The sequence below is a fragment of the Pleurodeles waltl genome, chromosome 7 (genome assembly GCF_031143425.1).
Source record: "Pleurodeles waltl isolate 20211129_DDA chromosome 7, aPleWal1.hap1.20221129, whole genome shotgun sequence".
NCBI lineage: Eukaryota > Metazoa > Chordata > Amphibia > Caudata > Salamandridae > Pleurodeles > Pleurodeles waltl.
Window position 1 is genome coordinate 56,547,232 of NC_090446.1, and position 144,179 is coordinate 56,691,410.

A 144,179-nucleotide genomic window follows, 5' to 3' on the forward strand; every position below is an offset into this window, starting at 1 on the left:
ACACACTCGTTTGCAATTCAAATTTCAAACAGCACAGCTTTGATGAACATAATTGTCCGTAAAAAATATGAATCAAAATTTGCAATGGCTTTTTGTGCACCTGAAGGCAGAGAATTGTAAATGGTGTTGGGGAAACTAATTTTCAAACCTCCACAGAGTGACACAAAGAAAAAACAATCACCAGGCAAGGCTCCAGAAGAGATGAAATGTTTGTTGAGGTACCAAGGTTTATTGGCAGGCGCACATCCCAGTGTTACGTCTTACAAGCTGGCATCTTCTGCCCTGAAGCATGTAAGTCAGGCAGTTATATATGCTACTACGTGCTGTCACAGCAATAGCACAAAAGGGGACAAAGTCCAAACATGGGCACACATATACAAAAGAAATGCTCTGCATATACAAATCTTCAGGTCTATAGAGTAAAAATATACATAATGCAGTGTGAGCATGAACAAGTGAACAGACAACAGGTGGACCCTAAAGAAAAGGGGCTGGGTTGCTGAATGGCTGAACTTAAAGTGTGAGACCAAGCTAAACTTAACGTGGTTTGGAGAGGTTTGTTTGCACAGCTGGCATAGGTGTCCGAGATGTCAGCAGGGAAGTCTTACTGGGATTCAGATAATGGAGGAGAGAAGTGCCACAGTGTCCTTTCCTCAGGATCTGCATGTTGCTGAACAAAAGGCCCACGTTCCAGCGTCACCAACTCAGAAAGCTATTACAGCACAGAGTTATGAGGAGGCCAGTCGAAGGGAATTAGGGTAGAGAACAGCAGGGAGAAATCTGAAAAGAAAAGGTTAGAACAAATATGCACTTACTTATTCATAGAACTATAACTCATCAATAGAATCTTGACTAAATGTGTCTCCGTGATATGAGATGGAGACCCCTTTTGAAATGAGGGCAAAGCCCCTTCTCTTTGAATCATGGAACAAGAATAAACTATGACCTCAGAACCAAGAGATGGCAAGAGCTTTGGATTACGATCATACTCAGAATATCAATCCTGTAACATTTATGAATTCATTTGCTTAAGGTCGTGAACGAATGTAGGCCACCAAAAATACCTTTTCATGAGTTCTATTGTTTTTTGAGGACCTGGATGACCTGCAAGAGGATGACTGTGTAATCAACGAAAAGCTGTCTCTCAACTCCTCAGTAAGCAGGAATACTCTAGATTCGCATAGAGGAAAGCCTTGTTGAATAGACCTCTTGGTGTCTTGTTGTAACCACTCTTGCCACTTAGTGATGTGAAAATGATTACGAATGAGATCAAAGAATTTCTCAGCAGCTACTAAACACAACACTTTTGAAGGCGTTATAATAGGCATGGGTTTTTGTTCAGTAGGTGTGATTGAAAAATCTTGTCTAGATAATGCATCAGCCTTACGATTATCTACTCCTGTCTAAAAGTCACTATGAAATTTAATTCTGCAAAGAATAGCATTCATCTTAGTTGTCTAGGAGTTAGTAGTCTGGCCGAACTAATAAATTGTAAATTTCTATGATCAGAATAAACAGTTATGGTGTGTTTCGCTTCCAATAGATAATGTCTCCAATCTTTAAAAGCATTACGAATTGCTAGTAATTCTTTTTCTGCTATGGTGTAATTCTGTTCCACTTCATTCAATCTTCTTGACGCATATGCTATCGGGTGTAATTGTCCAGTTTCTAGATGACGTTGACAAAGGATGGCCCCAACAGCGACATCAGACGCATCAGCTTCCACAATGAATGGTTCCTCCACATTAGGGTGAGCTAGAATAGGAGCAGTAGTAAAGGCCTTTTTTAAATCTTGAAATGCTTTCTCTGTCTCTTGGGACCAGTTGAAGATGGCCTTTTTCCTTAACAATTTGGTGATTGGTGCCACCTTTTGGGAGAAGTGGTGGATAAAGCGTTGATAAAAAAAATACACAAAACCCAAAAAACAACATTGAATATCACGTTCTGATTTTGGTGTGGGCTATTTGGATACAGCTTGAATTTTTCTTTCAGTCATTTGCATGCCGTCAGGTGTTAAAATGACTCCTAGAAATTCAACTTCTTTGGTATGGAATTCGCATTTACTTAGCTTACAAAACAAATTATGTTTTTGTAGAGTTTTTAAGTACTTTTTTTAACATCTTCTTCATGTATATCTTCAGAGTTTGAATAAATCAAGATATCATCAATATAAACGATGACAAAGATGTCTAGATATTCTCTCAGAACATCGTTTAGGAAATATTGAAAGGCTGCTGGGGCAATACATAGACCGAACGGCATCACTAGATACTCAAAGAGGCCATAACGAGTCTTATAAGCCGTTTTCTACTCATCTCCCTCTCGAATTCGAACTAGGTGGTAAGTTGAGTTTGGTATAAATAACGGCAGATTTTACCTGGTTTAACAAGACTAGTATGAGAGGTGGTGATCTTATTTATCACTCTAAAGTCAATACAAGGCCTTAAATCACCATTCGCTTTAGGTATGAAAAACAGTGGAGAAGCCATTGGAGATTGTGATAGCCGAATTAACTTGTTGGCTAAACATTGATCAAGGTATTCTCGTAGGTCTTAATTTTCTTTCTCTGATAGTACAGATATTCTACAATTTGGTATATTGGCGCCAGGTACAGGGTCGATCTGACAACCGTACGGCCTGTTAGGTGGTAATGAGCTTTCTTTCTTTTCTATGAAAACATCAGTATATTCTGAATACTGTGATGGCAGATCAGTTTCCTTCTCAACTGCAGTAGCAATAGAGTGTTGAAGATTTCCTTCTTTGTTTCGTCTTGATTGAAAAAATTTCTTTGCGCAAGAAGAAAAATGCAAAACCTGGTTGCGCCAGTCTATGCATGGATTATGTAACATTAACCACGGCACTCCTAAAACAAAACAATATTGAGGTGCTTAGATTATATCAAAGCGAATTATCTCACAGTGGTTCTGATTCTCATATTTGCAAATCATTTGTATTCGTGAGGTTTGTTTAGTAACGGGACCTCCTGCCAACTCACTACCATCAACTGCATACACAACTTCTGGAACCTTTTTCTTGACACTGGGTATATGCAAATCTAGTACAGTTTGTTGGTCCACAAAATTTCCCGTTGCCCCTGAATCAATTAGAACTTGTACATTATGTCTTTTGTACTAAAATTCGAAAATGTTTGACATAACGATTTGTGCAAGAGCACACTGAAGGGATTGTCAATTTGCCCAAGAGGTCCCCTTGGTTTTTTCTTGGGCACTTTAGTTTTCCTATGAATTTTCCAAAGCAACAGTTATCTTTTTCTTATTCACAAATGTTGGATCAATTTTACCTTTGGGTTTCTTTTGACATTCTTTTACGAAATTACCCTTTTTTCCACAATACAGAAACTGACCATTTTTTCGTCGTATGTCTTTCTCTTCTTTGATCAGTGGTGGGCGAACAGTTCTGATATCCATCAGTTCTATCATAGGATCTGAAGACAATTGAAGGTGTCTGGATCTTTCCATTCGCCAGTTGGGTTTTTCCCATTTTTTCCTTACTCCTTTTCTTTCAGAAAGTCTGATCTATCCGTAGGGTTAGATTAATTAAATCTGTGCAGGTTTCTGGTTGTGGTTCAACTTGGGCCAATACATCTTTTAGTTCGTCTTTTAGCCCTTGATAAAATACTGCTGACCTTTTTTCCTCAGGCCAAGCAGTTTCCACTACTAACTGGTTGAAGTGTGACAAATACGTTATCAGGTCTTTGTTTCCTTGACGTATTTCTAGTAGTGCTTTGTATGTAGACAGTTATTGCGCGTCTGTCAAAAACCTTTACAAATTCTTCTACAAAACTACGCCAGCTATATAACAGAGGACTGTCTAATCGGACTAATGGCACTGCCCAAGTAGCTGCATCACCATTCAGATATGATATAAGGAATGCAATTCTAGATTGTGCGTCCGGAAAAGCACTAGCCCGACACGTAAAATGTAGTTCTACCTATGTGAGAAAAATTTGAACCTTATTGGGGTCCTCAGATAACCCCTCTGGTACAGCTAAAGGAATCTGTGTCGGCACATTCACAGCTATGTTAGTAAGTGCGGAAGGTATTGGACGAGACTCAGATTCAGAACCATCCACCTTACTCTGTAACTGAGTTACTTTATTAACTAAATCAGCTGTAACATTTTTTGAGTCTGTCAAATCCCTTTGCATCTGAGTGACTACTGCATAAGGGTATCTAGGGTGGCCATTTTGTGCAGCTCACGTACAGACCAAGGGGAAAGTATAAACTTGTGGGCTCACTATTCTGTCACAGTGTCCTTTCCTCGGGATCTGCATGTTGCTGAACAAAAGGCCCACCTTCCGGCATCACCAACTCAGAAAGCTATTATAGCACAGAGTTATGATGAAGCCAGTCCAGGGTGGGGGGGGGGGGGGGGGAATTAGGTTAGAGAACAGCAGGGAGAGAGATCTGAAAAGAAAAGGTTAGAACAAATATGCACTTACTCATTCATAGAAATATAACTCATCAATAGACTCTTGACTAAATGAGTCTCCGTGCTATCAGATGGAGACCCCTTTTGAGATGAGGGCAAAGCCCTTTCTTTGAATCATGGAACAAGAATAAACTACGACCTCAGAACCAAGAGATGGCAAGAGCTTTGGATTACGATCATACTCAGAATATCAATCCTGTAACATTTCTGCATTCATAGATCATTACCTAAAAAATCTCAAAGAATTAAATATGCTTTTCACATATTATGCTTTCCAAAAAAAAACAATGAAAACTATGATTTGCTTATCTCCAGAAATACTTTCACATTCACAACTATAAAAGGTCAAAAAGTTTTTACTCATTGAATTTGAAGCACTTTACTTATAATACCAGGAAGCGCTTTTACTTGTGTTACCTGAGACGCTACGCTCGTTATGCTAAGAGGGCCCTTCACTCATGTGGCCTGAATCACTTTGATTCTGGTGCCAAGAGCCTTTCACTCCTGTGGATTGAAGCGCTTGAATTGCCGTACCAAGAGCGCTTTACACCTGTGAACTGAAGCGCTTGCATCGCCGTGCCAAGAGCGCTTTACACCTGTGAACGGAAGCATTTGAATTGCCGTGCCAAGAGCGCTTTACACCTGTGGACTGAAGAGCTTTGAAACGCCGTGCCAAGAGCACTTTACATGTGGACTGAAGCACTTTGAATTGCCGTGCCAAGATCGCTTTACACCTGTGGATTGAAGCGATTGAATTGCCGTGCAAGGAGCGCTTTACACCTGTAGACTGAAGAGCTTGAATTGTCGTGCCTAGAGCGTTTTACATCTGTGGACTGAAACTCTTGAATTGCCATACAAAGAGCGCTTTACACCTGTGCTCTGAAACACCTTTGATCGTCGGGCCAAGGCCGATGTACTCTGGAAAACTGAAAACGCTTTGCTCGTTGTGCTAAGGGGCGCTTTACTTCTGGAAGTAACTACTTCCTTCAAAATTGGATTCATCAAGGCCTTACCAGTAAGAGTACGACCTAAACGTTTTTGAATTCACCATGGAAACAAGGATACTTCGACTGGATGACACTCTGCCATCCAGGAACTCTGCTTTTCTTCAGAGAAACCCCCACGTGGTCTGACTGCATCGAAGTCTTCAAAATAGTGAGCAACGTGCTTGGGTGTGGCTGGGCTGTATAGGCCTGCCACACCCGAAGATGGTTGCTTCCTCTAAAAATATGGTAATTGTAGTCCCTTCGTGGAACAGCACTGATAAGTGCATCTTGTCCACCAATGTCCTGAACCTGCAGCTCTATGAGTTTTGCCACAGGGCAGATGACGTTGATGGCCACCTTTGGACAAGAGGGGATGACAAGTGGTGCGCATAAAGACTTGGCTGTACAAATGGCAAAAGACTTTGTCACTATCTAGCTTGGCGTGGATAGCACTGTGCTGATCCAATGCTTAAAAACCTTGCTAGATAAACAGACATTTGAGGTGAGCAAATCTAGAGTGTTGCCGGTGTTGCAGGGTGCTCCTTACTAGAGCTGCTCTCCACCTAAACTTGGGAACTACCCAGAGTTCTCTCTTCTTTTTGTGTGTGTGTGTGTGTGTGTGTATATATATATATATATATATATATATATATATATATATAAAACAAAAGAATGATTGCCACGCACTCCGCTCAGCCACAGAATGAATTTAAGTGGTTTATTCGGTGCAAAAGAAAGAGAACAACACGTTTCGACTATACAATCTTCTTCTTAAAAAACATTTTAATTATGTAAATACTCGCATTGATATTTACAAATTTATCCGTAAATTAAAATTGGTCAAGTATCACTCCATGAATTCGAAAAAAATTGAAGTAACACAAGAGGAAACATCAATTGACACTCCACATCAATCGAACTTGTGTATTAATCAAATTGGGGATTTGAAAACGCTATTTGATTTATACTTCGATTTACCGGATGAAACATACACTGAATCAGAAGTTGTACGAGAATTGGAAATAGACACCAATAAACATCAGTTTAGTCATTTTAAAGAAAAATCCAAATTCTGTCCGGTACTATCACCTGGAAATAAGATTGATATATTTTTGGAACTAGTATTGGAAGACTTGGAAAAGTTACAAAATATTAGACACCATGGTCATCGGGAAAATCTTTCAAAAAGTGAACGATTAGCCTTAAAATCACTAACGAACAATGCTAATATTATAATTAAACCCGCAGACAAGGGTGGAAATATTGTGGTTCTGGACATACAAAATTACATGGCAGAAGCATATAGGCAACTAAATGATCAATCTAATTACAGAAAATTTAATCATAATCCCATCAATCAAATGATTCATCAATTGCATTGAAAATTAGATGACTGGCATCAACAATCACTTTTGAATTTAGATGAGTTTAAATTTTTGAAAAAGGAGAATCCAACTATTCCAACAATATATTTTTTACCTAAAATACATAAATCACTGACATCACCACCTGGCAGACCAATAGTTTCAACATGTGAATCATTATATGAAAGAATTTCTGATTATGTTGACTTCTATCTGGCACCAATTGTAATGACCTTAAGTTCATACATTAAGGACTCAGGAGATCTATTACGTATCTTATCGGAATTAAACTGGTCTGATGATTACTTATTAGTGACAATAGATGTTGTATCTTTATACACGTCTATTAATCATGATATTGGATTAAGAGCATGTGAATATTTTCTAAGACAGAGAAGCATTGTGGAATTTGAACATTCAAAGATGTTACTTTCAATGATAGAATTATGCCTCAATAACAACATTTTTATTTTTAATCATGAGATTTACCAGCAAATGTGTGGTACAGCAATGGGCATTTACCTTTCTCCCAATTATGCCAACTTAACAATGGGTTGGTGGGAAAGGGAAATAGCTTGGCGTAAGGATAATGATGTGTTCATGGATAAAATTGCACTTTGGGTACGGTTTATCGATGATTTATTTATAATTTGGCAAGGAACACAGGATGATTTTCAACTATACTATGATAAATTGAATCAGAATAATGTGGGTTTGCAGTTTACTTGTGAAATGAGTAAGTCATCAATTAATTTTCTAGATATCAATATTTATGTAGAAAACAATAAATTAGAAACCAGTCTTTCGTAAAAAAAGTCAACGAACAGCATTTTACATGGTCAAAGTTTTCATCCTAAATCACTTTTAAAAAGCATTCCCTATGGAGAATTGATCAGAATGCGTAGAAATTGTTCTAATGAGAAAGAGGTAGAGTTGAAATATAAAGAGACTTTACATAGATTTAAACAGAGAGGCTATAATCATCGACTTTTACAAAGAAATTTAGAAAAAGTACAAACAATCTCTCGAGATGAGACACTAGTGCCTAAGAAAATAAAGGTTACAGAGGATGAAACAGAGGAAAACAATGTGAGAATGATAATGGAATATACTAAAGAAAGTGGCCTTATCAAAAATATTTTACGCAAACATTGGCATATCATACGGAAAGATCCAGATCTTGGTCCAACAATAGGCTCAGGTCCAATGATCACGTATCGAAAAGCTCCATCATTAACAGAATCAGCTAACTGAACAACAATGTGGCTTCATTAAATGTAACAGTTGTAAAGCTTGCAAAATTGGAAAATCAACTAAAACTGTAAAATTATGGGATAAAATGGTAATGAACATAAAATATCGAATAACTTGTAACACCAAATTTACAGTTTATGTAATTGAATGTCATTGTGGCTTGAGATACGTAGGCAGTACAATCTGCATGCTAAAGAAAAGAATTTTAGAGCATGTCAGAGCAGTTTTACATAAAGATCAAACATATGCCATAGCCAAACACTTCCAACAACATGAAATAAACACTTGGAGAATGTTACGCTATTATGGGATAGACCACATTCCTGAAAATGAAAGAGGTGGAGATAGAGTAAAAAATTTGAGACAACTGGAATCTAAGTATATTATCTCAATGAGGACCAAGACTCCGTTAGGGCTTAATTACGATGAGGAGCTTTATGTCCATCTCTGAATTAAAATGAACCAGAATTTATTTTATAAATAATTATCAGAGCCACGATTGAATATGAAATTAAAGAATTACACTAATTAATTCACTTTTTTTCACATAATTTACACACGAGAAATGAATTGTGAGTAAATAATTAGGGAGATGAATTTTGAGGTTTATTTAATCATGACTTCAAATGAAATGGCTGATTATTGTAGAATTATAATTTATAATTATTTGGTTCTTTCTCTAATTTATGATAATTAGTTTTTAAAGTTATAAATATATATATTTTTTGTATCATTAATATTATTTCATGGGATTAACAAATTTTGAATTGATGAAATTTAGTATAAACTTAGTGAAATTTTGTATTGTATAATTGAACTATCATAACCAGAATGCATTGGATTGGTGTGTGAGATAGATAATATAAATAGATCCGTTAGAGAAAGGACTATAGAACTAAGAAGAAGACTGTATAGTCGAAACGCGTTGTTCTCTTTCTTTTGCACCGAATAAACCACTTAAATTCATTCTGTAGCTGAGCGGAGTGCGTGGCAATCATTCTTTTGTTTTTTATATATTTTGAGAGTTCAGCCAACTCTCCTGCCTTGCACCAGCTGTTAGTGCGCGTCGGAATCCTTGGCTTGCTTTGGTTGGAATATATATATATATGGAAAATGTCACTTACCCAGTGTACATCTATTTGTGGCATGAGATGCTGCAGATTCACATGCTGTGCATTATCCTGCCATCTAGAGTTGGGCTTGGAGTGTTACAAGTTGTTTTTGTTTTCGAGTCACGAGACCGAGGGACTCCTCCCTTTCGGCTCTGTTGCGCATGGGCGTCAACTCCATCTTAGATTGTTTTCCCCACAGAGGGTGAGGTAGGAGTTGTGAGTATACTAGATGTGCCCATGCAATGGAGTAGGTATGTATGTACTCAATGTGTATCAAAAGAATAATTATTTACAAAATTTACAATTTTCATCCAACTAATAATGGCTACAGGCTACCGGGGAGGTGGGAGGGAGCATGTGAATCTGTAGCGTCTCATGCCACGAACAGATGTACACTGGGTAAGTGACATTTTCCGTTCAGTGGCAAGTGTAGCTTCAGATACTCATGCTGTGCATAGACTAACAAGCAGTAATCTCCCCAAAAGCGGTGGTTTATCCTGTAGGAGTTGAAGTTGTCTGAAATAATGTTCTTAATACAGCCTGTCCTACTGTGGCTTGTTGCGTTGCTAACACATCTACCCAGTAATGCTAAGTGAATGTACGAGGCATAGACCAGGTGGCTGCCTTACAAATTTCTGTCATAGGTATATTCCCTAGAAAAGCCATTGTGGCGCCTTTCTTCCTAGTGGAATGTGCTCTTGGTGTAATAGTTAAATCTCTTTTTGCTTTAATATAGCAAGCTTGAATACATTTAACTATCCATCTGGCGATGCCTTGTTTGGATATAGGATTACCTGCATGAGGTTTTTGGAAGGCTACAAACGATTGTTTTGTTTTACGAAATTGTTTTGTTCTGTCAATGTAATACATTAGTGCTCTTTTAATGTCTAATGTATGTAAGGCTCTTTCGGCTACCGAGTCTGGTTGCGGAAAGAAGACTGGGAGTTCCAGTTTGGTTTAGGTGGAATGGTGATATGGCCTTTGGTAATAATTTGTACGGAGAACCACTTTATGTTTATGTATTTGTATAAAGGGTTCCTGAATAGTAAATGCTTGTATCTCACTTTCTCTTCTAAGTGATGTGATAGCTATTAGAAACTCTACTTTCCAAGTCAGGTATTGCATTTCACAAGAATGCATGGGTTTGAATGGTGGGCCCATGAGTCGTGTTAATACAATATTAAGGTTCCACGAAGGTACTGGTGGTGTCCTTGGGGGTATGATTCTTTTTAGTCCCTCCATAAATGCTTTAATGACTGGTATTCTAAAAAGCGATCTTGTATGTGTAATCTGCAGATAGGCAGATATTGCAGTGAGATGTATTTTAATGGAAGAGAATGCTAGATTAGACTTTTGTAAGTGTAATAAGTAGCTTACAATGTCCTTTGTGGAGGCGTGTAGTGGTTGAATCTGATTAGTGTGGCAGTAGCAAACAAATCTTTTCCATTTGTTTGCGTAACAATGTCTTGTTGTAGGTTTTCTAGCTTGTTTAATGACCTCCATACACTCTTGTGTAAGGTTTAAATGTCCGAATTCTAACACTTCAGGAGCCAGATTGCTAGATTGAGCGATGCTGGATTCGGGTGTCTGATCTGTTGTTTGTGTTGTGTTAACAGATCTGGTATGTTTGGTAATTTGATGTGAGGTACTACTGACAGGTCCAACAGTGTTGTGTACCACGGTTGACGTGCCCAGGTTGGTGCTAGGAGTATTAGTTTGAGTTTGTTTTGACTTAGTTTGTTGACCAGATAAGGAATGAGTGGGAGAGGGGGAAAAGCGTAAGCAAATATCCCTGACCAACTGATCCATAGTGCATTGCCCTTGGACTGAGGGTGTGGGTACCTGGACGCAAAGTTTTGGCATTTTGCGTTTTCTTTTGTTGTGAATAGGTCTATGTTTGGTGTTCCCCAGTGGAGGACGTGATCCTGTAGGATCTGGGGATGAATTTCCCATTCATGAGTTTGCTAGTGATCTCGACTGAGATTGTTGGCTAACTGGTTCTGAAATACCTGGTATGTATTGCGTAATGAGGCGAATATAATTGTGAATTGCCCAATGCCAAATCTTTTGTGCTAAGAGACACAGTTGTGACAAGTGTGTCCCCCCTTGTTTGTTGAGATAATACATTGTTGTCATGTTGTCTGTTTTGACAAGAATGGGTTTGTGGGCTATCAGTGGTTGAAATGCTTTTAATGCTAGAAACACTGCTAGCAGTTCCAAATGATTTATGTGAAGTTGTTTTTGTTGATTGTCCCATTGACCCTGTATGCTGTGCTTGTTGAGGTGTGCTCCCCACCCCATCATGGAAGCATCTGTTGTGATAACAGCTTGAGGCACTGGGTCTTGGAATGGCCACCCTTTGTTTACATTTATAGGGTTCCACCCTTGAAGCGAGAAGTGTGTTTGGCGGTCTATCAACACTACATCTTGAAGTTGACCCTGTGCTTGTGTCCATTGTTTTGTTAGGCACTGTTGTAAGGGCCGCATGTGTAATCTTGCATTTGGGACAATGGCTATGTATGAAGACATCATGCCTAGAAGTTTCATTACAAACCTTACTGGGTAGTGTTGGTTTGACTGTATGCTTGATGTTATGTTTTGGAATGCTTGGACTCTTTGTGGGCATGGAGTGGCAATTGCCTTTTGTGTGTTGAGTGTTGTTCCCAAGTATTGTTGTATTTGGAATGGTTGCAGATGTGATTTCTGGTAATTTATAGAGAACCCTAGTTGCTGTAGAGTTTCTATGACGTATTGCGTGTGAAGAAGACACTGTTGTTGAGTGTTGGTTTTTATTAGCCAGTCGTCTAAATATGGGAATACGTGCATGTGCCGTCTCCTTATGTGAGCGGCTACTACTGCTAGGCATTTTGTGAATACCCTTGGGGCTGTTGTTATCCCAAATGGTAGCACTTTGAATTGATAGTGTACGCCGTGCATTACAACCCTTAAGTATTTTCTGTGAGAAGGATGGATGGGTATGTGGAAATACGCATCCTTGAGATCCAATGTTGACATGTAGTCCTCCTTTTTTAGTAAGAGAACCACGTCTTGAAGTGTTACCATGTGGAAGTGGTCTGATTTGATGAAGAGATTCAGTGTTCTGAGATCTAAGATAGGTCTTAACGTTTTGTCCTTTTTTGGAATTAGGAAATATAGTGAGTAGACGCCTGTTCCTTTCTGATGGTTGGGTACTAGCTCTATTGCTTGTTTTTGTAATAGGGCCTGCACTTCTATTTGTAATAGGTGTAAGTGTTGTTTGGACAGATTGTGTGCTCTTGGTGGCACATCTGGCGGGAAATTTCTGAATTCTATGCAATAACCATGTTGGATAATTTAAAGGACCCATGCGTCTGTGGTAATATGTGTCCAGTTTTGATAATATGCGGTTAGTCTCCCCCCACTGGTGATAAGTGTTGGGGTTTTGTGACACTGAAGTCACTGTTTGGTCTGGTTTGTTTTGGTTACCTGGAATTTTCCCCTTCCTCTCGGGAATTGTCCTCTGTAGGAACCACAAAACCCTCCTCTGATAGTGTGCCTGATAGGTGGGTCTGGTTTGAGAGGTGGAAGGCTCTGGTGTTTGCTGTCGAAAAACTCCTCTGAATTGTGGTTTCCTAAAGGTGCCTCTGACTTGTGGGGAGAAGAGTGCACCCATGTCTTTGGCCGTGTCCGTGTCTTTTTTTTAACTTTTCAATTGCTGTGTCCACTTCCGGCCCAAACAATTGTTCTCGGTTAAATGGCATGTTCAACACCGCTTGTTGGATTTCTGGCTTGAATCCAGAGCTTCTTAACCATGCATGCCTGCGAATGGTTACCGCTGTGTTGACCGTTCGTGCTGCCGTGTCTGCAGAGTCTAGTGCGGACCTTATTTGGTTGTTGGATATGGCCTGTCCTTCTTCCACAACCTGCTGAGCACGTTTCTGGTGTTCTTTGGGCAAGTGTTGTATAATGTGTTGCATCTCGTCCCAGTGTGCCCAGTCGTAGCAAGCAAGTAGGGCTTGCGAATTAGCGATCTGCAATTGATTGGCTGCTTGTGCTGCCACTCGTTTGCCCACTGCGTCAAACTTTCTGCTCTCTTTGTCAGGCGGTGGAGCGTCTCCTGACGATTGAGAGTTTGCTCTCTTTCTTGCTGCTCCTACAACCACTGAGTCTGGTGTAAGTTGTTGTGTTATGAACACAGGATCCGTTGGGGGAGGCTTGTACTTCTTCTCCACCCTAGGTGTGATAGCCCTTCCTTTAACTGGCTCCTTGAATACTTGTTTTGCGTGTTTGAGGTAGCATTGGCAGACTCCGATAGGAAGCATGGGTGGATGCCAAGGTGTTAAACAGGAAATCATCCTCTACTGGCTCTGAATGCATTGCTATGTTGTGGAACGTAGCTGCCCTGGATAGTACCTGCGTTTATGCAGTACTGTCCTCTGGAGGTGACGGCTTTGTTGGATAACAATCCGGACTGTTATCCGATACTGGTGCATCATATAAGTCCCATGCATCAGCTTCATCCTGTGTCATCCCTTTATGTGTGGGTGACTGCATTGGAGGTGTTCCCACTGGAGACAGTTGTGGCGAGTGTGGTGGGGACGGCTGTGGTGAAAACCTTGGTGGTGGGGATTTTTCTCTAGCCACCTTCGCCTTAGGCTGCATTTCTGTCTCCTGAAATGCCAGTTTTCTTTTAGACTTGATTGGAGGGAGAGTTTGTATTTTTCCAGTCTCTTTCTGGATATGCAACCTCCTTTGTGTACGGTCCGGTTCGTCCATAATTAATTACTGCTCAAACCTATGTCTTTCCTTCATTTGGCTGGAAAGTCCTTGTTCTTCTGTGTAAGAGCTTCTTTTCCGCTCCGAAGCCGCTTTTTTCGGTACAGAGGTTTCAGATATTGTCTTTTTCGGTTCCGATTATATTTTTCTCACTTTGGGTGAGTCGAACTCTTGGTGTCGAGAGCGTTCGTTACCGGAATCTCGACCGGAGTCGGAAGTCTTTGGCAAATCCCTGGTCTTTTTTGGTGCCGATGTTTGGTCACCTTCTTTTCGATGGGTTAAGCCATGGCCTGTTGGCGGTGGCGTCCCCTTGGCCTTAAAGATCTTTGTGTGAGTTTTTGACGGGGCAGGTTTACTCACTGTTCGCTGCACCGTCGAGTTTCGGTCACTTTCGGATTCGTCCGAGTCCGATCCCTGGATGGAAATCCTTTCCTCCTCTCAGACGTCGAGTTGCTCTCTCGGTGTCGACGCCATTTGCAGTCTTCTTGCTCGTCGATCTCGTAGGGTCTTTTTAGATCGAAATGCTCGACAAGCCCTGCAAATATCCTCCCTGTGTTCCGGTGATAACACAGATTACAGACCAGGTGCTGGTCTGTATAGGGATACTTCGAATGACACTTCGGACAGAAGCGGAAGGGGGTCCGGTCCATTTGTCTTCGACGATGGATGTGGTCGGGCCAACCAGGCCCCGGTGAAGAACGGAAGGCCCGAAGGGCCGCCAGAGCGCTCTTGCTGTCTTTGCCGATACAATAACACTAACCTGGTACGGAACGAGAACAATACCATTGAATTTTCGATAATTTAGCTAACTTTCCCGATTCGAAATATGGAGCGAAGAGGAACACGTCCGAACCCGATGGCGGAAAGAAAACAATCTAAGATGGAGTCGACACCCATGCACAATGGAGCCGAAAGGGAGGAGTCCCTCGGTCTAGTGACTCGAAAAGACTTCTTCGAAGAAATACAACTTGTAACACTCCGAGCCCAACACTAGATGGCAGGATAATGCACAGCATGTGTATCTGCATCTACACATGCCACCGAACATACATATATATATATATATATATATATATATATATATATATATAAAAAAACAGAATATATTCATGTGTTAGGCATACCTAAAGTATATCTATATATTTTTTAAAAACAGTTTACATATTTGGATATAGAAATATACATATCTAAATACATACATATCATCAAATTATAAGGGCTTACACACACAAGGATGTGCTGCACATCAGTGTTTGAGTATGATGGTTATGTAGGAAACTGCCAATTCTTGAGTATTCTTCTGAACATAAGTTAGTTATCCATGGGTCTGTGGGCCTGCTGCTTTCCTTGTAGAAGTAGTCTGGCAGCAGAGTTCTGAATTTAATGTAGTCATTTCATAGTTGATAGAGATGATCCGTGGTAGAGGCCATTGGTGTAATCCAGTTTAGGCAGTACAAGAGATGGCAGCCTGGAATTTGTGTAAAAATCCCAGGTGGGAGAAGATGTGTTGCAGAGTTTTCACAGAAATTAAGCTTGATCTTGCCAATTTGTTATTCCAAATTTTCAAACTTCATTAGATATTTTAGGAGGTGATCACAGATCATTGGGCCAGGCGCAGAATGGGTCATAATTTTACACAATCGCTACATGTGAGTATCTCAGTTTTGGAAGAATTCAATTTGAGATGGCTCCATGTCATCCACTGATTAATGGCTCGGAGGCAAATGAAGATGTTAGAGTTGTGCCTCAAAAACATTATCTGCAAGCAGTTTGCACAGCTGTAGCACACCGACAGTGTTTTATGTAAACACTGCTTAACCCTGCTTTCCTGCTGATTTCTTTCATTTGTCCTTCAATTGTATGTTTCCCAGGAGGCTTATTAAAATACCACACAGAGGAACTTGCAGCATCCGCCACAGTAAGTTTCCTTGGATATACGTGCAAGCGACTGCATTCTCTGAGCAACTTCGAAATATGCAATTTCAAAGATTTTACAGGAGACATTGCACTTTCTGGTTGTGCATAAATGCACCCTCTGTTTTGATATCCAAGATTCTCATTTACTGCCTTATGATTTTTTTGTTTGTTCATTAAAGGTCATCTGGGTTGTTTTCGTCTACTACGAATGTGAAAGTATTTTTAGGCAACATTGTTAGGGGTGCAAACACAGCATCATGCATGATATTAACAGCCCTGTAGAAGGAGGATAGTTAATTTGTCTATTTATTCCAGCCCTTATTTGATATAAGGCTTTGATTACTATAACATTCCCCTTCAGCATTTCTTACCTCTGCATAAAAATGTCTCAAAAGGCTGCAAAGTTCATCCGGTTGTTTCGTCTAAAAATCTGGTACATTCCCATTTTCTACCAACCGGTCTCTGAATATTTGGGCTGCCCATTTTGTTGATGTTCTAGTCTTAGTTTCAGCTCTCTGCTCTTCATGTATATCTAATTTATGTGCAGCAAAGGTTTGGTGGTGCTTTCCGGGCATCTCTGTGTGCTCCAGCTGATATATTTACCCATTCATCAATGGAAACGTGTCCAAATAAATTGAAAGAAATTTGTTGAGCTTTTCCACAAACTGAACATTCTTTGGAGGATTTGCCATAGCTACTGCTCAGCTCTCCACCTGTTCTGACTATCTGGTTGACTGCACTTTAAACAGTAGAATGGATTGCTAGTGTTCGCAGGTCGAGTTTAGAACACTCAGATGAGAGGGCCTTTACCTATGAATACATATCTCTGGAGCTGCATTGCCTTCAATGGTGCTCTCAACATTCCAATGCTCTAATAACAAAAATAACATCAAATTACTTAAAATCACAAAAAAAAAGAAAAAAACTAAGTAGAACCACAGATGTGAGTTTTTACATTTATGTAAAAAAAGCACTTGGAGGTCAGGATTCGCTCTCAACGAGGCCAGCAAAGGGGATCAGGTTACGTTCAAATGGGTCTGGTCAGCTGGGATGCACTCAAACTCATTGTAGGCCTCTAGTTCACACAGGAGGATAGGCAACTGACCCATAGGTGTCACATTTGGGGTCAAAAAGAAGAGGCAAGCTGATCCAGTCTTTCTTCTGGTTGCAGACTGGAGGGCCGTCCTTGAAAGTCTTCATAGATCCAAGAGTGATCCAATTCCAAGTTCTGGGTTCGCCACTTGTATGCCCAGTGCCTACCTGTGGGTGAGAGGAATCCCCTGCCTCACCTCAAAACTAGTTCTGGGCAGCCCCCGCTTCCAACCGCCAGCCCCCGCCTCCAACCCCCTTCCCCCCACAGTATTTGGATCTCGCCTAGCTAGTGGACAAAACAAAAAAAAAGAGGGCCATCACCAGATCAAGAGCAACTGGGTTATCACATCACAGAAAGACCCAAACTTGCGAGGGATACAATCCTTCTTAAAAGGTGTTTTTGGCAAGTGGTAGGCAAGGCGATAACAAGAAACTGCTGTAGAAAAGAGAACATTCTCTCAATGTCACCAACGAAAATTGTCCATGATTAGTGATTTTTTTTCACTCTTTTTCATACATGGAGATTTTTGAGCAGATCCACTGTCTTTTGCTGTAACATTCCGAACTTTTCACTATGCCATAATTAAGGTAAGCACATTCTGCAAAATCTTCTACCGTGAACCTGCAACAAGAAGAAAACAATCTCAGGTCTTTTCAGCAAGTTTCCGTGAAGTATTGAATAAATGTTACAGAAAACTTTTTCAATAAAGTTTTCAAATGCCATAAAATGGCCGAAACGCATACTATTTCAACAGTCTGTTATTGCGATCCTGGAAGGACAGACACTGGTTCAGTGGCAGAGTGAACTGGATGTACAGCTTGTAAATATAAGAAACAATTAGGCTTCCCGGAAACAGGTCTCAATCTAGTGAACCTCGGGTTTCATATAACATTGTGCAGAAGTGAGCAGGTGCCTTACTGGGAAACAGTGGTTTGCGATTGGCAAGCTTAGTGCCACAGACACTTATTCACACAAGAACACTGAGCACCAATACAGACGGAGGCGTGAAGTCTAAATTGTAAAACAGTTCTTGGTGGTTGACCTCTAATGATAAAAAAAAAAAAAAAAAGAAAGTGGAGTCCAACATAGGTCTAGGAGGACATTAATGGTGCTACGTTTTCAGGAGTACCTATAACTATGATCTATTTACTTTTCTCTCTAACACAGCCTATTCAATTTCCAAGATGTCAGGTTGAGCCTTCTCAGAGAGCTTAACTAGGGAGCCAGAAAGGCCAAAGTGGACAGTATTTTTGGTAGCAGGGCCCCTCCCTGCTGATCATTATGGCAACTATCAGAGGGAACCAAGCAGAGCGGTCCATGCTGACGCTATTAATACTACTAGTTGCTTTGTCTATTCTCAGTTTCACTAGAAATCTCAAAATCAGAGGGAAAGTGTAAAGGAACCCCTTCAACCAAGGGCATGATAGACCATACAGGGCCCCAGTACCCTATTCTCAAACAAAAACGAGGAAGGTTGGCATTCTGTGCCAAGACAAGAAGATCCAATATAACAGCCCCATCTTTCACATATCTAAAAAACAAGATCTGCTGACTCAGAGAAAAACTAGTTGGACTGGGAAATCTCCCTGCCAATTTTGTGTATTTTATTTGCTTTGTCTCGTGTAGAGACCTTGGTCTGAGCCCATAGACACATCTGGCCCATGATCTTTAGTACAGATGAAACTATGGGCAAGGCACGTGCAGCTAAATCTAAAACCAAGAAGAAACACTTGAAGTCATTCTAGAGCAAGGCCACTCTACTGATTAATCTGCCCAGGAGGTACCCCGTACTTGGCCTCAGGCAAATTCTTAGTCAAGAAAGATCTAAGTCAAATCTATTATGTTGAACCACCTCCAATCCAGCAGGAGGGTTCATTTCCTCAATATGATATCCATCCTTCCAAGTATGTTTTTTCCACTTCACAAGAACTTCAGAGAGTTGATATTCAAAGGAGGGAGACCAAATGGAGATACTATGGTTATTGTATAAAACATACACCATTCTTTAAGGAGACAATATTCTACCACAGAATAATAAAGTGTACTCAATCTTGGCCTTTTCTAGCTACTGGGTCAGTTCTGGAAATGCAACAACCTCGTCTCTTGGAAAAGGACGTCACTGGATTATCTTATACTGACTGTTGAGTTTCAGTATTAGAACCTGTGCCCCAAGACAGAACAACCATATTTCACATCCCTCAAGTTACCTAAAGCTAGCCCTCATATTCTGAAGGGGTTAATCTTGTTGTGAGGCAGCTTTATTGCCCTTGGTTTTCTGTTGCTTTTGTGGAAGGGAGAGAGGGCCTAACAAGTTTTTTTGTCTCACTTGCCAGGTTTGCCCACCTGGCAGACTGTCTTAGTAAGAAACGTAATCAGAAAACCTACAAGCATACATATTAAGTAGTCGGCACTGGGCAAACCCGCTTCAGCCACTGGACTTTTCGAATGCCATTCACATGTCGCTTCCACCTGCAAAAGCAACACTTCAGTCATTTGCTGAATTTCTTGTTAGTGAAACCATTTTATCATGTGACATCTTCCTGAAAAGGAGTGTAATTCAGAGCCAAAGTCCAGTTTTCTCTGTTATGTCTTGCCCAGATACCCAATACTTCCCTGATGAATAGCAGCAGATAATCGCTGTAAGAATGTCTTGTATTAATCTTGTGGGAAAAACTGATGCCAATGTCGGAGGCCTAAGCTGGCTGGTGACAAACCTGTGATGAAAGCCCCAGGCCGGACTGATTCATTGGGAAAAGGTATGTTAGATGTCATAGGTCTCATCTCTCTCATTTATTGAAAAAAAGCCTGTGATAAAGTAGAACTTGAAAGTGGGTTGTTATTGCAATGAGTTAATGCTGTAGGATGTTCTAGTACTTTAAATCCCTCAGACTTTTGCCACAGGCAAGAGTTTTGGTGGTTTTATCCTGGCATACCCTGAGGATAGGAAATGTGCAATTTGGTAATTATTGTTTCGCTCTCTTAAGCAGGGCTGTATATTGTTTTGGAATTGTAATTTGGTACCTATTTGTAATTTCATGTGTAGAATGTAGCTGTGTGTCTGATAGTGTCAAGCCTTAATGAAAAAGTAAAATAATAATGCACATTCTAATTCAAAGAAGGGCACTTTCTGATATGTTGAGTTTTTACTCATTTTTATTGCAAGCATATGCCATCCACATTTATGATGCAGCACTTTTAACTTTATCTTACATATAGTTATAATAAAATTACATTAATTATAAAATAAACCATCATACCACCAGCATGACCTGAAAAAGCCACAAATATTACCTTTTAAAATGCTGGTCTTTTTTTAAAAGTTTTTGATATTGCACCAAGCTATCTTTAATGCATAGTGGAGAGTTTTATACAGAACCCTTTTATTACAGGAGGGATATCTAAAAACATAGGTGGTGTAGATAGAACACAGGTGTGTGTGTATATTTATAGTCTGATAAAATCAAAATGTACATGAATGCCCTTAGTTGTAGCCAGGTGCTCATTGATCTAGGCCAACAAAGTTAACAGCTTTGTGCTGCGCAGCGGTTTGTGATTAGCTTTCAAGTGATTTTTTAGGGACTGAGAAACTGTGAATGTCTTGCAAACATACAAGCACTTACCAGTTGTCGAATTTGAAGCCGTCGACCCATATCCACAGCTGGCCAGGACCCATCCTCCTCAAGCCAATCCAGAGGTCGGGATCTCCCTTGTGACGCAGAAGAAAATCCTTTAAACAAGACAAAAAAAGATGTTGTGAAACTGTCTCATTGGTTTGGAGTAAAATGGTTCAATGAAATCAGGGCACAGTTTGTCAAAGAGCTTCAAAAATAAAATTAATAGCCTTAGGACAATGGTGACATAGCATAGGAAGAATTTTTACATTTCTTTGTTTAATGCATCCATTGAGCCAATTGGACTCAGCCATTTTTAGTAAGTTACCGTAAATAACACGAGTGGCCGTAGGCTACTCATATTTATCTTGCAGTCTGTAGGTTAGTACCCTCTTTCTTGGCATGGTTACCCCAATTTTTCTGCCTGATGTCAGTGTGCTTGTCAGTGTCTACTGGGATCTTGCTAATCAGGACCCCAGTAGTTATGCTCTCTCCTTTTAAAATTGGTTACTGTTAACACAGTATTTCACCCACAATTGGCATACTGGTGTCCCCCTATAAGTCCCTAGTATATGGTACCTAGGTACCCAGGGCCCTAGGGTTCCAGAGGATCCCTATAGGCTGCAGCATATAATGTGCCACCCACAGGGAGCCCATGCAAAGGCTTCTGCGGGACTGCCCTTACAGCCTACCTGAAAAGGTATAAGCAAATTAAAGCTGCAGACAGGAATGCATGGAGTTTTTCCACAGCAGCAGCTGCAGCAGGGAAACATGTTATTTAAAAATCAGATGAGAGGTAGAGGTCGCAGAGGTACTATGAACCGTGGTCAGAAATGAATACTGTAGTAGTTCAGAATGATATACAGGGAAATGAAGAAATTGTTGCCTTGTCACCTTTGCGGAGCCGTCGGACACTGGAAGCAGGAGTGTCCAATGATGGTGAAGGAAGGTGTTTGTTCAGCAAACTAAAAATAGCAACTCATTCCAAAACATGAGGACCGAGGGTGAGAGGTCCTAATCCGAATTTGCAGAATAATCTGAATCAAATGCAGAATTTTCAACCCATGCAGAAAAAGCAAATGCCACGTGTGCAAATGACACAGTTGCAGCCGATGCAACAGCAGCTCCCCATGGTACCTAGACAGCAAATCCAAATACATCAAGCCCCAATGGAACAGCAGCAGGTGATGCTTCCTCAACAGGTCAGAGGTCCAACCAAAGTAATGACAGTTCACCAATTCCCGTTACACAGTGAGAATGGAATAAACGATGATTGGATGAGTGAGAGTTCGGATGAGGAGGTATGTGTGCTTGCAGCTTCCTTAGAAGTAGATCAGAAAGGTCCCTATATGAAGGAAAGAGTCATGGATCACTGAGTTTCATTCTTGGTTGACACAGGAGCTACATGCTCTACAGCAAGATCTGTTGAAGTCCCAAATTTGCCCCTTTCAGAAAAGACGGTCCAGATTGTAGAAGTGGCGAATCAGTATTTGACCAACCTAATTACAGAACCAGGTTAAGATTGGCAATTTTCAGGATTTACATAAATTCGTAGTCTGTGATTCAAGCCCAGTATCCCTACTGGTAGGAGACTTGTGTAAAACCAAGTGCTCGATTACCTGCTCAAATGATGGAACCGAGATACAGACGAACAGTGATGATGAGGATGGCCCAGATCCAGAACCAAAGTGTGAGACGACAAATGAGGAATACCCTCCGATTGATTTCTTTCCAGTATTCACAGTAAAGGAGCTTCACCCTGATTTACAGGGAACAGTTTAAGAGAAGGAGTGGGATCTGACAGAGAAAGAGATAGGTCTGATAAAGGGAGTTGGGCCAGTTAAAGTTTCTGTAAAGCCAAATGCGCTTTTTTCCTCGGATTCCCAGTACCACATGCCACAGGATGTTCTTATGAAGGTTGCCCAAATAACTGCTGATTCAGTGGAACAAATGGTGTTGAATTAAGTGTTGAGCAGCCCATGTTATTTACCGACAATGGGTTTGAAAAAAGCGCTGTGGGAAAGTTTGAATTGTCCAGCATTTTAGAAAATTAAATTACATTGTGATCAAATGTTGTCCCCTGGTACCAAATCCAGCTGTGAGAATGTTTCAGATTCCATGTGATGATGAGTAGTTCACGGTCATTGATTTGTCACAAGCTTTCTTTTCTGTGCCTCTTCATGAGGACAGACAATTTCTCTTTTGTTTCAAATTCTTGGATCGAGTTTACTGTTGGTGAAGAATTCCTCAAGGGTTTTCAGAGTCACCTTCCATATTCAATCAGATCCTGAAAAATAAATTGGAGTAGTTGGAACTGCCTTTCCAATCGACATTGGTGCAGTACACATTGATGACTTGTTGATTGCGTCCAAAACAATGGACAAGTGCGAGTATGATACGATTGCCTTACTAAACCATTTGGGAAAGAATGGCCATAAACGGTCACTGCTTAAATTGCAGTACTGTCAGAAAGAAGTGAAGAATTTGGATCACCAGATTGAGAAAGGAAGAAAGAAAATATCCAGAGAAAGGGTCACAACCATACTGCAGATGAATCACCCGACCACACAGAGATGTCAGGATGCTCCGAGGGATGGTAGGCTATTGTTGCCAATCGATTCCTTATTTTTCGGTTAGTTTTAAACCTTTGCAGAAGCTGATCCACAAGGAGGTCTCCGATCCCATAGTGTTAGACCAGGTTGGGATGAAAGCGTTTACTGAACTGAGTCTATGCAAAGCTCCGGCTTTTGGTATGCCTGACTACACGAAACCTTTCACATTGTTTTCCCTGCCACGAGCGTGATGCATGTTTTTGTCTGTCTTGATGCAGGTCCATAGAGGTGTAAACCGCCCAGTAGTATATTTTTCAGCTACTTTGGACCCAGCTGCAGCAGCCTTACCAGGTTGTCAGCATGCAGTTGCAGTGGTTGGACAGAGCCTTACACAGGGTGAAGGCATTGTGATGTGAAATCCCTTAACTATGATGGCTCCTCACTTTACTGGAATCCTACTCACAAAGACGAGACCCAATATTTAACAGGTGCAAGATTGACTAGATATGAGACGAATATTCTAGGGTAACCAAATGTGTCATTGAAAAAATGTACACTACTGAACCCGGCAACCTTACACCCAAGTGAAAATGTTGAGATTGAAAAATTGGAAGACATTGAGCATGATTGCCATGAAGGAACTGATGTGTATGAAACCGAGACCCGATATTAGATACACCCGACTGGAGGAAAATGACCAAATTATCTTTGTTGATGGTTCTTATCTACGAGACAATACACGGACACTGAGAGCAGGATATGCTGTGTGCACAATTACTGGTATCCTGCAAGCGTCTTGGCTTCAAGGGGTGTATTCTGCATAGGTAGCGGAACTGGTAGCCCTTATTAGAGCGTGCCATGTTTTTGCTCAGCTGAAAGTTACAATCTATACAGATAGCCAGTATGAATTTGGAAAAGTCCATGATTTTGGCCAACTGTGGTCACAGAGTGGCTTCATGACCTCTTCTGGTTCACTAGTGAGAAATGGTGAGAGAATTAAAGAGCTGCTGCATGCTATTCTAACGCCTGAAAAGATTGCGGTGGTGAAATGCAGTGCAGATCTGAAGTCACAAGATTTTGTATCAATGGGAAATGGATATGCGGATCAAGTCGCACGGTTTTTCACATTAAACTGTATATTGTTCAAAGATAAGTGGGAATTGTTACCTGAAGAAGATGAAACTTGTCAGAGTTTGCATTGAAAGTAATCGATAATTTACAAGAATTTAAAATGTTGCAGTATAATGTTGACAGGGAGGAAAAACGTTCATGGAGCAAAATGAAATGTGTGCAGCAACAAGATGAATTGTGGGTTTCAGAAGAGGGACAATTGGTCTTGCCTAATAGTTTGTTGTCACAAATGGCTAAGTATTATCATGGTCAAGCACATGTTGGGATGGATGCCATGATTTGTTTGTTCAAGCACAATTGGTTCAATCCAAAGTTTAGACAGGTTGCTGAAGCAGTTTGCCATGGTTGAGTCCATTTGCCAGCAAAAAAAAAAAAAAAAAGGGACAGTGGTTAATTTGAGCCACGGATTTTATTGAGAGGCCTGTGTGTGGAGGTCTGAGATATGTGTTGGCGATTGTTTGCATTTTTAGTCACTGGATTGAAGCGTACCCTACACGAAGAAATTACAGCCTCACAATAGCAAAACTACTGCTTAGGGAAACCGATACCACGTTTTGGGTTTCCGATCTCTTTAGAATCAAAAAGGGGAAGTCACTTCAACAATGAAGTAATTAAATTACTGTGTGCAGCACTGAACATTGAGCAGAAGTTGAACTGCAGTTACCGCCCTGAAGCATCAGGACTAGTAGAACAGATGAATGGTACCTTGATGTCAAGCGCTGCAAAGATGTGTGCGTCCACGAATCTGAAATGGCCTGACGCACTGCCTTTAGTTCTGATGAGAATGAGAAACAGCTGACAGGAAAACAGGATTGTCGCCGCATGAGATCTTTGTGGGCCGAGCCATGAGGTTGCCAGCGGTGCCTGCAAATGCTATTGTCAACATTACAGATGATATGGTGTTGGACTACTCCAAAGGTCCAGCTGATGTGATTCGCTCTTTCTCTAAGAAGGTGGAAGCGACCGCACTGCCACCAGTCCATGATCCAGGCCACAACCTGAGAGCTGGTGACTGGGTTGTGGTCCGGAAACACGTCAGGAAAACATGTTTAGAGCCTCATTGGAAGGGTTCTTATCAGGTAGTTCTGACAACTATCACAGCTGTGAAGTGTGCTGGAATTCCGAACTGGATCCACGCCAGCCACGCAAAGAAAGTGGAATGTCCTTCGGATGAGGAAGAAAAGTTGTTGAGAATACCAACATTGATAGGACCAGTCTCGGGCCGGAAGGAGAACAAAGGGGAACTAAGACCGGATCTGAGCCAGTTGAGGATGGTTCAGTCACGCCTACGAGAGACTAAGGATAAGCCCCCCAGGAGGGTGATAGTGAGCCTATATCAACTGAGGCAGCAGGAGGGCCTAGTCAGAGGCGGCTTTCCCGGAAGCAAACTCATTCGAGACAAGCAGAGCAGTTGCCAGACCCCGAGGGGGAAGGAGATGAAGCGGATCAAAGTCATTGTGATCTGACTTCTCCTGAACCAGTTGCAGGTCTGTCAAGAGAAAACACCACAGAACGAGGGGAAGTTACAAGTTCCACATTGAAAATAACATTGACCAAGGATCCACTGAAAGGAGATAAGTGGCCGGAGTCAAAATCAAAGAGAAAGGAAGTAAATGTTGAGACAACAATCAAAGAAGAAGTAGGTACTACAAGGAGAGAAGATCTAAGTGAAGGAGAATTGAATGGAGATCGTGATAATATGAAAGAGAATAGCAAGTCGAAGAGTTGCAAGTCCTGAATGGGCATATGCAACAACAAGTGAATGGCAGAGAGAGCTTTTGTCTTTGTTTTGATTGAGAAATTGCAGGTCAATAGTTTGGCACTTGAAGGAAGCTGATGAACTGAACTGTTGGGAAAATAAATTGAAAAAATACAAGGAGAAAAAACTGTTGAAAGTAACCGGAAAAGACTGATAACCTGATTTGACTTTTTAAACCTGATTTTGACAAGCTGCTAAACCGATTTTGATAAAAGGATTCTGGAAGTGAAACAGAGCTGTGAATAACTGCTGAAAGAAGATTGAAGATTTTGTGTTTTTGTTTGCTGCTTTTTTCTAAATTTTCTCTTCTGATTTCTGATTCTTTACAGATCATGAGTAACATTATCTAGCAAGCTAGGAAGAATAGGCGCTTTAAATACATGAGCATTGGTTTGGGAATTGTATGTATGATATTGTTTGTGATATTGATTGTGGCTACGACTGTTCTTTACAAGGGTAAAGCTAACCATGCTCCAGCTTTGGAGACAACTACTGCATTAATAGCGATGGAGAAGTTTAGGTTAGACGCAAAGTATCTGCACGAGGGTACTAATGCACAAGGGGAACTTTCTTCTAACGTGTTCTATCACTTATTGAGTGAGTATGTTGAGACAATGGATGCAAAGAATTGTTTTGTGTGTATGCAAATTCCTTCATCAGACGAGGAATGAGGTACTTATCATAGTTTGCCTTTTGCTTACGGGATACGTTGTAGTCTGTTCTAACAAGATTCTATAACCAGGAGTACATCCAGTACTTCTACTTAAATCACAATGCAGTGTTTCAGTTTGTCCCTATATTTAGATATTTGAGTAGAATAGCTAAAGATAATGGCATAGTATTAGTTCGAGGTTTCTTCGAGCCTACGTTGACTTTTGGCACAGCTTACGCGCACCGAAACAATTTAACATGCTTACTTACAGCTTTAGAGAAAAGCTTCTTAGATCACACAGGTGACAGGAGAAAGGCATTGAAGGAGAAATTAGAAAAAGACTTAGAGAAAAGGACTTCCGCAAATGATTATGCTTATAGTGCAATAATGAAACAAGGGAAATTATCTTTAGATGTGCAACACGAAGGGAAGCTTTGCGTATATAGGTCTAAATCTTGCACTGACACTATCTAGTGAATGTAGATATGTGTTTTTGTTCCAGAGTAAATGGACATTTATGTTAAATGGACAAGATCTAGCGATTCCTCGGATATATTACATCTGTGGTCCTAATGCTTATTACTGTCTTCCAAAGGGATGGTATGGTACATGCTATTTGAGAATAGTTTTCCCAAAGATTTTTCAACTTGCCTTAAAGAAATTTCCGAAAGTGACTTAGTTACATCATATTAGAAGAGAGTCTCTACTTCTGGTATTGTGGGAGATATATTAGGGGACATAATTCCTTCAGTGGGTGTTCTGAATTTGATAAATATTTGAAAGTTGTCTACTATTGTGGATAACATACTGACAAATGTTCCTGGGGCTGTACTCCTGGTAGATACTGAATTAGCTGCTGAAAGAGCTATGACGCTTCAGAACTGCCTTGCATTAGACATTATTTTAGCAAAGGATGGCAGAGTTTGAAAAATTACTAATTCTAGGCACTGTTGTTCATTTATTCCTGACAATAGTAAAGCGATTAGAAGTTTACCTACTAATCTGACTAATGAGAGTGCTGATTTGAAAGAATTGAAGGAACCAGGTGTTTGGGAGAAGGTTAGCAAGGGATTTGTTTCAGTGGGAAATTAGCTCAGCAACATTGGGAAAGGGATTTTAATGACAATAATACAGGGAATATTAATTATTGTAGTTTGTCTAATTGGAATATGGGAAATATGTAAATTGAAGAAGACAAATAACCACAGGAGGGAAGAAAAGAAGAGAAAAATTGTTCAGGGAAAATTTGAAAAGGGGACAAGAAGCTGAGGGGACTCAAATGATCTAATTTTAGCTGATGCAAAAATTTGTGAAAAGGGTTTAGTCATCAGAGGAGGGATTGTTAGCGCAGGGGTATTAATACAAACATTGATGAATATTTGTGTGTTTCGACTGGCACAGAAAATGTAAATCTAGAGAAAAATAATGCACGCATTGGAAAGTGTGATCACGTGAATGGCCGCCAATGTTCACGACGTGTACTTATTAACATGAAATGTTGAGCTTATATTTGATTAATGTAGTAATACATCATATTAAGGGCTATGCATTATGTATTATCCTTATTAATTGTAGGCCTTAACTTAGCAGAGGTCTTGGCCTAGCTCCACAGCCTAATGTCAAGCTGTATTTCTTTAACGTTTAATAAAATGTCTGCTTAGAGAATTACATTGTGATTTTTCACTGTGCTGACCTAATGTGCATGTAGCTAAAAGTCTTTTTCATGAGAACTGCTTGCTAGAAGATGCTGTTCCTGCTAAATGTAACATTGTAGACGTAATGTGTGTAAGACTGATTTTTCTCAGGCGAGGACGATGAAGACACTGACTAGAGTATAAGCTGCAAAAATATTGTTACCTGACGAGCTGGATGATGAGGACATTACGAAAGGAGCCAATCATCGATATGTGAACCGTGAACTAGCAGAAAATGTAGATTTGAAGTTCTAGCTTTATTGGACAAAGTGTGAACATGCGATCCCTTGACCAATAGGGACTTGGGGAATAGTTTTAGGAAATCTAACTCAGCCAGTCTGCACTGAGAAGAAGTTGACACTTGCCATTGTGCATTTGCCCAACACATTTGCCCATTTTCTTTCTTGCCGAAAGGCCATTACTTTTATGAGCGTCTTGAGAAAAGACGTGCTTAACTTTATTGCTTAAAAAGACTTTGCCTCTTCTGAGCTTTAATGCTGAATCCTGATGCCTTGCTGACCAGACTGATGTCCTGATGACGAAGACTGTCACAGCTTGCAGATCCGAACTGGGATAGGTATATGGATGATGATATTGTTTGCTATGTCTACTTGATTTTCTTTCTAGGTACCAACTGGGCTATTTTGGTAGAGCCATATTTAGATGTTTTTCCAAATTTGTGTTGACTAAATTGTTTTGCATAAAGGCCAAACATGTTAATTCTGATCTGGTGTTAGTTAGGAGCCTCACTAATGGAAATCAATACCCGGAGTAACATTTGGTATCTTTCATTTGCTGAATCTAAATGTATGTAATATCGTTTGCGCAGTTGTTTCTGCTAATACTTTGCACTGTAACTTTAGAACGTTTAGCAGCTCAAGCTCTGATTAGATTACATTTATTTTGTCTCTTTGGCCAGCCAGTATTGTTTCGGTATGTTTAACATTTGATTTTGAGATTATTTTACGCAACATTAGCAGCTTTAATTCAGGAAGGATATTGATAGAAGTGCCACAAAGAATAATATCAGTCTTACTCATATTGATCTTATAGCCACCAATTTGCTCAAATTCATTAAATAGATTAAAGACCGCTTCCTGAGAAGAACGTTCTATAGCTAAGAACATGATGAAGTCGTCCGCGTAAAGTTTGATCTTTCCCATTGACTTTAACGGAGGTTGGATCTTAATATGTTGTCTAATTTTAATGGCTAGAGGCTCAATAAAAATGGGGAAATAAGATGGGGGATAAAGGACAACCCTGCCTAGTCCCTCATTGTATTTGAAGTTGGCTGACGCACTTTGAGTTTATAATATTATTGGCCTCTGAGTAGGAGTACAACCTTTGAATTAGTGCAGTGACCTGAGAAGGTACCTTGTAGCTAGACAGAACTGAAAAAAGCGTGTCCCAAACAACCAAGTCAAATGCTTTTTCTGCGTCTAGCAAAAGAATAATGGCAGGGACTTTATAGAAGCAAAATAATCAGGAGTCTCAGCTAAAAAATGTGTGTTTGAAGCCAGTTGTCGGCCAGCTATAAACCCGTTTTGATTGGGATGTACCAGTTTATTAACTACCCCATTAAGCCTATTGGCCAAAAGTTTTGTGATTATTTTATAATATGAGTTTAACAACGAAATTGGACGATATGCGTTTGGATCCTCCCTGTCCTTGTTTTTCTTAGGAAAGCTAACCACGTTTCCTGAATACCAGGTCTTAGGAATCTGCTCGCCCCTCAGTAGGCCATTAATTAAGGCCAAAAAATCATCGGCAAACGCTTTTATGAAAGTCTTATAGAACTCAACGGGAAGCCATCCGGTCCACAGGCTTTTCCTCGTGGGAAGGTTCTTAACAACGTCTAGAAGTTTTGGCTTCATAAATGGCTGTGATAGCAGCTCACAGTCTTCCTCTGAGAGGTTGGGAATATCCAGGTCCCTCAAAAATTTCTCAATAGTCCTGGGATCTATACCTGGGGCATAACTATAAATCTGTCTATAATGTGCCAGCATAATTTTATCGATGTCTCCGGGGTCAGTGCATCTAGCCCCGGTGACAGGACATCTTAGAGCGTGTATGATATTACCAGCAACACGATCTCGAGCTTGCCGTGCCAAAAATGTTCCTGTAAAGTTACTCTCTTCGTAGACCTTTTGTTTATAAGTCTGATATTCTATATCCACCTTCTTAAAAAAGTTATCTGCCAACACCTTCTTGGCAGCTTCAAAGGCCTGCCTATTAGTGTCCGAGGGGGCATATAGATAGGCATTTAAACACTTCTGAACTGCATCTTCCAATACGACAATTTGTTGTCTCAAGAACAGTTTATTAGCTGCCTCTTTGGCGATTACCCAGCCCCTAAAAAAAAGCCTTAAATGAATCCCAGACTACCGCTGGAGTTGAGGATCCCTGATTGCGCTTGAAAAAATCCCTTATTTTGGCCTGTGAAGTTTGTACCCACCCCTCATCCGAAAGGAGCTGAAGATTAAAAATCTACCTTCTGGTCTGAACTGTATAAGCTGTGGAATAGAGAGACACTTCCAGCAGCAGAGAGGCATGGTCTGAAAGACCAGAGTGCTGAACCGACTGAGATCCATAGCACAATGTTTGTGATATTAGAAAAAAATTGATACATGAGGAGCTTTTAAACAGAGTGGAAATACAAGTATATTCCCTCGCATCAGGAGTGTTCGTTCTCCAGGGATCACAAAGCATCAAAACCTTAACATAATCTTTGAAGATTTTTGCAGCTTTGGGTTTGTGCTGTCGCTTACCCCTTACTGTGGTATCTAAAACTGGATCCTGAAGGAAATTAAAATCCCCTTCAATAATAATTTTGCCTGTCAGTTGCAAAAGGGAGTGAAACAGGCCTATATAGGGGGTAGGGTCGTCTAACAGAGGTGCATAAAAACTAACAAAGACAAATCTTTCCTTGGCAATTAAACACTGAACCCAACACCAATGCCCATCAGGGTCAGAAAAAAAAATCCAGTGGTTGTGCGTTGAGGGCTCTGGCTAAAAAGACTGCCACACCTCTGTGAGCCGCTGAAGCTGCAACGACTACTTTGAAATTAGACATTTTTTTAAACATGTGAAAATCCGGGACTTTATTAACCGGAATAGGAGTCTCCTGATGAAGTACATCTGAGGGATTTAAAGCAGTTACACTTTCCTCGATTACAGATCTTTTCCTATGGTTATTTAATCCATTAACATTTCAGGAAAGTATTCTTAATGGAAGAAAAAATGTTGTCATTGATTTGTGCCTTGGCTTCGTCTGAATATCATCATCCCCACTCTAGAGTGAAATACACTATCAAAGACATAACAATCCACTAAAGTGACAAAGACGGATCCTGGTGTCCATACTTCTCCCCCCAACCCCCCACCCTTCCTTATCCCCCCATACCTCACCCTTAGTGGCCCACACCTGGAGCCCTTACACCTGGACAGCCCGAGGCCACACCCCTCCCCTACCCCCTTGCCCCCATCCTTCCAATGCGTGGTGCCTTGTCATAACACCCTAAGCCACAGACTAGAGAGACCAAAATAGAAATAGCCTGAAAATGTGTTGTGGGCGTTATTTAAAAAAAAAAAAAAAAAAAGCCGCATTCTCTTACAATATCATTATTCGCATGGTCTAATATGTCCAATATGTCACCCTAGTGGTCTCTTATTATGTTTTTTCCACCCCGGCCCCACCACCCCTTATTCGTCTTGACTGCTCAGAGTATTGAATTACATGTAGCAAAGATTTAGCAGCATCCACTGTGTGAATACAATTCGAGTGACCCTGAAAAAACACTAAGTTTGGATTGTTGCACAAGTCCAGCCTGAGCCCCTGCTTATTGAAATGCCGGAATCATCCCTTTCAATTTTTCTTCTCCGATGCGCAGCCACCAGTGCGAGGATATTTGGAGTTTGGTGGCTGGACTGCGGGGACCCGATGGGCCCGCATGATAGTGAGATCCGGATGCTTGTCTGTTGGTCCTAATAGAACATGACTTTTAATTCGACCAGATCTATGACTTTGTGGCCGTTTTCATGGCCTTCAGGTACTCCCGTGAATCGCAAATTAGATCTACGTGATCGATTTTCGGCATTGTTGAGTCGAATCTGTAGATCTAGCAGGTCAGCTCGACATTTTGCCAGAGATGTTTCTACAGTCACACGGACATCCTCAAGGTCGGAAACTCGCTGCTCGATATCCGTAATTTGTGAGTTAAGTTGCTGGATATTACTACAGATCAAGTTCATTTGTGATGCTGTTCTCTGATTTGCGTCGTCTTGGGAAACTTACAGCGTTTTTAATTCCCTTAGTATATGCAGAAGTAAGTTTCCCGGGGGAATGCCACTGCTTGCCGTATCTTTCAGCTCCTGAGAGAGAGCCCCATTTTGACCATTAAATTCGGAAGACAGAGCAGGAATAGCAACATGGGGGGGAAGGGGAGATCCAGCTGCTGTGTCTTCGCCGCCCCTGCTGATTGACTCGTGCATTGGTAGAGAGGCAGAGCTGTCTACCTGAGGGGCAGGGGAGCAGCTGTTAATTAGTGCAGGGGTACACTCCTTATGGCTTTTCCCTGCCCCAAACAAGGGATAGAGGGGTTTGGAAGCAGAGTCTATGTCCGTCGCCTGACCGCAAGAGGTCTCAGAGTTCCAGCTAGGGGTTGACTGAGTGAGCAGTGGAGAGCCTTTACCAAATGATCCCGGGCTAGGATCCAAATCGGCTGGCAGAGCCCTTGATTCGTCAGATGGACAGTCAGAGCTGAGGAGAGTGCTTGTCAAGTTAGTCACGGAGGGTGGTAGATTAAGAGGTAGTTCCTTCAGAGGCAAAATAAACAATCGTCTGCGTTCAGCCATATTCGGACCCTGCCACTCTTTTAGGGTCAAGGCAATCAGGCATGACAGCCACCAAAAGATAGCTCTCTAAAAAAGACACCACTGGCACAGTGACAGTCCAGCTCCCCCCAAAAAAAGAAAGTAATAGTATCGAACAGCAGTCTTTTCAGTTCAATCTCCCAGTTATTGTTTTTTTTTTTTTTCTTTTTCTCTCTCCTTTCCCCCCTCCTTAGTCTATTCCTGAAGACCCCTACCTTTGTGTATTGTGCTGGGGGGGCGCAGTGGCTCCGTAATTGGCTTTCGCGTCCTCGGCGCCCTAGAGACCGCTTGACATCCGTGTCCTCGGCGTCTTGGAAACCGCTTCACTGCCGCATTTGTCGGCGTCTTGGAAACCCATTACTGTAAATTTTGAATAGCCCTGCACAACAGCAACTGTAAAAATCAAATTAGGAAACTCCATTCCTAAACCATACTGGGTAAGCAATGTATCTAACATTACATGTATTCCATGGATGACAGGTGCACCTGCACGGATCCAAACAAATCATATGCATATTGGTCAAAATGGTTTTGATTATAAGACAACAAAAAAGGGAAGGTTATTGTTTGTCTTGATGAGACCCATGTATCTATCAAAGGGTCAAAACACTGTTGACTTCCCTAGGACAGACTTCTGTATTGCTAGTTTCCCCACAGGAAACTTCCTTGTGTTTTATTCATATGTTAAAAGAACTGTGGCTGTCCAGAAAACTACAACCCAATAGACCAACGATGTTTTAAAAATATATATTCAGTTCATTTTTGGTTTTGTTCATTTGGGGTGCACTGTTCACTTTGGTATTCACTCATCAAGACAAAGACTTTTCCATTTCTGTACATATTTGTGGTCTTCCTTTTTAGGAATTAAAATTATGTTTTGTTGATGGACAACATATACCGGTTTCTTTTGCATTTGCCCGTGAATCGATACCGGACAGGTTATATACTGCCCCTATTAAGAATATTTTCTCCACTGATTTATTTCATGCATAACTTTCTGTTTTACGTTTTCTGCCTCAGTATTTATTCCTGGATTCACATGAACATTTGGGTTGCTCGTGTTTTTAGCAAGACTGAAGAAGGGACTGTCATGAAACATGCATGTGTCAGTTGTTCCTGAAATACATATAATGTTGAAAGATATCTCTAAACTTGTTACTTTGTATAATAAACTGTGCGCGCAGGAACCAGAATATCATGCAGTTATACTTACAATGCTTCACTGTGGACGAAACATTTACATGCTTCGCACACAAACCTTCCATCTCAGAAGAACTTTTTCTATAACGTTAAAACCCTACCCATGGAACATTTTATAACAAAATGCTTCTTTTTAGGACTACATATAAATGAAAGGTGGTAATTTATGACAGCGCATTGGAGTACTCTTCGAAGAAATAAGATTGTTATTGTCTATGTGTGGGGTTATGAAGAAGCCAGGGAGGGACTGCAAATTTATGATGAACATACATCAGGTGCCCCAAACCAGTTGACACCAACGCAGTCGCTCACAGCCATGAGTTCATTTTTAAGTAAGCACAGGATCACATTTTTCTTTTTAAGTTAAGAGATGGCTGTGTTTATTTTATATTATCAACAGGCTGCAGATAGCAGGGTCTGATTATGAGCAGTCCTGGATTCAGATTTATGACCCTGGCAGGGACACAGAGGTGAAGAATTGAAACACAAAGATATTTAAATCTAAAAAGAAAAGTCCTTGTCAACTCAATATTGGTGGTGAGAACAAAATGATGTTTCTCAATGATTTAAATCGGAGAAATTTAAAATGAAGTTACATTAATTATTTAATTAGCATTTCATTTAAATTCTCTTTTTTTTTTTTTACCGAAAGTGCTGTATTTACAAACAGCAGGTCTCTTGTTCCCAGTGGCTAGTAGAACACTGTGCCATATTTATAATTGAAAAATAGTAATTGTTTTAAAATGTGAGAAATTTAAAGTAGAGAAAATTGTTCTATATTATGAACATGTGTGCACTTTAAATTTCTCCTGTTTAAAAAAAATAGGTTGTATGGTAGTGTTATACATGGAACGGCGCCACATATGGTGAATGGTATGTCCTGTGCCACAGGTACATATGATACAGGCTCTCAATCACCCATACACATATATCCCATTCTTATGCACACATGTTCATACACCCCCAAAGCTCACACTCTCCCTGGCACATGGCAGCCCTGTTATAGTGCCCCAAGTCAAGGTGTTGTGTTCAAACTAAAGTACCCAACTCTGTGGACATCGGCTGAACAGCAAGGAAGCGTCTGGTAACAATGCGCGATTTACTGAGCCTTCAGTAACTCAGGGTGATTTTCACTGACCAGAAGTAAGTCTCACTCCAGAAAAGGTTGGAAACCCTGCAGAAGATATTTTAAGACACACAGTGAACACCGCGTTTCTGATGGATACAACTACCTGTGGATTCCTCACCTGATGAATACTCCCATGGCGCCAGCATTTGACGGAAATCTTCTTACTAGTCTCTGCACGTCGACGAGGACGTCACTCTAGCCCACGCGACGCCGTCTGACGTCATACAGGCAATAAGAAGTCCTCGCCGACGTGCCGATGACAGTTCCCTTTTTTCCGTGCATTCGAAACGGTTATCTTCGAGGGAGTTACTGTTACCTTCGTGGTTACAGTGTATTGTCTGCTGCGTAGTCTTCTCTGCGGTAACAATGTCTCAGAGGAAGTCGGGTTTCAAGCCCTGTCGAGAGTGTGGGGGCAAGATGTCAGTTACAGATCCTCACTCCGACTGTCTATGGTGTTTGAGCTCCGACCACGACGTCTCGACTTGCGATTCATGTCAACACATGAATCCGAAGGCCCTCAAAGAGCGCGAGGCCAAGTTATTCATGGCAAAGTCAAAGAAGAAGGAGAAACATCATAAGAAGTCTTCTTCGCCAAGGTCTCACCGGCGTCATCGAGACTCCCGGCGCCGTAGAGACTCACGACGTCACTCCAGCAAGGAGTCTCATTCGAGGTCACCTTCGGCTCGGCGTCGGAGGACTTGAGAGGTCAGCCCCACGGTCACGCCGCATCCATCGACGCCGTTGCCCTCTCCGGCGTCACCGGCTTCACCTGGTCAGGCGTCAGTGATTGAGGTGGTGCAGCCTCTTGTGTTTTCTCCGGCGTCGCAGACGTCGAGGCCGGCGTCGGGGTCGCCCTCGATCCAGGCACCCCAGTATCCGGTTTTTCCCACTCCTGGAGCCGATAGTACCGCGTTTCTTAATGCGATGTATACCATCTTTCAGCAGATGGCTCCAGGAGCTGCTCCGGCTGGTCCTTCGGGGCCCTTGGCCTTTTCGTTGGGTGATCCTGCGCCTCTTCGGCCGGCACCCTTTATGCCCTTTCTCCCTTTTGGGAATGTGGGCTCGGCGCCGGTGCCGGCGTCGGTGGCCGCTCCGGTGGCTTCGGATGTTTCGGCCCCGGAGGTTGCCCCTCCGTCGAAGTCAGGATTTTGCCCTGTGACTCCGGTTGGTCCATCGGCTCCAAGACCTCGTCCTCCGGCTCCTGCCTCGGCGCCGAAGCTGCCTGTGGCGCCGGACGCGGCGTCAGATGCTTCTGGAGATCGGCGCCGTTCTTCGACGTCGGCGGAGGCCATGTCGACTCCGCGTATCGAGGAGAGACTTCATTCGAGGAGGCGTGCTCTCCGTCTTTTAGAAGAACAAGAGTACCAGCGAGTCCTAGAGGAGGGAGAGATTGAGGACTCTGGAGACGGACTGCATGGTCTGGATACAGCCAGTGGGCTGGACACTTCCCCTGAGTGGGACCTTTCATCTCCAGGGGAATATACGGAGGAGGCTGCTTCCTTTCATGCTGTGGTGAGGAAGGCAGCGAGCTTTTTGGACCTGCCTTTGCCGGTGGCAGAGGCAAAGCAGAATTTGCTGACAGAGGTATTGCATCCGGCCTCTGCTGCAGCTGAGCCTCTCTTGCCATTTAATGAGGCTTTGCTGGATCCGGTGTTGGAGGTGTGGAAGAAGCCGGTGTCTTCCTCGGCCGTTCATAGGGCTGTGGCCAGGAGGTATCGAGCTGCACCATCTGACCCTGGCTTTCTCTCTAGACACCCTACGCCGGAGAGCTTGGTGGTGCAAGCCTCCTGTTCCTCAAAGTCAGCGCCTGGTTCCTTCCCGACGGTGCCTGGAGACAGAGACTCCAAGAAACTGGATGCGCAGTCCAAGAAAATATTTTCGTCATGCAGTTTGGCGTTGAAGGCCACCAACGCCACGTGCATTCTGGGGAGGTACATCCATGCGCTGATGGATGATATTTCGTCTTCATTCACGGAGCTTCCCCAGGGTCTTTTGGATGTGGTCTCGGACGCCCAGGCTGCCGCGACCCAGATTATCCAGTCTGGGCTGGACACGACCGACTCGGTGGCCAGGGCGATGGGCACGGCTGTGGTGGCAAGAAGACAGGCCTGGCTCCGAAACTCAGGGTTCTCTGCGGATGTGCAGTCGACCCTGCTGGACCTCCCGTTTGATGGGGACAGACTGTTTGGAGCCAAGGCAGATTCAGCCTTGGAACGATTTAAGGAGATCAGAGCCACAGCCAAATCGTTAGGACTGCAAGCTCCTTCTTCCTCTGCCTCTTCTAGAATTTTCAGGAGGTTTCGGGGATTTGGGCGTGGCTCTTATTCCTCTTCCTTTCGGGGGAGGTTCCAGCAACCCGCCTCTTCCCTCCCCTATAGGTCATTTAGAGGGAGGGGGAGGGGTGGGGTCCGTATCAGAGGAGCCTCTCAACAGCACTCTGCCTCTTCCTCGTCCTCTGGAGGGGTGCAGCAGGGGAAGCAGCCTTAGGCTTCCACCGTTTCCCACTCACTCCTCTCCTGTAGGGGGAAGATTACAGCGTTTTCTCCACAAGTGGAAGTCTATCACAACGGACACTTGGGTTCTCGGCATTGTGGGAAAAGGCTACGCCCTTCCCTTTCGGGAGTTCCCGCCCCTCATCCCGCCCCGCCCATCTTATTGTTCAGAAGAACACCTCCTGTTGCTAGAACAGGAGGTTCAAGTCCTCCTTTCAAAGGGCGCGGTAGAGTTGGTCCCAGAGCAGGAAAAGGGTTGAGGTTGTTACTCAAGATACTTCCTGATTCCCAAAAAGGATGGTCAGTTGAGACCAATCCTGGATCTGAGGATCTTGAATTGGTTCCTCAAACAGGAAAAGTTCAAGATGCTGACCCTAGCACAGGTGCTTTTGGCGTTGAACAAGGAAGATTGGATGGTGTCTGTCGACTTGCAGGATGCTTACTTTCATATCCCGATACTCAAGTCGCACAGGAAGTATCTCCGGTTTGTGGTAGGGTCGCAGCACTATCAGTTTGCGGTCCTCCCGTTTGGTCTTACTTCAGCACCTCGAGTCTTCACAAAGGTGATGTCAGTGGTTGCGGCGGAGCTCAGAAGGAAGGGGATAGCAGTATTCCCTTACTTGGACGACTGGTTGATCAAAGCCAAGTCCCCGGAGCTTGTGTCGCATCATCTGCAGTCAACAACCCAGTTGTTGTTCGACCTGGGCTTTTCGGTGAACGTGCCCAAATCTCACCTGGAGCCCTCTCAGCGCCTCCTGTTCATAGGGGCAGTACTGGATACAACATTGAGTCGAGCCTTTCCTCCGCCTCAGCGGATTCAAGATATTCAGGAATTGGTTCCAATGTTTCGAAATGGAGCGGTAGTTCCAGTCCTCAAGGTCCTTCGTCTGCTCGGTCTGTTCGCCTCCTGCATTCTGTTGGTCACGCATGCTCGCTGGCACATGAGGGCTCTTCAGTGGTGCCTCCGAAGGCAGTGGTCTCAACACAAGGGAGATTTAGAAGGTACTGTCAAGATCTCCAGAGATGCTGCTGTGGAATTGAAGTGGTGGATTGCGGGCAACAATCTTTCACAGGGGAAGCCGTTCGCGCAGTCGCCACCAGTGGCCACGGTAATAACGGATGCCTCCACCCTAGGATGGGGAGCTCATCTGGGGGATCTGGAGATCAAAGGGCTTTGGTCTCCAGAGGAACAGGTGTTTCATATCAATCTGTTGGAGTTACGGGCTGTACGTTTGGCTCTCAAGGCCTTCCTCCCATCCCTTCGTGGTCAGTCGGTACAGGTCCTGACGGACAATACTACCACGATGTGGTACATAAACAAACAGGGAGGAGTAGGGTCGTACCTTCTCTGCAGAGAAGCTCTTCGGCTATGGTCCTGGGCAAAGGACCATCAGATTTGCTTGGTGGCAAATCATCTGGCCGGGGTCTTGAATGTACGTGCGGACAGTCTCAGTCGCCAATTCTCGGCAGACCACGAGTGGCGTCTCCATCCAGATCAAGTCTGTTTAATCTTCCAGATGTGGGGGTTTCCTCGGATAGATCTGTTTGCCACTCGGGAGAACGCGCATTGCCCGTTATTCTGCAGCCTCCAGTATCCGATGCAGGGAGCGTTGGGGGGCGCGTTTCAGATAACCTGGTGCGACCAGTTGCTTTACGCGTTTCCCCCCATACCCTTGATTCCTCGAGTGTTGAGGAAAATTCGCCAAGACCGGGCCCAAGTCATCTTAATAGCTCCGGATTGGCCAAGGAGGGTATGGTACTCCGACCTTCTCCAACTCTCACTGTGCCCTCCGCTCCGTCTCCCTCTCAGGGCAGACCTCCTCTCGCAGTCGCAGGGGCAGGTTTTACACCCCAACCTCCAGAGTCTGCACCTACATGCTTGGAGATTGAACGGGGCAACCTGAGTTCCTTCTCTCTCCCGCCTGATGTAGTGGATGTTATCTTAGCGGCCAGGCGACACTCCACTAAATCTATCTACGCTAATAGGTGGTCTAAATTTGTTATGTGGTGTGGAGAGAGACAGATTGATCCCTTACATGCTCATCTGTCACATGTTTTGTCTTTTGCACTGTCTCTAGCGCAGAAAGGTTGTGCAGTAGCTACCATTAAGGGTTATTTGTCGGCCTTGTCAGCCTTCATTTGTCTTCCAGACCAACCATTGTTATTTAAATCCCCTATTGTTCTCAGATTCTTGAAAGGTCTTCTGAATCAATATCCTCCAAAACCATTTGTTATGCCTCAATGGGATTTGTCCTTGGTCCTGACTTTCCTTATGGGGTCCCCTTTTGAGCCTATGCATTCTTGCCCCTTAAGGTATTTGGTTATTAAAACAGTATTCCTGGTAGCTATAACATCTGCAAGGAGAGTGAGTGAGTTGCAGGCCTTATCGGTTAAACCCCCTTATATAACGTTTTATGGGGATAAGGTGGTGTTGAGGACCAAGGCTGCTTTCCTTCCGAAGGTTGTTTCACCCTTCCATTTGGCTCAGACAATCACTTTGTCCACGTTTTATCCTCCGCCTCATCCTTCAAAGGAGGAAGAAAGACTACATCGCCTGGACCCAAAAAGGGCGTTGAGCTTCTATATCGACAGAATGAAGGATATCAGGCTGGAGGATCAGCTGTTTGTCGGATACGTGGGCAAGAGGAGAGGAAAGGCAGTCCACAAGAGAACACTCTCCAGGTGGGTTGTTCTTTGCATTAAAATCTGTTACTCTTTGGCAAAGAAGGATCCGCCTGAGGGCATTAGAGCTCACTCCACCAGAGCTAAGTCGGCCTCTTCGGCCTTGGCCAGGGGTGTTCCTGTGGTTGACATCTGCAAGGCCGCAACTTGGTCGTCCCTTCACACTTTTGTGAAACATTACTGTTTGGACTCTGAGGTCAGAAGGGACGGTCATTTTGCACGGTCAGTGCTGCAGGATTTCTTGGTTTGACCATTTAGGCACCCACCGCCGGGCGTGGTACTGCTTTGGGACTCTATTCATCAGGTGAGGAATCCACAGGTAGTTGTATCCATCAGAAGAACGAGTTACTTACCTTCGGTAACGACTTTTCTGGTGGATACATTAGCTACCTGTGGATTCCTCACGGTCCCACCCGCCTCCCCGTTGCCTTTTTGGTCTCTCCAAGCAATCCTTGAGTGTGCTCCTTTTGGTCTTCAAAGTTGCAATACATTTTGCATGTATGATATTTGTATATATGTGTATATTTATATATAAATCTATATATATATTGGGTATATACATGATTCGTATGTATAAATATATTTATTTGTTTAAAAAAAAAAAAAAAAAAAAAAAAAAAGGTTATATTAAATCTACAGCTATTTTATTGCAATGTTGTGTGATTTACAATATTATGAGATGTTGCTTTGCTCTTTCATTGCATTGGGTTATTATTATTATTCTCATGCACGTAAAAAATGTTGGTACTGTCATCGGCACGTCGGCGAGGACTTCTTATTGCCTGTATGACGTCAGACGGCGTCGCGTGGGCTAGAGTGACGTCCTCGTCGACGTGCAGAGACTAGTAAGAAGATTTCCGTCAAATGCTGGCGCCATGGGAGTATTCATCAGGTGAGGAATCCACAGGTAGCTAATGTATCCACCAGAAAAGTCGTTACCGAAGGTAAGTAACTCGTTCTTTCGCAGCTCTCACCAGTTCCTTCTGGGTGTCAATCATCGCCAGGGAGGAGTTGAGAACCGTGCAGAAGTCTTGGGCCTCCGTCCAGTTTCCTTCTTCTACAGAGACATAGTAACACACGTTCCGGTGCCAGATCCAATCTTCGTCACAAGGGGGCGGCACTTCACCGTCCTTTCCAGCCTCTGCAGGGCCGCTCTGTACACACTTAGTCAGGAGCCGCTGAGCAAAGCTCAACTGTGTGTGTAGAACTGTGAAAGCAGAAAAACTATATATCAGGATTACAAATTATTTGTGATTAAAAGCACACAACACAATGATCACCGCTAAGGAGCGTGTGACCTGTGCAAAGACCAGTGCTCCAACTGCCTGTAAGGTGCAAACCTTGAACCTCGGAGAGGGTACTCCAGAAACTAGGTCTCTCCGGACACTCAAAACACCTCGCTGCAACTGGACAACATTACAGGGGCAGAAGGGCAGGCTTCTCAGAGTTCACAATCTAGACACAAGGGCAGGCTGCTCTAGGATCATACTCAGGGCACAAGGGCAGGCTGCTTCAAGTTCACGATCTAGACACGAGGATAGGCTGCCACTGAGTCACAAGGGCAGGCTGCTCCCAGTTCACAATCGAGACACAAGGACAGGCTGCTCTAGGATCATACTCAGGGCACAAGGGCAGGATGCTCTAGGATCATACTCCGCGCACAAGGGGAGGCTGCTCCCAGTTCACAATCGAGACACAAGGACAGGCTGCTCTAGGATCATACTCAGGGCACAAGGGCAGGCTGCTCAGAGTTCACAATCTAGACACAAGGGCAGGCTGCTCTAGGATCATACTCAGGGCACAAGGGCAGGCTGCTCAGAGTTCACAATCTAGACACAAGGGCAGGCTGCTCTAGGATCATACTCAGGGCACAAGGGCAGGCTGCTCCCAGTTCACAATCGAGACACAAGGACAGGCTGCCACTGAATCTCAAGGACAGGCTGCTCTAGGATCATACTCCGAGCACAAGGACAGGCTGCTCTAGGATCATACTCCGCGCACAAGGGGAGGCTGCTCCCGGTCAGACACAAGTGAACGCGGACACTGGGTTGAAACGTTGAAGGAAACCATGACCCATGGATTTAGTCTGCAAACAGGAAATCTTTGTCAAATATCATATTTTAAATATTGTTAAAAATGTTGCCCATGAATAGACAATTACTCCCAATGAGGCAATATTTTTGGCATTTATATTTAAGGCACAATGTTTGTCAAATGATATCGTGACAGAGCTCTGGCAATGGGTGGCAATTCTCGGGAACCTGGCACATGGGGCTAAAACAAGGGCACGCGCTTACTGCGCTGAAACTCGCGACACAGGGGCAGGCTTTACCGTGAAGTGCAATCAGGACACACTGGCATGCTGCTGGTGAAGCGAAATCAGGACATAAGTGAAAGAGAAAGGCGCAGGGCGCGCGCGCCCTCGTGGGGCAGGCGGGCCGGGGCTGAAGCAAGTTGCTGGATGTGGTGCTCAGTACTTTCTAAATCCATTGAGAGTTCAGCAGCGTGGGTGACGAGAAACAGATCGTGGCTCCCTTCGGCCGTTCTCCCCCTCGCCGAAGTCTCGATGAATCACTGGTATCCCGGTAAAACCCTGCGGGGGCTCTACCAACTGTTTGTTTTGTTAATTATACAAATGAGGCCTTTGGAGTGTTGAACCTCTCATAAAAGCCTTCTGTTTGTCAAATCAATAGACCCAGGACGGGCAGCAGAAGGTGCTATTATACGCAAATATTACTACTGATATGAGGAAAAAAAAACCGATTTTAGGGGAGGCCAAACACCTCAATATTTAGAAGAAACAAGGCAGCTTTGGGGCCCGCGCAGAGCTCGCTCTCTGGGCTCAGCGCTTAGAGGAGGCGCCCGTGACGCGCAGCTTGGTTTCAGGAAGGCACGGGCTGTCGCTGTGTCTGAGCTCCGGTGGGAATATTCTGAAAACGACGTCACACGTTTCAATCTTAAACGAGTGAGGCATAAGGATTTATTAAACCCCCTATACCGAGGCTAACTGAATGCATGAACACAAAGAAATGACCTTGGATGTTAAACTGAAGAGAGAAGGCTGCGGCCCTACGGTCTGAACACTACAAAATGCAACCCTGGATTCAAATCCCAGCTGCCCCACTGGACCATAATGTATGACCTTCGGCCATCGCTTTACTTCACTAAGGGCCAGATGTAGCAAAGGGTTTTACCCATTTTGTGTCTACAGGAAAATGTGTTCATACATATGGCGCTAAGGGCCAGATGTAGGACTCAGTTTTGCGACTCGCAATTTGCAACTCATTTCCAAGTTGCAAAACCATAAGTACAGCAGTGTTCTTCACACTGTTTGCGATTCCCAATGGGGTCGCAAATGATCTACCTCCTTAATATTCATGAGGTAGGTCGCAATTTGCAACCCCATTGGGAATGGCTGCACTCACAGGGATGGTGGCCTGCTGGGGGCAGCAGACCAACTCTGTGACTGCTTTGTAAATAAAGCAGTTTAAAGCAGTCCGTAAGACCACTGCCGGCTCCAAAAAAATATTTCACTACCATCCACAAAGGGGGGAAGGGGTCCCATGGGGACCCTCTCCCATTTGCTAACGGGTTAGCACCCATTTGAAATTGGTGCTAACTGCAAGTGTTTTGTGATCGGATTCACGGTCACAAAACAACACAGCATCGCGCTGTGACTCACACTTAGGAAGGGAACGCCCCTTCCTATTAGTAACTCGCACACCTATTTTGTAATTGTGTAAATAGATTACCGAATCGCAAAATAGGGTCTGTACATAGCAACATGTTTTTTTCTTGTTGCAAACGCCCCAATTCACAGAATCGGGCCGTTCGCGAGAAGAAAGAATCTACGTACATCAGGCCCTATGTAAACTCTTTTACTCTCCAGCTTGAGAGTACATTGAAGTAGTTTAGTACACACAATAGGCTCCCCAACAACCTAAGTTATATACGGTTAATATAAAATCTTACTTTACATGTAATTATATATTCTAGGTAGATTGTGAACATGACGGACATTTTGGGTAACTCACAACAACATCGTCAGGGCATGGCAGTCTTCTGGAATGTTTCACGTTAAAAAAACTATTAATTTCGAAAAATGTCTCTGCATTCACTGATAAGAGTATGTCCTTATGAGCCGGTAGGAAATGTTGAAAACTACATCGTTTTCATATTAAAGTCCATCACATTCTTCAGGATCCTGCTTGCCAGATTTGCATTTTTTGATGCTCTCCTCATGACCCCGGCTCTGCTCTCCCAAAGGCTGCCCGCGTCCACACAGAAATGTAGTGTGTCCTATTCCCTCAGCTCAGTAGGTTGAGCACTTACTGCATAGATGTGTGGACACTGAAAGCCACATTACAGCAGACACAATCCCGCTAGCAAGCCATCTATCTTTCATCAAAACAATGACTTCCACGGAGCAGGGCTAGAATATCAGCCATAAGCTCCGAACTAGGAGAGTGGTTTAAGCCCACAGTAGTAAATGTCGCCCATGTTTACTGTTTCATAGCAGCACCCCTGCACTGACAAAACAATCATTAGCTCAGATGAAAAGTAAGGATTTCTTAATTGTGCTTAACAAGGCACCACTTTAAACCTTCACGGGAAAATAACAGAATTGATGAGGAAATGCCAATCATAAGTGTTCAGGTTTCGCAAAATCCGTCTTCACTGTGGTGCTGTATCGAATACAAAGTACATTTGCGTGCCTGCCTTCTATATACACCAAAGTGCTGCTTTTGGCAGGTCCAAGGTGGCAGTGCCCCTTATTATTCACAACTCACTGCTTGTTTTTGTACGATGGCAATGGCAGGATATCTTTAGTGATGGAAAATGGACACATAACTTAGAATACTGTAAACTGTTGTAATTAACTAGATTTAGAAAATAAAAAAACAGATTGTGTATTACAACCATGAACGGAAAGCGGGTGGAGATCGCGAGATAACCAACCTTTAAGAGTTGCCGTTCTGATTTGGGTTCTCGCCCCTGGAAGTGGTCCAATTCCTTGTGACCGGTCCTAAAGCAGCCTGTACTATGTAGGACTCCTCTGAGCGGTCGTAAGTGGACTTTGGGGTGCATGAAAGGTTCCGTAGTCGGGTCCGGAATGAACAAGCGCCTGGGAAAGTGAGTTTTAGGTTCTGGTGTCGGACGAGGTGCCAGGTTCTCCAATCAGCCTTAATTGGAACCGAGCAATCCCAACCAGGCTGAGCTATGGCTCTGGGGGGTGAGACGGCGTAGGTGAAGCCGAGCGACTCGGCGGTCTGAACGAGGGTGCGACGCCCCCCAGGGCGGGAGGAGCTCCGCCCAGCTTTGAAGCACTTTGTTAGCATTCCTTGGGATATAAGAAGAAATCCTGCTTTTGCTGGGTTTAGTTTGTGGTGATGTTTTATCATCCATGACTTAATATTCGTCAAGGTGTTGGATAGGGGAGAGAAGCTATATGAGTCTGTGACCTTCAGACAGATTTGGGTTTTGTCGGCGTACACGTGGAAGAGGACTGAACAGAGGGGCTCACGATACAGATTAAAAAGGGCTGGGTAAATAATGGATCTGTGGACGTATGTTTCTGAATTGTCCTGTCTGAGAGCGGTTCGAGAGGTAGAACAGCCAGCTTAGAGCTACACCTCAAGCCCCATTCACCAGCTCAGGGTGTTTAGCAAAGCATGGCAGCTGATAATCAAACGCAGCAGAGGGGCTGAAGAGACCAAGACGACTGGGAGGGGGCTGTAGTCTACAAGCTGCAGAAGGGCGGTCTGTGCTACGGTCCTGGCGGAAACAAGATTGAACAGTATCCAAGAGAATGTTTCCACGGATTTGAGATGTAAGCCGAGAGGCTACCGTTCAGTCACCTTGCCAAGTAGTGGCAGGAAAGAGACTGGAATAATGTTGTCCGGATTCTGGGATTATTTTTTAAGTGGTTCCGTGCAGAGGACGGCTCTGCGCCGTCCTCCGCAACGGCCCTCGTGTGCGGAGGACGGCTCCAGGCTCTTTGTACCCAAGGCGGGAAATCCCACTAGTGCGAGCACCAGAGGGATTTCCTTTTACTTATTTTTAGCCTAAAGAGCCGGGAAGAACTTCCCCAACAGCCTGAGGGGTTACTACTGAACGTGTGCTTCTTGAGATCAAAGGCAGAATTGTAGCTTCAGGAAATGGTATAATGGTAACGGCCCAACATATCCCTCAACAATAAAGTTTTGCATATGCCATGACAAACATATGCTGTCGAATTGGGTATGTGGCAAGCTGAAGTAATTCACTCTTTTTTAGAACCTTTGGAGAACCTGCATATTCACCAAAAAAGTACGTTTTTTGATTATTTACTGTTGCACACATCTCACATACTCACACACCCAGCAACTGATTTAGAACAAAAATTCTGCCTCCTATAAAGGACAGAGTTTTAGAAGGCAGGCTTTGGCCACTCAGCAAAAATGGCATCTCAGTGGTGGACTGCTTCTCAGGCCCCAATTCTGGTTATGAAGGACAGGTCTGAGGCAGGATCAGAGACAGACAGCAGATACCGAAACCGCATCTAAGGGAGAGAAAAATGGAGCAGAACCTGGAAGTGATTTTTCAGTCAGCAGAGTCCCATCTGAAGACTCATCTGCCAGTGATTCGGAGAGACACGGCAATGGCAGTCGTGCTGCTCCTTTGCAAGCACAGTCTGTGCACTGGAGGGACCATAGCAGGTTAGATCAACCCAGAGAGCAGGACCGTGCGACGGTAGGGACAGAAAAAGTGCTCTCTTGGCAGCCACCCAATTTAGTTGATCCCCAAATTCCACCTTTCACTGGTGACAGAGTAAAGTCAATGATGCCATTTTTCTGCCACCTGAATATGTCCATCTAGTTTTAGATGAAGTCTTCCATAAGCAAACTGTGCAGCAAACAAATTTACGAGACAAATTCTGTGAGAGCCTGGAGGCACTCTTGGGTCTCATTCTAAGGCACATGAGCGGACTCCCACTTCACTTGAGAAGTGGAAGATATTTTGGACCTTATGCTCAAAATGGGGTTAGTGCACAAACCAAGCTTGCAGTCCTTCTGGTCTACTGGCATGGTTTGGGTAACCCCCATCTTCGCACCATACTCGAGCAGAGATCGGTTGCTACTACAGCATATGCTGCATTTCAGTGACAATTCTGATGCACAGTCCGAAGACCATCCAGAAAAGCACACCTTTGCATTTATCCTGCCACCACCATGATTGCAGATCGTGTTGTGGCATGACAAAGCAAAGGTGTGCTTTTTCTGAGTAATCCATCTACCTCTATGGAACCATCTAAGGAACAGAGCAGCTCTTTTTACATTGTTGATTTTGTCTAGGAATAATCTTTATTGTGTAGGTGTAACCACTTTCTCCACACAATAATAGAAGGGTGTATTTACTTCTCCTGAGAAATTTCTTTACCCAACCAGAGTGGTTTTACTAACAGAGTGGCAGAGTATACACTGTAAACTCTGGCCCTGATTACGACCTAGGCAGATGGGATAACCTGCCACAAACGTGACAGATATCCCGCCCACCACTTTACAAGTTCCATAGGATATAATGGGACGTGTAATACGTCAGGCAGGATATCAGTTACGTTTGTGAGGGATTATCCCATCCACCACGGTTGAAATTAGGCTCTAAGTCTTGAAGTATTCTTATACATGTTTCGTACAGGATGCCTTTTTTGAAGGTTCCAAGATTCCATGGTTTCTAGGGAACTTTAGTCAGACTTTTGTTCTGATGAGACGCGAAGACTAACTACAGTCTGAAACACTGACATCCCTTCCCTAAGTTGCTTTCCTAACTTGTTACGGTTCACCAATAGATACGATATATGAACAGACAAGATATACGCTTATGTTTGTTTGATATGAAATATAAAATCCTATGCATCCTTGGGATCTGATCAGTGTCTTGTTCTATGTTGTTGTGTATATATGTGTTCATCGCCTGAGCACTATGTTGTCTGCACTAACTTGGATACATGATGAAACTTACATTGTCCTTAGACTAAAAATGTGCAAATTATCATCATACAAGATATTGGGTCCTGTACACTTTTTGAGTAACACTGATTATGATACAAGTTACTAATTGAATTTTAACACTTTCAAAGTAGAAGTATCAGTGAATGATTCCCACAGAACATGTGTTTGGTTTAGTACTTTAGGGAACTTGGGCAGTGTTTTCAAGCATATTCATTTTAGTTTCAAAGGCAGATATGCTCACTCAGTTCGAGGAATGTAGGCCTCAAAGGCATTCTTGTACACCCTCCAACTTGCATCTGCGAACTGGAAGCAGCTGGATTTAACTCAATGACTGCGCTGAAGGAGCATGAAAGACACATTGTCTTGAGCTTCAAGTAGTAAGAGACAGAAGGCGCTAGTATAGATTCACTTGCCATGTAAACATGATTGGTAAGGACTTTGATGAGGGTAGGAAAAGCTTAGGCTAGTTGTGCTTTCACTAGGACACTGCATAGGTAGAAGGCAGATAATAAAGGTTGTACAGATACACATGGCACCACTTCATCTTCACCTACAGATTCAAATCCATTGGGGTCACACTTACATCCGACACTGAATCACGCTCTCTCACAACTAAGCAGATGACTCCAAACCTAACTGAACGCAGCAGGCAGCCTCCTCCCTAAACATCTCAAAACGCACACACCTGGCACTTGAAAAAGCTTCACTGACCCGCAATCCACAGCTTGTTTCAAACTCCTGAAACACTTACGCAGCGATGGTCCAACATAGTTCAATACTGCCTCAGATTTCAGAACCTTCCAGACACCTTAGCTCAACCAGACTCCTACTCAAACACAATCAATGCATATGCAGCACCAGGCTTCTGATTGGCTTCAAAAGGGCAGAATGACCTCCTATAAGCATATGCAATTTCTCTGAACTTAGTGCATTCTGCACGAAGCGGAGCACGTGGCTCTTCAACTAGGTTAATTCATGAATCAGCCCTGATACCTTTGTGTCAGCAACAGCACACCCCCCCTGGGTGATAGTGCGCTTTTTTTTTTTTTTTTTTTTTTTAAAGAAAAAGCACAATATTGCAGAGTACTCTCCACCACACGCTACAAACATGGGCAAAATGTTTATCCTACTTGCCATGGTAGTATAGAGTATACAGTATATGTTTACTATATGACAAATGCATTACAGTCACAACACTGCACACAACAGTGAACGTGACATGCTTCACTCTCACTGACTACTCCATGTATCCAAAAATTAACATTCTTTGTAGTTTATGACATGCTCTTTAGAGAACTTGAGCAGTATTCCCAGCATGTTTGCTTAAGTTTCAAAGGTAGATTTGCTCACTCAGTTTGAGCAAAGTAGGTCTCTAAATGCATTCTCAGACATCCCAAAGCTGCATTCACAAACTGGAAGGAGTTGGATTTACCACATGCTAAATCCACATGTACAACATTACTTTTTAAGCCTCACTTGGTGGTCATAGGAGTCATTAGTAGGGGTTCACTAGACATGCATTCTGTAATGTTCAGGATGGAGACAGTTACTAGACAATTGGTAAAAAAGTAGTCAAACAGTTTATTCATTTGTGAAGGTTGTGGATGCACCAACTTTCACAAGGTCTTGACGTGTGTTTATAGAGGTTTGATCGGGGTGTGTTTGTGTGCAATTTAGTTTATGACTGGTTGAGAGGTTGTTTTGAATCGGGATTTCATCCTGTGGCATATGAATGTGATGGGCCCTTCCATGGTGGAGGTATGTTGATGTAAGTGCACTGCTCTGTTGGATTGGGCCCGTGGCTGGCGGTATGAAAGTCTTGTGTGTGGTGTGTGAATGTCATGCAAATGGACCATAAGGCAGTTGGCACCCTGACATGGCTTTGTGGCTCACCTTCAGAAGGCTTGGTTTCAATATTCAGATACTTTGAAAAGTATTTGTGCTTTGAAGGGGTAGGTGCCAAAAGCAACCAGTTTAACTGGTGGACTAACTTTAAAAAAACAGTACCAGATTTATTTATGTGGCAGTAAGTATACTCCACTACAATGGCAACAGAGTATCCATACCATGAAGATAATGGTCTGCCCACACAATATGTAAGGGGACGGACCACTGGTGTAAACGTGGGGAAGACTGCTCCATCTCAGGCATGGATGCACCCCTCCAATATCCTGACTGAATAAGGGCCATCTGTAGGGGACGTACATGTTCGCCCACCTAATTTAGATGTGCAGACAGGTCAGTTTTCACTGCCCGTCTCCTTCTGAAAAACCACGGTGTTTAATGCCCTCCCTTGCTATGGGAGATAACTCCAATGGGGTGAGGGGCATTTTTTCCCCTCAAAAAGAAAAGCTCACTTCTGAATTTTGTTTTAATTTTTTTTTAATAATAATAATAATAATAATAATAATAATAATTGGGACGGTTCCGTCATGTTGATGGAGCAGTGAATCAAATGTAAAAAGGCATTGACAGAAACCACTGTAATGGCGACTCCAGTCAATGTTTTTCAATTGACCACCAGTCTGGCAGTCATTTCAAGGTTTGGTGGGTGGAGTAGCATCAGCATGGCAGACAAGTCCTTCGCCAAAGCGACAGAGTCTTCTTTGTCAGCCACAGTGTAAATATGGTCCTTACTACGAACTCCTTGTTCTTTTTTAAATGTTTGCAATCTAAACACCCGGAGCTGTCTAGGGTGATGTAACTTGCATTGATTCTTTTCACTTTCACATAATGCTGTACAAAACTTTAAAGTGCATGTATGGCTAACATTACACATTTATTTACATTTTGTGTTGGAAATTTCTGCAATCTCTTGAGGACCACAAATGGACAACCAACCAGTACCCACAATTAGAAAATGCTAAAAAAAAAAAAAAAAAAACACTCACAACAGACATCACATTTATGCAGTGAAAACATAATTTTGTGTTTTTGGCAATGTCGGTAGCTATGGATTTTGGGCACTACCTCAGCCGGCACCTAGGCAAACCTGCACACTTTTGAAAAATAGACAACCATGGCAGTCCAAAGGTGCATGACATTTATTCCTCTCACCATGTAATTATACCAGAAATCCTTGCACACACCTAACTTTGGTAAGAAACACATTTCCCTCACATTACATGACGGAAATACCTGGAATCTGTGGGACGCCACAGGTTTCCCACCACCCTGAGATCCCACACATCTTCAAAAAACGAAAGGTGCACAACTTGTGTGGGTGGGCCAAGAGATGACACAGAAGGGCCTACTTTGCTAAATTGAGAGATAAGCAATAGGGGTAGCTGTTATATTTGGTGCCATCCTGTTGCGCCACTCATGCAATCCTACGAACCACAGGCATTTTTGAGAACTATACAACCAGGGGATTCCAAGACAGTGTTCCTTGCATCGATCTCATGAGCTTCTCTTACCCACAGTGCTCTGAAAACCTCAAACTTTGTCTGAAACAAGAGATTTTGCTAACATCTTTTTGATGCAATTCTAAAGGTCTTCTTTTCAGAAATCTATAGTTTTTCTGGATCACCCATGGGTTTCACACTTGTTTCCATCACAAACAAGAAGTAGGTTGGGAGCACAAAAAAGTAGGAAAATAGACTACCTCTCTGAAAAGTACCATAACTATGGTACAAGATTACGTTTTTTGATTCACCTCTGCACGTTCCTGAAAGCTGGGAAGATATTAGAACATTAAGACATTTGTTGATGCCATTTTCAGAGCATTGTTTTCCCCATTTTTCTCATAAGACTCAAAAATTGTTATGTTTTGGCTATTTTCTCAGTGCCCTCCAGTGGAATGCATAAACCCTGGGTACATTTAGAATCCCCAGGATGTTGGAAAACAAGCATTGGTAGATGCATTAGGTTTCGCCTATTTGATTAATAATTAGATTATTTTGTGTCCACATCCTTGTACTGCATGCATTTTTTTTTTATTTTTTAAGCGTGCTGCGAAGCAGTCAATTCCAGAAATGCGTTCAAACCTGAGAAAAGTCTCCTGTGATCAGAAATATAACACCCAGGAGACACAGGGTGTTAGATCATGTTTTAAAATAAAGGTTTCTGTGACGGATGCTGAACCCTTGGCACTCTCCAGAAGCACAGTGAAATTTGCTGACAGTGCCCCTCTCTCTGAAGCATCGCAAATACTCACATGCAGATTTTGTACGCCTTCACAAAGACACACAAGTAGCTCTCTCGTCCCAGCTTTTGTGGTTTAAAATAAACAGGAGAGAGAGGGAAGCACAGAGAGCAAGCAAAACAGTCACAGTGCTTGGACTTGGAAACTCAAAGGGAGAGCAGAGGAAAGAAATAGGAATAGAAACTAGGGAAAGGCAGCAATAAAGGGTCGATTGTCATCTTACAGTTAAATTAAATTTGCCTCTTGGTCTTCCTTCCAAAGTGCCACTTTCAGATGCAATTTTTCTGCTAAGTGAAGTGTCGGAGTCATGGCCCGGGCGCTCACTTTCAAAAGGAAATTGGCACTAATTCACAGTGCAAGAGACAGGTTTTATATGTTCTACACAAAACTGCTAAAGGTGGTCCTGTCCAAAGTTGTATTCCACTTTCGAGCCTCTTGTAAAGAGGCTAACTGAACGCAGAATTCCAAATAAAAATGCTACAACAAACGTATCACTGATATAATGTGGAAACCGGCCAACCAAGTCTGGAAAAGAACGGAAGTGGGCAAAAATTAGATTTAATTAGCACATGTATGGTTCGCTTAACAGAATCTATGCAAAGAGCTAAATCGTGTGCAAGCCATCCACACCCGCTCAGATGATTCTGACGGGCCCATCAGGACAGAAACGGGTCTCGACTCGAGGACAATGTAGATTTTCCTAGTAACTTATGAAGGGAAGTCTTATTTTATTAAAGACACGGAGGCTCCTATTATGCTTTAGTCTTTTCTTTATTTTTAATAGCAGCTGCAGTCAAGACTAAAACTACCGATCCCATAAGGCGAACGAAAGTAGCCAATGAGGATCAAGAGGTAGTTCAAAGTAATGGACCAATCACGAACAATTCGCTCTAATAATACCTATCTTGACTGAGAACAGCCCTCTTTTCTTGTGTGAGGCTAATCAGTAACAAACAATGGAAAAATGAAACAACAAACACAAATAGCCAGGCAAAGCGCTAAAATTTCCTGTAGAATGAAAATAAGTCTCTGAACAAACTCCGGAAGGGTGTACTGATCCAACAACTGAGTGTCCGTGAAGGCAGGTGTAGTAACAGACAAAGTAGCCGAAGAAACCAAGGAAGGATCTCTAAGGAGAGGTCTGTTGCGTTGATGTAGATGCTGGAAGGGAGGGTAACAAAATAACAGCGTTAGTTGTAGAGGCGGGATTATACTCACCTCCGTGTCTTTAATAAAATTAAGACTTTCCTTCATAAGTTACTAGGAAAATCTACATTTTATGGCAAGACCGGAGGCTCCTATTATGCTATTTTAAAGTATATCAATCACATTTAGAGAGGCATGTTGAATTGGTTTACAATAGAAAACTTTAAAAACAGTGTCATTAGACTAGTCAGCCGACCTGAGAATATCCTCAAAGCGAGAACCAGCCCAAAAAGCTTTGGACGCCATGGCTCCCCTAGCCGAATGGGCACCAAAGGCAGAGGTATCAATGCCAGCCAGGGACATAACCCAATGAACGCAGCGAGCCAAAGTAGGAGAGGACACAGGTTTGAAAGGTTTTCTGAACGAAATGAGGAGTTGGGTAGAGGAGGACTTTCTCAGACCGGCTGTCTGTTGTTCGTAAACTTTTATAAGCACTGGCCTACACAAAGCTTAGGGTGATCCGGAAGAAAGGGATAGAAAACTGAAGAAAGACTAGTCTTACTACGCCTAAACACATTAAACATAATGCCAGAGGGTATAAAATGGCGAGCTGTAACATCTAGAGCTCTAACATCAGATAAACGTTTGAAAGACACTAAACATAAAAGCATGGTGAGCTTAGCAAAAAGCTGTTTTAACAATAAAGAATTGTCTGGCCAAGACATACACAATTTTAGCACAGCATTAACATCCCATAACAAACTATATTTTAGGTTTCGGGGGATTGGAAAATTTTACTCCCTTTAAAAGACGGCAGACCAAAGGATGCTCTCCAACTGGTTTTCCCTGGAATAAAGAGTGTGAGGAAGAAATTGCGGATCTATACAGGTTAATAGTACGAAAAGATTTACCTTTGCAGGCTTCCGCCGCCAGGATGTTAATAATCATTGTTACAATTGCTGTAAAGAGATCAACGTGTTTTCCCCACACACCAGCTATGCCAGAGAGACCAAGCGGATCTATATGCTTTCTTTGTTCCTGAAGCTCTCACCAAGTCAATGAAGTTTGAAGCTTCTGCCGAAATAGAGACGCCAGGTTGGGGTTCCCCGATATTTTCCAGGCTGAAAGGGTGAGGACGTTCTGGAGTATCAGGTTGTGGCGGAGACCGTGGAGATTGGTTAAGAGATCTGGAAACGAGGGGATTAAAAACGGAGGTTCTATTGACAGTTCCAGGAGAGAGGGAAACCACTCCTGGGAGTGCCAGAAGGGGACTATGAGCACTATGGAGGCTTCGTGACACCTGACCTCCACCAGTACTCTGGAAATCAAAATGAAGGGGGGGGGGGAAAGCGTAATTGAGGGAGGATGACCAGTCCTGAGAGAAAGCATCGAAGGCAAGAGCTAGAGGATCCGGATGCCAGCTGAAGAATTGCAGGAGCTGTGCATTGAGACGTGATTCAAAAAGATCTATGTCAAAGGGACCCCATTTGTGGAGAAGGTTGTTGAAGACCTGTGCATTGAGCATCCAGTCGCTTGAGTCCTGGAAGTGGCGAGAATACCAATCCGCTACAAAGTTGAGATTGCTCTGCAATACTCCGCTTGGACAGAGATTCTGTTTTGGAGACAGAACTCCCAGAACCATTTTGCCAATTCCGTTAAAGGTTTGGATTTTGTGCCTCCTAAGCGCATGATGTAACGAAACACGGAAATGTTGTACATTCTGAGAAGAACCGAACAGGAAACTCTGTCTCTTGCTAGGCTCCTGATTGCAAAGGAGCCGGCAAGATCTCTAAACAGTTTATGTGCAGTTTTGACTCCTCTAGAGTCCATGAGCCTTCAGTCGAGATTGGACCACACCGGGCTCCCCAACCCAGCAGACTTGCATCTGATTCTAATAGAAGATCTGGGACTGATGCAAAGATAGTGCTGCCGTTCCAGGCGTCTAAATAGTCTATCCACCACTGAAGTTCCGAGCTAGAGTCTTGGTCTAGAACTATGGAATCTGTATGGGCTAGCCCCCGTTGGAGATGACGAATTTTTAGACTCTGCAATGTGCGGTAGTGAAGTGGACCTGGAAAGATAGCTTGGATTGAAGAAGAGAGGAGTCCTACGACTCTTGGATGGGAGGGAAAGCCGAGAGTTGCGTAGAATCAGTAGAATTTCTGACTTTATGGATTTGATCTTTGAAGATGGAAGAAGAGTAGCTGAAACAGAGTCTACCAGGAAGCCTAAGAATTCGATCTTTTGGATTGGATCCAAGGAAGATTTTTCGTAGTTTATAATAAAGCCTAGATCTTAAAGTAGAGTGCAAGCAAGGTGCACCTGGGACAGAAGAGAAGAACGATTTTGATTCATGATCAGAATATCATCCAAGTAGATAATTAATCTGATGCCTCGAGCTCTGAGAAAGGCCGCTACTGGTTTTATTAGTTTTGTGAGGCACCATGGAGCAGAAGACAGACCGAAAGGAAGGGAATTAAAACGGAAAGTCTGACCGGCCCATTGGAATTGGAAACATTTCTGGGAATCTGGGTGTATGAGTACCGTAAGGTATGCGTCTTGAAGGTCTAACTTTACCATCCAATCTCCCTGGAGCAAAGTATTCCCGAGATGTAGGATAGTTTCCATCTTGAAGGGACGATAAAAGTACGAACTGGTTGAATGTCGGGCGCATCTTTGTAGGAGAGATTGAATTTCTAAATAAATTAAGTCTGTCATTTGAAGGGAGAACTGATGGGGGGGGGAGGGGGGAGGAGGAAAACTTGTTTGAAAAGGCTCTGAAAAGAGTTCTATAACATATCCTTGAACAGTATTTAGAACCCAGGGATCTACTGTGAGTTCCCTCCATTTTGACAGGCATAGAGAAATACGACCCCTAGAATAGGTGAAAGAAAATGCTGACTTAACGGCTTGCGTAAAGAATCTGGAATTACGGTTCCCCTTGTTTCTGAAGCCCCTGCTCCTTTGGGGGTAGAATTGCGGTCTGTAATCCTGGGTTGAATTATAACTGTAGAAACCGCAGGAACCTTGATTGGCATAGGAACAGCTGGCAAAGCGGTTCCTGCCTCTGCCGGCCCTGGCAAAAACATGTGTTGAAAACATTTTTTTTTTTTTTTTTTTTTTTTTTTTAAGGGATTGTTGTGCTTTGTCGAGGGATGAGAAAGTTGCAACGTACTTGCTCAACTCTTAATAAAAGAGTCTCCGAAAAGGAGACCGTCTGCCTTGACACCGGGATCTGAACCGGCAAGGTTGACCAGCTTGGGATCAAGTTTAAGGAGACCCTTCCTGCGTTCGTGTGTGAAGGAGGAATTTGCATTCCACAATAGAAGCATGCTCCAGTCTGGCAGTTTCTGCCAAATCAAAAATGCGAGTTAGGGGGTCCTGCTATATCGAATATCTTATCTTGGCAAGAAGACCAAGCTTTGTTGACTGCTTTCCGTGGGTCCTTCCCGTATTTAGTGAAGAAGGTGATAAGGGAAGCCATCAATAGTCTGAGTTGCTGTGATTTTGGAAGAAAGGGCAGGGCGAGGACATTCGGATTTGAGTTTTGCCCGAACCGGTTTATCCAAGGGGGTGCGTAATCTGGCTGTCACATATTCTGCTACATGATCAGTGTGAAACCACTCTGTATAATTTGGATGTTACTCGGATCAAACATAGGGACCCCTTGAGCATCCAGTATTGTGCAAGACCCTGCAAGGTCTTGGGACCCAACTTTAATTTTTTTGTGAGGAGGAGGGGAGAGAATATCTCCAACGTCCTTGTCGGAAACATCCGAATCCGTGTTAGGGTCCTGCACATCGTCGTCCGTGCCTAGAATTTTAGATATAGAGATAGGGGGAAGATATAGGTTTGGATTTTACCATGCATTTCTTAGAAGATTTAGCAATTAACCCCTCCTTAAGAGGAGGCCTTTGAGGAACCACGTCCTCTGCTGCATGTGAACCTTTGTCACTAACCAATAGAGTTGTTTTAGTATTTTTAGACGGAATAGGACGCTTTCTGCATTCCCCTGCAGATTGGGCCAGCATGGTTTTAGACACTAAATTGACGACTGAATTCTCCAAATTTTTTGATAATTTTTGCCATGAAGCTGAAATAGCTTGCTCCACAGATAACTGAATAAAGTCATTAAGATTCTCCTTAAGGACGTCTTCCTCCTCCTCCTCCTGTGTTAAATGTGAATGAGAGGAGCTGTCCATGGTGGCAGCAGAAGGTTAAGAAGGGTAAAAACTATGGAGGGAGGAAGGGGTTAAAACTGAATAAAGTAATTAAGATTCTCCTTAAGGACATCTTCCTCCTCCTCCTGTGTTAAATGTGAATGAGAGGAGCTGTCCATGGTGGCAGCAGAAGGGTAAGAAGGGTAAAAACTAGGGAGAGAGGAAGGGGTTAAACTTCTCACAGAAGTGAGAGCAAGCAGGTGGGCTCTCCCTCTGGGCGGAACAAAATGTGTGTAACCGAGGAAGCCGGGAGCCCCCACAGAGACGAGGAGTCGGTCATGGGAGGAATAAAGCAGCAAAAGGGGTCCGACGAGAAAAGCGGTCAGGGTTTTGTCGTGCGTGCGTTTCCTCTCTCAGCTAGTGGCAGAATACAGCTACTGCGCGCTGAGGAGAAAAAAACGGCCTTTCAGCTGCAGTTAATGAGCGGCGCGCGCCGCAAATGAAAGGAACGGAATGCGGCTACAAGCCGACTGTTGATAAAGCGACATAAAACGAGGGCATAAAAATGGCAGTATAACAAAGCAACCAAGAGTGCATACACTAAAAACACAGTAAACTTTCGTAATGTTAAATGAATATTAGAGGGAAATAATACTTATCTTGACTGCGAGCAGCAAGAAAAGAGGGCTGTTCTCAGTCAAGATAGGTATAATTAGAGCAAATTGTTAGTGATTGGTCCATTAATTTGAACTTCCTCTTGATCCTCATTGGCTACTTTCGTTCGCCTTATGGGATCGGTAGTTTTATTCTTGACTGCAGCTTCTATTAAAAATAAAGACTAAAGCATAATAGGAGCCTCCGGTCTTGCCATTAAATTGCTGCTGATTTGCCTGCTGTCCAGACAAGTGAAAACATCCTCTCTAGCAAGGGTGCGAGGGCGGACTGAAAATTAATTGAGGCAACAGTAGGTCCCCATTGAGGTAAACTCGTACCAAAGACCAACAATAAAACACAGCTTTAGTCAAACTGCAAGGCAACAACTAAGCAGCAACAAAAACACACTTAACGTGAACCGGCAGATTAACTTCAGCTATGCAAAATTCGTATGGAGTGCTCACTTTCAGGTCCGCTGTTGGCACTTTCCTTCTACTATGTAAATGAGCGCTGGGCTCTGATGCGGCGCTTCTGGGTTGCAAGCAATAGTGGGTCCCGGCTTCGGCCCCGGGGGACTGGAAAGTACACTATTGGACCCTTGGGGGGGGGGGGGGGGGGGGGGGGTGAGGCCTGGAGAGAGCACTTTTGACCTGGGGGGGGGGGGGGGAGGAGGCCTGGAGAGAGCACTTTTGACCTGGGGGGGGGGGGGGGGGAGGAGACCAGAGAATGCGCTTTTGGCCCACTTGGGGGGCGGGGGACGACTGGTGAGTGCGCTTTTGGCCCGGGGGGGGGGGGGGGGGGGAACTGGTGAGTTCACTTTTGGCCCCGGGGGGGGGGGGGGAGGGATGGTGAGCGTGCTACAAACATGGGGCCACATAACTGATTTGCATTAATTGTTCACCTGCACAGATGCTACCGCAAAATAACAGAGTGTGCAAGAGACACACACACACTGCAGGATTGAGAAACACACACCTGCGTTTCAGTTTACCACACTGAACTATCAGCAGTAGACTGAAGCCAAGAACAGAATCTCAATACAAAGTTACATCTTACAAAGACATAAAGTATACATTGGTGTTTTGTTTCAGTCATTAAGCTTAACGTATGCTGCTTCTGACGCTGTATGTTACAAAGCAAAACTACACTCCCCACTCAGACCTTGGGAGTCTCCCAGCCACGAAAGTGCAAAAACCCAAACCATCCATAAGAGAACTGCAAACAGAAGCATCTTGGCTCCTCCCTCCTGCTCCCCTGTTGCATCCTCTATCAGACCCCTCCCGGTCAGTGCTGAATAGCATGCACCACATATCAGTATATGGTATATTCAAAAGGGTGAAGCAGCACTAACAAAAGGAGGCAGCACTGCATCAGTGGACTCATGAGCAGTATAGCAGTGAATGCCTGACTGAAATTATGTTATATGAAGACCAACAATGCTCCAGTGAATTATTTATTTAATCAGGACGGTAGCATGAAAGAGGTGTGGTTTAATCACCAGAGTTCTCCACTGAGCAGCCCAGGAGCCAGGTTAGAGTCCCAGCATGGCATCATACTAAATGGCAGCCGCTGCGCTGTAGGACGAGTAATATTACTGACCTAGTCAGTGAACTGCTCTGCCTCCCATGGCTCCACCAGCAAGTCGAGCCCTTTATTCCTCTGAACCCTGACCTCATTCAGGAGTTTGAGGCCCTCCTCCACCGCAGGCTTCTGCCTGCACCTCATCCCTGGTGTCTAGTGAAAGAGCTCTGCTCTTCTCTAAACTGCCCTCTGCCGCTCTTCTCCTTTTTCCTACTTTGCCTCCGTTTCACTTTGTGTGCTTTTCCTTCTGTGTTCTGCCCCATGTGTTCCTTTTGTCTTTGTGTTCCACTTTCCCCTCCCAGTTTCTTTGTTCTCTCGCTCTACCCACTCTCTCTCCCCCGCAGCTGCTGACCCACCTCCTCCTCTCTTGCGCTGTGTCCCCGCTGCTGTTGCCCCCGGGCGGACCCGCCCGCCCCCTTTTTTCATGCCGTTTTCCGCTCCCGTCTCCCACCTGTCCTCTCCTTCCCCTCTCCCTACTTAAAAGCGGCCACGCAAAGGTGTGCCTAAGGCAAGGCCGCCTACGCACATCCACAACCGGACTGCACCCAGCGCTGGAACCCCTGGTTCTTTCTCCCCCAACTGCCGCAACGCCATCACCCTCCACGCGCTCAACGTCTGCCGCTCATCCACCTGCCACCAGGCCACCGGTGTCTCACCCGCAGACCCTTCTCCTGTCGGAGTTGCACCTTCACCAGCCTCCATGCCAGCGACCCGCCCAACAAGGCAGGATGCAAGCATATCAGATGCATCCAACTCAACGCCCGTTACATCCACAAACATGTCATCACACTCTGGAACCTACTCGACTCAGCCTCCTGGACGTCGCCTTCCTGACCGAGACCTGGATGAACCCCTCCTCAGCGCCCGACATTGCTATAGCCATCCCGGGCGGCTAGAAGATCTCCCACAGGGACCGCACCAACAGACCTGGAGGAGGCGTGGCCATCGTCCACAGGAATATTCCCAGAATCACGACCAGCACCGAAGACACCCTCAGCATCACCGAACACCTGCACTTCCAGATCCACACAGATCCAAACACCACCCTCAGAGGGACCCTCATCTACAGACCCCCACCCCCAGGACTCCGACAGCAGTTCAGCAACTCCATCACTGACATAGTCAGCACGCACGCACTCGCATCCAAGGGCTACATACTTCTCAGGGACCTGAACTTCCACTGCGAGAACACCAACAACAACTCCACCACCCTGCTCAACAACCTCGACTCAAGCAGGTCGTCACGGCATCCACTCACCCACTCCGCAGGACATACGCTCGACCCAAGCTTATCCGCCAGCAAACACGTCTCCTTCAGCCACACCACCGAACTCCACTGGACCGACCACCGCTACATCCACTTTACCTTTGAGAAACTCACAATGCACCACCACCCGCAGCGGATTTCCCACTGCAGATGGAACAAGGTTACCAAAGACCAGCTGATCACCACCTTCTCCCGGAACCCACCAATCGACACCGACACAGCCACCCGCAACCTCAGGCAATGGATCGACTGTGCCAACACACTCGCCCCGATCAAACCTTCAAAAAGACACACCGACAGAAAGGCCTTCTGGTTCACCCCGACCTCCAAGAATCCAAGCAAACATGCCAAAGACTCCAGAAGAAGTGGCACCAAGAAAAGACACTGGACAGCCACACAGCCTTCAAGAACGCCATCCGCAGACACCACCAACTCTTCCACACTCCTAAAAGAACCTCCTTCAGAGAACGCATCAACAACAATGCACACAGCTATAAGGAACTCTTCAACATCGTGAAGGAACTCTTCAACCCCGGTTCCAACGTCAACGACATCCCGCTATCGCTAGACCTCTGCGACTCCCTAGCCACCTTCTTCTACCGCAAGATCGCAGACATCCATGACACCTTCAATACCCAGACCCCCCGTCAACCACTGACACCACAGACTCACTGCCCCCCAGCCACACCAACCGCCTGCTCTCCTGGACCCATGACTATGATACCATTAAAATCATGAACACCATCCACTTTGGCTCACCATCTGACCCCTGCCCTCACCAAATCTTCAACAAAGCAAGCTCTGTCATCGCACCCCAACTCCAAAAGATCATCAACAGCTCATTCGCCACCTTCCCGGAGAGCTGGAAACACGCGGAGATCAAAGCTATTCTCAAGAAACCCAAGGCGGACCCAAAGGACCTCAAGAACTTCTGGCCCATCTCCCTGCTCCCCTTCCCAGCAAAAGTCATTGAGAAGATTGCCAACAAACAACTGACTCGCTTCCTCAAGGAGAACACTACTCTGGACTCGTCCCAATCAAGATTCTGCAGCAACCACTGCACCGAAACCGCCCTCATCGCGCCACTGACATCAGGACCCTACTTGACAACGGTGAAAGTGTGGCCCTCATCCTCCTGGAGCTCTCGGCCGCCTTCGACACTGTCTGCCACCACACCCTAGGCACAGGCCTCAACGACGCAGGGATCTGTGACAGAGCCCTGGACTGGATCACCTCCTTCCTCACCGGCAGAAGCCAGAAAGTCCGCCTCCCCCCATTCTGCTCTGAAGCCACCAAGATAATCTGCGGCGTACCCCAGGCGTCGTCCCTCAACCCAACCGACCCTCTAATGTTTACCTGGCTCCGCTCGCTAACATCGTCCGATCACACGACCTCAACATCATCTCATATGATGATGACACTCAGCTGATCCTCTCCCGCATCAAGGACCCCGCCACCGCCAAAACCAACCTCCACGAAGGAATGAAGGCCATCGCTGAATAGATGAAACAGCTGCCTGAAACTGAACTCTGACAAGACTGAGGTCCTCATCCTGGCTCCACCCCTCCGCCTGGGACGACTCCTGGTGGCCTGCCACACTGGGAAATGCACAGACACCCACCGACCACACGCGCAACCTGGGGTTCATCCTGGACTCATCGCTATCAATGACCCAGCAAGTCAACGCTTTCTCTACCTCCTGCTTCAACACCCTCTGCATGCTTCAGGAAGATCTACAAATAGATCCCCACCGGAACTAGAAGGACCATCACCCAAGCCCTCGTAAGCAGCAGACTGGACTACGGCAACACCCTCCACGCAGGAACCATGGCCAAGCTCCAGAAAAGACTGCAGCGCATACAGAACGCATCCTGGATATCCCCGCAACTGCCACATCACACCCTACCTGAGAGACCTGCACTGGCTCCCCATCAACAAGAGACTCAGACAAAAGCTTTAAAAAAGTCCCACAAAGTGGATGAAAGCAGTACTCAGGCCCTGACACCGATAAGAGCAAAACACATGAGGAACAAGCATTGGTAATTGCAGGAAATATAAATAAGGAGGCTAAAGTAAGAGGCAAGCAGAGGTACCAGTGCAAACAGGGATGGAATTTAAGCCCCTTTTGAGATATATTTAATCAATCAATCAAAGAGACCTATAGAGCGCGCTACTCACCTGTGAGAGTCTCAAGGCGCTGGGGGGGGGGGGGGGTGTGTTAGGGGAGGGGAGATCTCTGTTCGAAAAGCCTGGTTTTAAGGCTCTTTCTGAAGAGGAGGTGGTCCTGGGTCTTGCGGAGGTGGGTGGGGAGGGGGTTCCAGGCTTTGGGGGCCAGATAGGAGAAAGATCTGCCTCCAGTGGTGGTGTGTTTGATGCAAGGAACTGTGGCGAGAGAGAGGTCGGCGGAGCGGAGGTGGCGTGTGGGAGGTCACTCTTTCGTTAAGGTAGGTTGGGCCGGTGTTGTGGAGGGATGTGTGTGCGTGGATGAGGATCTTAAAAGGTGATCCTTTTGTCTATGGGGAGCCAGTGGAGGGATTTGAGGTATGGTGAAATGTGTTCATGGCAGGGGAGGTCGAGGATGAGGCGTGCTGCTGAGTTCTGGATTCGCTGTAGTTTGCGCTTGAGTTTGAGTGTGCTGCCGGCGTAGAGGGCTTTGCTGTAGTCTAGCCTGTTGCTGATGAGTGCGTGGGTGACTGTCTTTCTGGTCGCTGTGGGGATCCATTTGAATGTTTTTTTCAGTGTGTGGAGTGTGGTAAAACATGAGGAGGTGAGGGCGTTGATTTGTTGGGCCATTGAGAGGGAGGGGTCCAGGATGATGCTGAGGTTGCGTGCGTGGTTTGCGGGGCCTAACGTGGTGGGCCACCATGAGGGGGCCCAAGTGTTTTTGTGTGGGCCAAAAATGATTATCTTGGTTTTGTTGGAGTTACGTTTAATGTGGTTGGCTGTCATCCAGGCAGCGGTGTCAAGGAGTGCAGAGTGTAGGTTGGTTTTGGCGGTGGTGGGGTTGCGGATGAGGGAGAAGATGAGTTGTGTGTCATCAGCGTATGAGAGGATGGTGAAGCCGTGAGGTTTGAGGATGTTGGCTAGTGGGGCCATGTAGATGTTGAAGAGTGTGGGGCTGAGGGAGGAGCCTTGTGGGACTCCACAGGTGATTTTGGTGGCGGAGGGTTGGAAGAGTGGGAAACTGACTTTTTGGGTTCGGTCGGTGAGGAAGGAGGTGAGCCAGTCCAGGGCTTTGTGGCGGATCCCAGTGTGGTGGCAGACAGCGACAAAGGCTGCGGATAGGTCCAGGAGTACGAGTGCAATTGTCTCGCCCATGTCGACTCTGGATCTGATTTCGTCGGTGCATAAGATGAGAGCGGTTTCCGTGCTGTGGTTCTTGCGGAACCCAGATTGGGAGGGGTCGAGTGTGTGCTTTGCCTCGAGGAAGTGGGATAGGCGGGAGTTGACTAGTTTTTGTGTGACCTTGGCTGGGAAAGGGAGGAGGGAGATGGGCGGTAGTTGGAGAGGCCGTCTGGGTTGGCTTTGGGCTTTTTTAGGAGAGCGGTGACTTCTGCGTGTTTCCAGGGGTCTGGGAAGGTGGCAGTTTCGAATGAGCTGTTGATTATGGCTCGGAGTTTGGGGGCGATGGTGGGGCTGGCCTTGTTATATATTTGATGGAGGCATGGGTCGGAGGGGGAGCCAGAGTGAATGGAGTTCATTGTCTTTTCAGTTTCTTCATCGGTGGTGGAGGCGCAGGTGGTGAGTAGGTTGGGGGGGTGAGTGTGTTGGGTGGGTGGAGGGTGTGTGTGGTATGAAGCTGTTGTGTATGTCCAGGATTTTGCGGTGAAAGTGATTAGAGAGGGAGTTGCAGAGGGTTTGTGTGTGCGTGGGGTATAGGTTGTTGGCTTTGGGTTTGGAGAGCTCTTTGATGATGGTAAAGAGTTCTTTGCTGCTTTGGGAGTTGTTGTCAATGCGTTCCTTGTAGTGTGCTCTTTTGGTGGTGCGTATGAGTTGGTGGTGGATGCGTGTGGTGGTTTTGAGGGTGGAGAAGTTTGTGGTGGAGGGTTCTGGTCTCCAAGTTCTCTCTGCTTTGCGGCATTTGTGTTCTGACTTGTGGAGTTCAATGGTGAACTATGGGGCATTCTATATATTGCGGGTAGTGATGTTTTTTCTGAGGGGCGCGAGAGCGTCTGAACAGGTGGTGATTCATTTGTTGAGGTTGTGTGCGGCGATGTTGGGGTCGGTGGTGTTGGGGGTGGGGTTTGTGTCACTTGGGAGTTCAGGTGCTCTGTGGGGGATCTTGTCCCACATGCGGTAGGGGGGTGGTGTGTGGGTGGTTTGTTGTAGGAGAAGTGGAGGCAATGGTGGTCCGTCCATTGGAGTTTGGTGGTGTGGGTGTTGGTGATGTGTTGGCTTGCGGTGAAAATTGCGTCGAGTGTGTGTCCAGCCGAGTGGGTGGGGGCTGTGACCAGTTGTTTGAGTCCCAAGTTGGTGAGGTTGTCCTGGAGGGAGGAGGAGTTGTGGTTGTGATGGTTTTCCAGGTGGAAGTTGAAGTCGCCGAGGAGTATGTAGTCTGTGGAGGTGAGAGCGTGCGTGCTGATGCTGTCAGCGATGGTGTCACAAAAGGGGGGGTGGTCCTAGGGGTCTGTATATGAGTGTGCCTCTGAGGGTGGTGGTGGTGTTGATGTGGAGGAGGAAGTGCGTGTGTGCTGCGTTGTTGAGGGTGTTGGTGGTGACCTTGATGGTTTCTCTGAAGGATGGCGATGCCGCCTCCTGGTTTGTTAAGGCAGTCTTTGTGTTGGAGTTTGTAGCCCTCCGGGGTGGCTGTGGCTATATCTGGCTCGGATGAGAGGTTTGTCCAGGTTTCTGTGAGGAAGATGACGTCGGGTGAGTGTGATGTGATGAGGTCCCAGAGTTCTATGGCATGTTTGTGTAGGGATAGGGTGTTTAGTAGCAGGCAACTGAGATGGTTGCGAGTGGTGAGGTTGTTGTGTTGTGAAATTGTGTTGGTGGGGGTGCTTGTGGTGTTGCTGTGGGTTGAGGTGGTATTGGTGTGGGGCTTGTGCAGGTTGTGGGGTTTTTTGGTGGGTGGAACAGGAGAATAGGCAGGTGAAGGGGCCGTGTGTGTGTGTGTGGGGCTGGTTTGAATGCAGGTGGGGCGAGCTCTGGGGTTGAGGGAGAGGAGGGTGTGGGGTGGTAGTGTAGGCTTGGGGGGGGGGGGGGGGGGGGAGGGGGGAGTTTGGCTGGTTGGGCCAGGGGGACTGGTGCTGGGCACGGTCCGGGCGTGGATGGGCTTGCCTCTGGCGCACCAGCGGCGCGACCGCCATTAAGAGGGGGTGGTGGGAGGGAGGAGCAGCTGGGAGGCGGACGGGAAGAGCAGAACCCGGGGGAGCGCACAAGGGTCGAGATGGCACAAAAAAGGCAAACAGAAGGGAAACAGATGCGGTGAGAAAAACAGTGGAAAGGCACAAAAAACAATACAATGCACAGACTAGTAACGCAAAACGGCAGACAGAAGGGGACTAGATACGGTGAGAAAGACAGTGGGAAGGCACAAAAAAAAAATACCATTCACAGTCTAGTAACACTGACCAGCGTCCACTAGACACCAGGGAGGGCCTCGAACATGCGATCGGTCAGGGGTGGGGTCAGGGGAAAACGGCACAGCAAGGGGGTGCTGTCGGCGCAGGGGAGTGAGCTCCGGCCAAAAAGGTCAGGGGTCTCTCACCTGCTATTTGTTTATTTAATAAAATAGATTTGCCTAGCACAGTGCTAGCGCTGTACAGGTGAAACCTAAAAAGGATACAAATTTGGAAAGTTAACTTATGTAGAAAAAATAAGAGCTATAGAGCCCCAAGTGCGAACTACCCCAAATGGCCAAAAAAAGCTCAGCACTGAGGGGGTAGAAAAGGCTCAGCAGTTAAGGGGTTAAATATTCAAAAATACTATAAGGATCAGCGTTTTATTATCACTGGTATTCCATAAATTGAAGCACTGCTAGCAATGGCCACTGGGTGGCGCTCGTCCCTCATCGATTGCGCTAACTACTGGAGAAATGCATGACCATGAAAGCAACTCACCTACGATCCACGCTATGAGACCCGTTATAATGATGGACGAAACAGCTACCAGCCCCATCAACTCAGAGAATCTGCGCAGGCTCCTCATACAGTCAGTCCACTCATGATCTAAAAAAGAAACAGATGTCCTTGTAGCCGATGCAGCGCAGAAGTCTGTTTTTTCAACTATTTTAGATGTCGCCTGTAGACTATTATATTGCAGTCAGCACGATATACTACTAATACTGTATAGACCGCACCTGTGAAACACAAGGGTGCCTTGATGTGACTGGAAGGACGCAGACACCTACGACATTACTTCAAACTTCAAAGTACAGTGTCATATGAATGTACCCGGTAGGACACACGCATCGTCCCCTGTACTCGCGCCTTTTCTTCTAGGACTGAAATTAACACTATTCATTGAGGTGTTCCGCGTAATCTTTGCGGAGCCCTTTAAATGGGCAGATTTACTGCAAATAACCAATAACTGAAAAATTCACTGAACTACAATGTGCGAGTATTGCACGTGACGAGCTCACACATTTAGGACCACATGTACGTAGCTTTTTTCCACATAATCCTGCCGTTTGCGACAAGAAAAAAGCATTTTCGTATGTACAACCCCTAGTTTGCGATTCAGTAATCTATTTACCGTATTCCAAAATAGGTTTGCGAGTCACAATAAGGAAGGGGCTTTCCCTTTGCAGTTAGCACCAATTTCAAATTAGTACTAACCCATTCACAAACGGGAAGGGGTCCCCATGGGACACCCTGCCCTTTGTGAATGGTAGCGACAATATTTTTTCAGAGCAGGCAGTGGTCCTAGGGACCACTGCCTGCTCTGAAAAAATGAAAAGAAACTTCATTTTGGTTTTTGAAATGCACCCCTTTTTTCTTTTAAGGAAAACGGGCAACATTTATTAAAAAAAAAAAAAAAAAAAAAATGCTTTATTTAAAAGCAGTCACAGACATGGTTGTCAGCTGTCTCCCGCAGGCCACCATCCCTGTGAGTGTGCAGCTATTCCCAATGGCGGTCGCAAATTGCGACCTTCCTCATGAATATTAATGAGGTAGGTCATTTGCAACCCCATTCGGAATTGCAAACAGTGTGAAGTACACTGCTGTACATATAGTTTAGTGACTCGCAATTCGCAACTCGCAAATGAGTCTCAAAACTCTGGGTCATACATCTGGCCCTTAGGCCCTAGCTTCCTTTTGCCAAACTAGCATAATTATTTATGGACACTGTTTGGCCTAAGGTCCAAATTTAAGAAAAGTGGTGCTGCATTATATGCAGAGCCATATTTCTTGCGCCCCCCTAACACCACCATGTGTGCGTCGTAGTTAACATACGGCGCACCATGGCGCAGGTTTGGGACAATAGCATCAACATTTTAGACCCTACTGTTGTACTTTGCAGGATTAGTGCAGAAAAGTGCATGCAAGCCCATTATAAATAATGGTGTGCCTCCTTTTAATGCCTCCTCTGTGCAGGTGTTGAAAAATGACACAAAAGAAATGGCACAGTGGAATCTCAGATTCCACTGCGCCATTTTGTGGTACCCCTGATGGGGGAACACCCCCCTGGCATACATTATGCCTGAATGGAAGAGAGGTCAATTGCCAACCATAAAGGGTGTTTGGAAGCTGCTATTGCCTTTAATTGATGGATTCACTTGCAGCTCCCTGATGACAAACACTTTTATTCTTTTTGAGATGTACTGTAAGGAAGCTACCAGCTAAACTGTGAAGAGTGTGTGCTTTTAAAGACATATATATATATATATATATATATATATATATATATATATATATATATATATATATATATATAAAAAAATGTGCACTATGTATAGTTTGGGTATCACTAGAATCTATATTTTAGAAGCACTTTTTTTTATCTCAAACCTTTTTGCGAATTTTGTAGCAGCCTATTTTATATACTGTGAGTAATGCAAGCTTAAAATAATTACTTACATGTAGCACTAAATACACACGTCCGTATTCTCTACTGCACCAACCATGAATCGATTATGTGGCTCCCTAGTACAATGAATTAAATAAGATAGGTTTCTTAACCTGCAATAGTGCATTTCCCACTGAGAAATATAAAAATATAACTTGCATTTAATTTTCACTTAAGCTGTGTTGTATTTTATATGTAGATATCTGAAGGTGAAAGACTGAAAAACGTGACATATATATATATATATATATATATATTTTTTTTTTTTTAAGCCATGCCCTTGACCCCGATCCCACGCTCACTCATCCTACCCCCACAATGCGCACCATCACTGTTCCCATACTTTTTTTTTTTTTTAAACATACTTTTGCCACTGATTTTGCTTTGGACTACATTTAAAAATAAAATATACATTTTACACTGCATCTGGCAAGCAACGTAAATGAGCACGATTTGAGTACACAACATTTGAGAGCTGCAATCCTCCAGTGTCTGCTTTCATTATCACCAAAAGCCATGCTCACTCACAAGAACACAATATGCACTTAGGGCCTGATTAGGACTTCCGAGAGCCGTATGCAGCCTGCCAAATTTGCAGAGGAGAGGCCGAAGGTCTTCCTGTTCCATTATGATGTTCCCGCCATGGTGGCGGCTGGAACATCCACGGCTGCGTAGGTCTCTGCTCCACATCGAGGCCAATGCAGCACCCACGGAATAGACACCGCCTGCTAATGGAATGCACACTGTCTGCGCATTGTGTGGGTCCTTCATGGTGGGGCCCCTGCACTGTTCACATTGTCGTGGACAGTGCAGGGGCCCCCAGTGGCTCCCTTTTAGCCTTTCCTCCAGCCTTTCCGTGGTGGGAAAGCAGCCATGGAAAGGCTGGCAGAAAACCATTTCCTAATCAGTATGGCGGTGCTGAATTAAGGCACCGCTACAGCTGCTTAGGAAATGGGTCCACTGACAGCCCATCAAGCCTGCTAACAGTCTGACATCAGCATTGTAATCTGACGGTCGGACCATCAGCCCTGTGGCGGTCTGGCCACCATCGCAGTCCTGGCGGCTGTTGGCGGTAGCCCGACCGCCGCCATGGTAATGAGGCCCTTACTCTTTGCTTCCACCCTTCCGTTCTCTGGCAGGAAGGAGGCTTTGTAAATGTGATTCCCTTTCTTTTACTACCGAAAACACAGCAATCAATGAAACAAACAGAAAAATATAAACCACTTCCCATGAGCCTCTAGCCCGCCTCCATTCTGCTCCACCAATCAGGTCCTCTTAGTCCATATATAACACCTTGTGACACCACCACCCCCCCCCCCCCCCAACCGTCATTCGGCTTTCTTAGCTGCTGCACATCAGCTAAGCGCTATTCCGTAGTGCTCTTTTTTTCCATGTAGTAATGTTACATGTTTTAATACTATTGGCCCATAGGAAGATTAGTGACGATATCCGATTATGTATTTTTGCATAATATAGAACACTAAGCCCTCAGGCTTTTGCAGTGGGGATCATGATCCCTCTTATTAATTTGACAAGCATGGAGCAGGGATTCCAGAGTCATTGCAGAGCTTGAATACGGTTTGTAGCTCAAATGGTTCAAAAGTTACTAAAAACGAAGCTCAAATGGTTCAAAAGTTACTAAAAACGCAGCAATACGCGTTGCTGAGCAGTGGAGGGTCCTTTGCAAAGGTTGGCTGGTCACCTAACTGTGGTTTATTGCTATATTGAGGTGTTAAACTGATACTAATGAGATGCAACCCATGCTGTGATATTGTTAAGAAGTTTCAAAATGACAAAATGAGATAATACTAATACAAAATGGGCCGCATAATGCCCCGTAATCTGATTTTCCTTGCCGCATAATTTACTTAACTCTGTCGCATAATTTGGCCCTCCCCTGACTCATAATTGGAGCAGCCCTGGCTGGGCAAGCCATAACATCGCACTCCGTTTACTCATCAACCTATCGCGGCACGGAAGCGCTGCTAAGCGCTGCGGGGATATATTGGGCTTGTCGGTTCATCAATAACCCTAGGTACCCAGAGCCAATAAATGAGCTGCACCTTGCAATGGGTTTTCATTCTATACCGGGCGTACATCAATTCATTTGCTGAAATATAAAGATTGAAAGATCACTAGGCATTTACAGCCCACCATGCTTGGAGATCAGGTATTCTGTGACACAACAGCAGAGACACTCTCCCATAGCCTACTCGACAACTGGGGAACATCTGTGTCCAAGGTAATTGACTGGGAAGCGATGAAAGTTATCCTTAGAGGTCACAGGTTGTAGGGGTGAAGGCAGGCCCACACAGTGACATGTCCTGCATTTAGACATCCCTGGGTGCACTGCAAACTACGGCCCAAGCTGACTGTACAATGCTGGGTGCATTGATTAAGGCACTGCATAGACATGCTCAAATGAGTGAGCAACTACAACACCTCGACATCCGTGCGTACCAAGCGAAGCAGTATGCAGATGTTTATTGTCCTGGCTCCTGCGCAGCATGAACCTGCCCACACAGATCACGATAATCAGGGATTCACCAGCAATTGTCACAAATCAGTCAGATTCACAAGGCATTTACTATGCATTATCAGACCGCATATGACCCTCTATTATGGTCAGTCAGGTTGCAATATGTCACTTTCTTGCGTCTGTCAACTTAGTAGTCCGTCGTCCACTAGATAGGCAAGATCTTAACACACCTCTGTCATGAGAGAAAGAGACGGTGTCATGCGGGGCACAGCAACTCATAAAACACTGGGTATGGATTCCAAATCTAATTCTACAAAGCCTACAAGCACCTTTTAGCCCTGAAACTCCTCAAACTTTAACAAGAGTTCCAAACGGACGGTTGACTTCTGCCCACCCTCCGCAAATCTTAGTATCCTTTTCCAAGCCTGTGAAAGACCCCATGGAGCTTGCCTCTTAATACCTGCATTCTATGTTGAGGTCTGATTATAAAATCCTGAACAAGGTTATAGCGGGCAGGCTGTGTGAACACATGCCACGTCTGGTGCACACAGGTAGGTCCACCACCACTTTAAATATACACCTTCTGCACAGGGTAATGAAGCTTCCTCTGGTCCAGTGGCCATTTGCTGCATGCTTGGTGCTGGACTTGCATGAAGCATTTGATATAGTGTATTGAAATTGCCTGTTTTTGACCATGACTACTTTTGGCATCAAGGGATGACTAGATGCGTTAATTTTACTCATATACATTGAAAGCACAGTGCGGGTGAATATTGGCCAGTATATCTTCCCCTGTTTCTGAGTGAGCAGAGGAATGTGGCAAGTCTGTCCGCTGTCCCCTCTGCTCTTTGGCCTCGCTATGGAGCCCTTATCCCTGAGGCTCCAACAGCAGGGGCGTTCCTGGAGTATCCCATTGTCTGGGGAGATCCATGTAGTCTTGTTATATGAAGATGATGCATAATTCTACATCCGAAACATACAGGAGGGCATAGCTGATATCCAAGACATACCCCTGGAGTTTCATGTTGCTTCTGGCCTGGGGGTGACCTGTGCCAAATCATGCCTGTTTATGCTGCACCCGAACTGTCCCCAGCAGCATTTTATTGTGGATTCCAATCCTTTGTGTTAGGAGCCCGCACGTTTTGATACCTTGGCATAAACATCTATCACGAGACAAAGTATCTAATAGATGGCAACCTTATAAGAAGCATAGCAACCTGCATCCCCACATGGCTTTTTGGAGCACTTTGCAAGGTAGAGTGTCCCTATCTAAGATGGTAATGCTCCCTCTGCTACTTTACTTTTCCTATAACCTCCTGGTCTGTGTCACCCAGAGGCACATCCCATCCATTACACTTGGCCATAAGGAGTTTCATTCAAAACAAGGGGAGTTGCCACATTGCACTCCGTAAACTACAGTTGTCCCTAGACTAAGGGGTATTTGGGGCTCCAGATTTTAAACATTACTAGTTGGCGGCCCAGGTGCATTGGTCGGCAAGTTGGTTGTCAGGCCATCACACAGAAGAACTTGAATCTCCCACAGCAGCCCGAGCACACTTTGTGGTCTAGCGGATCTTCCTCCCCCAGGACAGGCTTTCACATGATGCTAATGGATTATTGCTGATCACATGAGTTTTAATCAGAGCTTGCGATACATCATGCAGATTCTTTGCTTGAGATACCACTGAGCTACATAACCTCATTCAGCAAAATGTTTGGTAGCGTGAGCACGAGGGCCTGGGTAGAGGCAGGCATAAGTACACTAGTTGCTTTGTATCAGGAGGGTACATTATTTTCTTATAAATGCTTACAGGAGGAACATGCCCTTCCAGCAGGTCATTTCTTGGCATACGGGCGCTTGCTGGGCCACCATAGAAATACTCTGGGCCATCACAGACAATATGCCAGTAGAGCGACAAACAACACATTACACATAGTTTATATAGTGGAAAAGGAAATTTGGCAGTGAATTACATCATGCAATACATAGCTATCAGCTATGTAGGTACCTTGCAATCTTGCGTGCATGGGAACGTCACTCGAGGGTGGCCGTACTCCAGCTTGGGGATCATGTGCACTGCATTGTGAGGGCTGTCTGGTTGGGGCAGTGGAAATTGCCTGGTATGATTTGCAATTTGAGGGCGGCTAACTATGGTGGAAGGCTGCTGGTCAAGGAATTCAGGAGGACTCGGAGTTACGCTGTATGTAATAAGTGCTGTGTTGGGAAATAAACAGAAATAATTATTTGGAAGAGAGTTGAACTCTCTAATTGGGAGCAGAAAGGCAAACTTGGGCCGTGTGTCGGTTGTCCTTCAGGCCTCTTAATTGTATGAAGCGCCTGGTGACAGAGAGCACATAAAGGGTAGTTACATGAGAGGTTGCTTTAACAGGAGGGGATGGGTGGATTGAGGAGAAAGGTGGCGGTTCTCCTTTGTGATGTGTACACCTGCATAGGGGCATTGCAAGAGAAGTTCTCATCTGACTGGGGAATTGAGAGGTGTTGTGTGGATAAACTGATGAAATTGTGATTCCTTCATCGATATGGGGCCTCCCGTTGGCATGGGTAAGGTTCCACTTTGTCATTGGGTAAGGCTGTGGTTTAGTGAGTAATGGGTTTCTCAAGGGGAAGCCCCTGCTGTAAGGGCCATATATTGTAGCAACATCACATCCCATGCTGCTGCGATGGGGCACCGTCTGATACAGCCGGCCTCCTACCAGTGTAGTGCAAGCCTATCTGCCTCATCCTAGCAGAACACTGCCAATTGCCATGGGCCTGCAACGTGGTTGCGGGGCCTTTCAATACAAAGTGAGGAGGCATTTGGCCAATAAGATGGCAAACTTAGCAAATTTGCCTTGTACTTTGTGTTGGTTCCATCAATGGGAATAATCCTAGTGCGGTGGCCTCCCATGTTTTCAGTGCATTAAGTTATGGGACTGTGGCCAAAGTGCTATGCAGCTTGTCCCAAAAGTGTGCCAATGTGGAGCAGGACTAGAGCATGTGTTGAAGGTGCACCACTGGGAAAGAGCATCTCAGGCAGGTGAGGTGTGCCACTAGGAATATTCTGTTAAGGGGGTGGGGTTGAGGTAGCCCCTATGTAGAAGCACTTATTGGTTATTCTTTTAGCATGCTTTATGTGTTACCATCTTATGTGATTCCAGGGCCCTGGCACATTCATGATCATGAAAAGGCCTCCTGTGGTTCTCAGGGGTGTGTTGATGTGTTCCAATGGCTTTACAAAGCCAAATGATAAGATGTCACCTGTGTACCATTTGATATATTGTACAAACAACTTTGTGTCTAGTTTTTTCTGTAAGGATTTACCATAGGGAGTCCATTGAGGCAGCAGGCATCAGTATGTGATAAATTGTCCTGGGAGATGGCATAGTCCTGGTCAAAAGCTGGCTGTCCCGGAAGGGGTCTCCCACTGTGTCAAATGAGTGTGCCTGCCAGTCTGGTAGCTGCTCTCTTGTCAATGAGCCCTACACGCTGGTGAGGCCCTGTATTGCAAGGTTAGGGGCATATGGAGCAATCTGGTTTGTTTGTTAGGCGAAAGTTTCTGGTTAGACATTTCCACGGCAACCATCCAGGAAAGGAGCAGGGCATCATCAGTGGTGATCTTGAATGTGTTATTGCCCACCAGCCATCGAGCCACCCAATCAAGCGGTGCCACCAGGTAGTAAGACTCGAAACATGGGTCCCCACAAACCTCCCTGAACCACTGTCAACCAATCATTCCAGATTGTATCCCCCATCAAGTGATCTAGATCACAGAAGTGGTATGGTGGAAAGGCTGGTACGTTGACAAAATACTGCAATTGGGGAAGGATTGTCATCTTTGAGAATGCAATCTTGCTGGTGAGGGCTCTGGGGAGCTGCTGACAGAGTTGCCCTCAAATTTGTCTTCCTGCAAGTGGTGAAGTGGAGCCCCAGGTAATGGAAGGCTGTGGACTTCCAAGCTAAGGGTGTAGGGGCAATGCTGGCGGTGTGGGGTTTCACCTCGGAACAATAAAGTATAGAATTTTCCCCAGTTAACTTGGAGCCCAGTCACCGCTTCGAAGTCCTGAAAGGCCGATGTCGAACAGGAGGTGTTGATTTTCATGTCTCCGATGTAAAGTAGAACATAATTTGCGTAAAGGAACACTAAGTTCCTCCGTGCAGCTGTATCCCCCCCCAAAAAATGGGGCTCTTCCAACTAAGGCAGTGCGCCATTGGCTACATGGATATGGAGAACAGGATTGGGGAGATGGGACAACCCTGTTTAACCACGACCAACAGGAAAGGGGGGCAATATTAGGCAGCCCACTTGGACCCTTGAAGAGGGGTTTATGTTTAGTAGTTTGTTGTAAGCTAGGAGGCATGGACCTAGAACGAAGGATGATAGGGTCGCAAACAGGTACTCCATAAGAGTCAATCAATACAGACTATTAGGCTGATCTAGTATATAGTGGGGAGGCCTGGTCTATTACACTGAATAGGCGAGAGTGATACATACTGAAGAATGGCAGATTGAAATTGTAATATCCAGCCTGTAGGCAGGGTGATTTCTGTTCTTGTAGGGGACCACCACACCAGCAGTTATCCAGGTTTGTCCCCTTATGAGTGGATTCGAGCTGTGTATTTGCTAGAGTTAGGCTGGCAACCTGAGAGATACTGCAGTACGGTGCCTCAAAAGCCCTCGTTAATAGTGTGGAGCAGACTGATTAAAAAGCCGCCTACAGTGTTGAAGAAAGAAGTGGATGGGCTGGCCCGTGGTCTTTGTTTTTTACAGGTAGTCTGCTAATGGCAGGGTCACAACCTGGTCATGAGTTCCATTGGCATGCTTCACTTGGCTTTAGCCTGGCATGACTTAGCATGTACCTAACAAGTGCACTTTGTCCAGAAGGTCTTGGGTGGTCTGTTTTTGGGTCTTCAGCTGTGGTACCATCTCTGTGATATTACGTTCTGTGTTGGTGAACCGGGAAGCCAGTTTTCGCAGGTCCTTCTGAAGGAGACCAAATTCCACACATATCTCCTTTATGTGCGCTTCTACTGATGAGCAAGAGGATTTATCGGTAAGTAGGATGGTGGCCTGTTTTTCACCCAAGTCCTGTGGAGAGCTGGAGGTCTTTGCCCCGTGTCAAGGCTCCTCCCCATGATGGAGTGTGGGATAGGGTGGACGGGGGTGAGGTTTTGGTGATTTCGGTTTACCCATGGTGTGCTCCCAGTCTACCGTGCCAATACGTTGCTGGATCACTGTATGCAGGATGACTCCAATCAGGGTCCGTGGGGTAAAAGTCTGCTAGTGTCAGCTGTGGTCTTTGTAGTAGCCAGCTCCCTACACCCTCCCCCTCCCCCTGTGCCGGGCATGCCCCAGTATGGTATGCAAGGTTGGTTCTGGCCAGTCGACAGTCTGATGCAGCACTGTGTCTGTCTGTGTCTGTGTCCGTGTCCGTGTGTGTGTGTGTAATGGCAGGATTAATGTTGATTGCAGCATTCAGGTCCTCGAGCAAAGTTACTCCACGGCTGCCATCTTTGGCTCCATGGCAACCCCATAAGCACCCTCTCATACACACACTGTATATAATGGGTTGAGGCTGTAGACTTGTCACCTGGTTTATTTGTGCACTAGCATACACCGCACACAACCTGTTAAATGTAGTCCTTAGGGAGTGGGGCTTAGGTGGCGAGTCGACTAGGAAAGACTGGAAACAGTACTTACATACCCCAGGATGATGCAGAATACCAAGTTCAGTAGATCCTGCATAATATATTTCATATAGCTTACCTCACTCCCTCAACTCTGTCCTAAATGTTTGGGTCCTCCTCTGTTTGCCCGAGATGCCAACATGCAGGTGCTGACACGATGCACATATTCTGGAGTTGCTCAGTCTGTAACCTTATGGGTGTCAGTGTCCAACTTGCTGAGAGGTGACTGGATGTGTTCACAATGGAAGTTGCACTGTTGGGATTGTTCAGGTGCTCAAAAACAGATAAAGCTGCTAACCGGTTTATAAACCAAGCATTGCTGATAGCATGCAGACTAATTGCCATGCACTGGAAAGCCCAGGTATTGTTAGATATAGCCCACTGGTGTGCGGCAATACTGAAGTGGGGACAGGGAGAGGAGCTCAGGAGGCAAGAAATATGAGGACTACGCAAATACCCCAGAAATGTGGAATGGGAAGCACTATTACTTGACTTGCACACATACAAGAGTTGGTGGCCCGTCACTTAATCCTACCCTGGCGGGGACATAACCCCCTCCTCCCCTGTCCCCTTTTATCCACATTCCCACACCTCCATCATAACCCCTTCCAGCCTGTCCATGGGTGAGTGACAACACCCTTCTGTTACACCCTTTGATGTCCCCGAATAGCTTCCTAGTGGCCATTATAGCTTCATGGATGTCACTGTTGATTTTCAATGTTTGCAGTACTTGCTTGAGATAGGAAGATTGAATAGCACTTATGGTAACGGCAGAATGTGAGTTAACATCGACACATGACTTGTTTTTTCCAATGTTGCTGTTTAAGGACTGAACCAAGGACTCCTGCTGATACTGATGTGAAACTATTTTATTAATGACGATGTAGCTGGATTGCGGATTTTACTAATGATAATGTAACTTTCATAGATGTAATGTATTCAAGATTGTGATATTGAAAATGCAATTTAAAACTGGTTAAAAAAAAGTTATTGGAGATGCAGTTGGGTAGTTAGCTTTCACAAAAAAAATACTAATGGTAGGTCAGCACTAATGAGGGACACATTAGCAAAGCATATTTACTTTTGATAATTATTGAAATTATGAACTATGATTCAATCTCAAGACCGGAGCCATGGATTATGCATTTCCTTTGTCCATTTTATTAATCAGCAGCCTTTACAATTAGAAAAAAAATGTTATTTCACAGAAATCTTAGGGAAGGGGTATTCCACATAACCTATCAAACTCTAAATTCATAACATAGTCCATGTTTATGTCCCCTCTTTCTTCGTGAGATAAAAATGGTAAGTTCCTTCTTGTTCATTCCTGTTTGGAGCCGTCATTCCCTAGAAGAGAAAATACACCTTGTAACTATTCCATGCAGAACCAATATGACGTTCAAGTGGAGGGCACGCAAATAGCAATGTCACCTTAAATCTCAAATACAGTATTCAAAAGCATGATAATGGCAAAATAGTCATACTACTACCATAGGAAAGTCCCAAATGTATCCTGCATCAACTTTGTCACCGGGTCAACAGAAACCTCTTGCTAAAGCGGGTGTTGTCTTCATGTCCTTAACCCCTTCACTGCCATGGACATAATGCTATTAAAATAGGCCGATCTGCCCCCAGGGAGGGCAGAAGCCATTAGGCACCAGGGGTGTTTTTATTTATGTTGAGAACAGGAGCGACCCCTTAGGCAAGGGTTGTTCCCCCCTCAAGCAATTTTTTTTAAAAGACCATTTCTGCCCCCACAGGGGGCAGATTGGCCTATATTAATTAGGCCGATCTGCCCCTTTTGGCAGGGAGGTGGGGTGCAGAAGCCACTAGAAACCAGGTTTTTTTTTTTTTTTTTTAAACCTTTATATTGATAAGGGGAGCGACCCCTTATGCAAGCTCCAAAATGGCCTAAAGTACAAATTACTTACCTTCGGTAACAAAATATCTGGTAGAGACATATTCTCGTTGCAGATTCCTTACCTTAGAATTTCCCCCCAGGTGTTAGACTGTATCCGGAGATTTTTCTTCGAGCAATACCCTTGGGCGTCTGTAGGTGGCGTTGGTTGACTCCGCAGGCATCGACTGACGCCTTGATGACGTCGGGAGTAGTACATAGACGCCGCCCTCGCGCAGTGATGTCAGTTTCTTTTAACGACTTTCCACGCCAGAGCGCAGAGCCGCTAAGAACACTGAGATTGGTGCGCCAGAGCTAAGGACCTGAAAGGGGGAACACCTGTCCCTAGAAATAATTTCGCAAAGTGGGGAGGATGGGTGGGGGGTAAGGAAGCTGCAACTAGAATGTGTCTCTACCAGATATTTCAAATACCGAAGGTAACTAACCTGTACATCTGATAGAGACTTCTAGTTGCAGATTCCTTACCTTAGAATTGATACCCAAGCAATGCCATCCTATGTGGTGGGCTGCGAACAAAGATCACACTAGAAAGACTTGCAGGACTGAACGACCAAAGTAGCCGCCTCAACGGACCTGACTATCCAGGCAGTAATGCTTATCAAACGTGTGCAGGGATGCCCATGTAGCTGCCCGACAGATATCCAGGACAGGAACTCAGCGTGCTAACGCAGTGGAAGCCGCAGTTTCTCTGGTGGAATGAGCACGCAAGCCTTCAGGAGGTTGCTTTTTAGCCAAAGTGTAGCACATTTTGATGCAAAGAAGCACCCATCGAGAGATGATATGCTTTTGCACCGCCTTCCCTTTCTTAGCACCCACATAACCAAAGAGTTGATCGTCCACCTGGAAATCTTTAGTGATAATAAGTTCCCAGTGGGGCAGGTCATGGCGGATCCTGCCCCCAACTGGGTGGGAGTGAGGGGACGGACTAGAAGGGTTTGGAGACTGCAGCGGGGGGGCAGAGGTGGACTGGTCAGACCTATGGTTCCCTGTCTCACAGCCACGTGGAATTCCGCGACCTCGGCCATGCAGAGGCTGCCCAGCGTGCGTGGCACAGTGGCTGGGTTGAGGACATGACAGGGTGCCCCTTCTGTGTTCCACGAAATGGACGAAAAGCTGAATGCGGTGGGCGAGTGGCAGAGGAAAGACCAAGGGACCGAGCCGTAGACTGGGAATCATTGAATCTCTCCAAGGCAGAGTCCGCTTTGTCTCCGAAGAGACGGGTGCCATCAAAGGGCATGTCCATGAGTGACTGTTTGACATCCCCCGAGAAGCCACAAGTGCGTAACCAGGCATGGTGACGTAAGACCACTGTTGTTGCAACCGATCTGCCCAGAAAGTCTGTCGTATCCCGCCCACAACGGATAGTGAACTTTTCTTCATCTCTCCCATCTTTCACTGCTTGGGAGACGATAGCACGGGCCTCCTCCGGTATCTGCGGCAGGACTTGCACAACTGTAACCCACAGGGAGTGGGTATAACGTCACAAAAGACATGCAGTGTTCACAGACCGCAGTGTGAGGCTGCAGGAAGAAAACAACTTCTTGGCAAATTGTTCCAGCCTTTTGGATTCTCTATCCTGGGGTACGGAAGGGAATGCACCTGAAGAAGTGGAAGCCTGTATAACAAGACTCTCAGGAGTGGGGTGTTGGGACAGGAATTTTGGGTCGGTCGGTGCAGGCCATGGGGGCGAGTAATAGTCCTGTTCACAGGAGCCCCTGTGTTGGGTTTGGACCATGTACCCAAAAGGACATTGGTGAGGGCCTCATTGAATGAGAGAAGGGGTTCTGAAGTAGAAGCCCCAGGCTGAAGCACCTCAGTCAGGAGATTAGACCTGACTTCCACAGTAGGTAGCTCAAGGCCGAAGACCTCAGCTGCCCTACTGACCACCATACTGTAAGTTGCTCCCTCCGCCGTAGCCACGGTAGGAGGAGACAGCATGCCAGCGTCAGGAGAAGTATCCAGACCACTGGCTTCGCCCAAATCCTGTTCCCAGTCCACAGCATGGTCATCCTGGTATTCATAATGGTCCAGCGGTCCATCCAATTCCTCCCCATAGGAAAAAGGGTCCGAATCAGCCCTTGGGTGAATAGGCCCCACTGAAGCCGATGGTGCCGTCGGCCGATGCCTCTCCGAGTCGTCTGGGATAAATTCTTGTTCTCCTCCAGGGGAACCCACAAACTATGGGTACCTTTTGAATCCCTATGAAATTGGCAAAAAATAAAAATAAATAAGTTTTTTTTTTTAAAAACGCACATTTGGCATGGGTAGCTTATGTGGCCAAAAAGTAATGAAAGCCTAAGCACGAACTGCCCCGAATAGCCAAGAAAAGGCCTGGCACCTGAGGGGGAAAGGCCTGGCAGCGAAAGTTATTAAAGCTGGGAAATGTTATATTCGGTGTCAGGAACAGAGGTGAGGATCATGCTAGCCGCAGACACCTAGCCTTAGAATCGATACCCAAGCAATACCATCTCCGGTGGTGTGTTTGCAGACCAATTTCAAAGGAGGAAGTCCTGATGGGCCAAAGGGGCAAAATTCTCATTTTTATAGACCTGGGCCTACCTGGCAGTAGTGTCTGATAAACGTGTGCAGGAAGCAGACGCTGCTGACTGGCAGAGGTCCAGTAACAGAACTCTTCATGCCAACGCAGGGGTCGCATCTTGAGATCTGTTGACATGAGCTTGCAAATCTTCACATGCATCAAAAATTCATAAATATCTTACCTGGCCTGCAGAACGATTAGACTGAATCTACTTGACCTATCTGTAATATACTTGACCCTCACACTGTTGTTAAGTTGTGTGATCCTAGGCAATATTTTATTTAGCTGTCATTTTTTCATTATCATATATGAGAGCACCTTCAAATATGAAAGTTCAGCATTTCTGCTGTACAAAAAACCCTTTTTGATTTAATAGGCTAAACGTTTGCTTCATGCATATTACAAATCTAGCCCACATTAGGCTACACATGAACCCTGACTTGCCTCTTAGTTCACTAATATCATTGTCATCAGGGTGGGGGCAGAAATTTGTTAATTCTTGATAAAGATCTCAGTTTAAAAAAATATATTGCTAAAAAGTGATATGGTTGTGCACTGTCATTTTCAAATATTTTCCATTGACATAATACATTTTCAGAATAACCTTCGGTAATAATTTATCTGGTAGAGACATATTCTAATCGCAAATTCCTTACCTTTGAATTTCTCCCAGGCGTCAGACTAGATCCGGAGATTTTTTTATTATCGCAGTACCCTTGTGCACAGTCAAGTGGTGGCAGTCGTCTCTGCGTCTGTCGTTGGCGTCGTTGTCGCCGTGATGGCGTAGGAGGTCGTATATAGGCGCCACCTCAGCGTAGTGACGTCAAGTTTCTTTTCACAACTTTGACGCCAAAGCGCAGAGCCATGAAGAACACCAAGAACGGTGTCCCAAAACTAAGGCCCTGTGATGGTTATCCCTGTCCAATGAAATTAGTTTGCGAGCAGGAAGGATGGGTGGGTTGGTAAAGAAACTGCAACTATAATGTCTCTACCAGATACATTTTTATTGAAGATAAGTAACTAGTTCATCTGATAGAGACTTCTAGTTGCAGATTCTTTTCTCAGAATAGATACCCAAGCAAGACCATCCTCTGAGGTAGGCTGATAATCTAAGCTCATCCTAGAAAGTCCTGCAGGACCGAATGACCAAAGCAGCCGTCTCTGCAGACCTGACTGTCCAGACAGTAATGCATTTTAAATGTGTGCAGAGATACCCACGTTGCTATTTGACAGATATCAATGACAGGAACTCCAGGTGCTAACGCTGTGGTAGCAGCATTAGCTCATGTAGAGTGAGCACGCAACCCCTCAGGGGCTTGCTTCTTAGCCAAAGCGTAGCACATTTTGATGCAAAGACGCACCCATCGTGAAATGTTACACTTCTGCACTGCCTTCCCTTTCTTCGTGCCCACATACCCCCCCACCCCCCCCCCCACCCCCACCCAAAAAAAGAGTTCATCATCCAACCCGAAATATTTGGTAAGATTGAGGTAGTATGCCTAGGCTCTTTTTGCATCCAGACGGTGGAGTCTCTCCTCTTTGTGAGAAGAATGTGGGAGTGAATAAAAAGGGAAAGTGATGGATTGGGCTTCATGAAAGTACGTGACCACTTTGTGAAGGAATGAGGCCCTCGTATGGAGCCCCACCTTGTCAGGGAAAACAGACAACAATGGGGGTTTAGAAGAAAGAGCCTGAAGCTCACTCACCCAGCGAGCACAGATCACGGCAACCAGAAGAGCAAGTTACTTACCTTTGGTAACGCTTTTTCTGGTGGATACATTAGCTACCTGTGGGTTCCCCACCTAAAGAATTCTCCCCATGCGCAGCATTAGACGGAAACTTCTCTCTCTAGCTCTGCACGTCAGGCGAGGACATCACAATTGCCCGACTCCACGCGGCTCCATGTGACGTTATCGTGGCAATAAGAGGTCCTCGCCGTCGTGCTGACATTAGTTCATGCAATTTTTTAGGTGCCTTTGAAACATATAAATAACATCGACAATCTACACCCTTTAAGATTAACAAGAATAAACTTTATATAGAATCTTCATCTAAAAACTTTTGCACAGTTCTTTAAATAAGGGCACATACTAACATGAATGGTTTGCAAACTTGAAAATAACTTGAATGTGAACTATAAACATATATACATATGTAGAAACATTGAAACTGAAGTGCACACCCAAGGCGATCCTGGTATGACCAGACAGACAATAGGGAGGCGGGAGGGACCGTGAGGAATCCACAGGTAGCTAATGTATCCACCAGAAAAAGCGTTACCGAAGGTAAGTAACTTGCTCTTCTGATGGATACAACTACCTGTGGATTCCTCACCTAATGAATAGAGTCCCAAAGCAGTACCACCTCGGAGGGTGTCCGTCTGGTCAAACCAGGAAATCCTGCAGCACCGACAGCGCAAAATTGCCATCCCTCTGCACCTCTCCATCCAAACAATAATGCTTCACAAAGGTGTAGAGGGAAGACCAAGTCACAGCCTTGCAGATGTCCGCCATCGGAACACCTCTGGCCAAAGCTGATGAGGTTGACTTGGCCCTGGTGGAATGAGCCCTGATCCCCTCAGGAGGATCCTTCTTTGCCAATGAGTAACATATTTTAATACAAAGAACGGCCCACCTGGAGATCGCTCTCTTGTGGACGGCCTTCCCCTTCCTCACGTATCCAATAAAGAGTTGTTCATCCAACCGGAACTCTCTCGTCCTGTCGACATAAAAACTGAGAGCCCTCTTAGGGTCCAGACGATGGAGTCTTTCCTCCTCCTTAGATGTATGCGGAGGAGGGTAGAACGTTGAGAGAGATATTGATTGTCCCAAGTGAAATAGAGACACCACCTTGGGGAGGAAAGCCACCCTGGTCCTCAAAACCACCTAATCCTTATAAAAAGTGGTGAAAGGCGGGTGAGCAGAAAGAGCCTGCAGTTCACTAACACGTCTAGCCGAAGTGATGGCCACCGTTTTGAAAAACAAATATCCTAATGGGCAGCAATGAAGTCAACACCAAATTCAAGTCCCACTGCGGCATAATAAGAGGCCTGGGAGGAAATTTATTAGTAAGCCCCCTCAAAAATCGAACAACCAAAGGAGATTTGAATAGGGAGGGCTGATCTGGAAGATATAAAAAAAGTCGAAAGGGCCGAAAGATAGCCTTTAACCGTGGGCAAAGCACAACCACGCTGAGCCAATGACAACGCGAACAACAAAACATCAGAAAGATGGGCACTTAAGAGATACATTTTCTTCTCCCTACACCAACAAACAAAATTAGCCCACCTACTTGCATAGACCAACTTGGTGGAGTGTCGTCTGGCTGATAAAAGAACGTCCACCACCTCCGGTGGGAGAGAAAAGGAGCTCAGGTTGCCCCGTTCAATCTCCAGGCATGAAGCTGCAGGCTTTGGAGGTGCGTGTGTCGAACCTGCCCCTGCGACTGCGAAAGGAGGTCTGCCTTGAGAGGGAGACGGAGCGGCGGGTACAGTGAGTCGGAGAAGGTCTGCATACCACACCCTTCATGGCCAATCCAGAGCTATCAGAATGACTTGGGCCTGGTCCTGGCGAATCTTCCTCAAAACCCGAGGAATCAAGGGTATGGGAGGAAACGCGTAAAGCAACTGGTTGCACCAGGACATCTGAAACGCGCCCCCAAACGCTCCTTGCATCGGATACTGAAGGCTACATAACGACTGACAATGCCCATTCTCGAGTGGCAAAGAGGTCTATTCAGGGAAAAACCCCCATCCGAAAGATGTAAAGAACTAGATCCGGATGCAGACACCACTCGTGGTTGTCCAAGAAGAAGCGACTGAGCTTGTCCGCACGTACGTTTAGGACCCCGGCCAAATGGTTTGCCACTACACAAAGCCGATGGTCCCGCACCCAGGACCAGAGTCGCAGAGCCTCTCTGCAAAGAAGGTACGACCCTACACCCCCCTGTTTGTTGATATACCAAATCGCAGTCGTGTTGTCCATCAGAATCTAAACTGACTGACCGCAAAGGGAAGGGAGGCAGGCCTTGAGGGCCAAACGAATCGCCTGCAGTTCCAGCAGATTGATTTGAAACCTCTGCTCTACTGGAGACCAACGACCCTTGATCTCCAGATACTCCAGATGAGCTCCCCACCCTACGGTGGAGGCATCAGTTATCACCGTGGCCACCGGAGTTGGCTGCGAGAACGGCTTCCCTTGAGAAAGGTTGCCTTCCACAGCACACCATCGGAGATCCGCTGCAGTGTCTCTGGAGACCCTTATCGATTCCCCGAGATCTCCTCTGTGCTGAAACCACTGCTTGCGGAGGCACCACTTAAGAGCCCTCATATGCCAGTGTGCATGCGTGACCAACAGAATGCAAGAAGCGAACAGACTGAGCAAACAAAGGACCTTGAGGACCGGAACTACCGCTCCTTCTTGAAACATTGGAACCAGAGCCTGAATGTCCCGTATCCGCTGTGGCGGAGGAAAGGCTCGATTCAATGTTGTGTCCAGTACTGCCCCTATGAACAGGAGAAGTTGAGAGGGCTCTAGGTGAGACTTGGGCACATTTATTGAAAAACCCAGACTGAACAACAACTGGGTTGTCAGCTGCAGATGACGCAGCACAAGCCCCGGAGACTCGGCTTTGATCAACCAATCGTCTAGGTAAGGGAATACTGCTACTCCCTTCCTCCTGAGGTGTGCTGCAACAACTGCAATCACCTTCGTGAAGTCCCGTGGTGCGGAAGTAAGACCAAAAGGAAGGACCGCAAACTGGTAGTGCTGCGATCCTACCACAAACCGGAGATACTTCCTGTGCGACTTGAGAATGGGAATGTGAAAATAAGCATCCTGCAAGTCGACCGACACCATCCAATCCTCCTTGTCCAACACCAAAAGCACCTATGATAGAGTCAGCATTTTGAATTTCTCCTGTTTGAGGAACCAATTCAAAATCCTCAGGTCCAAAATAGGCCTCAGATGACCATCCTTCTTGGGGATCAGGAAGTACCTGGAATAACACCCCTGACCCCTTTCTTGCTCTGGAACCAACTCCACTGCACCTTTCAATAATAGGGAGAGAACCTCCTGTTGTAACAGCAGGAGATGATCTTCTGAACAAAAAGGAAAGACGGGGCGGGAAGGGAGGCGGAATCTCCCGAAAGGGAAGGGCGTAACCTCTTCTCACCAAACTGATGACCAAAGAGTCTGTTGTTATGGACTCCCATATGGGAAGAAAGAGTGAAAGCCTCCCCCCTACCGGAGAGGTATAAGAAACAATGGTGAGAGGACTAGGGCTTCTTTCCTTGAGGTAACCCTCCAGTGGAAGAGGAAGGGTGCTGCTGCTGGGTGGCACCTCTTGTGCTGACTCTACCCCGCCTCCTGTATGAGCGATAAGGGAGGCTGGAGGACTGCTGCGATCTCCCACGAAAGGAAGAACCTCTTCCAAAAACATGCAGCCGTCTAAGAGATCGAAATGGGGTAGCAGCAGCCTGCAGACCCAAAGATCTAGCTGTGGCCCTACATTCTTTAAAGTGCTCTAGCGCAGAGCCCGCTTTTGAACCAAACAGTTTTGCCCCATCAAAGGGCAGATCCAGCGACATAGACTGGACGTCTGTCGAAAATCCGGAAGTGCGTAACCACGCATGCCGTCTGGAGGCAACGAAAGTCCCCATGGCTCTTGCAATAGAGTCCGTGGTATCCAGCCCTGTCTGAATAACCTGTGTAGCCGCCGCCCGAGCGTCCAAAAGAAGACTACACAAGTCCTGGCACATGTCCGGAAGTACAGTCTTCGTCGCATCCATTATGGCATGGATATACCTGCCCAGAATACATGTTGCATTGGCAGATTTTAGAGGCATGCTGCAAAAAGAAAACACCTTCCTGGCCGATTGGTCCATCCGTTTGGATTCCCGGTCCGAGGGTACCCCCGGAAACGAACCAGTGGCCGACCTCGAAGAGCGGGATGCTTGCACCACCAAGCTCTCTGGTGAAGGGTGTTTGGATAAAAACTCCGGGTCCCCAGGCGCAGATCTATAATGACTGGCCACCGACCTACTACCAGCCAAAGAAGAAAGAGGCTTCTCCCAAACCTCTTCGATCGGATCCATCAGGGCTTCATTAAATGGTAAAAGAGGATCCACCATGGCTGTAGCAGGATGCAAATCCTCAGTCGAAAGGTTGGTCTTCACCTGCGCCGTCGGTAAAGGAAGATCCAGAAATGCTGCGGCCTTCCTAATAAGATTGGTAAGAGGCTGCCTCCTCTGTATATTCACCAGGGGAGGCCAGATCATACTCGAGAGGTATCAAGACCACTTGCTGTGTCCAACCCAGGGAAATCACCCTGGGGGGTCAGTGATCTCCTCTTCTTCGAGGAATTGCTGCTGATATTCCCTCTCCTCTAAAAGTCTAAGTCATGGAGCAGAGCGACGTCAGTGAATGGCGCCGGGAAGGCGTCATGACAGGTTCTCCGGATCCACCGACGCATCAGATGGATCCATCGGCGCCATGGAGAAGGCACCCGCATCCGATGCAGACATCCGACCTCTCAGCCCCATCACCTCCAACATGCATTAAAGGTCTTTCCCTCGACGTCGAGGGCTGCACTGTAGGCAGAGGGGCCTGACTTGAATCTCCAGCCGAACAAAATGGCATAAACGGCGTTGGTTTATATGGAGCTGGAACGAGATTGAAAGCCAGGGGACCAGTGGGGCCAGCCGGCGCACCACCTCCCGGAGCCATATTTTGAAAAATCTGGAACATGGCATTAAGGAATGCCGCAGGATCCGTACCCGGAGCCGGGAACGAAGGATAAGCCTGTGGAGCCGGTGCCGGGCTGGACTCTTCAGGTTCAGGATGCACCGGCGAAGCCAGATGACTGAGGCTCCACAACTTCAAAGACTGACGGGGCCGGGGACACTTGCGGCTTCGCAGGTTGAGGGGGGACACAGTCTGACTCACTTCCCAAGACTTTTGGTGCCGGGATGATGGAGACCTCGACCGACTTCTGGACTGACGTCGGGAGTCACGATGACGTCACTTCTTATGGGATGACTTTCCAGAAGAGGACCGATGGTGCCGCTTCCTCTCCTTCTTGGACCTTGCCAAGAAAAGCTTTGCCTCGCGTTCCTTCAATGCCTTCGTATTCATCTTTTGGCAGGATCCGCATTCTTGGAAGTCGTGATCGGAACTGAGGCACCAAAGACAATCGTTGTGCGGATCAGTCACAGACATCCGACCTCCACATTCCCTGCAAGGCTTGAACCCCGACTTTTTCGGAGCCGACATCCTGGAAATACACAAAGTATACCTTCCGAAGAGCTAATGATACAGGTAACAGAAAAGTAACCGTTATCGAAGGCATGGAAAAAAGTGAACTGACGTCAGCACGGCGGCGAGGACCTCTTATTGCCACGATGACGTCACGCGGAGCCGGGCAATTGTGATGTCCTCGCCGACGTGCAGAGCTAGAGAGAAGTTTCCGTTGAATGCTGCGCATGGGGAGAATTCATTAGGTGAGGAATCCACAGGTAGTTGTATCCATCAGAAATGCAGTTTTAAGAATAAGGAGGCGCACAGGACAGCTGTGTAATGGCTCAAAGGAAGCACATATTAGCTAAGTAAGAACAACATTAAGGTCTTACTGAGGCATGATAAAGTGGGGGGGGGAACAAATGGGTAAGACCATTAAGTAATCTACCCACAAGAGGAGACTTAAAAAGAGAATGTTGGTCCGCCAACATTAGGGAGGCTGAGAGCCGCCAAGTAACCTTTAAACAGTGCCAATGCAGAGCCCTACTTGGTGAAAGATATGATGAACAGAAGAACTGCAGAGAAAGAAGCGGGGGGAATCAAGAGACTTGTTTCTACACCATGACACAAATTGATGCAGACAAGCGTATACCGTTTTGGTGGAGGGACTCCTGGTTGCCAAGATAAACTCACAGACTTCGGGTGGAAGGTCAAAAGCCGTCAACTGCCGCCGCTCTATCGCCACATGGAAGGCGAAGATTGGACAGCTTCAGATGGAGAACCATCCCCTGCTGCTGCGCCAGAAGTACCTCCCGAATATGCAGGCTGACTGGAAGATCGGTGGCCATGCTCAATAGCTCTGGATACCGTACTCTCCGTGCCCAGTCTGGAGCCACAAAGATTACTTGGGCCAGAAGTGGTATTGGCGGGAAGGCGTAAAGGAAGCCAGAGATCCACTCAAGACTAAAAGCGTTGCAGAGCGAGTGCAGTCATGAAAACTTCAACATGCAAAACAGCTGACATTGAGTGTTCTCTACAGAGCCGAACAGATATAACCAAGGCTCTCCCCATTTGTGAAAGAGACCTTGCACCTTTTCTAGATGTAGACGCCATTCTAGATCAACTGACTCGATGGCTGCGTTTGTCTGCTCTGACGCTTAGTGATCACACCAGATGTTGAACCACCAGTGATATGCCCTGATGTGCTAGCCATGTCCAGAATCACAGAGCCTCTTTATAAAGTGTCCAGGACCCTACTCCACCCTGTTTGTTGCAGTACCACATGCCAGTAGTGCTGTCTGAACACTTGCACTACTTTCCCTTTGAGAGAGGGAAGGATTTCAATGCAAGCGTGATTCCCTGGAGCTCCAGAAGGTTGATGTTGGGCCCAGAATCTGCATGAGACCAGAGGCCTATGATCTACGCCTCTCCTATGTGGCCGCCCCATCCCAGGAGTGAGGCATCTGTCACTACTGAGATATCTGGTTGGGGAAGCAAGAGATCCAGATTCCAAAGCCACCACAGCAGATCTTTCACAGTCCCCTCCGAGATCTAGACCATGTCGGAGAGATTACACTGATGCTGTTCCCACTGGAACTTAAGTCCCATTGAAGAGCTCGCATATGCCATCTGGCATGTGTCACTAGCAGGATGCAGGACGCCATGAGGCCCTGCAGCCTCTGAGTTGTTTTCACCGAAAGGCAGGATAGAGGCTGAAACATCAGGATCATAGCATGAATATTCTTGATTCGCTTTTCGGGAGGATAGGTCCGAAACTGCACTGTGTCCAGAACAGCCCCGATTAAACGGAGCATCTGAGAGGAAGTCAGGTGAGACTTTGGCATGTTTATAGTGAACCTCAATGTATGCAGGAGGTTCGCCTTAGTCTGAAGGTGGGAGACAACTTTCTGGGGCGTGTCTGCCTTCAACAGCCAGTCGTCGAGATAGGGGAAGACCGAAACCCCTAACCTGCGCAGATGAGCTGCAACCACCGCCATCACTTTCGTGAACACCCGAGGGGTGCTGGTAAGGCCCAAAGGGATCACAGTAAATTGAAAGTGCTCGTGATCTACTAGGAATCGTAGACAGTACCCGTGGGCAGGCAGGATGGGAATATGGAAACAAGTACCCTGCAAGTATAATGCTACCATCCAGTCTCCTGGGTCTAAGGCAGACAAGACATGAGCCAGAGTGAGCATTTTGAACTTCTTCTTGCAGAAGAGAATGAGGGCCCGAAGGTCTAGGATAGGACATAAGTCTTTTTGGGCACCAGAAAGTAGCAGGAATAACAACTACAACCTACTTCTGGCACAGGGACCCTCTCTATGGCCCCTTTGGCGAAGAGAGCCGTGACTTTCTAGGAGAGAATTGCCAGATGATCCTCTGGTAAGGGGCCTTAAGATGGAGGCATGGCCGGTGGGGATTACCCCCTTTGTATGATATGCAAAACCCACCTGTCTGTCGTGATGGTCTCCTAGTGGGGCAGGTGAATGCGAATCCTGCCACCAACTGGTATATGAGGGTGGGTACGGACTAGGAAGGTTTGGAGGCTGCACCAGGGTGGAGTGGGCAAACCTGTGTTTTCCTGTCCCATGAGCCTGCAGGATTCTGCATCCCCTGTGGCTGTAAAAGGGACACAACAGGAAGCCCGTTCCGTTGCCACGAAAGGGGCAAAATATGGACTGTTGGTGGTGAGGTGAAACCGAGAGGCCAAGGGATTGAGCCATAGCCCGGCACTCAAACCTCTCATGCGCCGAGTCCGCCTTGTCCCCAAAGAGACAGGTGCCATCAAAGGGCATGTCCATGGGGGTCTGTTGGACATTTCCTGGAAAAACAGATGCCCTCAACCAGGCATGGCTCCTCAAGGCCACTGTCAACGCATCCGATTTACCTGTAGAATTGGTTGTGTCCATTTCACAGGGAATGGTGAACTTAGCTGCATCTCTCCCATCAGCAAAGGCTTGGGAGATGTTAGCCCGGGTCTTCTCCAGGATCTGCGGCAGAACTTGCACGACCGTATCCCACAAGCAGTGGTTAAAGCAGCACAAAAGGCATGCAGTGCTCACCGACCGCAACGCAAGACTGGAGGAAGAAAACCTCATCTTCTTACCAAGTTGGTCTTTGATTCTCTATCCGGGGGAGTGGAAAGTAAGGCACCAGATGACAATGATGCCTGGATGAAAAGGCTCTCAGGTGAGGGGTGTTGGGCCAGGAATTTAGGGTCGTTTGGAGCTGACTGATGGGGGCGAGCGATTCTACTGTTTACAGGAGCCCATGTTCTGGACCAAGTACCCGGAAGGACATCAATGAGGGCTTCATTGAAGGGGAGGCTCGGCAGTAGAAGCCCCAGCTTGAAGCACCTCCGTCAGGAGATTCGTCCTGACCGCTACAGTGGACAGCTCCATGCCAATGACCTCAGCCACCCTACTGACCACCACAGAATAAGAGGTTTCCTCCGCTGTAGCCACGGTAGGGGGAGAATGCATGCCAGCATCTGGAGAAGTATCTAGACCATTAGCTTCACCCTATTCCTGTGCCCAGTCCAAATCAGGGTTATCTAGCTGGTATTCTAAAGGGTCCAGCGTCCCCTCCTATCCTTCCTTGTATTTGTACCCATAGTAATAAGGGTCCAAACCCAATCTGGGGTGAGAACCACATCGAAGTCAGAAGCAGCGTCGGCCGGCACCGTTCTTTCTCCGGGTCATCGTGGGTAAGAATTGGGTCAACGTCGATCGTGTGCACCACCAATGTCGGGAGCACTGATGACCTAGCTGGTGTCGGGGAAGGTCGCGATGGCACGACCAGAGTCAGCAAGGATCCGGAGGGACCACTGGGGGCAGAGGCCAAAGACGCTGGCGTGGAACCAAAAGTGCCCTCATATGAACCCCTTGGCCTCGAAGGTGCTACAGAAGGGTCAGAATGCCCAAATATGAGGCGCATGGCCTCAAAACTCCTTGAGTTTGGCAAGGGTTGCCCTGGCTCACGGAAAATTGGGGAGGTGCGTAGCACAGCAAGGACACTCCTCCCACGTCGCATCGGCTGAGCGATGTGGTGAAGTTGGAAAACGCCTGGCCTTCTTCGACGACTTCTTTCTCTGACCTGAATGACACGAGTATTATGATGATGAGTGGTGGTGACTCCGCGAACAGTCTCAAGCCACTCCTCATGAGTGACACCATGAACGATGCAGAGTCGAGCGTCGGGCCTTCATGAGCTTTAGGGACCGCTCCCTCAAAGCCTTCGGGTGCATGGCCTGGCACTCAAAGCACAACTTCGGGTTGCACTACAAACACAAACGAACCGGATGCTGATCTGTCCCGACATCATATGGTGACAGGCCTCGCAAGGCTTGAACCCGTTCTTCGGGGACATCATGATGCGCCAAGGGTCAACAAAAAAAACAGACAAAAGGGTCCAATACAGTTAAAAAATTAACAGGGTATCTCTTCTCCAGATCAGCGTGTGGCACATAAAAGAACGGACGTCACTACGCCGATTTCCTCAAGTAGTGGAACTAAAATGTTGTGGATGATTGCATGGCAAAGTAGTGGCTTATGGAAGGTAGGTATCCATACACAGACTTTTGAAAGGTTTCCCTAATGGAAGGTAAACCTCAGTCAATTTCGAAGTACTTAACTTTTGTATGATAAAACAAGATACAAGTAGGAAAATACAGGTCTGGTTGAGATGGGAACTGGGGGCAGCAAACAACACTCTACAGCCTTTTCCCCTGCTTAGGTCAGACTTTAGAATGACAACGTGGTTGAGCCTTTTTTAGGCGTTTCAGGTATGAAATCACAAAGTGTCCTTTTCACCCTTGCTATGTTCTCCAGAACATATGAAGTGGAGGCTGCCGCTTCTGTAACAGTAAGACTTCCAATGACAGGCAAAAGAAAGTGAAGGAAAAACACAAGACTTCATGTGGTTGTCTGATGATGAACAAAATACGCAATGTACTTTACCCTCTGGATTTGGAGGATAAAGGATTTCTAGTACCAAGAAGTTTTATGACTCACATTGTATGGATGAAAAAACTGGTTCTTATCCAGTCCGCCCAATGAAATCAAGTGATCAGAAGATGAGCTGGAATCCAAAGGCACCTAACAGTGAGCTGTAGCCTCGGAGTTCTGAGCAGTATCCACCAACTGATAGGGAGTAAGAACTGCAAGTCCTTAGGATTCACAAAACCTATCGGTCCTTGAGGTGGGCAGAAGACTTTAGTATGAGTGTGAACCTCTGGGGCCATGTGTAGGAAGTTGGCTCTGTGTATACTATTTCAAAGTATGAAATAGTCTGCACAAATTCCAAGGTTTCCCCTTAGAGGTAAGATGGTGGCAAAATCAGATAATACTAATGCACTATTTTTGGTAGTGTGGTCGAGCAGTAGGCTTATCAGAGAGTAGTGTTAAGCATTTGTTGTACACACATAGGCAATACATGAGGAACAAAGACTTACTCCAGTCCAATAGGTTTTTATATTGAAAAATATTTTCTTAGTTTATTTTAAGAACCACAGATTTACAGTTAACACTTTAAATGTAAGGTACTTCACTTAGATACTTTAGGAACTTTGAATAAAAGCAATATCATATACAGTGTTTGTAAAAATGGCAATAAGCTATTTTCAAAATGGACAGTGCAAAAATCAACAGTTCCTGGGGGAGGTAAGTAAAGGTTAGATTAGGAGGTAAATAAAACACTTACAAGTCTCAGTTCTGGGGCATAGGCAGCCCACCGTTCAGGGTTCAAGGCAACCTCAAAGTTACCACACCAGCAGCTCAGGGCCGGTCAGGTGCAGAGGTCAAAGTGGTGCCCAAAACACATAGGTGCCTATGGAGAACAGGGGTGCTCCGGTTCCAGTCTGCCAGCAATTTAGTACCTGCATCCTTGGGGGGGCAGACCGGGGGGGAAGGGGGGATTGGGTGCACAAGTAGGCATACAAAATACACCCTCGGCAGCACAGGGGCAGCCGGGTGCAGTGTGCAAAGCAGGCGTCTGGTTTCAATGGAGGGACCTGGGGGTCACTCTAGCGGTGCAGGCAGGCACAGGGGGGACTTCTCTGGACAGCCACCACCTGGACAAGGCAGAGGATCACCTGGGGGTCACTCCTGTGCTTAAGTTCGGTTCCTTCAGGTCCTGGGGGCTGCGGGTGCAGTGTTGGTTCCAGGCGCCGGACCCTTGTTGGAGGGCACGGTCAGGGGGCGCTTCTGGATTCTCTGCAGGCATCGCTGTGGGGGCTCAGGGAGGGGTCGTCTCTTGTCACTCACTGGCTCGCAGACACCGGGGAGTCCTCCCTGTAGTGTTTGTTCTCTGGATCTTGAGCCGGGGGCGTCGGGTGCAGAGTGTGAAGTCTCACACTTCCGGCGGGAAACGTGAAGTCTTTGAAAGTTGCTTCTTTGTTGCAAAGAAGTAGCTGGTTTTGAACAGGGCACTTGTTCAAGGGAGTTTATTGGTCCTTTAGTCCAGGGCAGTCCTTTTAGGCTTCAGAGGTCGCTGGTCCCTGATGGATGCGCCGCTGGTTGTAGGTTTTCGAAGTTGGAGACAGGCCTGGGGATAAAGCAGTTGTGGTCACCAGTCTTCTCTGCAGGCTTGTAGGTCAGCAGTCCTCGTTTCTTCAGGTTGCAGGAATCTGATTTCCTGGGATCTGGGGTGCCCCTAAATACTAAATTTAGGGGTGTGTTTAGGTCTGGGAGGGCAGTAGCCGATGGCTACTGTCCTGGAGGGTGGCTACACCCTCTTTGTGCCTCCTCCCTGTGGGGAGGAGGGCACATCCCTAATCCTATTGGGGGAAGCCTACAAACTCAAGATAGAGGATTTCTCAAGGCAGGGGTCACCTCAGGACACCTTAGGGGCTGTCCTGACTTGTGTGTGGCTCCTCCTGGTTTTCCTCATTATCTCCTCCAGCCTCGCCGCCAAAAGTGGGGGCAGTGGCCGGAGGGGCAGGCATCTCCACTAGCTGGTATGCCCTGTGGTGCTGTCACAAAAAGGGGTGAGCCTTTGAGGCTCACCACCAGGTGTTATAGTTCCTGCAGGGGGAGGTGTGAAGCACCTCCACTCAGTACAGGGTCCCCATTTGGCCAGCAAGTTGTCTGGTTTGTGGCAGGGACTGGTCAGCCTACCTCTAGAAGTCGGGTTGGCGTTCAGGGGGCATCTCTAAGATGCCCTCTGGGTATATGTTATAATAATTTGCACACTGGCATCAGTGTGCATTTATTGTGCTGAGAAGTTTGATATAAAACTTCCCAGATTTCAGTGTAGCCATTATGGAACTGTGGAGTTTGTGTTTGCCAAACTCCCAGACCATATACTCTTATGGCTACTCTGCACTTACAATGTCTAAGGTTTTGCTTAGACACTGTAGGGGCATAGGGCTCATGCAGCTATTCCCTGACCTGTGGTAGCGTGCACCCTGCATTAGGGCTGTAACGCCTGCTAGAGGAGTGACTTACCTATGCTACAGGCAGTGTAAGGTTGGCATGGCACTCTGAGGGGAGTGCCATGTCGACTTAGTCATTTTCTCCCCACCAGCACACACAAGCTGTGAAGCAGAGTGCATGTGTTGAGTGAGGGGTCCCCAGGGTGGCATTAGACATTCAGCAGCTCTTAGAGACCTTCCCTGGCATCAGGGCCCTTGGTACCAGGGGTACCAGTTACAAGGGACTTATCTGAGTGCCAGGGTTGTGCCAATTGTGGAGACAAAGGTACAGTTTAGGGAAAGACCACTGGTGCTGGGGCCTGGTTAGCAGGGCCCCAGCACACTTTCAAATCATTACTTAGCATCAGCAAAGGCAAAAAGTCAGGGGGTAACGATTCCAAGGAGGCATTCCCTTACAACTACCCTCTGATAAGCCTAACTGCTCGACCACACCACAAACCGAGCATTATTATTATCTATTATTGCCTCTGTCAAGCCTCTTGGGGAACCCCTGGACTCCGTGCAAAGTGTATCATTTTGATATTGTACAGACAGAGCCAGCTTCCTACAGTAGGTTTGTAGGGGGCACCTCTAAGGTGCCCTGTGGGTGCATTTATTATTACATTCATCACAGGATTCAGTGAGGGTTTATCAATACAAGATGTTTGATAACAAACATCCCTACCTTCAGTGAAGCCATCATGTAGCTGGGGAACACATAATTACCGGTGTCCACCACATGTACCTAAAACTGCTTCCCTGGTCACATGCTATGCCGGAGAATGACATAATGGGGCATATCTGCTCACGCTGTCACATTTATTATAATGCACCCTGCCTTAGGGCTATAAAGCATGACGGAGGGGTGACTTGCATATAGTGCATGCAGTGTTAGGGGACATGGCACATATGCTGCGTGCCATGTAATTTTCTCATTTTAATTCCTCACCAAGCAACCAACCTGCAATGGCAGTGCAGTGTGCACTTGGTGACAGGGTCCTCGAGGGTGGCACAATCTGTGCTGCAGCCCTCCCAGGCTTTTCTTCAGGAACCCATGCCCAAGGTTCCAGAGGTACCGTTTACTAGGGGCTTAGAGTGATAGTGAAAGGTTCTGCCAATTGCAAAAACAACTGTGCAGTTTTATGTCAAAGAACACTGGCACCGAGGATCATCTTAGCAGGAACATAGTGCACGTCAGTCTAAGTTGCATCTAAAAACCAGGCAAAAAGTTGGAGGGGGGAGAGGGGGTACAGCAAACAGAACACAGCTCCCTACAGCATGGTAGTCCCAGCCTCTACTTTACCAGGTGCATTCCCTTCTGCATCCCTGGACAGGGAATCCAAGATGATAGACCAGCTTGGAAACAAGATGTTTACTTCCATCAGCCTGGCATTGAAGTCCGTGCACACCTCATACTAATTGGCCCATTTTTAAGATACCTTACGGGAGGATATGGTTGCACAAGGACTGCCCAAAGGTCACAGAGACGGCCAGGGCCAACCTCCCCCAAGCAGTGAAAGACTGGAGAGATACGGAAGATAGGTGTGTACTGGATAGGACTGACTCGCTGGGAGGAGCAGTTTCGTCAATGCTGGACTTATGGTGCAACGCCAGGCTGACAACATCTGGCTTTCCGAGGGATGTTCAGGCAAACCTTGAATATGCCCTTAGACTGGACTGGCTTGTTTGGAGAGAAGGCTGACTCGACGCTGGAGCGCTTCAAGGACTGTTGGGCTACGTCCAAGTCCTTGGGCCTCTCAGTAACCCCTCATACACAGTCTGCCTTTCATCCCTCATGGGAGGGGCGTACCAACACACCAGCCCTATGCCATCCACCATCCTGTGCTGGCTCTACAAGCTAAGGGTGGACGTGGGTGCTGTTTCTTCAGAACGAGGGGGTCTGGAAGACAGAAGCTGTCTGCCACCATGCCCCTGGCAGCTGCAACCTCAAAGTCCGCCTAGTTTGATTCTGCATTACCATGCATGCCCAGTTCGAGGTAGAATTCAGCATCATCCCCTCCACTGGCAGTCTGTTACATCAGACGCTTGGGTTCTGCAGATCATTCGGAAGGGCTATGCCCTGCCTTTTCAATCCTTCCCTCACCAATACCACCGGCATATGAACGGCTCGTGAAGGATCATTTGTCTATGCTCTGACATGAAGTTACAGCCCTTAGCCAAGGGAGCTATAGAAAGGGCCCCATATCAGAAGTAGGCAGTGGTTGGTATTCACGCTACTTTACGATACCCAAAAATAACAAGGGTCTTCGCCCTATTCTAGACCTCCTAATCGTCAATCTCTTCCTCAAGAAGGAGAAATTAAAGATGCTCAGGTCTTGTGTGCCCTAGACCAAGAAGAACGGTTGGTAGCACTGGACTTACGGGTTGCAATTTTTTTTTACATTCACATCCTGCCTGCCCACAGACGTTAACTGTGGTTTACAGAAGCTCTTCAGGTGTTCACCAAGGTGATGTCGGCAGTCGCAGCTCAACTGCGCAGGTCAGGGGATTCAGTTTACCCCTTCCTAGATGACTGGCTGTTGAAGGCATCCCTCGCCCCAGACTGTCCTCTCCCACTTACAGACTACAGCAGACCTCCATGCATTTGCTGGAGTTCACTATAAACATACCAAAGTCACACCTGACTCCCTCAGAAACATTCGTCCATCAGAGGTGTTGTGGATACAGTGCAGTATCGGCCTAATCCTCCTGAGCAGCGTGTCCAGGATATTCAGGTTATTATACCGATGTTTTGGCCTCTATCTTGGGTTCGGTGAGACGGACTTTGAGGCTGCTGGGCCTCATGGCCTCTTGCATCCTGCTGATAAATCATGCAAGAAGGCATATGTGGTGTCTGCAGTGAGACCTGAAGTTCCAGTAGGTGCAGCATCAGGGGAATCTCTTGGATGTTGTAAGGAAATGCCTCCTTGGCATGGTTACCCCCTGACTTTTTGCCTTTGCTGATGCCAAGTTATGATTTGAAACTATGCTAGGACCCTGCTAACCAGGCCCCAGTACCAGTGCTCTTTCCCCAAACTGTACCTTTGTCTCCACAATTGGCACAACCGTGGCACTCAGGTAAGTCCCTTGTAACGGGTACCCCTGGTACCAAGGGCCCTGATGCCAGGGAAGGTCTCTAAGGGCTGCAGCATTGTCTTATACCACCCTGGGACCCCTCACTCAGCACATGCCCATTGCTTCACAGCTTGTGTGCTGTTGGGGAGACATGGCACTCCCCTCAGAGTGCCATGCCTACCTCCCACTGCCTGTGGCATAGGTAAGTCACCCCTCTAGCAGGCCTTACAGCCCTAAGGCAGGGTACACTCTACCACAGGTGAGGGCATAAGTACTATGCCCATACAGTGGCCAAGCAAAACCTTAGACATTGTAAGTGCAGGGGAGCCATAAGAGTATATGGTCTGGGAGTTGGTCAAACACGAACTCCACAGTTCCATAATGGTTACACTGAAATCTGGGAAGTTTGGTATCAAACTTCTCGGCACAATAAATGCACACTGATGCCAGTGTGCAATTTATTGTAACATACACCCAGAGGGCATCTTAGAGATGCCCCCTGAATGCCAACCAGACTTCTAGTGTAGGCTGACTAGTTTTTGCCAGCCTGCCACAGACCAGACATGTTGCTGGCCAGGAACAAAGCCTGTACTGGGTGGAAGTGCTTCTCACCTCCCCCTGCAGGAACTGTTAACACCTGGAGGTGAGCCTCAAAGGCTCACCCCTTTTGTTACAGCACCACAGGTGATCCCAACTAGTGGAGATGCCCGCCCCAACGGCCACTGCCCCTATTTTTGTCGGCAAGGCTGGAGGAGATAATGAGGAAAACAAGGAGGAGCCACCCACCAGTCAGGACAGCCCCTAAGGTGTCCTGAGGTGACCCCTGCCTTGAGAAATCCTCTATCTTGAGTTTGTAGGATTCCCCAATAGGATTAGGGATGTGCCCTCCTTCCCACTGCGAGGAGGCACAAAGAGGGCGTAGCCACCCTCCAAGACAGTAGCCATTGGCTACTGCCCTCCCAGACCTAAACACACCCCTAAATTCAGTATTTAAGGGCTCCCCAGAACCTAGGAAACTAGATTCCTGCAACCTAAACCAAGAAGGACTGCTGACCTGAAGCCCTGCAGATAAGACGGAGACGACAACTGCTTTGGCCCCAGCCCTACCGGCCTGTTGCCTGACTCAAAGAAAACTGCAACAGCGACGCATCCGACAGGGACCAACGACCTCTGAAGCCTCAGAGGACTGCCCTGAACCAAAGGACCAAGAACCTCCTGTGAACAGGGGCCCTGTTCAAAACCAGCTACTTATTTGCAACAAAGAAGCAACTTCCAAAGATTGCACATTTCCTGCCGGAAGCGTGAGACACAACACTCTGCACCAGACGTCCCCGGCTCGAGATCCAGAGAACCAACACCACAGAGAGGACTCCCCGGTGACTGCAAGCCTGTGAGTAGCCAGAGACGACCCCCCTGGGCCCCCACAGCGACGCCTACGGAGAGAATACAGAGGCTCCCTCTGACCGCGACTGCCTGTAACAAGGGACCAGACGCCTGGAACCAACACTGCACACGCAGCCCCCAGGACCTGAAGGAACCGAACCTCAGTGCATGAGCGACTCCCAGGTGACCCTCTGCCGAGCCCACCCAGGTGGTGGCTGTCCCGAGAAGCCCCCGCTGTGCCTGCCTGCAACGCTAGAGAGTGACCCCCCCCCCTCCAGGTCCCTCCATTGTTTACAACCTAAAAACCGATGTCTGCTTTACTCACTGCACCCGGCCGCCCCTGTGCCGCTGAGGGTGTACTTTGTGTGCCTCCTCGTGTCTCCCCCCCCCGGTGCTCTACAAAACCCCCCTGGTCTGCCCCCCAGAGGACGCGGGTACTTACCTGCTGGCAGACTGGAACCGGAGCACCCCTGTTCCCCATAGACGCCTATGTGTTTTGGATACCTCTTTCCTGTGCACGTGACCAGCCCTGAGCTGCTGGTGTGGTAACTTTGGGGTTGCCTTGAACCCCCAATGGTGGGCTGCCTATGCCCCAAACTTGAGACTTGTAAGTGTCTGTCTTACCTCCAAAACTAACCTTTACTTACCTCCCCCAGGAACTGTTGATTTTTGCACTGTGTCCACTTTTAAAATAGCTTATTGACATTTCTACAAAGACTGTACATGATATTGTGTTTATTCAAAGTTCCTAAAGTATCTAAGTGAAGTAACTTGCATTTAAAGTGTTTGATGTAAATCGTGAACCTGTGGTTCTTAAAATAAACTAAGAAAAGCTATTTTTCAATATAAAAACCTATTGGCCTGGAGTAAGTCTTTGAGTGTGTGTTCCTCATTTATTGCCTGTGTGTGTACAACAAATGCTTAACACTACCCTCTGATAAGCCTACTGCTCGACCACATTACTACAAAATAGAGCATTAGAATTATCTCTTTTTGCCACTATCTTACCTCTAAGGGGAACCCTTGCACTCTGTGCACACTACTTCTCAATTTGAAATAGTATATACAGAGTCAACGTCCTACATATATGTACTCCCTTAAACATACACTGCAACCTGCCCATAGGGCTACCAAGGGCCTACCTTCGGGGTGCCTGACAAGTAGTAAAAGGGAAGGTTTAGGCCTGGCAAGTGGGTAAGCTTGCCAAGTCGAATTGGCAGTTTAAAACTGCACACACTGACACTGTAGTGGCAGGTCTGAGCCTTGGTTACAGGGCTACTAATGTGCTGCAGGCCCACTAGTAGCATTTGATTTACAGTCCCTGGGCAACTCTAGTGCACTTTACTAGGGACTTACCAGTAAATCAAATATGACACTCATGGATAAACCAATCAACGGTACAAGCTCTATAGGGAGCACTTGCGCACTGATTAGCAGTGGTGAAGTGCACAGACAATAAACCATCAAAAACGGACCAGAAAAATATTGTAGGAAGGCAGCAAAACGTTTGGGGATAACCCTGCAAAAAGGGCCATTTCCAGTATCACACCTGCAGGAGCTGTAACATCTGATGGCCTCTTGTTACAGTGCCATGGGGCACTCCAGCTAGTGGAGTTGTCCGCACACGGACAAAGCCCCACTTTTGGCAGCAAGTCCATCAGGAAAATTATGGAAAGCAGGGAGGAGTGACCCCCCAAAACCCACCCCTCCCCCTGCCATCCAAAGCTAGGACCATCCCTAGGGTGTCCAGAGCTGAGGTTGCCCCCCCCCCCCTTCCTGCAGAATCATCCATCTTAGTTTGGAGAACAGAAACCAATAGGGTTAGGTTTGCGTCCCCCTCCCCAAAGGGAGTGGACACAAGAACGGGGTGTAGCCACCCTCTGGGACAGTAGCCATTGGCTACTGCCCTCTGACCCCTGTAACCCCCCTAAATCCAGGATTTAAGGGCTTCCCTGAACCCAGCTCATGAGATTCAGGCTGACCTGCCAAGAAAGAAGAAGCACTGCTGAGCTGAACCCCCAGCAGAGAAGACAACGACAACTGACTGCCTCAAAAAACCTGCACAAAAAAGGTGAGGCATCCAGCGGGACCAGCCACCTCGACCAAGTTATAGAAGTCTGTCCTGCACCCAAAACGACCAAGAACTGCAGTGGACAGTGGCCCTGTCCAAGAAGGAAACATCCAGGGACTCCGGCACACCTCCAGACACGCGAGTCCTGCCCACCCTGCACCAGACACCCTACGGTCGATGACCACGTGGCCCAACCAGCTAAAGAATCATCAGGTGATTGTGAGCAAGTGCCCACCCTGGGTTGACCTTTCGACCCCTCCACAAAGATGCCTGCAGAGGGAAGACCGAGGACACCGACCCCTGAATGCGAAAGCACTGGATGAATATACCCGCACTGTGAGAGACTGGCACCTTATTGCTGTACTCCCCCACATTTTTGCCTGGTTTCCGAATACAACTTGGACTGGAGTGCACTGAGATCCTGCTAACTAGGTTCCCGGTACCAGTGTTCTTTACCTAAAACATTTGAAAAGTGATTGGATACATCTTTAGCTATTACTACAAGTCCCTAGTAAAAGGTACTTAGGTACCCAGGGCATGCAGTACTTTGGATAAGCCCCTGGTGGCAGTGGCACTGATTGTGCCAACCTCAAGGGACATGCATCAAGATGTGCACAGCACTGCCATAGCAGACAGAGGGAGGTCCTTCTGAGTCTGGCGGGCGGCGGAGGCCGCCCGCCAGACTTCCCCCACCAAAATACCGCTCCGCGGTCGAAAGACCGCTGAGGGTATTTTGGCTTTTGCACTGGGCTGGCGGGCGACCGCCAAAAGGCCGCCCGCCAGCCCAGTGCAAAAGACCCTTCCCACGAGGACGCCGGCTCAGAATTGAGCCGGCGGAGTGGGAAGGTGCGACGGGTGCAGTGGCACCCGTCGCGTATTTCAGTGTCTGCAAAGCAGACACTGAAATACAAAGTGGGGCTCTCTTACGAGGGCCCCTGCAGTGCCCATGCCATTGGCATGGGCACTGCAGGGGCCCCGCGACACCCCATACCGCCATCCTGTTCCTGGCGGGAGACCCACCAGGAACAGGATGGCGGTATGGGGTGTCAGAATCCCCATGGCGGCGGAGCGCGTTCCGCCGCCATGGAGGATTCAAATGGGCAGCGGAAAACTGGCGGGAGACCGCCGGTTTTCCGCATCTGACCGCGGCCAAACTGCCGCGGTCAGAATGCCCTGCGGGGCACCGCCGGCCTGTCGGCGGTGCTCCCGCCGACCCTGGCCCCAGCGGTAAGGAACCGCCGGGGTCAGAATCACCCCCAGAGTCTCCTGCTGCAAACCTAAAATACAAACTCTACTTGGCACACTACCTGTGTGCCCGGTCCACCATACACCGCATTAACTATGGGTAAGACACCCCTATAGCAGGCCTTACAGACCTAAGGCAGGATACTCCATACTATATGTGAGGGCACAGCTGAATGAGCAGTATGTTCCCACTGTGTCCCTGGCAAACCTGGGATATAGTGAGTGAATAGAGCTGCCATTTTAATGTATGTGCTGAACACTGGCCAACACGAGATTCCCAGCAAAATAATGGCTACTCTGAACCCTGGGTTGTTTGGTATCAAACCACTCCGAATGATAAATTCAAACTGGTACCAGTAATGGATTTATAATAAAATGTACCCAGGGATCACCATAGAGGTGTCCCCTGCAAAAGCCAACTATCCTGCCATATTTTCTGACTGGTTTCATCCAGCCTGCCACACCCACACAGTCCATATACAAACCTTGGTGGAGAGCCCCGTCTCCCTGGTTCGTAAACCAATGCCCTCCCTTTGTGGAGGAGCTAACCACCCCTCCCCCAGGAACGTGCAAAACCCCGGTAGTGAGCTTCAAAGGGCTACAGCCCCTGAAACTCGAGCCTCCAGGCCTGCTGCTAGCATCTGAGGGGTTGCCACTTTGCAAAACACCCACTTTTTGAGTGAGCAAAGGTGGGAAACCACACAAAGATTAGGAGTGGTGGCCTAGCATGCACCACCTCTAAGGTGTTTTCTGCAAAGTGGACCCTCAAATTCATCTTGAAATGGAGGAAACTAGCCAATCAAGTTTAGGGAAGTCACCATTCCCAAAGGAAGTGGACACTAAAGTGGGTGGAGCAACCCATAGGTAAGTGTCCCATTGGACATTACCAGGTTTCACCTAGAACGCCCACTAAATTCTGTATTTATTGGACATCCCTAGTACAAGAAATCAGATTTCAAAATACAAAGAAGACCTGCACCAAAGAAGATCCAAAGCAAGAGAACTACGGACCTGTTGCACAAGAAAAGGTGCCAAACCCTGCCTGCTGCACCCAGGACCTGCAAATTGCTGCTGTGGAGGAGCTGGACACTGGACCGAGCCCAAGAAACCCAGGTAATATCCAGGCTTAAAGAATCACCACAGATATACCTTTTGAGTGGAGGCACCACTCAAAAACCAAGCAAGATCCAATAAGCCAGTGAAGGTCGCTTCACTGGCCGGCCGATATGTCCACAACCGGAATTTGCAGCCGGACCCCACGACACACTAACTACCATCCTGGACGTGACCTACAAGTGTGCCAAGATTGGTGGCACTGTGCCCTCCAGTGGCCGAGTTACGCCAATTCCCTGGGACAACCTCAAACCAGCTCCCCAAGAGCTGAAAGGATCAGGAGGAAGCCCCTGTAGAGGGACTTTAATAACACCCTGGGACCTACCACCAGAATGCTCACAGTGTCCTGTAAGCAGCCAGAGAGACTCACCTCCAAAAGGACTCAGTTGCGCACAGCTCTGGATCTCACCCCTCATCCGGCCGCTCTGCGTCCGCAACAAGGAACCAGCTGTGCTCCACTGATCCCCAAACCCTTGCGACCTCGACAGCCCAAGGGGACCCCCAGAAACCATCTTTTCCAATTGGCCCCTACAGGTGGCCCTGTGCCAAAAGCATTTCCTACGCTGCTCCCGCTGGAAACGGGAGCTGCAAGAGGCTCTCCGGCTGGTGCAAGGTGCCTACTGACTGCTGTGACCACCCTGCAAAAAAAAAAAAGAGACTGGTAACTTCATTTGTACAATTTTGAATGGTAACTGTACATTGATTCCAATGATGCGTAATTATGCGCAGAAAGACTAACTTTATTACAACTTTTAAAACTAATATCTAAAAAAGTATTTGAAAGATTTTGGTCTTAAAAATTAAATAAAACTGAAGTATTTTTATAAACTCTGGTCTCGAGTTATTCATTGAGTGCATGTGCTGCATGATTGGTTTTGTGAGCACAACAAATGCTTAGTACATCTCCTGGATTAGCCTAACTGCTCGACCAGCTACCTTAAAAGTTGTAGCATAAGGTGGTCTAATTTTTGCTCCTGGAAACCAAAGTGTGCTCGCCTGGACCCACTGCATAGTGTGCCTAGTTTTGCACACTGCATAGAAGGCCAGCCTCCTACAGATGCCTAAAAGACCACTGCACCCGCAACCCCCAGAGAACCCAACCTCCAGCACAGGTACATTCCTCCCTGTCTAGCTTAGGGTTTGCTCCAGGGGACCTCCTGTTCCTCACATGCAGCATCTGAGTGACCCCGGGGTCTCCTCACAGAGATCCATTGGAAACCCAATGCCTTGTTTGCATCCTGCACCCAGCTGCCATAGTGCCACTGAGGGTGTGCGTTTGATGCCTCCTTGTGGCCCCAACAATGCCCTTCTAACCCTCCCCCTCCTCCCCCCAGGTCTGCCCACCAAAGAACAGGTACTTATCTGCTGGCAGATCTGATTCAGAGTGCACCCTGTCTCCGTAGGAGCCCACTTTAAAATGGCTCAAATTTGACCTCTGCACCTGACCGGCCCAGTGTTGCTGGGAGCTTGGGGTTCACTTGAACCCCCAGCTGTGGACTTCCTAAGCCCCAGAGACTGAAACTGTAAGTCAAGTACTTACCTCTAAAACTGTGCTTTAGTTTCTTCCCCAAGGATGTGTCCTGAAAATTGCAGTGTCAACATTTAAAATAGCTTTATTGGCATTTATTCAAAAACTGTATGCTATATGAATTCCATTCAAAGTATTATTATTGATATATATGTGAAATACTATCTATTGATGTAATTACATGCAAAGAGAATCTTGTGATTCTAGAAATAAATTAACAAAATGTATTTTTTCTAAATACATTTGTAGTATCTACTTTAGCCTCTGTGGAACACCTGGAGTCTGTGCATGTCATTTTGATATAGTATATAAAGAGTGAGCTTCCTACAAAGGGGGACTGACTGAGTTGGCGAGGTAGCGTGTTCCAGGTCTGTGCTGTGATGTAGGAAAAGGATCTCCCTCTGGCTGCATTGTTACCAATTCTAGGGGTGGCAGCAAGGGCAACTTGTGCAGAGCGGAGTTACCGGTCTCTGTTTGGGTCTGAGAGACTCAGTTGGTGCACAAGTCGCTGAGTCTGAGTGGCTCTGTGAGTGTGCGCATGAGTACCTCAGTGAGTGTGAGTGCTTGGGGATTCTCTGAGCAGGTCTGTGTGAGTTCACGAGTGCCTCTGTGGGTGTATTACTGGGTGCATGAGTATGTGAGTATTGTAGGAAGCAGCATATATAGTGAACCAAAACGAGGTACAGTGCGCAAAAAGTCAAAGCAATCAGAGGAACAAATTACATCCCAAATGCTCCCTTTTTCGGTAGTGTGGTCAAGCGACTCCTACGGTAAGTGAGACACACACTGAAAGAAATCACACCAATTTATACAAATAACATGTACTTTTATATAAAGTCTGATATTTTGATTTATGAATTTTTACAGCTTGCACAACTTGATACAGTGCATTTTTCAGATGTGGTAAAGTTATCCTATGAAGGAAGAACTAGCACTGCATACAGGTATAGTAAAGCGACTTACGTGATCAATCTCCTGGACTTCGTCCACACGGACCATTCACCTCAGCCAGCAGGGTGCATGGGTACAGCTCAGCGTCAGGTGCCCCATGTAAGTCTATGGGGACCGGTTTGGTCACAAAGTTGCTTGAGGGATGGATTGGGAGTCCACATCAGAGGAACCCACGTGGGTTTCGAACCTTGAGACCCTTAGGCACTTAGGGACACCACCGGTCCACTTCACCTCAGGCTGTGGGGTGCAGGTGCAGTGGTGTTTTCTCGCATCAGGTCTGGTGCTGGAGTTCCTTGTGGTTGTAAGGAGCCCCGCAGAAACAGTCTATAGGCATGGACTGGGGGTTTAGTCCGACCAAGCCAACAAGTGGCCTCAGGTCTCACGAGGCAGAGAGATGTGGGGACAGCCTTGGTCCTCTTCTCCTAGGCCCAGGGCAGACGGGTGCAGAGGTGTCCTGATGCATGGGATCTTTGTCACTCACTGATGCTAGGTGTCTGCAGAATCAGGCTGCAAACGCTGTCAGGAAGTCCACATAGGGCAAGCTCTAGGTAGGCTGTGTCTGAACGGCCTGGGGACCATGGTGACACCACTGGCCCACTTCAACTCGGGCTAGGCAGCTCAGCTGCAGTGATGTTGCCCAGTGTTGGGTTTTTGGCAGTCAAGGTCCTCATGGTTCTTCCTTGGGTGCCTGCAGGGCAGCAGCTCCTGTAATCCAAAAGAGTTCTTCTTGGTGATTTGTGAAGCACGGACAGCGCTCCCTGATTTTTGGAACCTGCAGTGGCAGGACAGGTCGGATGCTCATCAAGGGCCAGGTGCAGCAGGCTTGGCACCACGTCAGTCGTGCTTCTTAGGTCTATGGTTTTGCAGTCTTGTTGCAAACTCCTTTTGTGTCATGGAAGAAAGTCAGAGAATCTGTGTAGGAAAGTGCCCTTGTTGGCATGGTTGCCCCCCACTTTTTGTCTGATATTGGTGATAACTTGACAGAGCGTGATGGGATCCTGCTAACCAGGCCCCAGCACTAGTGTGCTTTCCCAAAACTGTAGCATTGTGTCCACACAACAGCACACCCTTGGTACACAGTTAAGCCCCTTGTAAAAAGTACCCATGGTACCAAGGGCCCTGTTAACTGGAAAGTCCCCAAGTGCTGCAGCATGTCTTATGCCACCCTGGGGACCACTCACCTAGCACATGCACATTGCCATTGCAGCTTGTGCGCGCTGGTGGTGAGAAAAAGGCAAATTCGACATTGCACCTCTCAGTGTGCCACACCACGAACCACTGCCGGTGGTATACGTAAGTCAACACTCAAGCAGGCTTTACAGCCCTAATGGAGGGTGCACTGTACCATAGGTGAGGGCATACCTGCATGAACAATATGCCCCTAAGTGTCTAAGACCATTCTTAGACATTGTAAGTCTAGTGAGGCCATATTAAGTATATGGGCTGGGAGTTTGTCATTATGAATTCCACAGATCCATAAACTAAAGTCTAGAATGTTTGGTATCAAACTTGTCAGCACAATAAACCCAAACTGATGCCAGTGGTGGTTTTATTGAAACATGCACCCAGAGGGCATCTTAGAGATGCTCCCTGTATTTACCCATTCCTTTAATGCAGGACTGACGGGTCTGCGCCAGCCTACCACGAACAGATAAGTTTCTGACTCCATGGGGTGAGAGCTTTTGTGCTCTCGTAGGCCAGAAACAAAGCCGACACTGTGTCCGTGCTTCACACCTCCACCCTGCAGGAATTCTAACACCTGGTGGTGAGCCTCAAATGATCAGGCTTCTTACCTAGAAGCAGGCCTGATTCTGAGTGCCCCCAGTCTCCATAGGTTCCCACTGTAAAACCCGGCAGCAACGTTGACCTCTGCATAAAGCCAGCCCCGTATGGCTGGTGGAGGGTGCTTGGCGCTAACTCAAACTCAGACCCATGGTATTATAACCCCCAGAGAATGGAACTGTAGGTCTGGTACTTACCACCAAAACTGTACTTTCTTTTATTCCCTACGGAACTGTTCCTGAAAATTGCAGTGTGTCAACTTTTAAAACATATTTGCTATATTCACATAAGCCATTAATATTGCCAAATTAAAACAAATAGGTATTGATACATATTTTGGATACTGTGCTTTTCTTGCAAATTGAATCTTGTGGTTCTAGAAATAAATGGACAAAAACAAGTTTTGGTATCTAAAAAGAATTGCCCTGAAGTTAGGTCTTTGAGAGCATGCTTCATTTATTACCTGTGTGTACAAAAAATGCTTTGCACTACCCTCTAATAAGCCTAACTGCTCGACCACAGTACAACAAAACAGCATTAGTATCATATGTGTTGCTTCTAAACTCTGGTGAATCCCTGTACAGACTATGGGGGTCATTCTGACCCTGGCGGTAGGTGATAAAGCGGCGGCCAACCCGCCAACAGGCTGGCGGTCCAAAAATGGGAATTCTGACCCTGGCGGGAACCGCCAACACAGGCCGGCGCTTTAGCACTCCGACCGCCACGGCGGGACAAACAAACAGCGCGGCGGTCACCGCCAACAGCCAGGCGGAAGACAATGTACCGCCCACCCTATCACGACCCACCAATCCGCCACCTTTTCCGGGGCGGGAGCCCCGCCGATAAAAACACGGCGGAAACAGACATTTTCAATGGAAAACGCTCACCTCGAGACACTCCACGCGGAATCCAGACAGCATGGAACCCGAACTCCACATCCTCCCAGTCATTGCCTTCCTGCTCTTCTTCCAGGATCACGACCGTCGCCGCAGACGACAACGGTGAGTACTGCACCTACGACACAGGGGAGGGGGGAGGAGGAAAGGTTACGGGCACACACATACACGATACACCCACCCCCACCCTCAACCCCACCCAAATACCTACACACCAATGCAGATTAAAAAGTCAGAGTGACACCCCCAAACCCCTCAAAAATAAATGCAGAGACAAAAGGCCATGTTCTGAAAAATAGAACTATATTATATGGGTAAGTAAGTATAGCGAACTCAGCAATATAAAAATAAATATTTACACATCTGAAACGAAATATATACAGTGAGCCAAAGTCCGGCACAGTTATACAACTGCAAATGTCCGTGGGCCAATGTCCAGTAACACACGGGCAAAGCCCACACACGAGACAGACTCCATTGGAGAGAACACTGCAGGGGCATCAAAGAAATTAAAGACAGGCACCTCAGGGGGAAGGGAAAGGGGGTTACCTCAGCCACATGAGTCCACGACGCCAGATCCACGAAGCTCCTCCATGCCCACGGTGCCATCCTGGGGAGTGCAAAGCCACAGTCTCTCAAGTCTCACAAGTGGGTGGGCTGCCCACTGTGCCATCCTGGGGAGTGCAAAGCCACAGTCTCTCAAGACTCTATAGTGGGTGGGCTGCCCACTGTGCCATCCTGGGGAGTGCAAAGCCACAGTCTCTCAAGTCTCACAAGTGGGTGGGCTGCCCACTGTGCCATCCTGGGGAGTGCAAAGCCACAGTCTCACAAGTCTCTACAGTGGGTGGGCTGCCCACTGTGCCATCCTGGGGAGTGCAAAGCCACAGTCTCTCAAGTCTCTACAGTGGGTGGGCTGCCCACTGTGCCATCCTGGGGAGTGCAAAGCCACAGTCCATCAGGTGGATTACAGACTCCACTGGTCATAGAGGAGGCATGGTGGGCAGAGTGCCTCGTGAAGCGCTGCCCGACACAGATCCGGGGATACCAATGGGCCAGCGGTGCTTGACAGGAGGGCCCAGCGGAGCGGTGCTTGACAGGAGGGCCCAGCGGAGCGGTGCTTGAGATGAAGGGCCCAGCGGAGCGGTGCTTGACAGGAGGGCCCAGCGGAGCTGTGCTTGACAGGAGGGCCCAGCGGAGCGGTGCTTGACAGGAAGGGCCCAGCGGAGCGGTGCTTGACAGGAGGGCCCAGCGGAGCGGTGCTTGAGATGAAGGGCCCAGCGGAGCGGTGCTTGAGATGAAGGGCCCAGCGGAGCGGTGCTTGACAGGAGGGCCCAGCGGAGCTGTGCTTGACAGGAAGGGACCAGCGGAGCGGTGCTTGAAAGGAAGGGCCCAGCGGAGCGGTGCTTGACAGGAGGGCCCAGCGGAGCGGTGCTTGAGATGAAGGGCCCAGCGGAGCGGTGCTTGAGATGAAGGGCCCAGCGGAGCGGTGCTTGACAGGAGGGCCCAGCGGAGCGGTGCTTGACATGAAGGGCCCAGCGGAGCGGTACTTGACAGGAGGGCCCAGCGGAGCGGTGCTTGACAGGAAGGGCCCAGCGGAGCGGGGCTTGAGATGAAGGGCCCAGCGGAGCAGTGCTTCTCACAGCGGCCCCTGTTCAGCGGTGCTTGTCTTGGCGGGCCCTGTTCAGCGGTGCTTCTCACGGCGGTGCCCTGTTCAGCGGTGCTTGTCTTGGCGGGGCCCTGTTCAGCGGTGCTTCTCACAGCGGCCCCTGTTCAGCGGTGCTTGTCTTGGCGGGGCCCTGTTCAGCGGTGCTTCTCACAGCGGCCCCTGCTCAGCGGTGCTTGTCTTGGCGGGGCCCTGTTCAGCGGTGCTTCTCACAGCGGCCCCTGTTCAGCGGTGCTTGTCTTGGCGGGGACCTGTCTTGGCGGGGACCTGTTTAGCGGTGCTTGTCTTGGCGGGGCCCTGTTCAGCGGTGCTTCTCACAGCGGCCCCTGTTCAGCGGTGCTTGTCTTGGCGGGGCCCTGTTCAGCGTGCTTGTCTTGGCGGGGCCCTGTTCAGCGGTGCTTCTCACGGCGGTGCCCTGTTCAGCGTGCTTGTCTTGGCGGGGCCCTGTTCAGCGGTGCTTCTCACGGCGGCCCCTGTTCAGCGGTGCTTGTCTTGGCGGGGCCCTGTTCAGCGGTGCTTCTCACGGCGGCCCCTGTTCAGCCGTGCTTGTCTTGGCGGGGCCCTGTTCAGCGGTGCTTCTCACGGCGGCCCCTGTTCAGCGGTGCTTGTCTTGGCGGGGCCCTGTTCAGCGGTGCTTCTCACAGCGGCCCCTGTTCAGCGGTGCTTGTCTTGGCGGGGCCCTGTTCAGCGGTGCTTGTCTTGGCGGGGCCCTGTTCAGCGGTGCTTCTCACGGCGGTGCCCTGTTCAGCGGTGCTTGTCTTGGCGGGCCCTGTTCAGCGGTGCTTGTCTTGACAGGAGGGCCCAGCGGAGCGGTGCTTGACAGGAAGGGCCCAGCGGAGCGGTGCTTGACAGGAAGGGCCCTGCAGAGCGGTGCTTGACAGGAGGGCCCAGCGGAGCGGTGCTTGACAGGAGGGCCCAGCGGAGCGGTGCTTGACAGGAAGGGCCCAGCGGAGCGGGGCTTGAGATGAAGGGCCCAGCGGAGCGGTGCTTGACAGGAGGGCCCAGCGGAGCGGTGCTTGACAGGAAGGGCCCAGCGGAGCGGTGCTTGACAGGAGGGCCCAGCGGAGCGGTGCTTGACAGGAAGGGCCCAGCGGAGCGGGGCTTGAGATGAAGGGCCCAGCGGAGCAGTGCTTCTCACAGCGGCCCCTGTTCAGCGGTGCTTGTCTTGGCGGGGCCCTGTTCAGCGGTGCTTCTCACGGCGGTGCCCTGTTCAGCGGTGCTTGTCTTGGCGGGGCCCTGTTCAGCGGTGCTTCTCACAGCGGCCCCTGTTCAGCGGTGCTTGTCTTGGCGGGGCCCTGTTCAGCGGTGCTTCTCACAGCGGCCCCTGCTCAGCGGTGCTTGTCTTGGCGGGCCCTGTTCAGCGGTGCTTCTCACAGCGGCCCCTGCTCAGCGGTGCTTGTCTTGGCGGGGCCCTGTTCAGCGGTGCTTCTCACAGCGGCCCCTGCTCAGCGGTGCTTGTCTTGGCGGGGCCCTGTTCAGCGGTGCTTCTCACAGCGGCCCCTGTTCAGCGGTGCTTGTCTTGGCGGGGACCTGTTCAGCGGTGCTTGTCTTGGCGGGGCCCTGTTCAGCGGTGCTTCTCACAGCGGCCCCTGTTCAGCGGTGCTTGTCTTGGCGGGGCCCTGTTCAGCGGTGCTTGTCTTGGCGGGGCCCTGTTCAGCGTGCTTGTCTTGGCGGGGCCCTGTTCAGCGGTGCTTCTCACGGCGGTGCCCTGTTCAGCGGTGCTTGTCTTGGCGGGGCCCTGTTCAGCGGTGCTTCTCACGGCGGTGCCCTGTTTAGCGGTGCTTGTCTTGGCGGGGCCCTGTTCAGCGGTGCTTCTCACGGCGGCCCCTGTTCAGCGATGCTTGTGTTGGCGGGGCCCTGTTCAGCGGTGCTTCTCACGGCGGTGCCCTGTTCGGCGGTGCTTGTCTTGGCGGGGCCCTGTTCAGGGTGCTTCTCACAGCGGCCCCTGTTCAGCGGTGCTTGTCTTGGCGGGGCCCTGTTCAGCGGTGCTTGTCTTGGCGGGGCCCTGTTCAGCGGTGCTTCTCACAGCGGCCCCTGTTCAGCGGTGCTTGTCTTGGCGGGCCCTGTTCAGCGGTGCTTGTCTTGGCGGGGCCCTGTTCAGCGGTGCTTGTCTTGGCGGGGCCCTGTTCAGCGGTGCTTGTCTTGGCAGGGCCCTGTTCAGCGGTGCTTCTCACGGCGGTGCCCTGTTCAGCGGTGCTTGTCTTGGCGGGGCCCTGTTCAGCGGTGCTTGTCTTGACAGGAGGGCCCAGCGGAGCTGTGCTTGACAGGAAGGGCCCAGCGGAGCGGTGCTTGACAGGAGGGCCCAGCGGAGCGGTGCTTGACAGGAAGGGCCCAGCGGAGCGGTGCTTGACAGGAGGGCCCAGCGGAGCGGTGCTTGAGATGAAGGGCCCAGCGGAGCGGTGCTTGAGATGAAGGGCCCAGCGGAGCGGTGCTTGACAGGAGGGCCCAGCGGAGCGGTGCTTGACAGGAAGGGCCCAGCGGAGCGGTGCTTGACAGGAAGGGCCCAGCGGAGCGGTGCTTGACAGGAAGGGCCCAGCGGAGCGGTGCTTGACAGGAGGGCCCAGCGGAGCGGTGCTTGAGATGAAGGGCCCAGCGGAGCGGTGCTTGAGATGAAGGGCCCAGTGGAGCGGTGCTTGAGATGAAGGGCCCAGCGGAGCGGTGCTTGAGATGAAGGGCCCAGCGGAGCGGTGCTTGACAGGAGGGCCCAGCGGAGCGGTGCTTGACAGGAAGGGCCCAGCGGAGCGGTGCTTGACAGGAGGGCCCAGCGGAGCGGTGCTTGACAGGAAGGGCCCAGCGGAGCGGGGCTTGAGATGAAGGGCCCAGCGGAGCAGTGCTTCTCACAGCGGCCCCTGTTCAGCGGTGCTTGTCTTGGCGGGCCCTGTTCAGCTGTGCTTGTCTTGGCGGGGCCCTGTTCAGCGGTGCTTCTCACGGCGGTGCCCTGTTCAGCGGTGCTTGTCTTGGCGGGGCCCTGTTCAGCGGTGCTTGTCTTGGCGGGGCCCTGTTCAGCGGTGCTTCTCATGGCGGTGCCCTGTTCAGCGGTGCTTGTCTTGGCGGGGCCCTGTTCAGCGGTGCTTCTCACGGCGGTGCCCTGTTCAGCGGTGCCTGTCTTGTGTCTCCAGTGACCCACACTTGGCCAATACTTGCCGCTCATTCTGCATCTGAGCTGTCCTTTGCGGGGCCCTCCTGTGATGGAGACCTGGGGCCCTGGGTCTCCTCCGATACCCCCGGAATGGGGCTGGTGGGGCCCTCATGGCCAGGTCGGCTTCTCCCTGCCTTTTGCTCCTTGCCACCCTTGCCCTCCTTGGCAGACTGCCCGTGGCCCTTGGCTCCCTTCCCCGATGTGGCAGGTGACGGTGCAAGGCTACCCTCCTTGGGGGCAGGCGTATCAGGCCTGTCGCGCCTGCCCTTCAGTTTTTTGCTCCTCTTCCCGGGGGGGGGGCTGGCTGTGCCTTTGCTGCTCGTCGATGTCCCAGACCAAGGAAAGGGCGGACTCCAAAAACCAGACACGACGTGCTTGGGAGTTGCTGGGCTGGTGGTGGCTGAGGTGTTTGGGGAACTCTTACGGGACGGAGGGGGTGGGTCAGGTGAGGAAAAGAGGTCAATTTTAGAGAGGAAAAATTTCTTAGGAGCCATGGGAAGGGTAGATAGAGTGGGTATGGGAGTGGAGGAAGAGGATGTGGGTGTAGGAGAGTCAAGTGTGCTGTCTTTGGGTGCAGGTGCTTGGGCTGGAGGCTGTTGTGAGGTGGATGGCTGTTGTTTGGGTGCCTGCCTGCGTTTGTGTGGTTGGGAAGCGGGAGTGACAGACACAGAGGGAGAGGACACAGGGGACGTGTACATGGCAGTGGGGGTGGTGACTGCACGTGTGCGGACTGCTCTGGAGGGAGTGCTGGTGATGGGTGTACTGGCTGATGGTGGTGTGCATGCAGGTGTGAGTGTAGACGTCACAGGGAGGGAGGAGGTAGACGAGGTGGTGGGGGACACAGAGGAGGTAGTGGCTGTTGGCATGTCTGCATCTGGATGTTGCTTGGGTGAATGCTTGTGTGTTTTGTGGTGCTTATGTTTGGATGAGCTTCTCTTGGGTGTTGAGGTGTGTGCTGGCTGGTCTGTAGGTGTGGATGGGATAGGCAGAGGAACAGGGGAGTGGGACTGGGTGGAGGCAGTTAGTAGAGGGAGGCTGGAGACAGGGACAATCGCTGCCGTCAGTGCTGAGGCCAGAGCGTTGAACGATCGTTGCTGGGCAGTCTGACCCGAATGAAGGCCCTCCAGGTATGCATTGCTTTGATGCACCTCCCTCTCCACACCCTGGATGGCATTCAAAAGGGTAGACTGCCCAACAATGATGGTCCTCAGGAGGTCAATGACCTCCTCACTGAGGGCAGCAGGGGCGACTGGGGCAGGGCCTGAGGTGCCTGGGGCGAAGGAGATGGCCGGCTTCCTGGCCGTGCGGGCACCGGCCGTACGCCGAGGGGCTGCTAGGAGGGCGGAGCTGGTGCGCTGGGTGGCGGCTGTACCTGTAGTCGAGGTAGGCACGGATGGTGCCACCACCACAAGGGAGCTCCCATCCGAGGACGTGTCGCTGTCACTGACGTCTGCACGGGTCCCCGTTGTGGAGCCCCCCTCACCCTCCGTCTCACTGGTCACCGCGGAGTCCGTTGCATTGTCCTCCGGGGCCATGTGAGCTGCAGCTCCCTCTTGCGCCGATGCCACTTCTCCTCCGCCTGATGATGCTAATGCACACATTCCCAGAAAAACAAAGAAAATGGGGGGGGGGGTGGAGAAATAAAGACAAGTTGAGTGCATGCATTGTGTACACCGTTGGCGGAGAGGACAGACATAGAAGCCCCCTGCACTACGCTGCGCACTTGGGGTACACTACTCATTCACTGGGACATGGCCTACATGCCTGTGGGCCACAACTGCCCACACAGAATACACAGGTCCATGAATAGCGTTACTATGCACCCTACAGAGGTGGGGGGCGGGGGCACAGGACCATAGCTCACGGAGGGGCCTAGCCTACAGAAATCACCCTGGCCTAGGGATACCCACAGCCCTCCTCTCCCAACCAGGCACCTCCACTGCGCGCAAAGATAGCAGAATGTACTGGTACTCACCCCCTTGTGTCTGCTGTGATGCCCTCACTCGCCCATCCAAGTCGGGGTAGGCCACCGCCAGGATCCGGGACATCAGGGGGGTCAAGGTACAACTGGCACCCCTCCTAGGTTGGGAGGCCATCCCCAGCAGAGCCTCGGCGGTCTTCCTGCTCCCGAAGCGGATGTCCTCCCACCTCTTGCGGCAGTGGGTGCCCCGTCTGTTGTGGACCCCCAGGGCCCGAACGTCCTGGGCGATGGCACGCCAAATCTCAATCTTCTGATGGGTGCTGACCTATGTGACTTGTACAGGGGGGGGAAAAAAACATCATCACTTTTCTGCATGGTGGGTGTGAGTGGCCCCCCCTCCCCAACCTTGCCATGTGGCTCATGCTCTCATCTGTTGTGCCATGCATTCCTCATTCGCTCCCCTCCCCTCCATCGTACATCCACCCCACTCATCCCAGGCATAGGCCACTAAGCATGGTCCCAGTGTACTTACCTGTTGGTCTGGAGGACCGTAGAGTAGCGCATACTGGGGAAGGACCCCGTCCACGAGCTTCTCCAACTCTTCGGAACCGAAGGCGGGGGCCCTTTCACCAGTAGCAGCAGCCATTGTCACTTCCAGACCGAGGTCACAGCAGCACTTGCAGTATAGGTCCTCTCCTGTGGATGATCAGGTCTCGAGTGATTAAGCAGATAGAAAATGGCGGTTACGGCCGCGGCGGTGCGTACCGCGGCGGTGCGTACCGCGACCGCCGGCGCACATCGCCATTGGCTCCTGAAACCCATAGGGCTCAATGTTATCCAATGCGGCTTTGCGCCGCGGTCTTCGACCGCCTACCGCCACGGTGTGCCACAGCAGCGCAATGACCTCACTTCACATTGTCACACTTCACAGGTCAGGCAGCCGCCATTTCAAGGGCCCACATGGCTTAATTCCTACTGCGTCACACATGCCTAGGCCTTGCATCAACACTCATACAAGCCATTCATTCCAGAGAAAAATCTGTACTGTACAAGCTGTGGGAACTTACCTGTGGGTTGATTGACTCTGTGCTCGCTGTTGTCCTTCCTAGGCACCGTCCGCTGGGACTTGCGAGGAGAAGGAGGAATGTTCGTGTGTACAGACCGCTGGTGGACCTGTCGACAATGGAAGAACGACATGTCATCCTGACCTACAGACTCAACGGTGCCACTATACAGGAACTGTGTGCCCAGCTGGAGCCAGAGCTGATGTCACCCATCCGCCAACCCACAGGGATCCCCCCTCTAGTGCAGGTGCTGTCAGTACTCCATTTTTTGGCTAGTGGATCTTTTCAAACTACATTGGCCATATCTTCTGGGATGTCTCAACCTATGTTTTCCAAGGTATTGTCCAGAGTGTTGTCTGCCCTGATGAAATACATGCGGAGCTACATCATTTTCCCTGAGGTGGGTGACTTGCCTACAGTGAAGGGTGATTTCTATGCCCTTGGACACATTCCCAATATCATTGGTGCCATTGATGGTACCCATGTGGCTTTGGTCCCCCCAAAAGACGATGAACAGGTGTACAGGAACCGAAAGAATTATCATTCGATGAATGTGCAGGTGGTCTGTTTGGCTGACCAGTACATCTCCCATGTAAATGCCAAATTCCCAGGGTCAGTGCATGACGCGTACGTGATGCGAAATAGCAGCATCCCTTATGTGATGGAACAGCTACAGAGACAGCGTGTGTGGCTAATTGGTGACTCTGGTTACCCCAACCTGCCTTGGCTATTGACCCCAGTGAGGAATCCCAGGACCAGGGCAGAGGAACGGTACAATGAGGCCCATGGGCGTACTAGGAGGGTGATCGAGCGGACCTTCGGCCTCCTGAAGGCCAGGTTTAGGTGCCTGCATATGACAGGGGGATCCCTAATGTACTCACTAAAGAAGGTGTGTCATATCAACGTGGCCTGCTGCATGCTTCACAACCTGGCTTTGCGACTCCAGGTGCCTTTCCTGCAGGAGGATGGTCCAGATGGTGGTGTTTTGGCAGCTGTGGAGCCTGCGGAGAGTGAAGAGGAGGAAGACAAAGAGGACGACACAGACAACAGGGACAGAGTGATAGAACAGTATTTCCAGTGACACACAGGTAAGAATTTACTCCTGCATTTCAAACTATCTGTAACAGTACAGTCTCTCTACTGTCTGACCTTTCCCCCCAATGTATGGTATCTTAGTTGTGGATTTCCCTTCCTATTTCAGGGATCTGATCCCCACGGAGTGCCCTCTGATTTCTTTCCCCATGGACTACCGCTGTGTGACACTGGTATGTTGTCATCACAATGTAACTGGACTTTTTGGGTTGGTTATGTCTATTACATTTGCTTTAACGAAAATAAATTACAGACTCCAGATGGTTTTGGTGCAATAATTGTGTTTATTAAAGTGAAGAAATGGGTGAATAGTTCAAAAAGGGTGATGGGTGATGGTGGAGGCATGTCCTTGGCAGAGTCCAGACTCTCGTTTGCACAGGTGCATTGTCCATATGCCTGTGGTAGGTGGAGCAGGGGCAGTTCTAGGTTGGACAGGGTGAACAAGTGGGACAGTGGGATGACATCTGGGGGATCCTTTCCTGGCGGGGGTTTTGACATCCAACTCTGTCTTCTTCCTGGATCTCAGGCCTTTCTTGCGGGGTGGTTCCTGTTCTGCAGGGGGTGGGGTCCGGGTGGCCCGTAGCTGTTGTGTGGGCGCCTCCTGACCACTAGCGGCGGCGGAGGTGGTGGGCTGTTCTTCCTCCATGCTAGTGGCAGGGGCCCTTTGGGAGGCCACAAGGTCCCGCAATGTGGTAACAATCTGGTTGAGTGCCACCACGATTGTACCCATTGCGGAACTGATGGCGCGCAGTTCGTCCCGGAACCCCATGTACCGTTCCTCCTGCAGGGACTGGATCTCCTGGAACCTGGCCAGGACCGTCGCCATCGTCTCTTGGGAGTGGTGGTAGCCTCCCATGATGGTGGTGAGGGCCTCTTGGACAGAGGGTTCCCTAGGCCTGTCCTCCCTCTGTCGCACAGCAGCCCTCCCAGTTCCCCTTTGTTCCTGGGCCTCTGTCCCCTGGACGGTGTGCCCACTACCACTGCCCCCAGGTCCCTGTTGTTGTTGGGGTGGTGGGTTACCCTGGGTGCCCTGTAGTGGTAGACACACCGCTGCTTGACCTGTCCTGGAGACAGAGGCATGGGCCCGCTGGGTGGGTGCTGTGCTGGTGTTTCCTGAGGGGGGTAGGTCTGCTGTGGCCTGTGGCTGCCTGAGGGGAACCGACTGCCCAGAGGTCCCCGATGGTCCGGGCTGGTCATCAGGGTCCAGGTCGACAGAGCTGCTGTCATCACTGGGGGCCTGTTCCGGGGGTAGGATGGACATTTCTGGATCCTCCTGACCGGTGTGTTGGCGTTCGGGTCCTGCAGGGGTAAAAGAGTATGGTTATTGGTTGTGTGTGTGCCATGGCGTGCGATTTGTGTGTGCCCTTGTCCACCAGTGGTGGCATTCCCTTGTGGGAGGAGTTGTGAGGGTGGTTTGTGGGGGGGGGGGATATGTGCAGTGGTCATGCTTAGGTGATGGGTGTCCATGGTTTGTGTTGGCATTCAGGGGTTGGTGTTGGGTTGGGTAGGTTGTGCTGGTGAGACATTATCAGGGAGGATGTGTGATGGGGGGTTGGGGGTGAGGGTTGGGGTGTGGGTTGGCATGCTGGTGGGTGGGGGGGATGAAGTAGTTGAGATTCGACTTACCAGAGTCCATTCCTCCGGCTACTCCAGAGAGGCCCTCAGGATGCAGGATGTTCAAGACCTCTTGCTCCCATGCTGTGAATTTGGGTGGGGTGGGTGGGGGTCCGCCGCCAGTCTTCTGCACAGCGATGTTGTGCCTTGACACCATCGACCGCACCTTCCCCCGTAGGTCGTTCCAGTGTTTGCGGATGTCCTCCCGATTTCTGGGATGCTGTCCCACAGCGTTGACCCTGTCTACGATCCGTTGCCATAGCTCCGCTTTCCTGGCTATTGTGGTGTGCTGCACCTGTGTGCCGAAGAGCTGGGGCTCTACCCTTATTATTTCCTCCACCATGACCCTGAGTTCTTGGTCCGAAAACCGGGGGTGTCTTTGGGGTGCCATGGGGTGGTGTGGATGAGGTGTGGGGTGGTGTATGTGGTGATGAGTGTGTTGGTGTGTGGTGCTTTGTGCGTAGATGTGGTGTGGGTGATGGTGTAGTGTGCCTCTGTGTGATGGTGTTCTCTATTCTGTGGTGTCTCTCTCTGTCCTTCGTCTCTGATTTGTGGTCGTAGGGGTTTGTGGGTGATGTGGGTGTGTGTTTTATAGTTGGTTGGATGTGTGGGAGTGGTGCATGTATGTGTATCAGGTGTGTGTATTTCAAATTGTCCAATGTGGCTGTGTGTTGGTGCTGGGTGTGTATTTTGACCGCAGCGGTGTGTACCGCCAATAGAATACCGTGTTTGAATGACCGCCGCGTGGATTCGTGGGTCGTAATGGCATGGGCGTATTTCTGTTGGCGTGACGGTGGAGGTTTGGTCATCTCCAGTTTATCGCTGGCCGCTGATGTGGCGGACTGCAGTGGAGGTCGGATTTTTGGAGGTTTGGCAGTTGTGGGTCAGAATGACCGTGGCGGTTTACCGCGGCCGCGGCGGTATTATGGCGGTCTTCTGACCGGCGGTAAGTGCCTTTTACCGCCGAGGTCAGAATGACCACCTATATCTCAATTTGATATAGCATATCCAGAGCCATCTTCCTACAATCTTGTATCAGTGGTTCCCCTAAATACTCAATTTAGGGGAACCGGTATTGAGAGTGAAGGGTGGTAATCACTGGAGTACTGTAGGAATCTGGCCTGGTGTGTGCTAACTACCTATGGTATGATCACCTTATAAAAGGTCCATGTATCCCTTATGAGCGAAGTGGAGTCAGTGTCAAGGAAGCCAGGCTCTCTAGAGATAGCTGTGGCTAAGTAGTCAAGGCTTATTTAGGAGACAAGCAAAGCTCTCATTCAATAACACTAGTTAGGCAATACTCTAATTGTAGGTAAGTAAACATACTATACATGTACAGTAACAATCGGGAAAAGGCTTAAAAAGCAATTGAGAACACTGAAAAAACAGCAGACAACACTCAAAACCAGGGGGAGTGGGGGTGGGGTGGTGTTGGGGTTAGGTGGATGCAGGAGTTGGTCGACGGTGGAAAGAAGACTGTCAACACTGGGGCAGGTGAAGAGTTCCTGGCTGATGCGGTCGACGTCCCACGCTGGATGAAGGATTGCAGTCAGTCTGTGGAGTGAAAAAAAACACATACAAGACCTGAAAAAGGCAAATATCGCAGTTGCTAGCAGTGGAGCTGTTGGGGACCAGGAAGGCCAAGGGAGGGGGAGAGGGAACTAAACCCACAGGGGATGTCCCTAGCGACCCTCGGCAGTGCAGAGAGTCCAAAGAAGAAGATGCAGCCCACACAGATGATTTGCAGGCAAGGAGCACAGGAGTCACGGTGAGGCCCATGCAGGACACTTAAAAAGGAGTCCCACGTCGCTGAATAACCATGCAAAGGGCTGAGTGTCGCAGGGAAGAGTGATATGGACAGGAGCTACACAAAGACTGAAGTTCCCCTGGAGGCAGTGCCATCAAGCCTTGTCAGTTGCAAGAGACACTATGCATGGAGAAGGGAAGGTCCTACCTTCACCCAAGTTGGACAGCTAGTAGGGAGGACGCAAAGGACCACCAACTGTGATGCAGGATCCACAAAGTTCCATAGAAGAGGAGATCCATGCAGCCGGTCATCATTGCAGCAGAACGCCTGCAGATGCACAGGAGCGACTCTTTCATTCCACTGGAAGTTTGCTTCTTAGGGCAGACTGAAGACTCGCCACCCTCATATGATACACAGCCGGGGAAATGTTGCAGTTGCTAGAAGAAGCCAGAGAAACAATGTTGGAGAGCAGAAGTGTAGCTGTAGATGCGGACTGTAGGTCCCTGTGGAGTCCAGCTGCAGTTCGAGAGGCCAGAAGTTTCAGTAAACGATGCAGATGATTCCTGCTGGAGTCTTGCATGTCGAATCTGGGAACTCACCCATGAGGAAGACCCTAAATAGCCCTGGAAGGGGAACTGGTCACCTAACCACATGGCCACTAAGATGCCCCCATAGGCCTCTGCCCACCCTAAGGTCAAGATGGCAGAATCAAAGGGCCATCTGGAGGAGCTCTGGGCACCAACCCTGGGGTGGTGATAGAGAGGGGAGTGGTCATTCCCATTTCCATTGTTCAGTTCCAGGACAGAGCAGGGATTAGGGGTCCCTCAACTGGTGCAGATTGGTTTTATGAAAGGATGGCACCAATGATGGCCATCAAAGCATACCAGTGGCATGGCGAGGCTACCCCTCCCAAGTCATTTAACACCTTTTTTCTACCCAAAGGATAAGGGTGTTGCCTCCGTCACCTAAAGGAAATTCTTTTGTTCTGCCTTCCTGGACTACAAGTCGGAAACGTTTGATAACAAACATGCCCATGTTCAGAGTTACCCTTATGTAGCTGGCAAAGGTAGTGACCTATGTCCAGTACACGTGTGAAATGGCATCCCAGCACTAATGAAGTCCAGGAAAATGGAGATGAGTCTGTGGGGGAATCTCTGCTCATGCAGGGGTGCCCTCCAACCTCTGGGCTAGGAGGCCCTGCCTTAGGAGTGACTTACAGGGACCTGGTGCAGTGATCTTCAGTGAAAGGGTGCATGCACCTTTACATGCAGGCTGCAATGCCAGTCCTGCAAACACATTTTACATAGGTCCCCATGGGTGGCATAACATGCTGCAGCCCATGGGGAACCCCTGGTGTCTCCCCGCCCTGGGCACCATATACTAGGGACTTACATGGGGGCACCAGTATGCAAATGTGGGAGGTATGAAGTCATAGCAAACAAATGTACAGGGGGAGTGCACAGTAACTGGGGTCCTGGTTAGCATACTGACAAGCAAAAAGTGGGGGTAACCATGCCACAATAAGGGTACTTTGCTACAGCTACATACCCTGGAGTCACAACACCCTGTAGATGACCACTTTCTGTGGGGAGTGGGCAACACCATGTCCAGAGGTCCTAAATTCCCCCAGACACAAGTAGAATTTCCTAGGCTGTGTCCATTTCGGGCTGGTCACCCTAGGGGTGTGTCCAGCCTCAAAATGCAAAATGCCTCCTACATAGCTAATGTTCCTGAATATCCAGGTGCCAGATGGGGTCTGGGGGTGGGCATCTCCCTCTCAGAGACTAGATCTGTCTTGGAATGCAGATCATGCTATGGGAAGGGGTGTCCAACGCCTCACCCTGAGAAGCTTTGTGTCTGACCTCCAAAAAGCAAAGGATCTCACCCCTGGATCTCACTCTAGTCTGTTGGTGGCAAACTGGCTAGAACTGGTCAGTTAGCTCAGAAGCAGTTGTTATGTTTTCAGGAGGAAACTGTAAGGTACACTCTGGATGCGTGCATTAATAAATCCATCACCAGGGCTTATAAAACATGAGATGTTCAACATTCCAATTTTCATTGAAGACATCATGGAGCTGGGCATCTCGTATTAATCAGTGGCCAACACATCTATTTAAAATGGATTCCCTGTTCACCTAATAAATCTAATAAACGACAGACCTAGCAGGGGCATATCTGCTCTTGCAGATATGACCACGCATATAATAATATGCACCCTGCCTTAGGGCTATAAGGCCTGCTATAGGGGTGACTTACAAATATTACATGCAGTGTTTTGGGTACATGGCACACAGTCCATAATTTATGTTGCGTTTTCACTTTTAGGGGGCACCTTGTCAAGCAGTCTGCATGAGGTCAGTGCTGGGTCCCTTAGAGAAGAACAAGTTCTGCTACAGCTCTTAGCGACCCTCTGCAGTACTGAGGCACTCTAGGTAACACTTACTATGGGACTTAGAAGGGTGCTACAGAGCCTTATCACTTGGGATCAAGGGATCAGGTGTCTTGTTTTGGGGAAAGACTGGCACTGGGGACCTGCTTACCAGGAAGCCAGTGCACTTCAGCTAAAGCTGCATCAAAACTTGGCAACAAGTTGGGAGGGGGCAAGGGACGGACAGCTACATACAAGTGTGAGTATGACTTTTTTGTGATGTTCGTTAATTGGTTGCAATGTTACACAAGGAGGACGGGCTGGGAGTTGAGATGAATTTGTGAGTATGGCATGTGGTGCCAAAACAATCTTGCCATTGAATGTATTATGACCTTGGCCTAAGTTGTTAAATATAGGGCTGCTCAGTTCCAAGGCAACCAAGACTTACTTGGTTTCACCTTATCCCATTTTTTTCTACCGTCCTACTCTTCCTTTCTTCTTATTTTACCCTTGCAGGTTCATTTTCTTCTCTACTTTCTCCTGGTGATTGCTTCTCTATGACCCTGTTCCCCTTCCCATTCTGCCTTTTTCTCTTTGGCCAGGTCACTAGCACACTGGTCTACATTCTAAAAGTTTTAACATCTCATTTTCAGGGATAGGGAGGTCTTTCCATTATTGTAACACAGGAGCAGCTCACTACTATTCATGGAAATAATCTGTGTGACACCCTCACATTTACAATATATGAGGTTCTATTTTGATGTATGTAGGAAGTTGTCTCTGAATATACTATCTCAAAAAGAGAGATAGTGTGCACAGAGTCTAAAGGTTCCCCTTAGAGGTTGATAGTGGCAAAATTAGATAATTTGAATGCTCTATTTTTAGGTGGTGTAGTTGAGCAGTAGGCTTGTCAGAGGGTAGTGTTAAACATTTGTTGTACACACACAGGCAATAAATGAGGAACACAAACTCAAAAGACTTAACCCAAGTCCAATAGTTTGCCTGCAGAACATCAGGATCCCTCGGCGCCGGCGAAAAGTGAGGGCTACTTTGAGCAACCTCAAAAACTGAAAGCACCAGTGACAACTCCGGACTCTCCTGCTGAGGCGTGACAGAAGGACTCATCTCCCATGTCTTCTGGCGTCGTTAAGATCGAGACCTCGACCTGCTCCGCTCCGAACGGCGCCGAGAGTCATGATGACGCCGCTTCTTATGCTTTTTGGGAGAAGCATGGAAGGAATCCTTTTTATGGCCCTTCTTCTTTGCTTTGGCTAAGAAGAGCTTCGCCTCGCGCTCCTTCAGAGCTTTTGGATTCATGCTCTGCACGAAGAGCAACCTTCCACATCATGCTCTGAAGTAAGGCACCAAATACAGTCCGAGTGGGGGTCGGTCACTGACATCCGACCCCCGCATTCTCTACACGGCTTGAAACCGGACTTCTTTGGAGGCGACATTGTAACCACCAAAAATCGTTACAGTTAACAACAAGCCAGGAAGAAAAACCGTTGGCCTCGAAGGCACAGAAAAAAGGAAAACTGATGTCAGTACGCCGACGAGGACCTCTTATTGGCACGTTGACGTCAGATGGAGTCACGTGGAGCTGTGCCATTATGATGTCCTCGTCGACGTAGACAGCTAGGAAGAAGACTTTCCGTCGGATGCTGGCGCAAGGATCCAATTCATAAGGTGAGGAATCCACAGGTAATTGGATCCATCAGAAATATATTTTAATTTATTTTAGAACCACAAGATTCAACTCAGGTTACTCACGTTATCGCAGTCGCCTGGGGTCCCCTCTGCGGTATTTGTTTTCTGGAGCTCGAGGTGGGGGCATTGGATGCAGAGTGAAGGGAGAGTTCTTTCAAAACTTGCAAAAATTTTGCAGTGTCCTTAGAGGTCGCTGTTCCCCGACAGATGCGTCGCTGTGCAGTTTCTTTGAGTCTGGGGACAGGCCGGTAGGGCTGGAGCCAAGTCACTTGGTGTTTCTGTCATCTCTGCGGGGCTTTCAGGTCAGCAGAACTTATTTGTGCAGGTTGCAGGAATCTGATTTCCTGGGTTCAGGGTCGCCCCTAAATACTCAATTTAGGGGTGTGTTTAGGTCTTTGGGCAGTAGCCAATGGCTACTGCCCTTGCGGGTGGCTACACCCTCTTGGTGCCTCCACCCTGAGGTGATGGGGGCACATCCATATTCCTTTTGGGGGCATCTTCCAATCTCAAGATGGAGGAATTATAAAAGTTAGGCGTCACCTCAGGGCACCTTAGGGGCTGTCCTGACTGGTGGGTGGCTCCTCCTTGTTTCCCTCATCATCTCCTCCAGCCTTGCTGCCTAAAGTGGGGGCAATGGCTGGGGGGGGTCCATCTCCACTAGCTGGGATGCCCTGGGGTGTTGTAACAAAAGGCATGAGCCTTTGAGGCTCCCCGCCAGGTGTTACAGTTCCTGCAGGGGAGGTGAGAAGCATATCCACCCAGTACAGTCTTTGTTCCTGGCCACAGATTGACAAAGGTACTCTCCCCATGTGGCCAGAAACTCGTCTGGTTGTGTCAGACTGGCAGAAACTGGTCAGCCTAGCACTAGGAGTCGGACTGGTATTCCGAGTCCCTCTCTAAGATGCCCTCTGGGTGTATTTTAAAACAAATACCACACTGGCATCAGTGTGCATTTATTGTGCTGAGAAGTTGGATACCAAACTTCCCATATTTCAGTTTAGCCATTATGGAACTGTGGAGTTCATGTTTGTTAAACCCCCAGACCTTATACTCTTTTATGGCTACCCTGCAATTACAATGTCCAAGGTTTTGCTTAGACACCGTAGGGGCATAGTGCTCATGGAGCTATTCCCTCACCTGTGGTATAGTGCAGCCTTCCTTAGGGCTGTAAGGCCTGCTAGAGGGGTGACTTACCTATGCCACAGGGAGTAGGTTGTGGGTAAGGCACTCTGAAAGGGGTGCCATGTAAACTTAGTGCTTTTCTCCCCACTAGCACAGACACACTGAGGCAGTGTGCGTGTGCTGAGTGAGGGATCCCCAGGGTGTCTTACGGTATGCTGCAGCCCATAGAGACCTTCCTTGGCAACAGGCCCTTGGTACCAGGTGTACCATTTACAATGGACATATCTGTGTGCCAGGGCCGTGACAATTGTGGGTTACGGTTAGGGAAAGAACACCAGGCAGGTCTTATCCTCCAAACCCACCCTTGCTGCCATCCACAGAATCAGGAAGAGCACATCTGAAGGCAGATGCCTCTCTTACCTTGTAGCCCAGTCAAACACGCTTCCACTCAAACTCAGACATGCAGACTCACTGAACCAGCTCACAAAGGATCTAAAGACATGGATCGCAGAGTGTCAGCACGTCCGCAACAGCTATTTGAGCCTCCATGGGTGATAAGCCGCCCTTTAAAAGCGTCCGATTGCTCAAATGACTGATGTGTGCAAAAATACCTTTATTAGGAATGAAAAACTTGCCTAACAATAGCTTTACAAGTAAGTCTCAATAAAAACATAAAAGAAAAGAAATGTTTTACCTAGAAGTTATTTTGAAAGATTAGCAACACATAACTCACCCACTGTTCAATATCAGTCATGTTTGGTCACTAGAAATGGCTGCCAATACTCTTTTTAGTTTTGTTAGTTCCAAAGTGACCTCCAATTAGCGAAGAATGTAACTTACTAAAAATGTGTTTTGCCAATTCTTCACCAACGATAACTTGTGCCTTCTTCCCCTTTCCTACAAAGAACACCTTTTCACCTAATTTGGCAAAAAAACATGACAACCTTTAATGGACAATTTCTATTTACTGCAGATGTTGCACAAGAGATACATTAAAAGCACGTAATATATATATATATATATATATATATATATATATATACACACACGCTAACAATCATTTAAAAAAATAAAATATAATGAAATGAATCAGACTAAACAATATTTGTTAACACATAAGTAGGTAGATCAATATAATTGAAAGGATCACCAATTCATGAAGCTTCATTCAAACAAGTACAGTAAATTGTATGAATGTATAAAAAAATTCTAATTCCAAAGTAATTTGAAAAATAACTTACCATCAATGGTGATTTTTTTGGGAAAGTCACCATAATCCATGCTTCATTATTTTACTGAAATCACCAGGGTACACATTACTGCGTATATAAAATTCTGAATCTGGTTGTACTTTATAGCATCCATTGTTCTTTACAATAACAAAATAAATATAAACTGAAGAAAATCTAAACATCGTAATAGTAAAAAAATAAAATCACATGGATGAATATACGTTAACAATGGTAAATAATGTGTTCCTCTGATTGACAATTTGCACCCACACATTTGTTTTTTGAGAATGGATACCATAAGAATATCTCTCCGCAGTAGCTGCCTCCGCTCTGGTGGGAGGAGCGCATAAGCCATCAGAAGTCTGCTTCTTCGCCAAGGCACTGAACCTTTTAATAGGAAGAAAAAGATAGTTGGAGATGGTCCTCTTCTCTCATCAGCTTGCCTAATTTTCACAGCAATTAAGCAAATAAAAAGCTGATCATCCATTTAGCGTTGTTTAGTACAATGAATGACCACTGTGGGTCAAATATATGTAAGAATGAGGAGGTAGAGAAAAACTCATCAGGACAATATTTAGACCAACGTGAAAGAGTGAACACTTTTGGAAAAAGAGAACCAGCTTGCCTCAATAGATGGTAGTTAAATGTGTGGCTACTGAGAAGGTTAGATGCTCGTTAACCCTTATGTAAGAAGTAATTATGGGGAAAAAAAGAATATTGTATCGTCAACAAACCTATAGGTCCTCATTACAACCCTGGCGGTCGGTGTTAAAGCGGCAGTAAAACAGCCAACAGGCCGGCGGTAAAAAAATGTAATCACGACCGTGGCAGAAACCGCCAACATAGACAGCCACTTTAACACTCCGACCGCCACGGCGGTACAAACAAACAGCATTGTGGTCACCACCAACAGACAGGCGGAAGACAATGTACCGCCCACAGTATCATGAGAGGCCAATCCGCCACCTTTTCAGGGGCGGATTCAACGCGAACAAAAACACGGCGGAAAAAGAACTTGGAAGGAAAAATGCTCACCTCTACACACCATACGAGGAACCAGGATGCCATGGAGCCGGAAATCCATATTCTACCAGCCATTGTCTTCCTGCTCCTCTACCAGGAGCACGAATGCCAGCGGCGAAGACCACAGTGAGTACTGCACCTACGACACAGGGGAGGGGGGAGGGAAAAGAGTGACACACACACGCAACACCCCCACCCTCACCCACTACAACACACACACACACAAATACATGTTGATACATTACAGTTACACCCCCCAAGGCCCCCGGAAGAATGCAAGGACAATGGAAATGATTGTACGATTCTGATCAATAAAAATCCAGTACTCATAAATATATATACACACTATTAACAAATATACACACCAAGAATTAAAGTCCATGTGCTGCACATACATAGTCCGTGGACCACTGGGCCCAAAATGCATGGGCGAGGCCCACACAAGATATCAAAACGGAGCGAACACTGCTGGGGCATCAGATCGAAATACAACAGGCACCTCAGGGGGGAAGGGAAGGGGGGGCACCTCAGCCGGATGAGTGCACAACGCCAGATCCATGAGGGGGCTCCATGCCCATTGATGTATCCTGGGGAGTGCAACGCCACAGTCTCACAAGTCTTTTCAGTGGGTGGTTTGCCCACTGCTGCATCCTGGGGAGTGCAAAGCCACAGTCTCACAAGTGAATAACAGTCTCCACTGGTTCTGGAGGGGGGTTTGTGCCCAGAGTGCTTCATCCTGCCAAGGACTGAGGTAGTGGATGCTTTTCTCCACTGGTTCTGGAGGGGGCTTTGTGCCCAGAATGCTTCATCCTGCCAAGGACTGAGGTAGTGGATGTGAATCTCCACTGGTTCTGGAGGGGGCTTGGTGCCCAGAGTGCTTCACCCTGCCAAGGACAGAGGTAGTGGATGTGAATCTCCACTCACGGTGGGCCATGGAAGCTGTCCAGGCCCCTGAAACTGACCACCAGCTTCGTACGACTGACCACGGAGGATGGCAGCCATATCTGCGGTGGTGCCACTGGCATATGTGGCATGTCCACTGGCGGTGTTTGTGGCAGCCTCAGTAGCGACGGTGCTTGCGGCGCTCATTGGCCTGCAGTGCTGGTGGGTGGCTCAGTGAGCGTGCTGGTGGCGGCGGTGTCCTGGGACGCGGTGATGGTAGCGGCAGTGTCCTGGGAAGCGGTGCTGTTGGCGGCGGTGTCCTGGGAAGCAGTGCTGGTGGCGGCGGTGTCCTTGGAAGCGGTCTTGTCCGCCGTGCAGGTTGGCGGCGACTTCCCTTTCTTTCTGTGCCCCTTCCCCACCTTGGATGGTGGCGCAGCTGTCTTCACACTCCCAACTGTAGTCCTGGGAGAGCCCTTGGTGGCAGGTGTTTCGCCTTTCTCCCTCAGGGCTGTGGCCAACTTCTTATGTTTCTGAGATGGGGACTGTCTGTGGTCTGGCTCCTTGGCACACTGGCTGCCCTGCTGCTTGGCGCACTACAGAAGCCGGTTACTGCTGGCACCACTGTTCCCGTTGATGTGGTGGCTGAGGTGCTGGGTTGTGACCTGGAAAGCCGTGCCATAGGGGACGGAAGGGGTGGGAGAGGTGAGGGGGAAGAGGTCAAGGTTTGACAGGAAAAGTTTTAGACACACTGGGAAGGGTAGATGGAGGGGGTATGGGAGTGGAGGAAGAGGTAGTGGTTGTAGGAGGTGTACATCTGCTGAATTTGGGTGAAGGTACATGGGCTGGAGGTTGTTGTGAGGTGGATGGCTGTTGGGTGGGTGGGTGCCTGCGTTTGTGTACTTTGGGAGGAGGGCTCACAGACACACTGGGAGAGGAAACTGGGGATGTGTGAATGGTAGTGGTGTGGTGAGTGCACGTGAGCGGTGTGTGGTGATGGACGTAGTGGCTGAAGATGTAGTGCATGCAGGTGTGAGTGGAGACGTGACCGGGAGGGAGGAGGGAGACGAGGAGGAGGGGGACACAGTGGAGGCAGTGGATGTTGGTATGTCTGCATGGGTATGATGCTTGTGTGAGTGCCTGTGGGATGTGTGGTGCTTATGTTCGCCAGAGCTACCCTTGTGTGTTGAGGTGTGTGCATGCTGGTCTGATGGTGTGCTTGGGATAGGCTGAGGTACAGGGGATTTGGTCTGGGTGGAGGAAGTTGGAGGGGGGAGGCTGGACACAGGGACAATGGCTGCCATCAGTGCTGAGGCCAGAGTATGAAAAGCTTGCTGTTGGGCTGCCTGACCAGAATGAATGCCCTCCAGGTATGCAATTGTCTGTTGCAACTGCCTCTCTACACCCTGGATGGCATTCAGAATGGTAGACTGCCCAACAGTGAGGGATCTGAGGAGGTCAATGGCCTCCTCACTGAGTGCAGCAGGGCTGACAGGGGCAGGGGCTGAGGTGCTGCTCTGAGGGCGGTGCTGGTTAGGGGGGGGTGGCGGCTGTACCTGTAGATGCAGGGGGCACAGAGGGGCCCGCCACCACAAGGGAGCTCCCATCAGAGGAGGAGTCCGTGTCGCTGGTCTCAGCTCCTGTCCCTGCTGTGGAACTCCCCTCGCCCTCCGTCCCACTGGTGCCTTCAGACTCCGCGGTTTCGCCCTCTAGGGCCATGTGGGATGCAGCTCCCTCCTGCTCCGGTGCCACTGCTCCTCTGCCTGATGATGCTAATGCACACAAGAACAGGTAGACCACAAAAAGGTGGGGAAGACAGAAGAAAGACATGTTCAGTGCATGCAATACCGCTACAGTTGGCGGACACTACAGACACAGCAGCCCTCTGCACTACGCCATGCACTTAGAGTTCCCTAATTAATCACAGGGACATGGGGTACAAGGCCTATGCCCGACTGCTGCACACATGAGTCACAGGAGCCTGACTAGGTGTAGATGGCTCTTAACACTGGTGGGGTGCCACATAGCCTGCCTTACGAAGGGAACATGCCTACAAAACTCGTCCTGGCCAAGGGGTACCCACAGCCCACCTCCCCCAACCAGACACCTCCAATGTGCGCTGAATCAGCTGAATGAGAGTGTACTCACCCCCTTGTGGCTGCTGTGATGCTCTCAAGCGCCCATCTAACTCCGGGTACGCCACCGCCAGGATCTGGAACATCAGGGGTGTCATGGTGCGACGGGCACCCCCCGCCCACGTTGGGAGGCCATCCCCAGCTGGGCCTCCGCTGTCTTCTTGCTCAAGCGGCGAATGTCCTCCCATCTTTTCCGGCAGTGGGTGCTACGTCTGTGGTGGACACCCAGGGTCCTGACTTCCTTGGCGATGGCACGCCAAATATCCTTCTTCTGGTGGGTGCTGACCTACAGGAATAGGACAGGGGAAAAGGAGAAGATATAACCGTCCGCACCGTCACAGTCATTGGCCCGCGTTCCTACCCTTGCCATGACACACATACACTCACCGTTGTTTCATGCACGCCTAATTCTCCCCCCGTCTTCCATCCACACAGGCATTGCCCATACAGCATGCTCACAGTGTACTTACCTGTTTTTCTGGAGGAATGTAGAGTAGCGTGTACTGGGGGAGGACCCCATCCACTAGTTTCTCCAACTCCTCCATGGTGAAGGCAGGGGCCTTTTCCCCAGACACATGAGCTATTGTTTCTTCCAGACTGAGGTCACAGCAGCACCTGCAGTGTAGGTCATCTCCTGTTGAACATCAGGTATCAAGTGAGTGAACAGATAGAAAATGGCGGTCACGTCCGCAGTGGTGCGTACCGTCACCGCCAGTGTAAATCGTCATTGGCTCCTGGGACCCATAGGGCCCAATGTTAACCAATGCAGGATTGCGCCACGGTCTTAGACCGCCTACTGCGACGGTGTACAACGCCAGCGCAGTTACCTCATATCCCATTGTCCCACCTTACAGGTCAGGCAGCCGCCATTTCAGGGGGCCACATGGCATTATTTTTAAATGTGTCACACATACCTAGGCCTTGCATACACACTAAGACAGGCACATAGCGGATTGAAAAATATGTGCAATAAAGTTGTGTTTTCGTACATCAGTGTTGGCTGACCCTCTGCTCGCTGTTCTCCTCCACAGAGTACGTCCGCTGGGGCAGGTGAGGAGATGGCGGCATCCTCCGGTGTACAGAACGCTGGTGGACCTGTCGACAATGGAAGAGCGACATGTAATTGTCACCTACAGACTCGACCGTGCCACAATCCATGAACTGTGTGCCCAGTTGGAGCCAGACCTGATGTCAGCTATCCGCCATCCCACAGGTATCCCCCCCTCTAGTGCAGGTGCTGTCAGTACTCCATTTCCTGGCAAGTGGGTCTTTTCAGACGACAGTGGCCATAGCCTCTGGGATGTCCCAGCCTATGTTCTCCAACGTGTTGTCCAGAGTGTTGTCTGCCCTGCTGAAACACATGCACAGTTACATCGTGCTCCCTCAGATGGAGGATTTGCCTACAGTGAAAGGTGACTTCTATGCCCTGGGACATATCCCCAACATCATAGGTGCCATTGATGGGACACATGTGGCCTTGGCCCCCCCGCAGGAGTGAACAGGTGTACAGAAACCGGAAGAGCTACCATTCAATGAATGTGCAGATAGTGTGTTTGGCCGACCAGTACATCTCCCATGTGAATGCCAAGTTTCCTGGATCAGTTAATGACGCTTACATTCGGAGGAATAGCAGCATCCCTTATGTGATGGGGCAACTCCAGAGGCACTGTGTGTGGCTATTAGGTGAGGACATGGACCCTATACAGTGTGACTAGGTGTCTGGGAATGGGGTTGCCCCTAAGGGTAAGTGTGTGTCTAACAGTTGTAACGACATTTGCAGATGACTCTGGCCACCCCAACCTGTCATGGCTACTGACCCTAGTGAGGAATCCTAGGACAAGGGCAGAGGAACGCTACAATGAGGCACATGGGCGAACTAGGAGGGTTATAGAGAGGACCTTTGGCCTCCTGAAGGCCAGGTTTAGGTGCCTACATGACAGGTGTTTCCCTATTCTATGCACCGAAGAAGGTGTGCCAGATCATTGTGGCCTGCTGTATGCTGCACAACTTGGCTTTGCGACGACAGCTGCCTTTTCTGCAGGAGGATGGTCCGGAGGGAGGTCTTGTGGCAGCTGTGGAGCCTGTGGATAGTGAAGACGAAGAAGCAGAACAGGAAATTGACAACAGAAACAAGGTGATTCATCAATACTTCCAGTGAGACACAGGTAAGACAGCATCACTGCCTCCTACATCTGATACACTTGTTCTACCTCTCATCTGTCTGTCACTTTCACCCAGTGTATGGACCCTTATTTGTCACTTTCCCTTTTGATTTCACAGATGTGCCTCTCTTTGGGGAGGGGGGCACATCCCTATCCTTATTGGGTAAATCCTCCAAAACAAGATGGAGGATTTTCCAAGGAGCGGGAGGGGGTCACTACAGCTCTGGTCAACTTAGGGGTGGAACTGGCTGAGGGGGTGACTCCTCCTTTTTTTTCTCATTATCTCCTCCGGACTTTCAGCCCAAAGTTGGGGCTGTGTCCAGGGGGCGGGCATCTCCACTAGCCAGAGTGCCCTGTGGCAGTGTAACACGAAGCCTGAGCCTTTGTGGCTCACTGCTAGGTGTTACAGTTCCTGCAGGGGGGGGGGGGGGGGTGTGAAGCACCTCCACCCAGTGCATACTTGGTTTCTGGCCTCAGAGAGCACAAAGGCTCTCACGCCAGGAGGTCAGAAACTAGTCCCTCTGTGGCAGGCTGGCACAGACCAGTCAGTCTTGCATTGAAGGATTGGGTAAAATACAGGGGGCATCTCTAAGATGCCCTCTGAGTGCATTTTGTAATGGAGAATGATATCAAACTTCACAGTGCTCAGTGTAGCTATTATGGAGCTGTGGAGTTCGTTTTGACAAACCCACAGACCATGTTCTTAATATGGACACACTATATTTACAATGTCTAAGAATGGACTTAGACACTGTAGGGGCATATTGCTCATGCAGCTATGCCCTCACCTGTGGAATAAAGCCCTAAGGCAGGGTGCATTAAGGCCTGCTAGAGGGGTGACTTACGTATGCCAAGGCAGTATTTGGTGTGCATGCCATCCTGAAGGGGATGCATGTCGACTTTGCCTTTTTATCCCCACCAACACACACCAACTGCAATGGCAGTGTGCCTGTGTTAGGTGAGGGATCCCTTAGGTTGGCACAACACATGCTGCAGCCCTTAGGGACCTTCCCTGGTCACAGGGCCCTTGGTACCACTGGTACCTTTTACCAGGGACTTATCTGTGTACAAGGGGTGTCCCAATTGTGGAAATAATGGTACATTTTTAACTGAAAGAACACTGGTGGTGGGGCCTGGTTAGCAGGATCTCAGCACACTTCAGTACTCAGTAGAGTCAGCATCAATATCAGGAAAAAAGTGTTTGGGGTGGGTGGGGGTTGTGGGCTGCAAAAAGGAGGCATTTTCCTACAGAGGGTGTGTAAGCTTGTTGAGGAGACAGCGTTAATTTGTTGTGTTATTGATAGAGAAGCCAAGGGTAAAGGCCAGGTTACGCAATTGGTCAATGTGGGCGGGGGCATTAACATGAGTGGGGTGCCACCAGGAGTCGTTCCAGGCAGAATGGGGTGTAGGCAATCACAAGCATTTCTTGTCTGAGTTGAGCTTGAGGCAGCTGACGTCCGTCCAAGGGCAGACTGCTCTCCTCCCATTGGGAAAATGCATCTTGGCTTGAGCAGAGTCGTCCGACATGGAGAGGATCAGTTGGGTGTCATTGTCGTAGGAGACTATCTTTACCTCGTGTTGTTTGATGATCTTAGCGAGTGAGCCATGTAGAGGTTAAAAAGCTTCTGGCAGTGTGTGGATCCTTGGGCCACTCTGCAGCAAGTGTCTAAGTTCTGATGTGAATGGTGGTAGTCTGACCCTCTGTGTTCTTCTGGTGAGGAAGGACCAGATCCAGCTCAGGGCTTTGTCTCGGATGCCAGCGTCGAGCAGCCTGTCACAGAGGCTGAAGTGGAAGACTGTATAAAATGCAGTAGAGAGGTCTAGAAGGATGAGTGCGGCAGTGCCTACGCTGTGCAGTATGATGCGTATGTCGTTGGTGGTGGCTAAAAGTGCTGTTTCGGTGCTGTGGTTGCCTCCAGATCGGAAAAGGGAAAGTTCTAGGATACGGTGTCTCTCGAGGAACTCTATGAGTTCCTAGTTGATGGCTTTTTCCGTTACCTTGGCTGGGAAAGTGAGCAGAGACATGGGTCAGTAATTCTTCAGATCCCTAGGGTCGGCTTTGGGTTTCTTGAGTAGCGGGCTGATTTCTGCGTGTTTACAGTCTGAGGGGAATGTGGCAGTCTTAAACGATAGGTTGATGGTTCAGCAAAGCTCTGGTGAAATGATGGGAATGACAAGGTTGAGGATGTGATGAGGGCATGGATCTGAGGGTGCTCCCAAGTGGATGGAGTTCATTATTCTTTGGGTGTCCTCTACAGTAATGGTGGTTCAGCAGTTCGTATCTGGTGGGGGAGCAAGGTCCATGGTGCTGAGCGGTGAAGGCGGGCTCTGTATGCTGAAGCCTTTGTAGATGTCCCAGATCTTACAGTGAAAGAAGGTGGGGAAGATCTTGCGGAGGTCTTGGGAGGGAGGGATGGATGAGGTTTCTGCCCTGCGGTTCGTGAACTCTTTGACAAGGATGAAGAGCTCTTTGATATTGCGAGTGCTGGTGTTGAGGCATGCTTGAAATGCAGCTTTTTGGGTGGCTCGTATGTTCTGGTGGTACGTGGTGTCAGTATTTTTGCAGGCGGTGCAGTTTGGTGGATTTGCGGAGCCTCCATTTGCATTACAATCGCCTGCAGGCGCGCTTGGATTGATGTAGGTCTTGCGTAAACCACTTGGGAGTTTTGCGATGTAGATTCCATGCCAATTTCCTTAGGGGGGCTACATTGGCTGCACATTCAGAGGCAGCGCTTTAGTTTGCCTGCGGATTCATTGGAGGGAGTGGTTGACAGCGTTTGGTGATCTGTGCTTCCGTGACTATACCCCAATGTTTGCCAGGGGGTTAGGGAATGTGGTGGCGTGCAGTGTTTGAGTAGGTTAAGTAGATGCACTTGGTCAAGCCAAAAGTGTTTGGAGGTGTGGATGAAGGTGAGGTTGTCCCCTGCTGAGAGAATGGCGTAGAGGATGTGAAGGGGTTTGTGGGTGGGGAAGTTGACTAGTTGTTTGACGCCGAAAATTGTGGGGTCGTACAGGATGTTTGATGTATTGGGGGTCATTGAGGGTATCAAGCTGCAAATCGAGATCACAGAGTGGGATGTAACAGGAGGAAGTGAGTGCTTGGAGGGGCAATGAGGATGACAATGTCTTGTAAAGACTGGGGTTGAGGTGCAGGTGGCCTGTAGATGAGGGTGCCACGTAGGAAGGTGTTTCGGTTGGTCGGGATGTGGAACTGTAGATGCTCGTGCGTTGACAGAATGCGACTAGATGATGAAAGGCGGAGGTTGTTCTAGTAGATTATGGCAATGACACCTCCGGGAAGGTTGGCTCTGTCCTTGTGTATGATTTTGTAGTTGTGCGTAATGGCCGTGGCAATGTCCGTGGTAGCTGCAGGGGTGATCCAACTCATAGCGAGATGGTGACGTCCAGAGCTGTTGAGTCGAGGTCTCAGACTTGTAGTGCATGCTTGACGAGGGAGCATGTGTTAAGGAGCAGTGAGGAATCATGGGGTGGTACTTGGGAGTATGCTGGAGCAGGCGCAGCAAGAAAATGATCCATGTTTGTACATGTGGTCAGCTTGGTGGCATGCTGATGATCTTATGGGGTTGAGGGCACGTAGAGTGCTTGCGTTAAACCAGCAGAAGGGGTGAGAACCAGGGTCCCTGGTGCTGGGTGGCGTCCATGCACAAACAGACTTCCCTGTGGCGCACTAGCGTGGCGGCCGTCGTTAAGGAAGAGAGGTATGGAGGCGGTGGTCCAGCGATAAGGAGGTGGGAGAAGCGCTTTGCATGGTGCGGGTGGGGATGCTGGGACACCAGCAGTGCGGAGTAAACAAAAGAGGGAGAAAAAGAGAAAAGGACAGAAAAGCAGCAAGTGAAAGGGAAAAAAAGGTCCAATTATTATGCCCAGTGGTGCCTCTGAAATGGGGGAAACTTGAAAAAGAGGCCTTTGAAGAAAGTGCAAATAGGACAGGAAGTGCAGTGACTAGTTGCAGACTCGCTAAGGGGGATTATGCATCCATGTGTGGGAAGAATAGCCAGCCCATTTAGATGTGCCAGCTGCACCATTTCATCTTGCCAAGGGTGGCATACAATAGAGTGGCAGAGTGCAGTAGTGTAGAGTGGTGCAGTGGCATAGAGTGCAGAGTAGATTTGCGTGGTAGAAAGTGCAGTGGCGTAGTGTTGAGTGGTGCAGTGCAGAGTTGATTATAGTGCTGTAGAGTGCAGTTGCGTAGAGTGGATTGATGTAGAGTGGCATAGAGTGCAGTAGCGTAGAATGCAGTAGTACAGAGTAGATTGCTGTACAGTGGCGGAGAGTGCAATGTTGCAGAGTAGAAGGTAGTGGTGTACAGTGTAGTTTAGAGTGCAGTGGCATTGAGAGGCATGGGGTAGAGTAGCATAGAGTGGAGTAGAGTGGCATACAATAGAGTGGCAGAGAGTGCAGTAATGCAGAGTGGTGTAGTGTCATAGAGTGCAGAGTAGACTCATGTTGCAGAGTGCAGTGGCGTAGAGTGGTGCAGAGTATAGTGCCTAGAGTGCAGTGGCATAGGGTGCAGTGATGCAGTGTAGTGGCATAGAGTGCAGTAGTACAGAATAGTGTGGTGTAGAGTGCAGTTTTGTAGTGTCAGTGCAGTGATGTGGAGTGGCACAGAGAACAGTGGCATAGAGTACAGTGGTGCAGAGTAAAGGGCAGCGGCATACAGTGCAGTTGTTTAGAGTGCACTGGCGTAGAGTACAGTGGCATGGGGCAGAGCAGTGTCATAGAATACAGTGGAATAGAGTGTATTGGTGCAGAATGTATTAGTACAGAGTAGAGTGGTGTAGAGTATGGTGGCGACCAGTGCAGTGCTTCTCAAGGATTCCAAAATTAAATGGCCATTTTTCAGAGGATTTATACGATCTTGTATTGTCTGACATCTGCCCCATTACTGTTTCTTTCATGGAAAGAAGAGTGACCTTCATTTGTATTACAGACATTTGAGATAAGTAGGTGAGGTACTGGTTAGTTGAGGTATTTCTTCATACTTAGTATAACTCACATATAGTATGGCTCCCCTGTTAATATAGTTGATGTACAGTTAGCAGCTGAACTTAATTGTGTATGGGCAGTCAATTTCTTCTTTCGGTTAATTGGTTAGTCCAGTCTACTGGTATTTTGTAGGAGCATCTATCCTATCTGCTCAGTTTATATTTTTTTCTGCAGGACATATTGTTACAGTTGTTCAAAAATGAGAATCAAATACAATATCTGTATGTATTTTGCGTTTTGCTTATTGTCACATGTCCTTCTCTTAAGGTTCACCCCCAAATGTTGGCCTTCCTTCTCTTTCTGCACTCTACAGCATTATAATCAACTCTGCACTGCACCACTCAACACTACGCCACTGCACTTTCTACCACGCAAATCTACTCTGCACTCTATGCCACTGCACCACTCTACACTACTGCACTCTGCCACTCTATTGTATGCCACTCTACTCCACTATACTTTGTCCCATGCCACTGCACTCTACGCAAATGCACTCTAAACAACTGCACAGTACCCCACTGCACTGTACTCTTCGCCACTCAAATGAACTTCACGCCACTATGCCACTAACTTATAGCCATGCTAAACAGCAGCCACTCTGGTTAAAACACATTGGCAAAGCCAATAACTCTTGCGTAGACAAGACCTATTGGCTTTGCCAATGACTGTTAGTACTATGAGGTATGAGGTCCCTGAAGGAACTGTGAATGTGTAAGTCCTTGTTTTCAACATGCAACTGATGCCTCGTCTGGGGTAGTAAACGTTATATAAATACAATTACATCATAATATAGGCTGCTACAAAATGCGCAAGTACATTTCAGTTAAATTTAAAAAAAAGTGTTTTTCAAATACAGATTTGATTAATATATAGTTTATACCTAGTACTAACATTTTTTATGACAGTCTAATAAAACCACACACTCCACAGCTCACCTTGGAACACCATTACAGTATCTCTCTGAAAGAAAACATCTTTGCTATTAGAAAACTTCAAGTGACTCCTTTGGTTAAAGTCAATGCAGGTTTTCAAGCCCCTTTATGTTTGCAGATTTACCAGTTGCCCACATTTGCATTTCTTCAGGGAAGGAGACCCCCTGGCAAGAAGGCAGTTTCTTATCTATCTGCCCCTCCCTGCCTCTGAGCACAGGAGACCCCCTGCTTTTCAGTCCAGTTGGGGAAACTAATCTGCCTGTAATTTGGCCCTGCCTCTGTTGTCCTTTTGGTGAAAGGCTAAAATTACGGACAAATACCATCCCTTAACCCTTTCATCGCGGACAACGGGCGGCAAGGCCAAATTACAGGCAGTCCGTGGAAATTACCGACAGGTGGTCACCCAAATAACAGTAACATTCATGCCTGCGCGCCTGGCCCCACCTAAACAGAGGCTCACATTTTATAATGGTAATCGCGCTAACTGCCATTTATTTCGTGCTCACAAAATGCGTGTGGCGTCCCGAGCTGCTTCTAACGGCCCAATGGGGTGCTGCGATGCAGCTCGGGAACAGGTAAATAGTAGAAGGGCAGTGACACAAAAGAAACGCAGTAAAAGAGGAAAGCCGAGATTATATATATAGGATATATAATCGGCCCGAGTGCTGACCTTAGAGAAGGGATAGCGCCGCTCCGACATGTCTATAACGCGGTAATGCTGCTCCGACCGCAATCTGTTGTGCCCCTGGTAATGCCGACTGTTAAAATGAAAAACGTGCATGCGCATGCACGTCATCCTCAGTAAAATTCAAAGCGCGCATGCGCTCCAGAAGTGCCCGTTGAGGGGAGCAGTTCCAGACAGCGAAATTGACAAAATCACTGGTGCGCATGCTCACATAACAGAGCTGACCCGATTCAGACGGGGAGCGGCTAAAGACAGAACACCCATGCCAACCGTTTGGTTGGTTCGTCGGCTTGCCTTTTAAAATCCGCTTGTTTTCATTATTGGAAGGCATGCATGCGTCATGCCTCTTCATGTGTTTAGCCCTCCTCGGGCGCAGCGGACAATACTGAAAACATTCTAAGCGCTATGATTTCCGTGTGGTTTCTGCGCTATTTTTCTCTTTATTTCTTACGCAGCACGATCTCGCTCGGAAATGGGCAGTGGAGAGCAGATTTATATTCTCTGAGGTAGCTATGACACACACCCAGTGTGCAGCCTGTAAGGTGTGAGTCAGGAAGGTTTTTGTTGGCTCACAACGCAATGCATTCTGGATGTTGTAGTCTTAGTTTCCTTTCATTTAACTAGTTTCATTAAGTACGAGTACCAAGAACTGCATATTAACCTCAGATAACGATATCCATGAAAATTAATTAGAAGCAGGGTGTATATTGTAGCATCACTAATTAGTTTTTTTTCAGAGGCATCCTAGAGTTGTTAAAAAGTGATCGATGTTCTCCCAGGTTTAGTTCTTTTACAGTCTACTGTAGCAGACGGTGCTGTTGAGAATGCATTTTTTTCACCCTACCAGACCCTAATAGTCAGCGGGGGATACAAAATGACCGGTGCAGCACTGCGGTGCGGGAGAAGATGACCTCCTCATGGGTCCCTCGCTCTGCTGTACTTCCACTGGGCCCAAACCCTGGCACCAGGCCAGAAACCTCCTCACACTGGCAGAGGTAATATGCAGGAACGCGGAAAGGCTATAGCATGGGGACCGCCAGGGGTCGCAACTGCGACCCCCAGCTTGCCCCTTGCAGCCCCTGGCACTGCCATTGTGACTTCTGACCTCACATGTGGCACAATGAAGTGCCAGCAACACATGCAGCTTGTCCTTATGGGCGTTGCTTGTGGCTCCACTGTCTTGTTTTTAATACGTTTTTTTTAATTACACTAATAGTGAATAATGCATTATTCACTATTAGTGTAATAAAAAAGGGAGTACAGTTAGCTGGAATATGATCCTCTTTGGTAGCTGAGGTAAGTAAAAAAACTATTTTAAATGTATATTATGTGCATGCTTGCGGGTGAGAGTGTGCTTATGTAAAAGGGTGTGTGCATGCTTTATGTAAGCATGTGTCTGTGTGAGTGAACGTAAAGATGAAATGGAATGTGATGTCACTTCCGCTACCCCTGGCATTTTGATGAATTGAGGCCCATGGGAAGTAGGAAACTAGTCTATGTGGAAATGTTACGAAAACTCTTGATGGGGCAGCCTCTTAATGGGTGAAGACACTGCTTGCAGAACTGACAAATTGGGGGCCATCAGGGTCATCCCGAGGGAATCAGGAACTCTCACAATCATGGACAGTGGAGAGCTTCGCTGCATCTCAATAAGAATGAATGCGTTTTCCTATACACCTGCAAGGATGAAAGGCATCGTAGGCCAAGAAATG

At 47.6% G+C, this 144,179-nt stretch overlaps 1 protein-coding gene across 3 annotated transcripts; it reads right to left on the reverse strand.

Moving 5' to 3' along the window:
- Positions 1-209: 209 nt before the first annotated feature.
- Positions 210-68,100, reverse strand: LOC138303617 (C-type lectin domain family 2 member B-like). 3 transcript variants are annotated; one of them, XM_069242909.1, is made up of 4 exons: positions 67,713-67,842; positions 41,682-41,914; positions 20,554-20,660; positions 210-17,554 (listed from the first exon to the last, which is right to left on the reverse strand). In XM_069242909.1, the coding sequence occupies exons 1-4, from the start codon at positions 67,798-67,800 to the stop codon at positions 17,434-17,436; spliced, it is 549 nt and encodes a 182-aa protein (XP_069099010.1). In that variant the 5' UTR covers positions 67,801-67,842; the 3' UTR covers positions 210-17,433. The 3 variants fall into 3 exon arrangements, 1 of the variants encoding a protein (XP_069099010.1); XR_011205425.1 differs by lacking the exon at positions 41,682-41,914 and having other exon boundaries at positions 67,713-67,841; XR_011205426.1 differs by lacking the exons at positions 210-17,554; positions 20,554-20,660; positions 41,682-41,914 and adding an exon at positions 53,595-54,003 and having other exon boundaries at positions 67,713-68,100.
- Between the last annotated feature and the right edge of the window lie 76,079 nt (positions 68,101-144,179).

Bases quoted from the DNA above. Each gene is read 5' to 3' on its own strand.
- LOC138303617 (XM_069242909.1), bottom strand. From the start codon at position 67,800: ATGAGGAGCCTGCGCAGATTCTCTGAGTTGATGGGGCTGGTAGCTGTT. The intron at 41,915-67,712 runs GTGAGTTGCTTT...CTGCTTTCACAG, and splicing joins TCTCATAGCGTGGATCGTAG to TTCTACACACACAGTTGAGC. The intron at 20,661-41,681 runs GTGAGAGCTGCG...TCTTGTTTAAAG, and splicing joins TTGACACCCAGAAGGAACTG to GATTTTCTTCTGCGTCACAA.